At 43.4% G+C, this 118,019-nt stretch overlaps 7 protein-coding genes across 10 annotated transcripts; 4 read left to right on the top strand and 3 right to left on the bottom strand.

Annotated features, from left to right (window-relative positions):
• Nucleotides 1-7,286: 7,286 nt before the first annotated feature.
• Nucleotides 7,287-24,113, top strand: LOC311142121 (transgelin-2-like). Its single transcript, XM_084177710.1, has 5 exons — nt 7,287-7,567; nt 22,355-22,542; nt 22,667-22,838; nt 23,093-23,195; nt 23,365-24,113. The coding sequence occupies exons 2-5, from the start codon at nt 22,363-22,365 to the stop codon at nt 23,516-23,518; spliced, it is 609 nt and encodes a 202-aa protein (XP_084033836.1). The 5' UTR covers nt 7,287-7,567; nt 22,355-22,362; the 3' UTR covers nt 23,519-24,113.
• A 9,995-nt stretch (nt 24,114-34,108) lies between these two features.
• Nucleotides 34,109-41,426, top strand: LOC311142087 (RING finger protein 214-like). Of its 2 annotated transcripts, none has more exons than XM_084177668.1 (15): nt 34,109-34,342; nt 34,470-34,644; nt 34,752-34,811; nt 35,072-35,212; nt 36,929-37,062; nt 37,237-37,305; nt 37,423-37,519; nt 37,680-37,768; nt 37,879-37,969; nt 38,095-38,190; nt 38,323-38,660; nt 39,517-39,634; nt 40,078-40,227; nt 40,356-40,457; nt 40,648-41,426. In XM_084177668.1, the coding sequence occupies exons 1-15, from the start codon at nt 34,302-34,304 to the stop codon at nt 40,708-40,710; spliced, it is 1,764 nt and encodes a 587-aa protein (XP_084033794.1). In that variant the 5' UTR covers nt 34,109-34,301; the 3' UTR covers nt 40,711-41,426. The 2 variants fall into 2 exon arrangements, with proteins under 2 accessions (XP_084033794.1, XP_084033795.1); XM_084177669.1 differs by having other exon boundaries at nt 34,128-34,342; nt 35,075-35,212.
• A 69-nt stretch (nt 41,427-41,495) lies between these two features.
• On the bottom strand, nt 41,496-43,199 carry LOC311142110 (apolipoprotein A-Ia-like). The gene is made up of 4 exons (XM_084177697.1): nt 43,188-43,199; nt 42,749-42,800; nt 42,505-42,643; nt 41,496-42,333 (listed from the first exon to the last, which is right to left on the bottom strand). The coding sequence occupies exons 2-4, from the start codon at nt 42,789-42,791 to the stop codon at nt 41,733-41,735; spliced, it is 783 nt and encodes a 260-aa protein (XP_084033823.1). The 5' UTR covers nt 42,792-42,800; nt 43,188-43,199; the 3' UTR covers nt 41,496-41,732.
• Nucleotides 43,200-48,360: 5,161 nt separating this feature from the next.
• On the bottom strand, nt 48,361-70,616 carry LOC311142113 (platelet-activating factor acetylhydrolase IB subunit alpha2-like). 3 transcript variants are annotated; one of them, XM_084177700.1, is made up of 6 exons: nt 70,500-70,616; nt 60,917-60,998; nt 55,629-55,718; nt 51,599-51,715; nt 51,338-51,460; nt 48,361-50,355 (listed from the first exon to the last, which is right to left on the bottom strand). In XM_084177700.1, exons 2-6 carry the CDS (start codon nt 60,995-60,997, stop codon nt 50,077-50,079), a joined length of 690 nt encoding a protein of 229 aa, XP_084033826.1. In that variant the 5' UTR covers nt 60,998; nt 70,500-70,616; the 3' UTR covers nt 48,361-50,076. The 3 variants fall into 3 exon arrangements, with proteins under 3 accessions (XP_084033826.1, XP_084033827.1, XP_084033828.1); XM_084177701.1 differs by lacking the exon at nt 70,500-70,616 and adding an exon at nt 69,844-70,197; XM_084177702.1 differs by lacking the exon at nt 70,500-70,616 and adding an exon at nt 61,660-61,958.
• LOC311142115 (myelin protein zero-like protein 2) lies at nt 61,960-74,091 on the top strand. The gene is made up of 4 exons (XM_084177704.1): nt 61,960-64,146; nt 71,375-71,544; nt 71,784-71,994; nt 72,168-74,091. The coding sequence occupies exons 1-4, from the start codon at nt 64,092-64,094 to the stop codon at nt 72,404-72,406; spliced, it is 675 nt and encodes a 224-aa protein (XP_084033830.1). The 5' UTR covers nt 61,960-64,091; the 3' UTR covers nt 72,407-74,091.
• Nucleotides 74,092-81,161: 7,070 nt separating this feature from the next.
• Nucleotides 81,162-86,445, top strand: LOC311142120 (sodium channel regulatory subunit beta-4-like; the record flags this gene model as incomplete). Its single annotated transcript, XM_084177709.1, has 5 exons — nt 81,162-81,264; nt 85,181-85,344; nt 85,613-85,835; nt 86,023-86,152; nt 86,349-86,445. 5 exons carry the CDS (start codon nt 81,162-81,164, stop codon nt 86,443-86,445), a joined length of 717 nt encoding a protein of 238 aa, XP_084033835.1.
• Nucleotides 86,446-90,500: 4,055 nt separating this feature from the next.
• On the bottom strand, nt 90,501-96,117 carry LOC311143110 (transmembrane protease serine 4-like; the record flags this gene model as incomplete). The annotated part of the gene is made up of 11 exons (XM_084178910.1): nt 90,501-90,512; nt 90,671-90,820; nt 90,961-91,103; nt 91,752-91,847; nt 92,452-92,618; nt 92,737-92,899; nt 93,056-93,099; nt 93,183-93,296; nt 93,394-93,520; nt 95,455-95,619; nt 95,979-96,117. 11 exons carry the CDS (start codon nt 96,115-96,117, stop codon nt 90,501-90,503), a joined length of 1,320 nt encoding a protein of 439 aa, XP_084035036.1.
• Nucleotides 96,118-118,019: the final 21,902 nt, after the last annotated feature.

The raw sequence follows: 118,019 nt of genomic DNA, 5'->3' as shown, positions 1-118,019 counted from the left end.
GTGTGTGGGTTCGGTGAGGGAGCAGATCACCGCTTCCCCAACACTGGAACCCAGTGAACATCTCAGTGTGGCTGTACACCCACAGTGAAACACACCCACCCACCCACAGTGAAACACACCCACCCATCCACAGTGGAACACATCTACCCACCCACAGTGGAACACATCTACCCACCCACAGTGGAACACATCTACCCACCCACAGTGGAACTGTACACCTACTGTCATGTACTGTATGTACACTGTGGCCATGGTTTCAACTTTCCAACAATACATTTCAGTGATGAGAAATATCTGACTGATTGCTCCATTATTGTCTCTGTTTCACTTACAAGCACTTATAATGGCACAACCATGGCCAGAGTGATTCATTATTATTTGTAAAATGTCCGCATCAACTGTATCAAAAATGTGTGTTTATTTCAGATAGATGTCAATGATTAGCTTTTTATATTGTTCTGGGAATATTATTACATTATGAAATACCACATAATTATACCTAAGATACCCGAAACTAGGCACAATATCCTGAAATTGAACCCCGAGTATGAACCAGAAATAACCTACTTAGACTCAAAAACACTTTCATTGCAGCATTGTGTCCTCCATAACAACACAACTGGCCAGGTAGCAAGCATATTACCTATACAGTATGTCACTCCTCCACATTGTTGTCACACCTTGAAAGGAAACACTAATGACGTCTCATGGGTTCACAGAGATCTCTGTGACAATACTCCCTGTGCTGAGCCCATATTTAGGCCTCATTTTCAGGATTTATTTTTCTGCCTCATATTTAGGCCAAAGTTCTCCTTTTGTCTCCCACACAGCCAGGTAATGGGGTGTGATCTCTCAGTTACCTGTGGTCAGTGGCAGAAAGACTGATCAGTGATCAGTAATAAGTGATTGGAAAACCACAGAACTGTGATCGAGGAATATTAACAATATTTACTGCCTTTTTTCAGGCTTAGATTAAGCTGATATCAAGTTATATTGGAGCTTTTGATCTGGTGGTTATAAAATACATCATTAGTTAAATGGATGACTGCACAGCAGGAGGAGAATGGAGGAAGGGATGTTTATAAATGATCAGATTTATCAACAGTTTAGCTCCAACAGTTAACCACCCAGTTACCTATGTGAGCATGGATGTCTGTATTTTCTTCATAAGTATAATGTACACTCTTCTAAAACGGATTAGTTTAGAAAGCAGACAATTCACCAGAATAGCAGCACTTTGTACAGTGATCATATAACATGGCAGTGTAACTCCTCCATTTCCTCCTCTCTCTCTCTAATCTGGTTATTATGAGGGGTAGTGACTGATGTGATTAGTGAAGAGAATAACAGTTCCTCAGGTCCATCAACTCCTCTCCCTGTCCTGTGTTCTCAGGGAAAGGTAAGGGGATTATAGCACAGAGAGCTTGATGTCCATAACCTTGGCTTTCCCCCAGAAATCTTTGTTCTAGCGCAGCTTGTGCCAGCTTTCAGAAGATCCCAATCTCAGAACAATGTGCCCCTCAGAACCGTTTAGTTGTGAATTGGATGCGGTGACACTGATTACGACAATGGCGCATGAGATAGGATAAGAAGTCAATAGATAGATTACCTGCCCAACGCATTACTCACACACCATGACACCTTCACTGTCAGGTTCACTACTTATGTCACCACACGAATGAACCCTGGGAATGATTGAGTATGACAGGAAAGGGGGAAGGACAATCCCCTAAACTAGGCCCCCCTTGATCAGGCATTATCAGTGTCCTATTGAAACCCAAGAGCACTGGGACAGAGACACAACCAGCAGGAACCCCCTCACAGATCATAATCAACAACCTCACTGATGCTATCAGTCCACCTTACACCAGTGACCTAATAATAATAATACACACAGACAGGGACAGTAGCTGTACACATTACACACTGCCTGATAATCTAGGTGGACCCTGCAGGTTCCTGCCTTCACACCTAGCTTGGGTGTCCTGTCCAGGGACCTGGGATTGGAAGTTTGTGTTTAAGGGGATTTGGGGGATTGTGTTGGCAGTGACCCCACCCCACCCATCCACAGAGGGGAGTCCACCTGCAATAAAACTCACCTGAGAGAAGCTCTCTGCCAGTTCTGACCTGCCTGGTACATCCTGTCTCTCTGTGTGTCTGTCAGCGCTGGTTTCCGTTAGTGTTGGAATATGTTAGCGCTGGACTACGTGCTGCAGCTGCCTGGCTTGTACAGAGGTCAGGACTAGAGGACTTGGGTGTGGACCAGAGGATTGGTTTGCTGTTGTTGACACAGTGAGTACAGTCTGATGACAGACATACTGTATGAGGCTGGGCTCAAACGGTATGAACAGGACTTCTTAGCAAGTTAATCTCTATCTCAGAGATATATCTGGATTATTGATGTGGAGTGCTGTGATGGGAGTATTATTGACATTAATTCATTGTTTTATGAGACCAAACATAACCATTTATTTACTGTGTTGGAAAGAAATGATTCTTAATACAAGTGGATCATTTATAGTATAAGTAACATTAACTTTGACCTTAATCGATGGATTGAAATTAATTACTTGCAATAATGTTTTTGCTGTGTTGTGCATGTTAAATGGATGTTGTGTTAGTAGATATTCTACTCTATATTATAAGGAAGATCACATTGTATTCTAGGGATATAAAAATGATATTTCTCCCCACATATTTTCCAGCGTTGTCTGTGTCCTTTGGGTCTGAGATGAGAGAGCTAGTGTCCACTCTGTTCCTCTTGGGGGCGCTGTATCTCAATGTGAGAGTCCAGACCTCCTTCCTGAAGGAAGGAGCAGGTACAGCATTCATCATCATCATCATGCCTATGAGAGTTTCTGAACTATGGGGCCTTTACAATACACTCTGTAAAACAGTACTAAAATCCATGTATATGTTTACAAAAAAGTACAAATCAACACATTTGTTAAAATGAAAAAAGCAGCTACTTTGCATCACCTCAACACCAGTTACAGTAGGCTACATTAATGTCTCAACCCTCCTCTCTCTCTCTGTCTCTTCTCTCTCTGCTGTGGTCAGTGGTGTGGGAGGGTGCGCTGCCGTGCGGCCGCTGGGACTGTGAATGTGTGTTTAAGTGCCAGTGTATTCTAGGGATGCTGCTGTGCTGCTCCGTGAGCTGGAGAAGCAGGTGTTCACCAGGATTATTGGTCTGTGGCACGGCCTGTGCCAGCTGGACGACAGTGTCGAGGATGTCACAGGCACCAACAGTATAGAAACATTATATCTGGTACACAGACCAGGGTGGGAAGGGGTGACATTCTCATTCTATGGATGACCTCACTGCTAACAGAGGCCAGGCCAGCTAATAATATATGCCTCAATACACATGACCTTGTCTCTATCTGACTGTCTGTCTCTCTCTCGCTCCCTTTATCTCGCTCTCCCTCTCTCTCCTCCCCCGCTCTCTCTTTCCTTCCCCGATCGCTCTCTCCTCGCCCTCCTCCGATCTCTCCCCAAGGGGAACGCAGGTGGCATTCACAGCCACCATGAGTCCCACAAGCCACTGCTTTGACCCCTTCACCAGTAACGTGCCCATTTCCTACACCGAGATCTCCTTCAACTATGGCAACGGCTACAACCCTGCCCTGGGTACGCATACACAGTAAATGAAACACAATACACAACATACATACACAATACACTCAATAAAGATCCTACCTTGGACAGCCATCCATCCATTTTAACACCTCCATCCCTCTGCTTCCTCTCCCTCCACGTGGGTTCACACCCCCCTTCTCGGCCTACTCCAACGTGGGCAAGGTGGGCCAAAGGCTGTACCACAAGCTGCAGCTGATGAGGAACGGGGAGGTGGTGGTGTCCACATGGGAGGGCAACTAAGAGGACTCGGAGGATAGCGGCTCCCAGTCCTGGTCCCGCTGGACAGAGGCAGCCAGGTGTATGTGGAGCTGCTCTCTGGAAGACAGCTGTGTGGAGACCTCAGCGGACAGAACAAGTTCTCTGGATACCTGCTCTACCCCACAGAGGCCTGAGGTCTGAAACATGAAATATACAAAAAAAAACACAGACACACATACTGGAGGCTGAAACCCATAGACAGACATACTGTACATCCACTGAGAAACACATGAAGAAGATACACTATATATACAAAAGTATGTGGACACTCCTTCAAATTAGCGAATTTGGCTATTTCAGCCACACCAGGTGTATAAAATCGAGCACACAGCCATGCAATCTCCATAAACAAACATTTGCAGTAGAATGGCCTTACTGAAGAGCTAAGTGACTTTCAACGTGGCACCGTCATAGGATGCCACCTTTCCAACAAGTCAGTTCGTCAAATTTCTGCCTTGCTAGAGCTGTCCTGGTCAACTGTAAGTACAGTTATTGTGAAGTGGAAACGTCTAGGAGCAACAATGGGTCAGCCATGAAGTAGTAGGCCACACAAGTTCACAGAACGGGACCGTTGAGTGCTGAAGCGTATAGCGCATAAAAATCGTCTGTCCTTGGTTGCAACACTCACTACCGAGTTCCAAACTGCCTCTGGAAGCAATGTCAGCACAAGAACTGTTCGTCGGGAGCTTCATGAAATGAGTTTCCATGGCCGAGCGGCCGCACAGAAGCCTAAGATCACCATGCGCAATGCCAAGCGTCGGCTGGAGTGGTGTAAAGCTCGCCGCCATTGGACTCTGGAGCAGTTTAATCACGCTTCACCATCTGGCAGTCCAACGGACAAATCTGGGTTTGCCGGATGCCAGGAGAATGCTACCTGCCCCAATGTACCAACTGTAAAGTTTGGTGGAGGAGGAATAATGGCCTGAGGCTGTTTTTCATGGTTCAGGCTTCTTAACTCCAGTGAAGGGAAATCTTAACGCTACAGCATACAGTGACATTCTAGACAATTCTGTGCTTCCAACTTTGTGGCAACAGTTTGGGGAAGGCCCTTTCCTGTTTCAGCATGACAATGCCCCCGTGCACAAAGCGAGGTCCATACAGAAATGGTTTGTCGAGATCGGTGTGGAAGAACTTGACTGGCCTGCACAGAGCCCTGACCTCAACCCCATCGAACACCTTTGGGATGAATTGGAACGCCGACTGCGAGCCAGGCCTAATCGCCCAACATCAGTGCCTGACCTCACTAACGCTCGTGTCTGAATGGAAGCAAGTTCCCTCAGCAATATTCCAACATCTAGTGGAAAGCCTTCCCAGAAGAGTGGAGGCTGTTATAGCAGCAAAGGGGGACCAACTCCATACTAATGCCCATGAAAAAAGCTTTCTATGTATTATTTAGAAAAATACTTATTGAAAATACTTTCTGCTTCTTACTGAAGCAGAATCCAGCTGTTAATTTTGTTTCATTTCACATCACCAAAGCGACTGCTGTGTTGTTAGGCTACAGGGTTGTGGTGATTTATCATGGGTATACCATGTAAAATGTAAATCATTCACTTTAGCAGAGCTTCAGTGCTGCTGGTTGATAAATGTATCGACGTTCATGAATACTGATACTGATGGTTTCGATCAATCTTAATAAATGCTAAATCAGCAGAAAAACGATTCTACCACCAGCACAAGAGAACTGTGTGTGTGTGAAAGGACTGTTTACCATCTTCTCCATGACTCAGGTCTCATACACACGTGGAATTTCCCATCGGTGTGCACTGGGACCATTCACAGGTTAGCTGGCCATGTTCACACACACTGTTTGCTTATCTCTCCTCTACCTGTGCATTTTACCACTTCCCCCATCCCCCTATCCCTCAATCTGTCTGTCTGTCATCCTCTGCCTTATATAGGCTCATTTATATGGCTTCCAGCACAATGCATACAAATGTCCATCAGTAACATACGTTTTGCCAATTCAATAAGCTACATTCACAAATTCACTGTAAGTAGATCAAGGCTATACCCTGAGCCGACCCGGAAAAGCTGGAGTGCCGGTAAGGTTCCCGAGTGGCGCAGCGGTCTAAGGCACTGCATCTCAGTGCTTTGAGGTGTCACTACAGACCCCCTGATTCGATTCCAGGCTGTATCACAACCAGCCGTGATTGGGAGTCCCATAGGGCGGCGCACAATTGGCCCAGCGTCGTCCGGGTTTGGCCGGTGTAGGCCGTCATTGTAAATAAGAATTTGTTCTTAACTGACTTGCCTAGTTAAATAAAGATAAAAATAAATAAAAAAGGTTTAAATTCAGCCAGCCACTAAAATATCTAATCTGAATAATTAGGGTCTTCATTGGACCAATTCAGTTTGGATGGGGTAATGACTTCCATTAAACAATTTAGTAGTTTTACTAGCTCAGTAGCCCAAGGCCTGGTGGTTAAAGAGATATCCTTGTTGCCAGGAGTCACAAGGTCAGTCTGGTGCCCTTGAATGGAGAACAATAGACAAAGCACACATGGTACCTCTACACAGAATAGCCTAGAGGCTAATGTGACACTGATACATATTACCTGATAACTTTCCTTGGAATGACCTTTTGGGTCAGACAGTTACTTCATACTAATGCTGACTCTTCTCAGTGATGCAATCTGTGATGTCAATGTTTAACCTCAATGGCCTCTCAAGCTATAGCATGCCCCACTTTGGCTGTCGAGGGTGTGACTGTGCGTGTGTCTCTGTAATGCTGTCATATACCACTGGCATGGGTGTGTTTATATGTGATTGGGGTGTATGTTCTTTAGAACCAGGGAAACATTAAAAAAAGGATAAGGAATTTAACTAAACACCCAACAAAGCAAAGAAAAACAAAACAAATCAGCAGTATTTGCACTTTGACTGGCAGGCTTACATTATGGTTCCTCTCATTTGCTCATGCCCTCACTTACCTATCGTACTGTACTTCTCTCATGGAACAAAAGTGCATTCCATGGCTACAATACATTTTCTTTGACCTTTTATGAAAGACTTCATAAACCACAAATAACAAAAAATTAATATAGAGGCAATAAAGTCAACTTCCCTCTAGCAGTGCCTCCTTCCTTACCCTCTCTAATTACTGAAAGCATCTCCCTCCCCCTGGTCCCCCTAAACCACCGTACTCTCTACTTTATTCCTCATTCATCCCTCCTTCCTCCCTCCTTCTGTTCTCTAGACAAAGTGGTAGATGGAGTTATTTGGAGAATTCCTCAAGTTGACCAAACCAATCCCTTCGGCAGCAGCCCTCTCTCTCCCTGTCCTGCTCCCAAATAAGGAGGTACACTTACAGGGGTGAAAAGAGAGAGAAAATAAAAAAGATGTGTCATAGAATGAAATAAGAGGACTGGAAGCTCATAGAAAAATCTAGAGAAAAAAAGCCCATATCCTTTTAAGGCTGTGGTTTCCTCCTCCCCTTCTTTCCTCTCCCCTCCTCCCCTCTCTCTCTCACTCGCCTTTTCTCTTGAATGTGGTGAAGTCATTTCAGACAAACGTATTTGTTCTTTTTAAGCCGGCACTCCCTGAGAGCAGACTCTGTACTCTGTTGTAAAGGAGAAGAGAGGAACAATTTTACACCAGCTCACAGAAACACAGGCCCGAAGCCACTTGCACGCATCTGTACAACTAAAGCTGCTCCCAACTAAACACTGTAAGTACATACCTGGCTCCTTCTTAACACATTTGTCTCTTATTCATACTGTTACATTTCCTGGTGTATCAGACATTGTCAAAATGGTGTCAAGTACTTTCTCTAGCATGCTTGGTAAGATGCTACTGACAGTGTTCTATAGTTTTGGACTCTATTTTAGGATTACATGGATGAGAGAGAGAGGGCGAAAAGGCTGTAGACATACTCACATGGGGGAAAACCTGTCTTAATCTTTTTTTATATTCAGCCTCTAAACACACACACCCACACGGTCAGTGCCATTTAAGATGAGGATGATTTTTTTTCTCCATTCATATTCCATTCAGCCAGTTCAATGTAACAGTGAAAGGTTTAGGCTACTACATGATACTCACGTTTTCCCTATACCCATCATGAGGTTGCTACAACTTAGCCTATGAATGAACGTTTACAACGTACAGCAGGTGCACACAGGTCGAGAGAAATTTGAGGTGACAGACAGTGACACATGGACAGACAGTGACACATTCAATACCGCCTTGCACACTCTTGCCTGCATCTAGCTGATCTAGGGTGTAACCATTAGTCCAACAGTTGCAAACGAGAGCTTCTATTGGACAAATTCAGGTATGTTTATCCCCGTTTCGTTTGCTTCCGTTTAAGAAACAACAGAATCGGCGGAATGAATACACCTCTGATCACACGTAAACACAGTTCACTTTCATAGCAGCTACACACAGCCTACATCGTAGTCACCATATTAGCTCAAGTAAAATCCTAGTCAACATAGCTAATAGAACTAACGTGTAAGTAAACCCACTACAATCATGCAGTACAGTCAGTAAGCAGTTTAGCAGTTACACCAGCTGGCCCCGGTGGCCATAAATTAGTAAAACCAAAAGCTTACCTTGACTTGGAAGAGTTCCAGTGTTGTGTTGGATAGTCATAGGCAGCTAGCTAACATAGCATCCCACTGTTTGAGCCAGGTGTTTGAGTAGGCTAAACTAGCTAGCTGCATATGCTAGCTAAGCAAGTGAAAGTTTTAAAAAATGACGAAATATAGCTCTCTCTCTCTCGGTTCTCCTTCATTTTTGAAGAATTTAAGTTGTTCAAAACTGTTCAACTATTGTCTTTCTATCTCTTTGAGTCAACTACTCACCACATGTTATGCACTGCAGTGCTAGCTAGCTGTAGCTAATGCTTTCAGTACTAGATTAATTCGCTGATCCTTTGATTGGGTGGACAACATGTCAGTTCATGCTGCAAGAGCTCTGATAGGTTGGAGGATGTCCACTGGAAGTTGTCATAATTACTGTGTAAGGCTATGGAAGGGGGTGAGAACCATGAGCCTCTTAGGTTTTGTATTGAAGTCAATGTACCCAGAAGAGGACGGAAGCTAGCTGTCCTCCGGCTACACCATGGTGCTACCCTGCAGAGTGCTGTTGAGGCTTCTGTAGACTTTCATTGCAAAACAGTGTGTTTTAATCAATTATTTGATGACGTGAATATATTTAGTATCGTTTTGTCTAAAAAGAATAACTTTTTAAATGTTTAATTATTTTTAGTTTTATGAAATTCACTGAGGATGGTCTTCCCCTTCCTCTGAGGAGCCTCCACTGACCCACACACATCCTGCCCTCTCCCACTCAGTCTCTGCATTGTTTGCATCTAATTAATTAATTCCACGATAACAGAATGATGCTGAGACTCAGATTTTTCACTTTAAAATGTATGTCAAACAAAAAACATTGATGCAAAGTTAAACAAACCATACAACTCTATGCACAAGAACTTGTGCAGATGCAAAGTTTGATAACAAAAATGAAGGTTTGTGCTGTTTGTGCCGTCATTCTGTTACCAAACTTTGCATCTGCACTGTTCTTCAAGTAAATGTGCATACAGTTGTATGGTTTGTTTAACTTTGCAAGCATTGTTTTTTGTTTGACATACATTTTGAAATGAAAAATCTGAGTCTAAGCATCAATTTGTTACCATGGAATTGTCCTCAGTTCATGTGTACAAAGTCTCTCTTCACTCTGCCCAGAGAGGCTCTATCAGATGGATCCTGTTCACTATCAGATCCTGCTTCTTATCAAGTCCTGCTCTCTTCACTCTCACACACACACATTCAACTAGCTCTCACAGTCTCACGTCAGAATTAGACGTTCATCCATGTTTCTCAAATGTCCAATTTCAAAGTTTTTAAGGTTAAGTTTAGCCATTAACTCCAAAATCTTAAGGTTAGGCATTAACTCCGAATGGCTAAGGTAAGGGTTAAGGTTTGGGATAGGCTTAGAAGAAAAATCTCAAAAACAACTTTCTATCACTGGATTCAAAGTTGCAACCTTTGGAATCAGAAGCAGATGCTTACATCCATCCACCATCCCCTTCCACAACACCCTAGCAAAACCGAAACCTTCTTGAAGGTAACGGCGCTCACTGTTGCCCTTAGTGGCTGGTTTCCAGGTCATCTCCCGATGTCCTCAGACATGGATGGACGTCGAATAATGACTTGCATCACGGGTGACCTGACTGCACACACTAGCTACACCCCTGTTTAAAACGGGCAGCTCCATGCAAGACAAATTCATGGAACGATATAGGGGGCTTTCTTTCTCATGATGTAGGCACTGTATCTTTGAGATGGAGACAGGGGTATCTATCGCAACATGTGGTCAGAGAGTGTTGTGTAACACATGGTGCCTCTTCATTCCCTGTCTATCTGCTGGTACCAGTCTTCAGTGGAGCTGTGGTATGGGAGTAAAACTGTACATGTAAGGGATTAACTATGCTGGTATGTCCAGGGGTCAAGATAACGGTGGATGTTTCAGTGGATGCCCTGAAAACACTGTGACATAACATTTACAAGTTGCGTTGGAAACATTGAATGATGGATCTTTTGTTCAGTGACCCCAGTAGCTTTCACACTCTGTTTCACATCCCTGTAATAATGTCACCTGTAACAGTAATGATTGAGCCACGTTTGAGTGAGGACACAGAGCACATATTGGGTAATAGGAGGTAAAGATGGCTTTACAGGCTGAGTAAGGGCAGACTTGTGATGAGGTGTGAATGATGGAGTCAGGCGCAGGAGGTAAAAAACCGAAATCAAGACTTTATTCAGTGTACAATAATGTAGCGCATATAGCGACAGAACGAAACTAGCACAAGGGAAAATCAACCTTGGCTGCATACAAGTAAAGAGTAGCTCAACCGAGCTACTCACTCTCACAACGAACAATCACTCACAAAGGACAAGGGGGCAGAGGGAACACTTATACACAGACTAATGAGGGAATGAGTCCCAGGTGTGTGTGATTGACAAGACAAGACAAGACAAATGGAGTGATGATAAATGGAGCGGTAGTGGCTAGTAAGCCGGTGACAACGAACGCCAAAACCTGCCCGAGCAAGGAGGAGGGGCAGCCTCGGATGAATTCGTGACAAGACTGTTGTTTAGAGAAACCTGGTCTGGGCCTGTTGCAGAAGGCCTGGCCCTGTCAGGACCCAACAGCTCTAACCTGCTCCCCTCCTCCCCCTCCATGTGTATACAATAGCAGACTTTGCTAGCAGCCCTCCTCTCCTTCCTCTTTTGCCTTCCTGGAAAAAAGTGCAGTAAACAGATCTATGAACTCTCAATCACACATGGATTTATTCAGGTTCTGTGATGCAGCACACAGACAGTTTTAACCCAAGGCTTTTCACACAGTTTATAGAACCTGTTAGGAACATGCTATAAGGTTTGAGTGAGATTTGGGAAGGTCAGGGGTATCTGTAGTAATCTAACTGCCCCTGCCCTTAACCCATAACAGTCCTCATCAGCCAATCAAGAGCCTCCATGTTGAGAAGGCCTGATCCAGCCAGTGATGTGTCTCTGTACTTGTGATGGGTCAATCGCGAACAAACTGCACTTTTTGAACGTCTCTTTATGGTGAATGTCGGGACCCAAATTGCATGAAAGAGTCATTCATTTGGCTCCCTGATTTGCATTCTGTTACTACAGCTTTTTGAGCTCCAGATAATGATTATCTGCAGATAAATTCTAAAAACATTCTCTGACGAATGTCATTCCTCACTGCAGGAACAATAGATAGTGAGGAGTGAGCCTTTTTCTGGTCCACACACATTTTTAGAGTGTGCAGGCCATCTAATAATTTGGTCAGGTAAAAATGTATATGAACTCACATGTCACGACCTGCCATAATGGCAGGCAACTTTTTAGGCTTTACATTTGCTATTTTTTTTCATGGTTTTAGGTACATTTTTATGCCACTGAACGAAGAGCCGGTTGGGAGCCAAATGAATGGTTATTTTAGCTGAACGGAGACAAATGAGCTGGCACACTGAAAATACTCAGAATGTCCATCACTACTCTGTACTGAGTTGAAGGGGATCCTCTCTGGGCATGTTAAAACAGTGCTCTGAGGCAGATCGTCAGATTGAGAAACAGCCCTTCAGATTGGTTAGTGCAGAATCTGGTATTTATGATGATATTTACAAGGGTTGCTGTTTGGTAACGGAACAACGGTAAAATCTCACTCATTTTTTTGTGACCACGTTTTCCAAAAAATGTTAAATATCTACTCCGAATTAAGATTCAAAGATGTCCGCAGAAAGAATAGGGTGTCAGCTATGATATGACACCTTGAGTTTGTAAAAGTCTATTCTGGTTATTGAACTACTGTAAGTGAAGTGGATCAACACCCGGTAACAGAATGATGGTAACAGAATGACATCATGGGTCCCTGATCTGTACTATACAGAAATGCATAATTATGAATGCCATTGTCTTCAAGGTGATGTATCCTGAATCAAATAAAATGTTATTTTTCCTAACGATGCAGAGTAAAAAAAAAAAACGAAATACTAAAATAAAAGAGGAATAAAATACACAAGAATGAAGCTATATACAGGTTGTACCAGTACCAGATCGATGTGCAGGGGTACGAGGTATTTGAGTTAGATATGTAAATAAAGTCAGGGTAAAGTGACTAGGCATCAGGATAGATAATAATACGAGTAAGAATAAAGAAAAGAGTAGCAGCAGCATATATAATATAATTATATATAATATAATATAATATAATATAATAATAATAATATAATATGCCATTTAGCAGACGCTTTTATCCAAAGCGACTTACAGTCATGCGTGCATACATTTTTTTTGTGTATGGGTGGTCCCGGGGATCGAACCCTCTACCTTGGCGTTACAAGCGCCGTGCTCTACCAGCTGAGCTACAGAGGACCATATGATGAGTGTGTGTGTGTGTGTGTGTGTGTGTGTGTGTGTGTGTGTGTGTGTGTGTGTGTGTGTGTGTGTGTGTGTGTGTGTGTGTGTGTGTGTGTGTGTGTGTGTGTGTGTGTGTGTGTGTGTGTGTGTGTGTGTGTGTGTGTGTGTGTGTGTGTGTGTGTGTGTGTGTGTGTGTGTGTGTGTATAGTGTGCATAGAGTCAGTGCAAGATAGAGTCAATGCAGATAGTCCGGGTAACCATTTAATTAACTACAGTAACTTCCAAAAGTATTCACATTCCTTGACTTTTTCCACATTCTGTTGTATTACAGCCTGAATTTAAAATGGATTACATTGAGATGTTTTTGTCACTGGCTTACACACAATACCCAATAATGTCAAAGTGGAATTATGTTTTTAGAAATGTTTATAAATTAATTAAAAATGAAAAGATGAAATGTCTTGAGTCAATAAGTATTCAACCACTTTGTTATGGCAAGCCTAAATAATTTCAGGAGTAAAAATGTGCTTAACAGGTCATAATATATTGCACGGACTCTGTGTGCTATAATAGTATATAACATGATTATTGAATGACTACCTCATCTCTGTACCCCACACATACAATTATCTGTAAGGTCCCTCAGTCGAGCAGTGAATTTCAAACACAGATTTAACCACAAACACCAGGGTGGTTTTCCAATGCCTCGCAAAGAAGGGCACCTATTGGTAGATGGATGAAGAAAAAAAAAAGCAGACATTGAATATCCTTTTGAGCATGGTGAAGTTATTAATTACACTTTGGATGGTGTATCAATACACACAGTCACTACAAAGATACAGGCGTAGAAAGCTCTTAGAGACTTACCCAGAAAAACTCACAGCTGCCAAAAGTGCCTCTACAAAGTATTGACTCAGGGGTGTGAATACTTATGTAAATTCGAGATTTCTGTATTTCATGTTCAATACATTTGTCTTATTTCTTGTTTGTTTCACAAGAAAAAATATTTTGCATCTTCAAAGTGGTAGGCATGTTGTGTAAATCAAATGATACAAACACCCAAAAAATCCATTTTAATTCCAGGCTGTAAGGAAACAAAATAGGAAAAATGCCAAGGGGGGTGACTACTTTCGCAAGCCACTGCAAATGTTGATATTAGTTTGCAGGGGTCTTTACTTCAACATTATTGTGTTCTGATGTATTTATATAACATTTTAAAACTTTTTCTACTAGATGTTTTCTAAGACCACTTTTCCATCTGTTTGACCAGAATTCAAAGCCTTTGCTTATTCCAAATGTTTAGGATGGAAAATGGTTGAAAAATTTACATAAATATAGACTCTTAGCTTTCTTTTGACACCAGATTTGATGTGTTCCTATGAACTTAACATTTTAGTGCTCATGAGGCTACATGGAAATGTAAACTGGACTCAGGGGTAGACGTAACATAGTAAATGTAAATCCGAGACACTCCAATTAGTATGATATGTTACGTTTCGTATGGTATGTATTAATTTGTGGATGTCCATGATCCATTTCGTATGATATGTTATGAATTACAATTCGTACAATATGTTAGGAATTTGCTAAACGTATGATATGTTACGAATTCCAATTTGTTGTGGCTAACATTAGTTAGGTGGCTAACTCTTATGTTAGCTAGGTGACTAACGTTAGCTAGGCGACTAATGTTAGCTAGGCTAGAAGTTAGGTTTAGGGGAAGGGTTAGCTAACATGCTAAGTAGTTGCAAAGTAGCAAAAAAGTAGTAAGTAGTTGAAAAGTTGCTAATTAGCTGAAATGCTAAAGTTGTCAATGATGAGCTTCAAACACGCAACCTTTGGGTTGCTAGACATTCGCGTTATACCCTGACCAACCACCCTACTCTTGTTTTTGCCTTAAAGATGCACTATGCAAAGATTGCTCCTCCAATTCCTGGTTGCTAAATTTCTAATAGTTCGCCTAATTTCAGTATATACAGTGGGGAGAACAAGTATTTGATACACTGCCGATTTTGCAGGTTTTCCTACTTACAAAGCATGTAGAGGTCTGTAATTTTTATCATAGGTACACTTCAACTGTGAGAGACGGAATCTAAAACAAAAATCCGGAAAATCACATTGTATGATCTTTAAGTAATTTGATACATCAGAAAAGCAGAACTTTATATTTGGTACAGAAACCTTTGTTTGCAATTACAGAGATCATACGTTTCCTGTAGGTCTTGACCAGGTTTGCACACACTGCAGCAGGGATTTTGGCCCACTCCTCCATACAGACCTTCTCCAGATCCTTCAGTTTTCGGGGCTGTCGCTGGGCAATACGGACTTTCAGCTCCCTCCAAAGATTTTCTATTGGGTTCAGGTCTGGAGACTGGCTAGGCCACTCCAGGACATTGAGATGCTTCTTACGGAGCCACTCCTTAGTTGCCCTGGCTGTGTGTTTCGGGTTGTTGTCATGCTGGAAGATCCAGCCACGACCCATCTTCAATGCTCTTACTGAGGGAAGGAGGTTGTTGGCCAAGATCTCGCGATACATGGCCCCATCCATCCTCCCCTCAATACGGTGCAGTCGTCCTGTCCCCTTTACAGAAAAGCATCCCCAAAGAATGATGTTTCCACCTCCATGCTTCACGGTTGGGATGGTGTTATTGGGGGTTGTACTCATCCTTCTTCTTCCTCCAAACACGGCGAGTTGATTTTAGACCAAAAAGCTCTATTTTTGTCTCATCAGACCACATGACCTTCTCCCATTTCTCATCTGGATCATCCAGATGGTCATTGGCAAACTTCAGACGGGCCTGGACATGCGCTGGCTTGAGCAGGGGGACCTTGCGTGCGCTGCAGGATTTTAATCCATGATGGCATAGTGTGTTACTAATGGTTTTCTTTGAGACTGTGGTCCCAGCTCTCTTCAGGTCATTGACCAGGTCCTGCCGTGTAGTTCTGGGCTGATCTCTCACCTTCCTCATGATCATTGATGCCCCACGAGGTGAGATCTTGCATGGAGCCCCAGACCGAGGGTGATTGACCGTCATCTTGAACTTCTTCCATTTTCTAATAATTGCGCCAACAGTTGTTGCCTTCTCACGAAGCTGCTTGCCTATTGTCCTGTAGCCCATCCCAGCCTTGTGCAGATCTACAATTGTATCCCTGATGTCCTTACACAGCTCTCTGGTCTTGGCCATTGTGGAGAGGTTGGAGTCTGTTTGATTGAGTGTGTGGACAGGTGTCTTTTATACAGGTAACGAGTTCAAACAGGTGCAGTTAATACAGGTAATGAGTGGAGAACAGGAGAGCTTCTTAAAGAAAAACTAACAGGTCTGTGAGAGCCGGAATTCTTACTGGTTGGATTTTTGTTTTAGATTCCGTCTCTCACAGTTGAAGTGTACCTATGATAACAATTACAGACCTCTACATGCTTTGTAAGTAGGAAAACCTGCAAAATCGGCAGTGTATCAACTACTTGTTCTCCCCACTGTATGTGACAAAACAAGCAAGTATAGTGTAGAAAATCAATGTACCATCTAAAATATATTTTCCATAACCAAAAATATTGTATTTTCAGCTGTTTGAAGCTGGTGTACAAAACCGAAAGTAAAAGATGCAAAAACTAATCTTGAGAAAGGGAAGCATAGAAATAGCGCACATAGAACAGATCTACCGCTTCTTAGACTTGTTTTCAATGAGAATGACAGATCTATAACACACATTTCTATGTGAATCTGGTCGGGTCGCCCAAAAAGTTACATATTGCTGCTTTAAGTAACCTTCCATCTTATGTAACCATACCAAACGTAACATATCATACTCATTTGAGTGTCGTGCCCTGTTACAAGCTCTGGTTGTGACATAACTAGGCTGACAGATAAGAGAACAACAGGTTCTTCCTCCACATCCCATATTACATTCAGTACCAGTCAAAAGTTTGGACACACCTACTCGTTCAAGAGTTTTTCTTTATTTTTACTATTTTCTACATTGTAGAATAATAGTGAAGACATCAAAACTATGAAATAACACATGGAATCATGTAGTAACCAAAAAAGTTAAACAAATCAAAATATATTTTATGTTTGAGATTCTTCAAATAGCCACCCTTTGCCTTGATGACAGCTTTGCACACTCTTGGCATTCTCTTAACCAGCTTCCTTCTTGGTCAAATAGCCCTTACACAGCCTGGAGGTGTGTTTTGGGTCATTGTCCTGTTGAAAAACAAATGATAATCCCACTAAGTGCAAACCAGATGGGATGGCGTACCGCTGTAGAATGCTGTGGTAGCCATGCTGGTTAAGTGTGCCTTGAATTCTAAATAGATCACGGACAGTGTCACCAGAAAAGCACCCCCACACCATCACACCTCCTCCTCCATGCCTCACGGTGGGAACCACACATTCGGAGATCATCCGTTCACCTACTCTGTGTCTCACAAAGACACGTCAGTTGGAACCAAAAATCTCAAATTTGGACTCATCAGACCAAAGGACAGATTTCCACCGGTCTAATGTCCATTGCTCGTGTTTCTTGGCCCAAGCAAGTCTCTTTTTCTTATTGGTGTCCTTTAGTAGTGGTTTCTTTGCAGCAATTCGACCATGAAGGCCTGATTCACGCAGTCTCCTCTGAACAGTTGTTGTTGAGATGTGTCTGTTACTTGAACTTTTATTTGGGCTGCAATTTCTGAAGCTGGTAACTAATGAACATATCCTCTGCAGTAGAGGTTACTCTGGGTCTTCCTTTCCTGTGGCGGTCCTCATGAGAGACAGTTTCATCATAGCGCGTGATGGTTTTTGCGACTGCACTTGAAGAAACGTTCAAAGTTCTTGAAATTTTCCGGAGTGACTGACCTTCATGTCTTGAAGTAATGATAGACTGTCGTTTCTCTTTGCTTATTTGAGCTGTTCTTGCCATAATATGGACTTTGTCTTTTACCAAATAGGGCTATCTTCTGTATACCACCCCTACCTTGTCACAACACAACTGATTGGCTCAAACGCATTAAGAAGGAAAGAAATTCCACAAATTAAGCTGGTTGAGAGAATGCCAAGAGTGTGCAAAGCTGTCATCAAGGCAAAGGGTGGCTACTTTGAAGAATCTCAAATATATTTTGATTTGTTTAACACTTATTTTGGTTACTACATGATTCCATATGTGTTATTTCATAGTTTTAATGTCTTCACTATTTTTCTACAATGTAGAAAATAGTAAAAAATAAAGAAAAACCCTGGAATGAGTAGGTGCGTCCAAACTTTCGACTGGTACTGTATGTAGTAATAACCCTACACTGCTCTGCTTTTCTCTGGGTGAGGAGAGACACTGACATGGAACTATTAGCTATTAGCTCTAATAGCTCTGGTCTGGGAGTCATTAGCTACTGGATGACAGCTGGTGAATTAGGATTAGGAAGTAATGCTTTCTCAGTATTAGAGCTGACCAACATAAACAAATGCTAACAACTGTCACAAACGGTACGGCAGTGCACGCAACCACTCATATTGAGTAACTTTGACAGACCTCTGTTGTGAAAGAATCAAGATAGTTGTGGCCTGGCCAAAACAGAATTATTAACACAATGGATTGCACAATTAACATGCAAGCATGGCCAATCTGAAACTCAATCAATATTTGTGTGTGTGTGTGTGTATATTGTTGTTAAGGCCAGAGAGATCAGAGGATCTCTCACAGATGTTTCTCTCACTCTGCACAAAAACAGGAAGCAGAGCATTGAGGCGCTTAAGGCAGAGAATGGGCTCTCCAGTTTCACTGTAGTCTGGCTTGCCAGTGCCATTTCAAACATCACATACAAGATCTGTGAAAAAACAGACGTGTACCTGCATGCTACATTTATCATATTGGGCCTGTCTTCATATACAACTATGCTCCTATACACACACACACTGACATTGACACATGCACTCAAGCGGTGCCTACACCTCCTTTCCAAACACAGTATTAAGCCAGTATTAAGTTGCTTGTCCTTTTCTTTTGCACGTTGATATCCCTATACAGCACAGGAGGTTGGTAGCACCTTAATTGTGGAGGACGTGCTCGTGGTAATGGCTGGAGCGGAATGAGTGGAATGGTATCAAACACATGGTTTATGTGTTCGCCATTCCATTCGCTCCATCCTAGTCATTCTTATGAGCCGTCCCCCTCTCAGCAGCCTCCACTGCTATATAGCCACAAGACCTGATTGAATACTATTGTAATAGCATGAATCAATGTGGCTTGATAACTGATACCTGAATGTTGACTTTTGAGGCAAGTAAAGAGGAGAGGGGAGGAGCATGTTGCTGTTAATTCTAGCTCCTACTGATAATATCTCTTACACAGTTGAAGTCGGAAGGTTACATACACCTTAGACAAATACATTTAAACTCAGTTTTTCACAATTCCTGACATTTAATCCTAGTAAAAATTCCCTGTCTTAGGTCAGTTAGGATCACCACTTTATTTTAAGAATGTGAAATGTCAATAATAGTAGAGTGATTTATTTCAGCTTTTATTTCTTTCATCACATTCCCAGTGGGTCAGAAGTTTACATACACTCAATTAGTATTTGGTAGCATTGCCTTTAAATTGTTTAACCTGGGTCAAACATTTCGGGTAGCCTTCCACAATAAGTTGGGTGAATTTTGGCCCATTCCTCCTGACAGAGCTGGTGTAACTGAGTCAGGTTTGAAGGCCTCCTTGCTCGCACAAGCTTTTTCAGTTCTGCCCACACATTTTCTATAGGATTGAGGTCGGGGCTTTGTGATGGCCACTCCAATACCTTGACTTTGTTGTCCTTAAGCCATTTTGCCACAACTTTGGAAGTATGCTTGGGGTTATTGTCTATTTGGAAGACCCATTTGCGACCAAGCTTTAACTTCCTGACTGATGTCTTGAGATGTTGCTTCAATATATCCACATAATTTTCCTTTCTCATGATTCCATCTATTTTGTGAAGTGCACCAGTCCCTCCTACAGCAAAGCACCCCCACAGCATGATGCTGCCACCCCCGTGCTTCACGGTTGGGATGGTGTTCTTCGGCTTGCAAGTTTCCCCCTTTTTCCTCCAAACATAACGATGGTCATTATGGCCAAACAGTTCTATTTTTGTTTCATCAGTCCAGAAGACATTTCTTCAAAAAGTACAATATTTGTCCCCATGTGCAGTTGCAAACCGTAGTCTGGCTTTTTTATGGCGGTTTTGGAGCAGTGGCTTCTTCCTTGCTGAGCGGCCTTTCAGGTTAGGTCGATATAGGACTTGTTTTACTGTGGATATAGAAACCTTTTTACCTGTTTCATCCAGCATCTTCACAAGGTCCTTTGCTGTTGTTCTGGGATTGATTTGCACTTTTCGCACCAAAGTACGTTCATCTCTAGGAGACAGAACAAGTCTCCTTCCTGAGCGGTATGACGGCTGCGTGGTCCCATGGTGTTTATACTTGCGTACTATTGTTTGTACAGATGAACGTGGTACCTTCAGACGTTTGGAAATTGCTCCCAAGGATGAACCAGACTTGTGGAGGTCTACAATTTTTTTGCTGAGGTCTTGGCTGATTTATTTTGATTTTCCCATGATGTCAAGCAAAGAGGCACTGAGTTTGAAGGTAGGCCTTGAAATACATCCACAGGTACACCTCCAATTGACTCAAATGATGTCAATTAGCCTATCAGAAGCTTCTAAAGCCATGACATAATTTTCTGGAATTTTCCAAGCTGTTTAAAGGCACAGTCAACTTAGTGTATGGAAACTTCTGACCCACTGGAATTGTGATACAGTGAATTATAAGTTAAATAATCTGTCTGTAAACAATTGTTGGAAAAATTACTTGTGTCATGCACAAAGTAGATGTCCTAACCGACTTGCCAAAACTATAGTTTGTTAACAAGAAATGTGTGGAGTGAATGAAAAACAAGTTTTAATGACTTCCGACTTCAACTGTATGTCTTACTCACCATGCAGCAACATGAGTAATCTTTTGAACAATGTCCTGTTGGGAGGGGATATTCACTATGCCTCACTTTGAGACATACAGTAAGATCATAAGGTAATTGCGGATGTAGACATTTAGCCCAACAATATCATCTAGCTAGCACAATGCTCTATGTATTTACAGACATTGCATAGTATGGACTGGGCCATAGGGTTTACCACTTGCCACAGTGTCCTTTGTTGGGCACTAATACACAGAAGAGTCAGAACACATAACAGAGTGAGTAATGAAGGTTAACTGTAACAGCTACCCCGGTGAGAAAGGAAGGAAGGAAGGAAGTGACAGAGGAGAGCCAGCTGGTAGGACTGAGCCAAACAGGATGTAGACAGCAGGGTGTGGCCGGGGAGGACAGGAAGCAGCTAGGAGCCAATGAGAGCAGCAGGCTCACAGAGACACAACCTTAACCTTTGACCCCCAGCTCTGAGAGGTTCTGGGATAGTTATTGTTCAAGATACCAGCACAGGTACTGAGACTTTTCGATTCTACAGTCCAAGAATTAGGTCTAGATTTGAAGTCTCCATCTGGTGGTCTGTACTATGGCCATGTGCCCCCCTGGCATAGTAGTCTTCAAGTTGGTAGGCATTTAGACTCTCTGTTAAAAGTTCTGAACTCAAGATCAGAGGGCCTGACACATATATACACAAATGTTATACACACACACACACACAGAGAGAGAGAGAAAGAGATCAGCAGACTCTGATTACGGACTTATTTGTGTTGACTCAGGGCCAGTTTTGAGGGTGTCGGCAGGCTAGGGACATGAATGTGAGTACTGTTCCGGAATCGTCTGAAATAGTTACACTGCCACTGTTACACATAGACAACCTATCACAGTATTCATGGTATTCTCTATGTGAGGAAGTTGCTTCTCACCTACAGACATTTCTGGTTTATCATATTTACTCAAAGTATAAATATTTATTCAAGTTATTTATTTAAGAACAAGTTGTGTTTTGTGTATGTATTTATTCATTCAGTCACTTCAACAGTTCTAAGTTTACTTATCCACCATATCAAACTTCTACAGCAAATTGTGTTAAAGTGTTTAATTGTTTATTTGTTTCTAATGGCTAAGCACTAATGAAGTGGCTAACTGACACAGCTGATTTTATCCCTGGTAATTAGGTCACCTGCCATTTCAAATAGGTGTGCCCAAATCGTTGTTAGTTGGTTGTATTTTAACCTAGGTGAGCCACGGTTTTAAGCTGCCAATGTATTTGGGTTTTAACTTGCTCTGGAAATACATGTATTGTTATTTCTTTATAAATATGATACCTTTGAACAGTTCATCAGTTGTTAAAGTCTTTCAAGGAGTAATATCTTGTATGATGTATCTTATTTATTATGTAGGCTGTTGTTTTGTTGTGATAATTGTGTTAACCCTGTTTAGACCCCCAGGAAGAAAGCAGCAGCTAATGGGGATCCTAATAAATATTAACACTAGGGGTTAGAGTAAGCCATCTCTTTTACACTATGTCTTAGATACTTTGTCTTTACCTTATGTTAGCTTCTATATAACTGAAGTGTATGGATGGTCAATAACAAAGACAACACACCAATGTTTGCCTGCCCTATCTGAAACTATCTCTCTCCTTGCAGGAACAGTCATGGCAAACAAAGGTCCCTCCTACGGTCTGAGCCGTGAGGTGCAGAGTAAGATCGATAAGAAGTATGACCAGGATCTGGAGGAGAGGCTGACTGAGTGGATCATCGCCCAGTGTGGAGCCGGAGTGGGCCAACCCGAGGCAGGCAAGACCGGTTGGCAGAACTGGCTCAAGGACGGATGTGTGAGTGCCTATCTTTCTCATACCTTGTGGATGTGGGGGGAGTGTGTGTGAAGGTAGGTTTGCTTGAATTTGTCTGCCAGTCTTGCACAGGTAGTGAATACTTTTCCTCTCTCCCCCTCTCCAGGTGCTGTGTGAGCTGATCAACAGCCTGTCCAGTGGGAACAAGCCCATCAGGAAGATCCAGAGCTCAGGCATGGCTTTCAAACAGATGGAGCAGATCTCCCAGTTCCTCAACGCGGCTGAGAAGTACGGCATCACCAAGACCGACATGTTCCAGACAGTCGACCTCTGGGAGGGTATGTACATCAAGCCAGCTGCCATCAGCTGTACCCTCCCACATTACACTTCATACACAAATCACCTCTATCCTCAGTTCAACTAGCATGCTATACAGAGCATTTGAAATACTATTGCTGCTTATTCACCATGCCTAAAGTAGCTGCATTCACTGTTTCTTAGACTATGCTATACAGTAGTTGCAGTCCCTCTTACTAAACAAGTGTCTGGATGTGCAGTATTAATGTCTTACTGTGTATTCATGTGTCTGTAGGGAAAGACCTGGCTGCTGTCCAGAGGACCCTGATGGCCCTGGGAAGCATGGCTGTCACCAGGGACGATGGGACGTACCGTGGAGACCCCAACTGGTTCCATAAGTGAGTCAGAACCTCATTCTGTCCTCTCCGTAGAAACAGTCCTGTCATTAGACTGATCTCTTACAGCTCTCTGCATACTCCCATTTCTGTAATAAAGGGAACTGTTTGATCACAATATGAACAGTGACTGTAAATGTAGTGTGCTGTACATGACGGTTTCTGTCTACAGGAAATCTATGGAGAACAGACGGGAGTTCTCAGAGGACCAGCTGAATGAAGGCAAGAGCGTCATCGGCCTGCAGATGGGCACCAACAAGGGGGCATCTCAGGCTGGCATGACTGGGTACGGGCGACCCAGGCAGATCCTAAACAATAACCCCTAAAACATGACAATGCCCTGTCACCCCACACCTCAGTACATTCCTCCCTCTCTCTGCCAGTCACTGGAGACAGAAGCTCTCTGTAAACTCAAACAAACAGGAGAGTCTCAACAAACTGGACCAAAATGGGGACCATAAAACATACTTGTACACAAAGCACAGATACACACACAGAAACCTAGTGACCAAAGTCTGTAAAATCATGTTTTTATTGAATATGCCGAATAGACATGACTACATAGGAAAGAAACACATTCCATTTAGATACTGCTTTTAACACTGCACTCTGATGGTAATAAGTCTTGAGACATTTTGCTAGAATATGCTGGGTTTGTACTGGGAAAGATGCAGTAAGATGCTGTCAATAATAATCAAATGTTGGGCCACCTTTCAAGAGCTCAGTATTTTTGTATGTTGATAATTAATGATTCTGAAATAAAGTTCAGTTTAATTTGAAAAACGCTTCTCATTCTTTACAACACATAGATACCAAAGAACTACACTGCAAGATAACAATACTGAACAAAAATATTAACTCAACATGTAAAGTGTTGGTTTCATGAGCTGAAATAAAAGATCCCAGACATTTTCAATTAGCACAAAAAGCTTTTCTCTCATGTTGTGCACACATTTGTTTACATCACTGTTAGTGTTTCTCCTTTGCCAAGATAATCCATCCACCTGACAGATGTGGCATATTAAGAAGCTGATTAAACAGCATGATCATTACACAGGTGCATCTTGTGCTGGAGACAAAAGGCCACTTTAAAATGTGCAGTTTTGTCACAATGCCACAGATGTCTCAAGTTTTGAGGGAGTGTGCAATTTGCATGCTGACTGCATGAATGTCCACCAGTGCTGTTGCCAGAGAATGTAACGTTCATTTCTCTACCATAAGCCACCTCCAACGCCAATTTTTGAGAATTTGGCAGTATGGCCTCACAACCGCAGACCACGTGTAACCACGCCAGTCCAGGACCTCCACATTCGGCTCTACCTGCGGAATCGTCTGAAACAAGCCACCTGGACAGCTGATGAAACTGGAGTATTTCTGTCTGTAATAAAGCCCTTTTGTGGGTAAAAACTCATTCTGATTGGCTGGGCCTGGCTCCCCAGTGTGTGGGCCTATGCCCTCCCAGGCTCACCCATGGCTGCTCCCCTGCTTGGTCATGTGAAATCCATAGATTAGGGCCTAATGAATTCATTTCAATTGACTGATTTCCTTATATGAACTGTAATTCAGTCAAATCTTTTAAGTTGTTGCATGTTGCATTTATATTTTTGTTCAGTATAGTTAGACCGGGCTTTTGTGGTTTATTTATATACCGGTATGTACATTGAGGTTAGAACAGTTCCTGTAGGCTACTCTCAATATGATTTGTACAGTCTGGATGATAAAGTACAGAACTAATATGCAGTATAGTAACATACGTTTCAATGAAATCCAACTCTCTCTGCCATCTAACCCTGCTGCAGCTGGTTGGTCATTACAGGAGAACTCTGGGGTCTTTGGCGGGGCCCTTTCTCCACACTACTGGAGATATAGGTACAGTGGGGAAAAGATTATTTAGTCAGCCACCAATTGTGCAAGTTCTCCCACTTAAAAAGATGAGAGAGGCCTGTAATTTTCATCATAGGTACATGTCAACTATGACAGACAAAATGACGAAAAAAAATCCAGAAAATCACATTGTAGGATTTTTAATGAATTTATTTGCAAATTATGGTGGAAAATAAGTATTTGGTCAATAACAAAAGTTTCTCAATACTTTGTTATATACCCTTTGTTGGCAATGACACAGGTCAAACGTTTTCTGTAAGTCTTCACAAGGTTTTCACACACTGTTGCTGGTATTTTGGCCCATTCCTCCATGCAGATCTCCTCTAGAGCAGTGATGTTTTGGGGCTGTCGCTGGGCAACACGGACTTTCAACTCCCTCCAAAGATTTTCTATGGGGTTGAGATCTGGAGACTGGCTAGGCCACTCCAGGACCTTGAAATGCTTCTTACGAAGCCACTCCTTCGTTGCCCGGGTGGTGTGTTTGGGATCATTGTCATGCTGAAAGACCCAGCCACGTTTCAGCTTCAATGCCCTTGCTGATGGAAGGAGGTTTTCACTCAAAATCTCACGATACATGGCCCCATTCATTCTTTCCTTTACACGGATCAGTCGTCCTGGTCCCTTTGCAGAAAAACAGCCCCAAAGCGTGATGTTTCCACCCCCATGCTTCACAGTAGGTATGGTGAGCGTCTGCTAAATGACTAAAATGTAAATGTAAATGTGTTCTTTGGATGCAACTCAGCATTCTTTGTCCTCCAAACACGACGAGTTGAGTTTTTACCAAAAAGTTATATTTTGGTTTCATCTGACCATATGACATTCTCCCAATCCTCTTCTGGATCATCCAAATGCACTCTAGCAAACTTCAGACGGGCCTGGACATGTACTGGCTTAAGCAGGGGGACACGTCTGGCACTGCAGGATTTGAGTCCCTGGTGGCGTAGTGTGTTACTGATGGTAGGCTTTGTTACTTTGGTCCCAGCTCTCTGCAGGTCATTCACTAGGTCCCCCCGTGTGGTTCTGGGATTTTTGCTCACCGTTCTTGTGATCATTTTGACCCCACGGGGTGAGATCTTGCGTGGAGCCCCAGATCGAGGGAGATGATCAGTGGTCTTGTCTGTCTTCCATTTCCTAATAATTGCTCCCACAGTTGATTTCTTCAAACCAAGCTGCTTACCTATTGCAGATTCAGTCTTCCCAGCCTGGTGCAGGTCTACAATTTTGTTTCTGGTGTCCTTTGACAGCTCTTTGGTCTTGGCCATAGTGGAGTTTGGAGTGTGACTGTTTGAGGTTGTGGACAGGTGTCTTTTATACTGATAACAAGTTCAAACAGGTGCCATTAATACAGGTAACGAGTGGAGGACAGAGGAGCCTCTTAAAGAAGAAGTTACAGGTCTGTGAGAGCCAGAAATCTTGCTTGTTTGTAGGTGACCAAATACTTATTTTCCACCATAATTTGCAAATAAATTCATTAAAAATCCTACAATGTGATTTTCTGGAGAGAAAAAATTCTCAATTTGTCTGTCATAGTTGACGTGTACCTATGTTGAAAATTACAGGCCTCTCTCATCTTTTTAAGAGGGAGAACTTGCACAATTGGTGGCTGACTAAATACTTTTTTTCCCCACTGTATGTGACAAGGAAAGACTATTACAAAAAATTGAAAATCAGACGAGGGAGGAGTATGGTGGGAAGGAGGGAGTGGTATTGGCTGGCTGGATTCTTTAACTGCTGATACTAAGTCTTTCTGACAGGGCACACTAACCCAGACTGCCAGCACAAGGCTTATTTTATAACTGACAGTGAGGCAGGGAGAGAGGAAGAGGGACAACAGGAGGGAGGTGAGGGATTCAGTGGAGGAGTATTACGCTTCTCTCTCCTTTCAAGGGTTTGTTTATACTGTGTTCAGCTGGAGTGCCGACTAAGCTGTTCAGCATGAGGACAGGAAGAAACAGGCCAGGCACAGAGAAAAGGAGGCTGGGATGAGACTGGGAGAGATAGAGAAAGAAAGGGAGATGGAAGAGATGGTGAAGAGAGGAGTGGTGCAATAGATATAGATATTGGGACATGAGGATAATTAGGGCATACATGGTGTCCGATAGGGAGAGTGAATGGAGATGTATAAGAGTGATAGCTCTCTCTACATTGGGGTACAGCGTATGGAATCAGAGAACATTTCCTAAAAAGGACTGATCAAGGCAGGGGGAGGTCAGAGAGAGAGACCACCTCCTTTTTCTTTCTCTCATTCTTTCTCTCCGTTTCTTAGAGATGGCATGTATACACACAGTAACACAGTGTGGGGAATACAGTCACAAAAGTGAGTCATTATCAATATCAACTAACCTCATATCAACTCTGACCTGGCTGGAGACACACACACACCAACTGGATCAACTCAGCTCAAAAAGAAAGGACATTTTCCTACTGCCCTATTCTCCACTTGGCCTGTGCATCTAAATAAGGGCTTTACGGTGTTCTCAGAGGTTCTAGAAACAATATGTGAAAGAGGAGGGAATATAGAAATGAGGTACAATGTCCCTCCTCTAAAGGGAAGTACACAGGAAAGGCACAGGAGGTTGGTGGCACCTTCATTGGGGAGGACGGGCTTGTGGTAATGGCTGGAGCAGAATAAGTAAAACGGTATCACATGGTTTGATGCCATTCCATTCGCTCCGTTCCAAACATTTATGAGCCGTCCTCCCCTCAGCAGCCTCCACTGAAAGGAGGTGTATGTGTCCCAGAGCTGTGTGCCAAACAGTGGCGTCAACCAACTCTGCTAATAATCGATTAATCAATTAATACAATAGCAGTAAAGGACACAGTGTGATCCACTGTAAAACCATGAAACCTCTGAATAGCATATGATGCAATGCCCTAGTAGTAGACAAAGATATCTATTTTTCAGCCAAAGTACACACTTTATCTAACATAAATATGTTTTGACATGTTTACCATAGAAACACAGTGAGACATATAGCGGTGTGACTGATTTCCCTCTAGCTGCGGTTGAAAGTAGGTGTGAACTAACTGGTGAAGTGAGGTGAGGTGACGGAGGAGGATATATGAGATGTTTCAGAGAAACACTCCAGTCATGTCCTGACTCTCTCTCTGACTGTGGTATGGCGGCAACGTTTTGAAGATTGTGTCAGTTCTCCTGGTTCTCTGTGATGTCACGTCAGCAACATTATACTGACAATGCTCCTGCCTCACAGTGCATATGGAGGGCACTATGGTGGGGGGCCTGGGAAGATATTAGTAGAGGTAGGATGGAGGCAGGGGGGCTGTAAAGCTGTAAGGAGGTGTTATTAGGATTTTAAATAGGCGGGAAGACAGAAAGTGTATGTGAATAAGTCTGTACTTGAAGAGGGAGGGGTCTGGGTGGGGTGTAGGAAGCTTATATTATGATTCAGCCAAGGTCAGTGTCTACGATATCAGTGTTACTCTCACACACCCTCGCAGCCCATGACATCCTCAGACATGGCTTGGTCACCAGGGAAACAGCAAAAAACAGTAAGCAAAACAGTCAGTGTCGGCTCCTCCTCTACATCTCCTCATCTCTTCCTTCCTTCCTCCCCTCCTTCCTCCTCCTCTCTCTGGTGATCATTATCAGCATTTGGTTTAGCCTATCACAGCAGAACACATATGTTACCCGCGGGGCGGATGGGTTTAGGGTCATTAAATATTGTGTGGATGAAGGGCGGGTTGGTGACGGGAGGGTTGAATACAGAGAAAACAATACTTAAAAAATCCATAAATGTATAATTCTTGTGCAATGTATATCTATAAGCTACACTGAGGTTTTTCTTTCATTATTTTAGGCTATCTGGCATTAGTGCTTAAGCCTAAGCTTTAGGGCCTAGCCAAATATATTTATAACTAACCCAAGATAGACCAGAGCCTGTCGTTTCTAATGGGAGCAAATTAATCATAGTGGGCAGAACAAGCAAGGAGGTGAGCTAGTGAGATCCTATTTGCGCGTTCTAGTATTTATTTGCATATTTTCATTAGGGAACGCCTACTCTGTGAAGTGTGCATGAACAATAACTCAATTCGCCCTTGCTCTCCTTCTAAACAAAGCAAGTTTTTGAAATTGTATGTAATTCTGTCCTTGAGCTGTTCTTGTCTATTCATGGTCTGTATTATGTCCTGTTTCATGGTCTGTATTATGTCCTGTTTCATGGTCTGTATTATGTCCTGTTTCATGGTCTGTATTATGTCCTGTTTCATGTTCTGTATTATGTCCTGTTTCATGGTCTGTATTATGTCCTGTTTCATGGTCTGTATTATGTCCTGTTTCATGGTCTGTATTATGTCCTGTTTCATGGTCTGTATTATGTCCTGTTTCATGGTCTGTATTATGTCCTGTTTCATGTTTTGTGTGGACCCCAGTAAGAGTAGCTGCGGCTTTCGCAACAGCTAATGGGGATCCTAATAAAATACAACAATACCAAAGGGTAAAGTCTACAAAACGCAGTCCACTCTGTTTGTTACAGATTCTAGTTTTGGAAACAGAAAACTGTAAGGAGATCAAATCAAATGTTATTGGTCGCATACACATATTTAGCAGATATTATTGCTGGTGTAGCAAAATGCTTGTGTTCCTAGCTCCAACAGTGCAGTAATATCTAACAATACACCACAATACACAAGAATCTAAAAAGTAATATTAGGATGCGCAATGTCGGAGTCCGGAGATAAATATATATATATATATATATATATGTGTGATGGGATGTATAGACAATATGGACAGTATATGGACAGAATATGTAGTATATCTGAAGAATAGTATATGTTCAAATGTTTCATCGATGAGAATATTAGTCAAATGTCGGCCAAAATCCATCTCGCTCCATCTTTTCCCACTGCCGGCCACTGGGCCTCTCATCATCATTTGGTCGTGAGAGGAAACGCCAACCGGATGCTTCACATTTATAAATCCGGTGAAATATCTGGCTCATTGTTCTATCTGTGGCCTACTGTACGTGCACCAAATAAACTCAGCAAAAAAAAGAAATGTCCCTTTTTCAGGACCCTGTCTTTCAAAGATAATTCGTAAAAATCCAAATAACTTCACAGATCTTCCTTGTAAAGGATTAAACACTGTTTCCCATGCTTGTTCAATGAACCATAAACAATGAATGAACATGCACCTGTGGAACGGTTGTTAAGACACTAACAGCTTAAAGACGGTAGGCAATTAAGGTCATAGTTATGAAAACTTAGGACACTAAAGAGGCCTTTCTACTGACTCTGAAAAACACCAAAAGAAAGATGCCCAGGGTGGCAACAACAACTGCCCGAGTTACACCAGGAACGCACAATCCCTTCATCAGTGCTCAGACTGTCCGCAATAGGCTGAGAGAGGCTGGACTGAGGGCTTGTAGGCCTGTTGTAAGGCAGGTCCTCACCAGACATCACCGGCAACAACGTCGCCTTTGGGCACAAACCCACCGTCGCTGGACCAGACAGGACTGGCAAAAAGTGCTCTTCACTGACGAGTCGCGGTTTTGTCTCACCAGGGGTGATGGTCGGATTCGCGTTTATCGTCGAAGGAATGAGCGTTACACCGAGGCCTGTACTCTGGAGCGGGATCGATTTGGAGGTGGAGGGTCCGTCATGGTCTGGGGCAGTGTGTCACAGCATCATCGGACTGAGCTTGTTGTCATTGCAGGCAATCTCAACGCTGTGCGTTGCAGGGAAGACATCCTCCTCCCTCATGTGGTACCCTTCCTGCAGGCTCATCCTGACATGACCCTCCAGCATGACAATGCCACCAGCCATACTGCTTGTTCTGTGCGTGACTTCCTGCAAGACAGGAATGTCAGTGTTCTCCATGGCCAGCGAAGAGCCCGGATCTCAATCCCATTGAGCACGTCTGGGACCTGTTGGATCGGAGGGTGAGGGCTAGGGCCATTCCCCCCAGAAATGTCTGGGAACTTGCAGGTGCCTTGGTGGAAGAGTGGGGTAACATCTCACAGCAAGAACTGAAAACTCTGGTGCAGTCCATGAGGAGGAGATGCACTGCAGTACTTAATGCAGCTGGTGGCCACACCAGATACTGACTCCCCCTTTGTTCAGGGACACATTATTCAATTTCTGTTAGTCACATGTCTGTGGAACTTGTTCAGTTTATGTCTCAGTTGTTGAATCTTGTTATGTTCATACAAATATTTACACATGTTAAGTTTGCTGAAAATAAAAACTGTTGACAGTGAGAGGACGTTTCTTTTTTTGCTGAGTTTAGGTTAGCCTACACGTCAATCACTTTTGTGATCAGGCAGAAAAAGTTCACGTCAATCCACGGAAGCAAAAAGGACAATGTCAGAGTTTAATTCAATACGAGAAAAGCTGCGAAATGGAGAGTTGAAAATAAAGAGAAGAGATGGCCAGAAAAGTATGCTAATGTTTTTTGGAAAGATTTAGTGAAGTGGTAAAAGAGGATGATAGCACTGCCGGCTATGTTATGTGATGATTGTGGCGCTATACAAATTCGACACTCGCAACGGGACTTCAAATAGGGAAGCCTACTTTTCAGATGGGTTAAATGGAAACTGAAATCTTGACAATGACTGTAGGTCTATAACGTCTCACATAGCCTTAATATGAACTCTTGCAGAATTAAGCATTTCTAGCAGTAAAATCATACACCAAAGGTAGGCAAAATTGACTCTGAAATAGGAGTGGAGAAATATGATTTATTTATTTCAGCATCTTGAGAGAATGTGAATGCTCAGTTATACTGAACAAAAATATGAATGCAACATGCAACAATTTCAAATATTTTACTGAGTTACAGTTCATATAAGGAAATCAGTCAATTGAAATAAATAAATTAGGCCCTAATCTAGGTATTTCACATGACTGACTGGGCAGGGGTGCAGCTATGGGTTTTTCCCCACAAAAGGGCTTTATTACACACAGAAATACTCCTTGTGTTGTGTGACAAAACTGCACATTTTAAAGTGGCCTTTTATTGTCTCCAGCACAAGGTGCACCTGTGTAATGATCATGCTGTTTAATCAGATTCTTGATATGCCACACCTGACAGGTGGATGGATTATCTTGGCAAAGGAGAAATGCTCACTAACAGTGATGTAAACACATTTGTGCACAGAATTTGAGAGAAATAAGCCTTTTGTGCATGTGGAACATTTTGGGATTTTTTATTTCAGCTCATGAAACATGGGACCAACACTTTATATGTTGTGTTTATATTTTTGTTCAGTGTAGATACCGTCTGTAGAGGTGCTATCTTTAGCATGACATGATCAGATATGGCTTGGTCACCAGGGAAACAGCAAACAACAGTAAGCAAAGCAGTCAGTGTCGGCTCCTCCTCTACATCTCATCTCTTTCTTCCTCCCCTCCTTCCTTCCTCTTCCTCGCTCTGTTGATCACTATCAGCATTTATTTTAGCCTATAACAGCAGAACACCCCCAGCATAACACCCCCCCCCCCTCATGTATTTATTCTGAAAACTAATTATTGGGAAAAACACTGTTGTTAAGACACATTTTCCCAGAAGTGTTAGAACCGGGGAATGTGAATTAACATGAAACTAGCCAGAGAGGAAGAGGCGAAGTAAGAAGTTTTACTCCATGAACATTTTTGTATGGAGGTCAATGACCATGTCGAATTTGGTCAACAAAAAAATAGATTTGTGATAGAGATTATGATTTCTATAGTCTAGGTCAGGACATGAGATTAGCACTGGAGTCAGGTGGTGTAAGGAGTGCCTGGCTGTCTATCAATCACTTCTATGATTATGGCATGTTCAGGGACAGCAGTGTAAGTGTTCCCTATGGTTCATTAATTTTAATCAGAAGTCAGATTTAAAAAAAGATTGACAATAGGTTATGCCCTCTAGTGGCTGTGAGGTTTGCTAGTTTCTTTTACGCCTGCTACGTTAGGTCAGAGACGGAGAGGCGAAGCGATAGGTTTTACTCAGCCCAAAATCTGTCCACGAAAATAAGCCCACGAAATTAGGATTTTTTTAATGGAGTTCAATGAGTTTCGAATGTGGTCAACAACAAAAAATACTTGCCAATTTCCTATGAGGTCTATTTCATCAAATATACGTTTCGTAATGGTTAGGTTGTTAGGAAGGCACTGATATAAGTGGACGCACGTGGCATTTTGGCAACTTAGAAAAAATAGCTTTATTGTTGTCATAGAGATAAATAGACGACTCATACTGGATAAAAACCGTTTTAGCATAGACATTGCCATTGAGGGATTCCACCATTTTTAAGTAGTCTACTTGGTGGGTATTCTTATGATTTGGGAGCAATCAGCCAATGAAGAAGAAAATGTACTACTTGAAAATGGACATAGCCTATGCTGTCACAGCGCTATAATGGCACAGATACAAAGATGTATGCATCTCTATGGCCTGTTGTTCACACGTGTTTCTGCCCTCTCATTGGCTAGAATGGTCCCACCTGATCTATCCTCCTCCTGCCTGACTTTCGTCTTTGAGGACATGCATTTCCATTGTTAATGTTGTCACTTGACTATCTTGTCAATAGACCATCTTTGGTTAGGTTATCTGTAGCTATGCCACGTTCATATGCTAGTCAAAACTAGGACACTTGGACATTTCAGACTTTCTGATCGTTGAATGTGGCACGTGTATAAAGACAACTGGTTAGCAAATCGGCCATTTTCGAGTTTCCTTGTTCCGACTAGCACTTGAACGCAGAATTAGATACAAGATTTACTGTTGATAGTCATCCAGGATATGGATACCATCCGTGGCCTACCAATAAAAACATCAAATGCATCCCATGACATTTTCACATGTAGGCCTAACACATTTTACTATGAGACTTCTGTAGTGCTCATGTAGGAATTACAATTTTCATAATTTGAAGCTACATTATTTGTTAACAAAGCACACCATGTTTTGCATACCTTTACAAATAACTCACCCTCTCTCCTGACAACATTAATCACAAGCATGTCAAACATAATGAATAAACTATTTAGTACGGCGCTCGCGCAAGCGTAACAATGAGCTGCGTTAGTTTACCCGGAAGTGCACGTCATCAAACGTGCAACGTTTATAATTTTCTACCATGGGATGAGGAAACACAAAACTCAAAATATGAATTGGCCGTTTTTGATGACTAATAAAATGTACCTTGTCCTTTAAGCTTAAGTTTCCTAACAAGCTCACCGCTGTTTCATTTTCGAATAAACTAACTAGCTAGCTAGCTAACGATGGACGACTGGGGATTGGCGCTCGAGGAGGACATGGCGCGGTAAGTGCGGTGCCTGTTATCTTGGGGGCTGTTGTTTTTATGAGGGCTGGGTGACGACATGCTGGTATATCAGGAGCGGAGTACCTCCATAAATATTTACCCTAGCTACATTTTCTGTGTTCCCCAGCGAAACCTCCGCCACGGGAAACCCTGAGCAGCAATACAACCCCTGGTCCAACCAGTCCAACCCCTGGTCCGAGCCTGGCTACACCTCGGAATCTGTGGGGGAGCTGGACAAGCTGGCCTCAGGGGATGGACACCATGTCACTCACCCGAAGAAGCAGGAGGAGCAAGGCGTCCAGGTAGTATACGTTTGTATAGGACAGCAGTAGCCTACTGCTGTTATTTCCGAAAGTGAATCGTGAGTGTATGTGACAGCAAGTAATCCTAAATGTTGGGTCTCTTGCAGACAGACGCCTGGACAGCAGACAAAGATGTTAACACAGATCAGGATTGGGAGTCACTGATGGTAATGTGTTCACTCTGGGGGCATAACTGGGGCATGGGGCAGTTATTGTGGTAACACACACACACACAACATATATCTGTACATGTGCATGACAGACGTTGACAACCGCTTTCATTCTTACTCTCTCCTTACATTTCTCCCTCCCTCTTTCTCCTCTTTCCACCCTCCCTCTCTTTTTCCTATCTTTTCTCCCTCCTTCCTATTTTTCTCACCTCTCGCTCCCTCACACTCTTTCTCCTCTCCTTTATCTGTCTCTGCAGCAGTCAGTGGATGAGTACAGCACCCACCTGGCCCTGCAGTATGAGGAGCTGATAAAGCAGCAGGAGGAGGAGGAGGCTGATCATGGCAGCCAAGTAGACAGCCTGGTGCAGAAGACGGATGAGGGGGTCCACCAGCAGCAGGTCTGTTCACACACACACATCTCTGTTCTGTAGGCTACATACAGTGCATTCGGAAAGTATTCAGACCCCTTGACTTTTTCCACATTTTGTTACGTTACAGCCTTATTCTAAAATTGATTAAATAAATAAACATTCTCATAAATCTACACACAATACCCCATAATGACAAAGCAAAAACAGGTTTCTAGAAATGTTTGCAAATGTATTAAAAATAAAAAACAGATACCTTATTTACATAAGTATTCAGACCCTTTGCTATGAAACTCGAAATTGAGCTCAGGTGCATCCTGTTTCCATTGATCATCCTTGAGATGTTTCTACAACTTGATTGGAGTCCACCTGTAGTAAATTCAATTGATTGGACATGATTAAGAAAGGCACACACCTGTCTATATAAGGTCCCACAGTTGACAGCGCATGTCAGATCAAACACCAAGCCATGAGCTCCAAGGAATTGTCCGTAGAGCTCCGAGACAGGATTGTGTCATGGCACATATCTGGGGAAGGGTACCAAAAAATGTCTGCAGCATTGAAGGTCCCCAAGAACACAGTGGCCTCCATCATTCTTGAATGGAAGAAGTTTGGAACCACCAAGACTCTTCCTAGAGCTGGCTGCCTGCCAAAATGAGCAATCGGTGGAGAAGGGACTTGGTTAGGGAGGTGACCAAGTACCCAATGGTCACTCTGACAGAGCTCCAGAGTTCCTCTGTGGAGATGGGAGAACCTTCCAGAAGGACAACCATCTCTGCAGCAGTCCACCAATCAGGCCTTTATGGTAGAGTGGCCAGACGGAAGCCACTCCTCAGTAAAAGGCACATGACAGCCTGCTTGGAGTTTGCCAAAAGGCACCGAAAGAATCTCAGACCATGAGAAACAAGATTCTCTGGTCTGATGAAGCCAAGATTGAACCTTTTGGCCTGAATGCCATGTGTCACGTCTGGAGGAAACCTGGCACCATCCCTAAGGTGAAGCATGGTGGTGGCAGCATCATGCTGTGGGGATGTTTTTCAGCGGCCAGGACTGGGAGACTAGTCAAAGATCGAGGGAAAAATTAACGGAGCAAAGTACAGAGAGATCCTTGATCTGCTCCAGAGCGCTCAGGACCTCAGACTGGGGTGAAGGTTCACCTTCCAACAGGACAACGACCCTAAGCACACAGCTAAGACAACGCAGGAGTGGCTTCGGGACAAGTTTCTGAATGTCCTTGAGTGGCCCAGCCAGAGCCCAGACTTGAACCCGATCGAACATCTCTGGAGAGACCTGAAAATAGCTGAGCATCGACGCTCCCCATCCAACCTGACAGATCTTGAGAGGATCTGCAGAGAAGAATTGGAGAAACTCCCCAAATACAGGTGTGCCAAGCTTGTAGCATCATACCCAAAAAGTCTAGAGGCTGTAATCACTGCCAAAGGTGCTTCAACAAAGTACTGAGTAAAGGGTCTGAATACTTATGTAAACGTGATATTTCATTTTTTTATTTTTTATAAATGTACAAAATTTTCTAAAAACCTGTTTTTGCTTTGTCATTATGGGGTATTGTGTGTAGATTGATGAGGGAAAAAAACTATTGAATCCATTTTAGAATAAGGCTGTAATGTAACAAAATGTGGAAAAAGTAAAGGGGTCTGAATACTTTCCGAATGCACTGTATAGGCCAACTTGTGTTATTATATCTTTGGCCTTATAACCTGTGAGTGACAACATGAATATTTTCAGGTGCTGCTGGACAAAATTGAGTCCCTGCGTGTGAAGCTTCAGCTGAACTGCTGCAAGACCACCCGCAAGAACTTTGCGGTCAAGAAGCAGGAGCTCAGCGTGGAGAAAAGCAAAATGGAGGAGGAGAGGAACAGGTAAAGGAGAGAAAGTGAAAGGAAGGTGGAAAAAGACAAATTGGGAAAACCCTTTGGAAAGTTTGAGGTATGGGACAGACTGTAGGCTAGGTGGTGGCCCCCTCAACAGAACTTTGACATGATGTCCTGTCAGTCAGTCAGTCAGCCATGTTCCTCTGTCTGTCCCTCTACCAGACTGTCTCAGGAGCTGGAGGAGACCACCAGGAAGCTGGCTTTGCTGATAGAAGAGCAGAACCAGGAGAAGTAAGACTACTGAGCCACACTCCTACCCCCTACACTTATAACCTAACCATAGACAACACATCACATACTAGTCCACATTATAATGCTATACAACACACCTACTGTGATCATCTCCAGGCTGATGTGGGAGCGGGAGCTAGCAGACCTGAACACTGAGATGGAGCGTCTACAGAAAGAGTCAGAGGAGGCCACACAGAGAGCTCTACGGGAGGAGGTCAGTCTGTACATATTTATTAACTCCGTAAGTCAACCATCACAACCCTATGACCCTGAACGTTCACTCTCATTCACCTATCCACATGTGTCTCCATGGAGTTGGATTTAAAGTCAATTAGGAATTAACCCTGATTTGTATTCTGATTTATGTTCAACAGATTACAGCTCTGGAAATGCAGAGAGATGTGACCATGTCTGAGGTGGACGACTGGCTGAAAGAGGCTGACCGATACATAAACACACTTGGGTACTGTACTGAGCATGACCTTAGGACCTAATGTGGATATAGTCTGTATATTGTAACTTCTCCCATAAAGGCTGTGCTTCAGTGATTGGTTGTGTTCCCTCTGTCTGCAGATTTGACCCTTCCCAGCAGCAGCACATGCACCACAGGCTGGAGTGGGAGAATAATGTGGCTGTGGTTCACAGCAGTTTGGCGGGACTGCAGGTGAGAGACGAGAGAGGGTAGACTGCGTTAAGAACTCGACTACGGGGTTGAACTGCCCCTAGACAACTAGGACTTTATTATTATCTCCTCTTGTCTCTCTCTCGTCCTCTCTTTCTCTCTCCCAGAATCAGTTCAAGGAGCAACTTCACTTGCTGCAACAGGGCCAACCAATGGAAAGCCTCCCTGGAGTCACATTACCACACTTACCCCAGGTCCCCACGGTGAGTGTGTGTGTGTGTGTGTGTGTGTGTGTGTGCGCAATTGATTCTGACGAAGACAGTCAATGCCAGGTGGACTTGTTGATGAGTCTGATGATGTACGCTCCACCCCGCCCCCCTTTTCAACATTTCCAGATGGGCCCTCCTAACGGGTTGATGAGTCCGATGATGTACGCTCCACCCCGCCCCCCTTTTCAACATTTCCAGATGGGCCCTCCTAACGGGATGACCTTCACACCCCAGCAGCACCACCCTGCTGCTTTCACAGCCCCAGCCAGAGTAACCCCCCCACCTGCCACTTCCTCCACTCCCCATGCCTCCGCTCTACCCTCCCACCCAGCCACCCCACCTGTCTCCCTGTTCACCACTACCATGGCCTCCGCCCAGCCCCTGTCCTCCAATAACCCCCCCGCTGCTGGCAAACTGGACAACCTGCTGAAGAGACTGGGGGACAGATTTCCACAGTGCAACAGGTGAGATCAATGTCTGTCACTTACTCTGAATGTACGGGTCAGTAAAAGATCTTGCAGACTATAATCAATACGGAGTGGCTGCGGTTCCGGATTTTCTGGAACCCCACTCTGCTTCTGCTCGATTTCATGTTCTTTTCTCAGGTGGTGTGTTACGCTACATGCAGATATCATGTTGTACACAGAAGACATGAGCGGCATGTTTGTACAAACTTTGTTGTCTGTTGTAACAGTATATTTAGGCAAGCATATCAAACAGAAGCAAGACATACAGGCAGTCAAAATAGCGATTATTTTCTCATTATCATTGCAAACATTGGCTAGTTCTTTTTTCAACAACTCTCACTACGATATGGCAGCATATCTATGAAGGTTATCATCACAAATAGTAGGCAGTCTAAAGCAGTAGTTGACTAACGACGTCAGGAATAATAGCACGCCGGGTGAAGCAAAACGTCTCCAAATTAGTAGGGCCTGTGTGTGGTTAAAACGCAGATCGTTTTTTTCCAAGAAGAAGAGGAGTGTGCTGCACAATGTACTTCTCTCTCCAGAATGCCCTCTCTCCCGCCAATTTGTGCATATTCATTGTTTCATAACTTCATTGTGTGAATTGTTTGCGTTTGATTGTTAGTGTCTATCAATTCCCCATTACATATATCACCAGTAGTACATTTACCCTTAATTCCTATAACATGTGCACAGAACGTGATCTGGATCCTTAGCTTTGAGAAAGAGGTTTCCGGGAGCAGGCGAAAACTCGGTATTGGCAGCCACGGCCTAATAAATAAATATAGATTCTAGTCTCATTATTTTCGGTTGACATCCCTTACTACTTTCCTCTTTCCCTCCCTCTCTCCAGAACCCAGCTTATGTCAGTGCTGCAGCAGATTAAGAATTCTCGGGGCACCATGGCTGGCATGTCTATTGATGAGGTCACAAAGCAGGTGGCACAGAGACTGGCACAAAATGAGAAACCGGTAGGACAGTCACAAACACTCACACTGAGACATACACACTTAGGGCGCACACACCAACACAGTCTAAACCAGGGCTCCCCAACAGGCCTCCACACAAAATACTGTACTTTTTTTTGCATTTTCATTGTTGGACATAAAAAAACTGTAAAAACACCAGGAAATCAGCTCCACATGATTTTAATTTGGGAAATCTGTTCCTAAGTATTTCCCACGCATAATAGAGAGACACGTGATCATATACAAATGTAAGCAGGGTTTGAAATTATTATGTTTCAGTCAAATATTATATCTGTTTGGGCTTCTTGTAGTCAATTTGCAGTCTACAAATTATTTGCAGTTATGTTCCAGCCCCCTGACCATCCGCTCAAGAAGAAATTGGCCCTTGGCTGAATCTAGTTGATGATCCCTGGTCTAAACCTTAACCTAACCCTTATCCTCCAAAGGCTCCAGGGCCTATCAGGCCTCCCTCTGCAGACAGGGGCGTTCCTGGCCACCCAGGCCCAATCCAGCGCCCTCCAGGCCCCATCCAGAGACCCACACATCCCCCACAGAGACCTGCAGTGGCCCAGGTCTTCCAGACGAGGCCCCCACAGGTACAAACCACTACCGACCTGCAGAGGGCACTAACAACCATAGTTTGATCATTTTAGACTTGGGGAACGAATGTACATAACTCATGTATATTTGCCTATTGATGTACTACTTCGCTCTCTCTCGCCAGCCTGTGGCTGTCAGTAATCGTAAGCTGTGCTTGATGTGCCAGAAACACGTGGAAGCAGACAGCCAGCACCCCATGAGCTGCACCCACACTGTACATAAGGATGTAAGTCCTACACTAAAAAACACTTATACTACTGAAAACTACACAGTGTTGATGAGGAGGTGAGGCCTACCCTTCCTCATATTGTACACATTACTGGGCACAATAAGATGATACTTACTCTACATGCTTAAACTAGTGAGGCACTTTTAGCTGATGGAAAGCTGATGATTTGCCTCTGTCGTTGTTTCAGTGCATCAGTGTATGGCTACAGTCGAGCAAGGACAATGCCTGTCCCTTCTGTCCAGCCAAGTGAAAGGAGGAACAGATGAGACAGAAAGGAGAACACAACAGAAGACATGAAGGGAACGAGGAGCTGAACACTGATAACATTCTGGTCAGCTTCACAGAACTGAAGTGGGAGATGGTGGAATATGATTCACACCAACTCCACCTACACAGAGCAGTCATGGTGAGGTATTACTATTGACCTATGTGACACAATAAACAGAAGTCATTCATATTATGCATCCCTATATCGATAGTTGACTTTATGTAAATCATTTAGTACATCTTGTTAAAACAACTGCAATGATAATCTGGCACCAACCATAACTTTATTTTCTCACTTTTGTAACATTCCTGATTTAACCAATAGGGATATCATGTTTGTTATGTATGCCTTTTGAACAAGCAGCATATTTCTTGTCAAATATACCTCTGATACCCTTTTTCATAATTATAACAGCTGTTACATTTTGTATGTTATTTCTAACTTCCATGTATTTTCTATGTTTATAATGTTTCTAACTTCCATGATTCTGTGTAAAAATGTTTTTTATTTCTATGTCTAAAAAGACACTACAGTGTTATGTTATTAAGTGCCTTACTAAAAGTCACATCCGAATGATGACTCATTGAACTTAACATTTTGGTTTGAATGAGTAGGAAATACTTCAGTGGAAGGGAAATGGCAATAACTATTTGTACTTGTTTAATTAACATCTGTGATAAAAGATGAAAGAACCATTACATCAGTATTTTGGAGACCTTTTGTATTTAATTGACAAGATGTCATCTCTGGAGTAGAGATCCAAGAGCAAGATTTTATCAGGTACACCACATTTCTTTCACCAAGCAACTGCAAGCATGACACTGAGACAGGCCATGTTCATGTGGATGGAATCACACAGTGAAGGTGGCCACTACGTGGAGACATTCTCCAGATAGTGTGTGCGAGTCTCGGCAGTTGTTGTTGTAATGTGCTGTTGTGAGGAGGCTGTGTGTGTTACACAGTTGAGGGGAGGGGGAATCCTATCTGACCAGGATCAGAGGTTTTTATGCCTTCATGGCCGTGGAGACAGTATCGTAGAAGGCCATGAACCTGCTCTTCAGGTCCTCGAAGTAGGGCTCCAGCTTGCTCTGGAGGTCAGCAGTGTGTGGGGACACCTTCTCCCTCACCTCACCGACGGACTTCACAAGCTGATCCTTGTACTCCTCAGCATAGGGGGTGGCCAGATTCCTCAGCTCCTCCAGATGATTGGTCAGCTTGGTGCGGACTACCTCAACCATGGGGAGCAGCTTGGACTTGGTCTCCTCAACGTTGACCTCAAACTTGGCGCGCATCTCATCGGCCAGTTGCTGCAGCTTGGTCCTCAGGGTGTCCATCTCCTCACGGTTCTTGAAGACGTACTCCTTGAAGACGGGCTCCAGCTTCTCGCGGTACACCTCAACATGCTTTTGGAGGACCTGCTGCAGCTCCTCACGCTTGGGCTCCAGCTGGGTGCGGAGGTTCTCAACATCAGCCATCAACTTCTCACGCACCTGCTTGGTGGCCTCCAGGAACTGGGCGCTGAAGGCATCACCGTAGGGGGTCAGAGTCTGGGAAGCGGTCTGGGCATACTCGTGCAGCTTTTCGAAGCTCTCGGACAGCTTCATCCTGGTGGGAGATGAGGAGAGGGGGGTACAGAGAGGTGGAGGTTGAAATGAAGGAGAGACCAGTGGAATGCATTGCTATGATGGAAAGAAGGATGAGGGGTTGTTGGGAAGGGAAAATTAAGGCAGAATAATCTGGTGGAAGTTAACAGGTGGAGCTATGTTTTTCTTTTACTTGTACTCAGCGTATTCAGTTCCATCGAGGTGGTCCAGGGTCTTCTGGGCGGTCTCCTTCAACTGAGTGAGGTACTCTATGGTGGCAGCCTTGATGTGTTCCATTTGGGAGGGGGCGTCATTCTGCAAGGCCTGGGAGCCTGGTGGGCGAACAACCACAGGAGAGACCCAGGCTTTAGCTATAGTGCTCAGGCCTCCACACAAAATACTGTACTATGTTATATAACATTAGAGCTCATACTGACCTACTGCCAACAAGAGAGTCAGTGCAAGAGCGACAAACTTCATGGTGAAGGGCTGACAACGAGAGAGAAGGGGAGGAGTAGATAAAAAAAATAAAAAAAAAGTGAGAAGTAACAACTTAACATTCAATGTTTCACACAACCAAAAACATTTTAACTCCACCAAACATTCAAACTCAAACTTCAGAGTACAAAAAGCAAGTTACTTTTAATGCATATTATCCATATTTAAAATTGCAAACACTTCATTCTTACAGTTCTTTCCAAGCACCTAAGTTCAAAAATAATATCTGATGTCTTTCTGCAAATTTCATCTGTATAATATTGGTCCTTCAATTCCTCATCTTCTACTCCTGTTCTCCTATGATGGCTGTCTCCCATGCTCTTCCCATAAGCCCCATACCTCCCTCTGAGTGTCCCAGCGAGGCTAGTTGTCTCTTACCTGGGTTGGGGATGCTGCTCTTTGAGTGAGGGAGGCCGAAGCATAGGGCCAGGCAGCTTTTATAGGTCCCTGATCAGATGTGTGTGCTGTCTTGGACATGGACCTCAGCCCCTCACAATCCAACTGGAGGAGCACGTTCAAGGGTCAGAAACAAAGAGGGAAGAGGAGGGGGAGATTTTTTGAGCAAACAGACAAACATACCTACATGTACATGTGTGGGTTACGGGGTTTACCTAATGTTACCACCATACGGTGGGGTTACTATCAGTCATCTGATTGTCTAAGTATTTTTCTGGAAAGGCAGATTACACTTATCATCAATGTGTTTCTGGCACGTGCAATCTAAGTACATCAATTGTATACATTAATAATGTCATACTTTACATATATAATGGAATATATTCAAAATCACTATATGCCCCAATGTTGGACATCACACCAGTCATCATAAACAATATTTGTTAGATCCATATACAGCATGTTTAGTAAGTACAAGTAATCCAACTGGATAGGAAACTTGTCATATAATTTGATATTTGCATCATCCTATTGGCAATGAGACCAGAAGTAGCTGGATATCTGTCCACTGTGGCCTTTAAAGCATTCTGGGTGTGTGACCCATACAGCCATCATCGGGCCATTAGATCATTGCCTCTCAAACCCTAACTAATGTAGCAGGCTTTCTGGTCCAGACGAGAGAAAAATACTGTTGGGGGAGATTCTCTTCTGCTCTGTTCAACCAATTCAGTAAATGTGGAGGAGTTAAGATGGTGTCGCCTTGTTAACACTGAGGTATATGTTAATGTCCAAAAGGTGAAGTCGTGTCACAGGCTCTCTTTCCATTCCCCTCCCCCAAAGACGGATGCATCCGGTTGTGGCTAACCCTGCTGAGGGTGATCAAACCCTATTGATTGTATGAACCTATTGGCCATCACACCCTGTGGACTGTCTCTACCCCTCAGCAAAGCTGTGTGTGTTTGTGGGTGTGTGTCTGTGCGTGCGTTCGAGCATTTGTGTATGTGCGTGCGAGCGAGTGTGTCATTGATGATACCTCAGACTATGTGTGTGTGCAGTCATAGACTAGGAGTGTGTGATAAGACACAGTTCTACTGTAGCAGATAAGATATGCTGTGCTGGCACAGACATACAGCTGGCTATACGTCCCCATAAGCAGGAAACTGGAGGCATGCTATAACTCAGCCAGAACAGTGCATCCCTTATCACACGTAGCAAGATGTTGCAAAACCTTGTCCCTCCTGTCCCATATACAGTATTCTTTCTTTTTGGGTCAATGGGTTTTCTTTCTGGTGGGTTTATGAGTACCGGCATGCATTCAGTTGGCACATTCATTCTTTGCCATTTCAGTTCATGGTAATCTCTTGACAGCCTAATAGAATAGCTGGCCAGTGTGCACACAATATTTATTTCCGGGGGCCACTGCCGATAAGTTCATACAGTGAGGTAAACAAAAAAGACGCTATAAAATAATACAAATACTGAGCTATATTGTATGCTAAAACAAATGGAAATGTTTTATTATTTTATACTAATACAATGGCATAGAGAAAGAGATTTGGTTTAGCATTTTAGAAAAAGGCTGGAGAGGGGAGGGTGCTGGAGTATTGAAAACAGGGGATCCAATCATCTTTTTTAGATTTTTATTTAAAATATATTTTTCTGAGCAATTGTATTAGTATTAAGAATAGAATTGTTATATATTTTTTTCATACCAAACATTAGGAACACCTTTTGCCCTCAGAACAACCTCAATTCGTCGGGGCATGGACTCTACAAGGTGTTGAAAGCGTTCCACAGGGATGCTGGCTCAAATGCTTCCCACAATTGGTTCAAGTTGGCTGGATGTCCTTTGGGTGGTGGACCATTCTTGATACACACAGGAAACTGTTGAGTGTGAAAAACCCAGCAGCATTGCAGTTCTTGGCAAACCGGTGCACCTACTACCATACCCCGTTCAAAGGCACTTAAGTCCTTTGTCTTGCCCATTCACCCTCTGAATGGGACACATACACAATCCATGTCTCAATTGTCTCAAGGCTTAAAAATCCTTCTTTAACTTGTCTCCTCCCATTAATCTACACTGATTGAGGTGAATAAGGGATCATAGCTTTATAATAATAATAATAGCTTTCACCTGGATAGTCTATGTCATGGAAAGAGCAGGTGTTCTTAATGTTGAGTACACTCAGTATTATTATTATTTTTATTTAATCTTTAAATTTTTGTTTTTTATGAATTTTTTTTTGTGAATTTTTATTTTATTTTTTTGGGGGGGGATGGATCAGCTTAATATTGCAGATAGATTGTATCTTCTATCAATGTAATTGTCTGCATCACTTCCAATCCCCCATGTTTTTTATTTTATTTTATTTTTTATATATATATTCCCCTTTATTACTTTTCAACCCCACCATCCTTTCCCTACTTGGAGTAAATTAGTGAACAACAACGCCCAGGCCTCTACTTCCGGTCTATACTTACTATCTACACCTTATGGACAGAGTTAATTTTACAATAATTCTATATATATATATATATATTTTTTTTTTTTTTTTTTTTTTTTTTTTTTTGCTCCTGAACTTCTTCTACTCTCAACCTCTCCGATCATTTTCATGATGTCCATCCGGTTTGCTTCTAAATGCCATATCTTTCTAACTGTGCTCTTTCCCAAAAGCTCCCAACATACAACCTATATACTTATTATGGACACAGTATGCTTACATTATTAGCTATCTTTGTTATTATTTGTTGTTATTTGTTATTAGTCCCATCCTTCAACTCTATTCAATACCTCCCATCTATCTCTTAACACCATCCATATAGGATTTCTATTTGCCATATATATTTCAACCGTACTGTGATGTTTTACAAAAGTTCTGAACCTTTCTATTCTCATTGCTTCTACAGATTGTGAATTAAAAATTAACATTTTTGCTAAAAGTATTATTATATTATTGATTGATTGACTATGACTTTTCAGATCACCCAGTAATGCTATCTGCAAGGTTAGTTCCAGGTAAATATTGCAATCCTTTAGCCATTCCTGGACCTGTGTCCAAAAACAAGCACAAATGGACAGAACCAAAACAAATGATCTAATGATTCTATCTCTTCACAGCAAAATCTGCAGAGCTGGGAAGATTGTATCCCCCATATAAATAACATTCTATTGGTAGCAAGAATTTTATATAATAATTTAAATTGAAAGATTCTAATTTTTGAATCCGGTGTCGTTTTGCGTGTCAGTTCATAAACACTATGCCATGGGATCGGTACGTCAAAGATCTCTTCCCAACTATTTTGCAATCTATATGGGACGGCTGTCAATCCTTTAGTCCTTAAGTGAAACTGATATACTTTTTTATTTATCACAGTTTTCCTTAACCAATTATGTTCTTTAATGCAAGGCCGACAGACAAGTTCCTTACTTTCTCCCCCTTCAACTTTCCTCTTCCACTTTTGCGGTAAGGCTGCAATTATTTGGTTGTAATTTTGGGTAGAGCAGACATTTCCATATGTTTTTGTTAGCTGCATGTGCGACATAACTCCACCAGTCCTACTGATGATATCATTTACGAAGATTATACCTTTTTTAAACATTCTGTCAAAAAATAAAGGTTTTTTGTCAATTAGTATATTTGAATTTAACCACAATATTTGTTGCATTATTTGTTCTGTCGTTTCTGGAGGATTAAATTGAAATTGCAACCAACTTTCTATGGCTTGTTTTAGAAATAGTGACATTTGGGAGATTATTTCCTTTTCAAATAACTGAAAGTGAGAGGTTGTAATCTGAATAAAGGGAAAAAGGCCTTTCTTGAACAGTGGGTGAGACAATCGTACACTCAGTATTTGTATTATTTATTTTATCTTTTTGCTCATCTTTATCAAGGGATCCAATAATTACCGGACCCCACTGTAGGTATGCTGGATCCTTTTTCTATTTAATCTGTCCTGTGTGATTGGCCTATCCCACCAGTGTGTACTGTAGCATGCAACATAGATGTAAACTTTGCTTAAAACCCTGAGTAGGCACCACTGTGCTCTGCTACGGTCATAGTCTGTCTGACACAGAGTATTGATTGGCTAAATAGGGATCATTAAGGTAATATGGTACTCCTCAGGGACCACGGCCTAGATCTGAAACACTACTCTTATCCTTGGTGGATGGATGCTCCCTCTGTCTTCATCTCATTGGTATTTGACCTTGTGCCTCTTTTCCTGGAAACATGGATATGTTATCTTGGTATCACTGCTGTGTCAGTGCTGGGGTCATAGGCCTATACGTCCTGTCTTATCTCTCAGACTGTACTGTATAATGCTCCATGAACCGTATCACATTGCCCTTCCTCCCGTTTTCTTTCAGTGGTGAGGGGACAGAGAATGTCAGGCGGTCTGAAAAGACTGACTTCCAAGGACCAGGTTAGCCATAACATTTAATTAGTTACAGTAAAACAACAGAAATGGTGTCTTCCTATTTTTGCCAGCAGTAATCTGAATGGTATTATTCACTTCTAGTCAAAGTGAATCCTCATTCTATTGTTGATGTGCATTAACTAATGGACACCAATATAATACAATAGTTTTGGCAACAAGCTATATAATTTATTTCTTCAATTTGACTCAACCTTTATCCTGTCATTTTTACCATTTCTGTTGTGAGCCTTAGTAACTTTCATCAAATTGTGCAAACAACCACCACACCACAGCAGCAGAGAGATATCCAACAGCTAACTCTGGAAATTGTCAGCCAGATACAGAGGGATGAGGGAGGGGGTTTATTCAAGAGTTTTATCTTAAAACGATAAGTCAACCTTTTTCTCTCCACGATCTCACTGATAATTACCGGATTTACCTTCGTAACAGTTTTACCATAAATTGTGCAAACTTTTGCTGTATGTTTCCTATCCAATAGCCTTGGAAATGAAGTAATTTGAGACAAGCCATCAGTGTCTGTCCCATCGACAGTCAGAGGTCTGTCCCACTTGCAGAGAGCACACAATAAAGTGCTCCCTCTAGAGGTTAAATGGGACTCCTGCGAGTTAGTTATGCAGTGACAAATCACAGGTATGCTAGCTAATCACAAACCTTGATGATAAAATACATTTTTTCCACATTTACACAGTCAACTGAAATGAAGCAACACCACAAATGATGTACATCCATGGTCCTTTATTGGAATGCACTGTCTTTTCAGCATGTGACAAGCTAGATATAGTGCACGGTTTGCACCAAATACAGACGCTCACTAATGTTCATTCTCTTACAAACACTACCACATTTGCAACACAGGGCCATCTATCCAAGCTTCACACACACACACACACACACACACACACATATATATATATTATATACAAATGGGCCATTTGTAAACAGTCATACAACCAATGCACAGACTCAAACATAAGTGACATACACACTTCTCACCTCCAGCTGTTGTAGGTTCACACACACACACACACAAACAAACGCTTATACACTAACAGAGATGTATATCAACATAGCACAAGAAGAATACGTGTAGACGGTTGTAACATGAGAGCAGCCGATGCTCAGCAAGAGGACCTCTGTAACCACTTCAGTTCAACAGGAGGAAACAAAAAAGGGTTCAAAGGTCACAAACACATGACATTCTCTATGCGACCTGTGGTTGGGTTTTTAGTGCAGTAGACTAGTAATTAATCAATGTAGTTATGTGTCAGTAGCTTTATCATGATGCTACTGTTTAAGTCGTCCTGCGACAATGTCATGTGTTAGGAGGCAGGTGGGGGTGTGGCCAGGGCTGGGTGGGGGTGGTGTGGCCAGGGCTGGGTGGGGGTGGTGTGGCCAGGGCTGGGTGGGGGTGGTGTGGCCAGGGCTGGGCAGAGGTTCTGTATACTACACACATCAAGACACAATAAGGACAGAAGTGAAGAGTGGGCGAGAGACAATGAGCAGGTATTTGAGTCTGTAGGAGAGAGAGAGAAAGAGTGCAGGGATTGGAGTCTTTTTCTATGTGTAAGAGAGGGAGAGAGAGCCAGTGTCTGACAGTGTGTGTATGGCATAAGGCCATTATGGGTGGATAGCTTGACTTCACTGTTGTGTGTGTCAAGGCAGAGAGAGGGGGGAGGAGAGAAGATGTCACAGTTGGTCCTCAGATGGTGGTTAAGAGCTTTTAAAAGGTCTGTTGGGGCATATGGCGCAAACTCAAACTAATTTCTGAGAGAGAACGTATAGGAGTGCTTATTACTGTGCTGCTAAGCTGTGCCCGAGTAGGAAGCTACTTTACATTTCATTTGGCAAAGCTGAAATTTTTGTGTCTACTACAGTGTCTGTTTCTTTTGGGGTCTATGCATGTGTGCCATTGGCCTCTCTATACTGCTTGTGTAGGTGTCCTTCAGAAATGTCCCATCTCTCTATCCTCCCACTATCAGATCTCTCTCTGACTCCAAGTGCTACTGTTGCTGCTACAGCATGTACGTATATCTCTGGAAGTTGTGTCGACTCTCTCTTTCACCTCTCCACACCATCAACCCTGTCTCCCCGCACACATGCACATGATCCCATGCACCCTCCCTCCTGCAGTTTCACTCACATGAGAGCCCATTCTCTCTGCCTGGCCCAGCCCCTTCATGTCAGTGACATATCTTGATCTGACCCCTTCCCCATAGACAGGAACATGCCTCACCCCTGACTATCCCCCCTCCCCTGTTCCCTGTCCCCAGTAGAGACTCCAGGTAGAAGTTGACCCTAACCACAGATCTAGGACCAGATCCTAGAATAGTGGTTTGGGGCTACTTTCAGCTACTCCCCAGCAGAGGGAGTGAGTGAGTCAGTCAGTGAAGCATGTCCCTGGCTGTGTGGGTGTGTGGCCCCTGGGGTGTGGCCCTCAGACCAGTGAGGCCCTCTTCTCCTCAGGCGTCTCCTCCAGTATCTGCAGCAGTAGGTCACTGAGGGGCTTGGCGATGGCCCGGTAGCCCGCCGCCGTCAGGTGCAGGAAGTCAAACATGTCCCGGGTGGAGATGGTCCCGTCAGAGTGCACAAAGCCCGCCCCCACGTCCAGGAACTGGGCCTGGCCCAGCCGCGGCAGCCAGGAGTGCAGGAAGCCGTTCACCGCCGCGTTCTTCTTCCGCAGCGGGTTGGGCCGCTCGCCCCGTGCCAACAGACCCTGAGATGTACAGACAGTAGGGGTTAGTTACTAAAAGGAGCTTAGGTCACATCTGTAAATGCATGCATCCTAATCAGGGTTGGGCACAATTCAGAATTTTGGAATTGACTCCCATTCAAGTCATGAGTTGAAATTCTAATTGGCCACACCCCCACAGGATGTAGAATGAGAATTTGAGTGACAGGAAGTACAATTTCATTAAGCGCAATTAAAATAAATTCAATTCAGTCATAGAACATTTGTTTAATTTAATCTGACAGGTCACACTTCCAGATAAAGAATATATCACTTTTCTATGGAAGCAATGTTCATATACTCTTAAACTTAGTGCTTAGAATAACCAATTATATTTCCAACCACCATTTAATTTGTTTAGCTTCTTTTTGAAGGCCTCAGGGTTAACTTGAGGGTTAAACTAATGCATTCCCCATATTGAACAAAATGTAAGGGATTAATGAAATATAACTTAGAATATTCACATATAGATTTTGTTTTCCTTGATCATTAATTTGAAGAGTTTGTCCTGAAAATCTATTGTTTCAACAATAATTTATATGCATTTATATAACGACATGTTTGATGTTTTATGTACAAGATGTATACTTGTATAGACTACACCTAATATAGAATATAAATGGCATTTGAATTTCATTGAATTTCACTGAATTCAATTCTCTTTCCTTTAATTCAAACTCAAATTGCAATTCTGTATCCTGTTTTCTACTTCAATTCAAATGTTATTAAAATTCAAGAATTGAATTGGAATTTATTAAGCATTCTCAATTAAATTCTGAATTGAGCCCATCCCTGATTCTAATATACATGCTCATATAGTATATTATAGACACTGAGGTGATAATGCAAACCAAAGGTTTGGGACAATTAAACTTCCTGAATCTGAATGCAAACCCTGCATGAGATTGCATAATGTTACACTCCAGACACACACTGTAGACAAACAAAACGGAAAACCTTCACTTACCAGAACAACAACCTTAGTCTTAGGAAGACTGGAGGTGAGCAGCTGTGCGATGGCAAGGATTCCCCCTGCAACTTGCTCTGCCGAGTGCTCGTGATTGTTGGTTCCTACCCACACCACCGTCACCTAGAGGGGACCAACGAGATATTGATTAGTTTGATCAGAATTAGAACACCTGATCTGGATGAAAAGCATTCCAGGACCACAACTGTCCAATGTACCCTTTCCTCTCTCAGGGCCTGTGCTGGCCCGGTTGAGTCTCACCTTGGGCCTGATGTTGTCCAGTTCTCCATTCTGCAGCCTCCACAGCACGTTACAGGTGGTGTCTCCCCCGATTCCAAAGTTGAGCGCGTGCAGAGGAGAGAAAAGCTCCAGCCAGATCTGTGGACGCACACAGTGAGTCATGTAAACATACAAACACACTGCTAACAGGGTTGTTTCTGGATCAAAAAGGGGCTTAGGTGGTGGGCGTGGCAGGGGGCGTGGCAATAGGCATGGTCGGCCTGTCTGAATTTTAGAGAACACTTTAGAAGCCCCCTTCCTAGCGGTGTAGAGAAATGTTTACAGTTTTAAAGCTAATTTCCTGCAATCCTACACATTTTGCCATGGAGCTCAGACAAAATGTTGCAGTTTTAAAGCTAATTTCCTGTAATTCCATGCATTTTGCTATGGCTATGGTGTTCTTTTGGCTAAAACATAAAATCAATTCTGCTAAATTCATTGTTTTGGGAATGTTAAATTCTCCCTGACTGTCTAGCTTTTATTTTGGTGATTGTTAGTTCTCAAAGATTATCTGATGGAAAAATATAAAAAAAGGGTCCATTATCATTTCTACATAATTGCAGTGGACTGTAGGAATGTGTATTCCCAATAACTCAAGTCCTGTGATATGCACGGAGGAGCATGGAGAAATCCTGGTTGATGAAAAAGTACATCTTTGTGGAAGGGGGGTGAGAGTTAAGGGTGTAAGTGGACACTGTATTGAATGTATGTATTCAGCTGGACATCTTCACTGAGTAAACATTTGAAATGTCACTGAGTTTGGGCTCTTTTGTATGATAAATATGTTTGTGTATTGAGATATTGGCAGCTTCATTAAATAGTTCCCGCAAAACACCAGTCTCAACGTCAACAGTGAAGAGGTGACTCCGGGATGCTGACCTTCTAGGCAGAGTTGCAAAGAAAAAGCCATATCTCAGACTGGCCAATAAAAATAAAAGATTAAGATGGGCAGTCTGAGATATGGCTTTTTCTTTGCAACTCTGCCTAGAAGGTCAGCATCCCGGAGTCACCTCTTCACTGTTGACGTTGAGACTGGTGATTTGTGGGTACTATTTAATGAAGCTGCCAATATGCTGGATAAAAGCGTCTGCTAAATGGCATATTAATATTATTATTATTGGGTCATTGTCCTGTTGAAAAACAAATGAGTCCCAATAAGCGCAAACCAGATGGGATGGCGTATTACTGCAGAATGCTGTGGTAGCCATGCTGGTTAAGTGTGCCTTGAATTCTAAATAAATCACCAACAGTGTCACCAGCAAAGCACCCCCACACCTCCTCCTCCATGCAACAGTGTCACCAGCAAAGCACCCCCACACCTCCTCCTCCATGCTTCATGGTGGGAACCACACATGCGTAGATTATCCGTTCATCTACTCTGCGTCTCACAAAGACACAGCGGTTGGAACCAAAAATCTCAAATTTGGACTCATCAGACCAAAGGACAGATTTCCACCGGTTTAATGTCCATTGCTCATGTTTCTTGGCCCAAGCAAGTCTCTTCTTATTGGTGTCCTTTAGTAGTGGTTTCTTTGCAGCAATTCGACCATGAAGGCATGATTCACGCAGTCTCCTCTGAACAGTTGAGATGTGTCTGTTACTTGAACTCTGTGAAGCATTTATTTGGGCTGCAATTTCTGAGGCTGGTAACTAATGAACTTATGCTCTGCAGCAGAGGTAACTCTGGGTCTTCCTTTCCTGTGGCGGTCCTCATGAGAGCCAGTTTCATCATAGCGCTTGATGGTTTTTGCGACTGCACTTGAAGAAACTTTCAAAGTTCTTGAAATGTTCTGAATTGACTGACCTTCATGTCTTAAAGTAATGATGGACTGTCGTTTCTCTTTGGTTATTTTAGCTGTTTTTGCCAAAGCTGTCATCAAGGCAAAGGGTGGCTACTTTGAAGAACCTCAAATATAAAATATATTTCGATTTGTTTAATACTTTTTTGGTTACTACATGATTCCATATGTGTTATTTCATAGTTTTGATGAGTAGGTGTGTCCAAACTTTTGACTGGTACTGTGTGTGTGTATATATATATATATATATATATATATACACATATATATATATATATATATATACACATACACACACACACACACACACACACACACAGTGGGGAGAACAAGTATTTGATACACTGCCGATTTTGCAGGTTTTCCTACTTACAAAGCATGTAGAGGTCTGTAATTTTTATCATAGGTACACTGACGGAATCTAAAACAAAAATCCAGAAAATCACATTGTATGATTTTTAAGTAATTAATTTGTATTTTATTGCATGACATAAGTATTTGATACATCAGAAAAGCAGAACTTAATATTTGGTACAGAAACGTTTGTTTGCAATTACAGAGATCATACATTTCCTGTAGGTCTTGACCAGGTTTGCACACACTGCAGCAGGGATTTTGGCCCACTCCTCCATATAGACCTTCTCCAGATCCTTCAGGTTTCGGGGCTGTCGCTGGGCAATACGGACTTTCAGCTCCCTCCAATGATTTTCTATTGGGTTCAGGTCTGGAGACTGGCTAGGCCACTCCAGGACCTTGAGATGCTTCTTACGGAGCCACTCCTTAGTTGCCCTGGCTGTGTGTGTTTCGGGTCGTTGTCATGCTGGAAGACCCAGCCACGACCCATCTTCAATGCTCTTACTGAGGGAAGGAGGTTGTTGGCCAAGATCTTGCGATACATGGCCCCATCCATCCTCCCCTCAATACGGTGCAGTCGTCCTGTCCCCTTTGCAGAAAATCATCCCCAAAGAATGATGTTTCCACCTCCATGCTTCACGGTTGGGATGGTGTTCTTGGGGTTGTACTCATCCTTCTTCTTCCTCCAAACACGGCGAGTGGAGTTTAGACCAAAAAGCTCTATTTTTGTCTCATCAGACCACATGACCTTCTCCCATTCCTCCTCTGGATCATCCAGATGGTCATTGGCAAACTTCAGACGGGCCTGGACATGCGCTGGCTTGAGCAGGGGGACCTTGCGTGCGCTGCAGGATTTTAATCCATGACGGCGTAGTGTGTTACTAATGGTTTTCTTTGAGACTGTGGTCCCAGCTCTCTTCAGGTCATTGACCAGGTCATGCCATGTAGTTCTGGGCTGATCCCTCACCTTCCTCATGATCATTGATGCCCCACAAGGTGAGATCTTGCATGGAGCCCCAGACCGAGGATGATTGACCGTCATCTTGAACTTCTTCCATTTTCTAATAATTGCGCCAACAGTTGTTGCCTTCTCACCAAGCTGCTTGCCTATTTTCCTGTAGCCCATCCCAGCCTTGTGCAGGTCTACAATTTTATCCCTGATGTCCTTACACAGCTCTCTGGTCTTGGCCATTGTGGAGAGGTTGGAGTGTGTTTGATTGAGTGTGTGGACAGGTGTCTTTTATACAGGTAACGAGTTCAAACAGGTGCAGTTAATACAGGTCATGTGTGGAGAACAGGAGGGCTTCTTAAAGAAAAACTAACAGGTCTGTGAGAGCCGGAATTCTTACTGGTTGGTAGGTGATCAAATACTTATGTCATGCAATAAAATGCTGGATTTTTGTTTTAGATTCCGTCTCTCACAGTTGAAGTGTACCTATGATAAAAATTACAGACCTCTACATGCTTTGTAAGTAGGAAAACCTGCAAAATCGGCAGTGTATCAAATACTTGTTCTCCCCACTGTATATATAATACATACACACACACACACACACACACACACACAGTTTGGACTTAGTTGTCCCGAAAAATAAATATTCAAAAACACTTCAATGTTTGGCAGGTATAGATCCAGGACAAGGATTAGTGTAAAATACTACCAGAGGCCTCTACAAACATCATTCAAACTGCCACACCAAAGCATAGACAACAGGCTCTCACTACTACGATTGAAAACCACCAGGGTCAAAGCACAAAGAAAACAACTAACACATGTACTGAGGTCAACACACACACCACACACAGAATTATAAGTGATATAACACAGTATGTATACACAGGCAGCTGTCCTCTCTCACCTCGTACTGCTGCATTAGCTGGACCATGGAGTCTCCTATAAACAGCACCTCCGGCTCCGCGTCCTTACACTCCTGAACAAACCGTGTGTGCTGCAGAAACAACAACATGATGTCATCACCAGGCAGACACTCTACTACACAACAGGATAATGTTGGTGCAGATAGAGATGGACATAGGAGGGTAATGACACTCTGTTTCAGCCATGTTAGGTTTCCTCTATGCCAGGGATCATCAACTAGATTCAGCCGTGGGCCGATTATTTTCTTGAGGGGTTGGTCAGGGGGCCGGAACATAACTACAAATAATTTGTAGACTGCAAGAAGCCCAAACAGATATAATATTTGACTAAAACATAGTAATTTCAAATCTTGCTTACATTTGTATACGATCACATACAGTAGATCTCTATTATGTGTGAGAATACTTTGGAACAGATTTTTCAAAATTAAAATCACTTGGGGCTGATTTGCTGGTATTTTCTACAGTCATGTCCAACAATAATAATACAAATACATATTATTTTTTTGCTCAGAAAACTTGGGGGGCCAAATAAAAACAAACTTGGGGAACCCTGCTCTATGTTCTCTAGACAGATGTATTGCCAACAATCAGTGACCTCTGGGTCAGCTGATGACAGGACAGTATGACTTGGTGTTCCTTATAGTCCAAGGACCTTACAGGTTCTGTTTAAAGGCGAACTGGCTCTGAAAGCCAAAACAGCCAAATACTCCTTCTAAACTTGAATCAATTCTCAATTGTGCTACAGTTCTATAAACATAAATCCCTCTACTTTCATATCACATCTAAATCATTTCAAACGCAAAATAAACACTTACTGTACACCGTTTTAACAGTTGCAGCCGACAGTATTTTTCAGTGACAACACGTTTGTGTAGGGCTGGGCGATATAACAAATTAGTTAGAATGTATGTTTTAGCACGATGTTCCAACTGCCTGTATCGTAACAATCTACAGTGAGGGAAAAAAGTATTTGATCCCCTGCTGATTTTGTATGTTTGCCCACTGACAGAGAAATTATCAGTCTATAATTTTAATGGTAGGTTTATTTGAACAGTGAGAGAAAGAATAACAAAAAAATCCAGAAAAACGCATGTCAAAAATGTTATAAATTGATTTGCATTTTAATGAGAGAAATAAGTATTTGACCCCCTCTCAATCAGAAAGATTTCTGGCTCCCAGGTGTCTTTTATACAGGTAACGAGCTGAGATTAGGAGCACACTCTTAAAGGGAGTGCTCCTAATCTCAGTTTGTTACCTGTATAAAAGACACCTGTCCACAGAAGCAATCAATCAGATTACAAACTCTCCACCATGGCCAAGACCAAAGAGCTCTCCAAGGATGTCAGGGACAAGATTGTAGACCTACACAAGGCTGGAATGGGCTACAAGACCATCGCCAAGCAGCTTGCTGAGAAGGTGACAACAGTTGGTGCGATTATTCGCAAATGGAAGAAACACAAAAGAACTGTCAATCTCCCTCGGCCTGGGGCTCCATGCAAGATCTCACCTCGTGGAGTTGCAATGATCATGAGAACGGTGAGGAATCAGCCCAGAACTACACGGGAGGATCTTGTCAATGATCTCAAGGCAGCTGGGACCATAGTCACCAAGAAAACAATTGGTAACACACTACGCCGTGAAGGACTGAAATCCTGCAGCGTCCGCAAGGTCCCCCTGCTCAAGAAAGCACATATACAGGGCCGTCTGAAGTTTGCCAATGAACATCTGAATGATTCAGAGGAGAACTGGGTGAAAGTGTTGTGGTGGTCAAAATCGAGCTCTTTGGCATCAACTCAACTCGCCGTGTTTGGAGGAGGAGGAATGCTGCCTACGACCCCAAGAACACCATCCCCACCGTCAAACATGGAGGTGGAAACATTATGCTTTGGGGGTGTTTTTCTGCTAAGGGGACAGGACAACTTCACCGCATCAAAGGGACGATGGACGGGGCCATGTACTGTCAAATCTTGGGTGAGAACCTCCTTCCCTCAGCCAGGGCATTGAAAATGGGTTGTGGATGGGTATTCCAGCATGACAATGACCCAAAACACACGGCCAAGGCAACAAAGGAGTGGCTCAAGAAGAGGCACATAAGGTCCTGGAGTGGCCTAGCCAGTCTCCAGAACTTAATCCCATAGGAAATCTGTGGAGGGAGCTGAAGGTTTGAGTTGCCAAACGTCAGCCTCGAAACCTTAATGACTTGGAGAAGATCTGCGAAGAGGAGTGGGACAAAATCCCTCCTGAGATGTGTGCAAACCTGGTGGCCAACGTCAAGAAAGGTCTGACCTCTGTGATTGCCAACAAGGGTTTTGGCACCAAGTACTAAGTCATGTTTTGCAGAGGGGTCAAATACTTATTTCCCTCATTAAAATGCAAATCAATTTATAACATTTTTGACATGCGTTTATCTGGATGTTTTTGTTGTTATTCTGTCTCTCACTGTTCAAATAAACCTACCATTAAAATTATAGACTGATCATGTCTTTGTCAGTGGGCAAACGTACAAAATCAGCAGGGGATCAAATACTTTTTCCCCCTCACTGTAGATACTTGTTAAACATTTATGTATTTTTGGTCTCGCCTTCGCTCCTTCTGTGCTGTGTGTGCACTGTGCATCTTCCCACACACACAGACACCAAGCCCCTCCCCCTGCCACTCACAACAACAAAATATAACTTATTCTTCTCTGACAACAAGCACTTTAAACTCGCCATTTGCATTTGAGGATTGGTCCAACAGAATTGGTCATATGGACACCGAAACGCTTAAGAGACACTATTTTACTGTAATAGACGAGAACTTAACCTTTCGAACAATACCCAAAATACAGAACAGAGCAGACCCTACCAAAATGAGAGTATCAATGAACATGATTGTGGAAAATTAATGCTCGGTTACTGTCGCACGCGGCATTGCGGTACCGCTAGCAGCATTTTAGACTTAAGTGCTAGCTGTCTAGTCTGTGCTTTATAAAATGTGCAATGAGCATAAAAAGACACATTTATATAAGGAATTCGCAACTAGTTCTCATTCTGAGAACAAAGCATCTTCTTATCCAGGTAGGCCACTTGACTTCAACATCTTAACAAAGTGGACAGGCTAGCATGCTGTTCAGAGGGTGTACTCATAACAGTTCAACTGTTCTGCCTCGTTAGCAAGCAAATAGATCTAAATTGGCTAGACTTTAAATACACTGAACAAAAACGCAACATGTAAAGTGTTGGTCCCATGTTTCATGTGCTGAAATAAAAGAGCCCAGAAATGTTCCTTATGCACAAAATGCTTATTTCTCTCAAATGTTGTGCACAAATTTGTTTACATCCCTGTTAGTGAGCATTTCTCCTTTTCCAAGATAATCCATCCACCTGACAGGTGTGGCATATCAAGAAGCGGATTAAACAGCATGATCATTACACAGGTGCACCTTGTGCTGGGGCCAATAAAAGGCCACTAAAATGTGCAGTTTGGTAACGCAACACAATGCCACAGATGTCTGAAGTTGAGGGAACGTGCAATTGGCATGCTGACTGCAGGAGTGTCCACCAGAGCTGTTGCCAGAGTACTGAATGTTCATTTCTCTATCATAAGCCGCCTCCAATGTCATTTTAGAGAATTTGGCAGTACGCCCAACCAGCCTCAAAACCGCAGACCACGTGTATGGCGCCGTGTGGGCAAATGGTTTACTGATGTCAACGTTGTGAACAGAGTGCCCCATGGTGGCGGTGGGGTTATGGTATGGGTAGGCATAAGCTATGGACAACGAACACAATTGCATTTTATCGATGGCAATTTGAATGCACAGAGATATCGTGATGAGATCCTGATGCAGATTGTCGTGCCATTCATCCGCCGCCATCACCTCATGTTTCAGCATGATAATGCACAGCGCCATGTCGCAAGGATCTGTACAAGATTCCTGCCAGCTGAAAATGTCCCAGTTCTTCCATGGCCTTCATACTCACCAGACATGCCACCCATTGAACATCTTTGGGATGCTCTGGATCGACGTGTACGACAGCGTGTCCTGCCAATATCCAGCAACTTTGCACAGCCATTGAAGACGAGTGGGACAACATTCCATAGGCCATAATCAACAGCCTGATCAACTCTATGTGAAGGAGATGTGTCACGCTGCATGAGGCAAATGGTGGTCACACCAGATACTGACTGCTTTTCTGATCCACGCCCCTACCTTTATTTTTTAAAGGTATCTGTGACCAACAGATGCATATCTGTATTGCCAGTCATGTGAAATCCATAGATTAGGGCCTAATTTATTTATTTCAATTGACTGGTTTCCTTATATGAACTGTAACTCAGTAAAATCTTTGAAATTGTTGCATGTTGCGTTTATATTTTTGTTCAGCATATAAAGATTAGCTTGCTACTCACTAGCACGTGGGCTTGTGCTTAAGAGATTGTTTATGAAACCTGTGTTCATTTTCTATAATGCCTGCTACAAGAAGTTGGTTATTATTAGTGGATGTGCATGGTTCTGGTTAAATGTGTAAAAAAATTAAATTACGCATTTTCATAGACTTGAAAGCCAGGTTAAACTAAAATGATTACATCATTAGTGAGTCTTATGGTTGTGGAAGGCTTATATTTAGCCTAGGTATAATTTTACAAGCACTGAATTCATTAGATTATTCCTGTCTGTTTGAAATGAAGTGTATTGACCTTTAACTGTGCAACAATGCTTATTTAGAAAAGGAAATTGAAAAAAAAAGCGAGATATTCTATATATCATGAATTGGCCATAACTTCATTTTTTGGGGGAGATATGATTTTTAGGCCATATCGCCCAGCATTACGTTTGTGGCGTCCGTCTTCTGGTTTACACAAAGGTGTTCGGAGACGCAGATAGCTAATTAGCACAGGTAGTCCACTCGGTCTTCTGTCTGTTTTCCGTAAACTAGCACAGTAATATGGAAATATGGCCATGTGGGAACCCTAACCCTATAAAAGGTGTGTATCAATTTAACCTTTTTTTTTTTACGATTTCTTGCAGATATGAATGATAAGGTCCTTATTTTTCTGAAATGTAATGCACGCATGACTGTAAGTCGCTTTGGATAAAAGCGTCTGCTAAATGGCATATTAATAATATTAATAAACCATACCGCAAGCGATGTGTGTTAATGTTCAGACCGAGCGTAGGGGCTCTTAAAAAAACACCCCCGTACAGAAGACGCCTTCGTCCAATAATACTTATGTGTAATGGAACTGAGAGTCAAGATCATGGGCTGGCAGTACGTAGACTAACCTGGGACATCCAGCGGTCATCTCCCTGTACATCCTCCACTGCCTGGGCCACTGCTGCTGGGTTCATCTCATCACCACTCATCCTATCAGAGACACATCACAGAGTTAACACACACACACAATTAAAAGAATAGCTATGTCCATTAATATGCCCTGAAGAATAACGTCATCTGGTAGGTTATTGTCAGACAGTTGTTGAGGCTAGCGTCTAGCTCTCAGTCCCCTTGCTGTACACAGAGCGGGTGGTGATGGAGGTAGAGATAAAAGTGCCTGCTCACTAGGGAGGCCCCACACAGCCAGCCAAACAGCCAGGCTGGGGTGGGATGGGAGTATCTAATGACAACACCGAGGGCAATGAAGCCAAAGGGCTGGAATTGAGCACAATAATATGAATTGCTTACTGATAGCAACAACCCATGACTATAAAGTTACTAAGTGCTAGCAATTCAGCAAGCTTAAATTGAGTTCGAATTATCAGCAGATACGATTTCATTTTCGCGTCCCGAGCCAGACGACCAAGTAAGCACCAATAATCACTGCCGCTGTTGTCTCTCCAGACCAACACAAGGCACGCCCACTGGACAAGGGTCAGTCAATACGTGAAACCACCAGTACCCTACCCACGTACCAGGAGGCCTCTGATTCTGGTTAATTCTTGCCAATATAATCAGAATATTCCCTCGCGCACGGATGCTGCTGTCGCGTTTGGATGCTAGTTAGCTAGCTAGCTAGCTAGCAACTTACCCTGATTAAATTAACTCCTTGTTTTCAGTCAATAAACAACTACGATATAGCTTATATGTTGTTCTAACTCCAACAAACAACTATCTGCAAAATAAATGTCTGAAATTATTCTAAATGTGAAATGTATGGGTCGAGTCAACCCAACCTCCCGCTCTTCAGCATCCGACGCTTCCTTTCCCCTCCCTCCTTTTCTCTCTCCCCCCCCTCCTTTTCTCTCTCCCCCCCTCCCTCATTTTCTCTCTCCCCCTCCCTCATTTTCTCTCTCCCCCTCCCTCCTTTTCTCTCTCCAGTGAAGTCTCAATGGCCCACTTCCGCTTTGGAATTGCCCATCTAGATGAGTCTTCTTCTCCTTCTTCTTCGGTATAATGGCGTTCCCAACAATTATATGTGCATTCCGCCACCTACTGTACAGGTGGATAATAAGGATTAAAAGGAAAACAATTAAATGTAAAAGTATTATTTTTCCATACAAACTATCAGTAACGAAACGTTAATTCAACTAAATCAGGCTGCTTTTCTGTTTTAATCAGGTCAGAAGGATCCTGTGATGGCGGGATATTTCCTGGCGATAGTAGTCCTTGCAGTGCTTCTGCTGGTAAGTCTTGGATGCCCAAAAACTTATCGGCTGCAGATATGATGTCCAGATTCTTGGACTTCTTGAACACTTGTGCAGTACAATTAAGAATTGTGGCTACACATGCATCAAAATCCACCTTTTTCACAATAAGTGTATCCAGATCACTTGATTTAAGTATAACATTTGCAGATGGTTGTGGAGCATCCACCGCCATATCTTCTTCAGAACTGGGGCCTCTTGCCCCCTTCAACGCCTCCACATAGGAGATTTGCTGTACAGCCCTGATCCTTGACACCTCAACCTCTTTCACCCTAACAGGGCACTCAGGGAATTCGGAAATATGATCCCCACCACAGTTGCAACATTTTACATTCAGACTCTTCAATAACATATTACTTCCGTCTGCAAACACTTGACACATGGCCAAACTTTTTACACTTCTTGCATTGCATCGGGTTTTGCACGAACGTTCTTACGGCGTATCTTACATATCCCAACTTCACATAGGGTGGTAAATACTCATCAAACATCAATAATACAGATACACTTGGCTCCTTTTTCCCCATACGGGTCAAGCGACGTGCATTAACTACTCCTGGAATGTTTTGCCTAAGATATTAATTATATCAAATGGACGCCAGAAATAACACCTTTTACCGGTGCCCTGCTCCGAAAATCAAAGCTGTTCACTTCATGCGTCGATATTTTCGCGAGCCACAATGCACGCTCCTTTTACTCTTTAGATACACACGATATCAACGTCATACCACTCCTGGTTACTTTGACTGCATCCACTTTTGCCAACGTCTTCTTCACCATCCTCGTGACTTCAAAAGGGTTTCCCAAATGTACATTTTTATCCAAAAAACGTACTCCAACAAGGAACGATTCATCAGACTAATTTTCCACAACAATTTTAGCCCTTTTTGTTACATTCTTGGACTTCACTGTTGTCCACTCATCTTTCTCGCTAACTGTACTCGACGCGCTTTCAGCTTCAAACTACACTTCTGCTTCCGCAATCTCACGGTCCTACCGTGACAACCTTCTCTCTTCACCCCGTGCGATCTAGATGAGTCGTGTATCTCCAATTAAAGTATGTCCCGCCTCTTGTGCTTTCATTTAATACTAGGTAGGCATGTAAGTAGCACATTGAAAATCCTTATATTGACATGATTTCCGATCATTATTATATCAGTATCTTTAATTAGTGGGTTGGAAGGTAAATTACAGACTGAAGATGAATTTTAGGGTTCAGTGTAACACACAGTAATGTCCACGGGGTGGCAGCAGTCGCTGGATGCACAGTGCACCAAATACAGTGACACAACCTTTGCTTTAGTTGTTTTGTCACAAGAATATACACAATATGTTGTCCCAGAGACCTCATTAGGAACATCATACCTAAATGTTGTCCCAGCGAGGGACATCATACCTTGATATTGTCCCAGGGATATCAAAGGCCTAATTAGTGTATGTATTGCTACTGCCTGCACATGCATGCACACTTGGATGGAAATGACGGGGAGAAAAACAGATTTTGCCTGCGGGTAAAAGTAGGCCTGCAGAAGCAGTAGGAATACTTTACACAGAGTTTTGGTCAAACAAGTTTGACAAGACTGTGCATCACCCGCCCTCCACGCTGGCAAAGGCAAACAGTGTGTGATGCTGCCTATTTATGACCCCGCCTATAGTCCTAGTGCGCACATCGCCTTTGGTTTCAGACTCCCGAGTCCCTAGCGCTAAGATTCTTTATCAAAAACCTGTTGAGGTATGCCTTACATGACCCTTAAAACTTTCTAGTAACTGTTTGACATTTTGTCAGTCTTTAAAGCCTGAGCAAACTGCCAATCCGATGTGTCGGACATGGCTACAGTTCCTCGCGCTTCTGGGTGGATTTGCAGTGCCAGGTGAGTTAGACATTACTTCCTTAATTTCTGTAGGGCTCAAATGGCTACAGTTCAGGTGAACAGAGCCCCAATCTAATTTCCATCATAATGATAATGAGTAACCTACTCTTGATTCTATATACTTTATCATTATAGAATAGCTTGGGCATTGACATGTTTTTCAGGTAGACCAGGCCAACGATCAGTGATCAGCTCTCATGGATAATTATCAGACTATTTTAAATAATCCCACAGCACCCCCTCTCGCACCCATCTGAACAAAAATATAAACGCAACATGCATCAATTTAAAAGATTTTACTGAGTTACAGTTCATATAAGGAAATCAGTCAATTGAAATAAATTCATTAGGCCCTAATCTATGGATTTCACATGACTGGTAATACAGATATGCATCTGCTGGTCACAGATACCTTTTTTTTAAAAAGGTAGGGGCGTGTATCAGGAAACCAGTCAGTATGGTGTGATCACCATTTGCCTCATGCAGCGTGACACATCTCCTTCGCATAGAATTGATCAGGCTGTTGATTGTGGCCTGTGGAATGTTGTCGCACTCCTCTTCAATGGCTGTGCGAAGTTGCTGAATATTGGCGAGAACTGGAACATGCTGTCGTACTCGTAGATCCAGAGCATCCCAAACATGCTCAATGGGTGACATGTCTGGTGAGTATTCAGGCCATGGAAGAACTGGGACATTTTCAGCTTCTAGGAATTTTGTACAGAAACTTGCGACATGGCGCCGTGCATTATCATGCTGAAACATGAGGTGATGGTAAGGAATGAATGGCACGACAATGGGCCTTAGGATATCATCACGGTATCTCTGTGCATTCAAATTGCCATTGATAAAATGCAATTGTGTTCGTTGTCCATAGCTTATGCCTGCCCATACCATAACCCCACTGCCACCATGGGGCACTCTGTTCATAACGTTGACGTCAGCAAACCGCTCACCCACACGACGCCAAACATGCTGTCTGCCATCTGCCCGGTACAGTTGAAACCGGGACTCATCCGGGACTCAAGTTGAGCATTTGCCCACTGAAGTCGGTTACGACGCCAAACTGCAGTCAGGTCAAGACCCTGATGAGGACGACGAGCACGCAGATGAGCTTCCCTGAGACGGTTTCTGACAGTTTGTGCAGAAATTCTTCGGTATTACAAACCCACAGTTTCATCAGCTGTCCGGGTGGCTGGTGTCAGACGATCCCGCAGGTGACGAAGCCGGATATGGAGGCCCTGGGCTGGCGTGGTTACACGTGGTCTGCGGTTGTGAGGCCGGTTGGACGTACTGCCAAATTCTCTAAAATGACGTTGGAGGTGGCTTATGGTAGAGAAATTAACATTCAGTTATCTGGCCACAGCTCTGGTGGACATTCCTGCAGTTAGCAAGCCAACTTCACGCTCCCTCAAAACTTGAGACATCTTTGGCATTGTATTGCTTGACAAAACTGCACATTTTAGAGGGGCCTTTTATTGTCCCCAGCGCAAGGGGTACCTGTGTAATAATCATGCTGTTTAATCAGCTTCTTGATATGCCACACTTGTCAGTTGGATGGATTATCTTGGCAAAGGAGAATGCGCACTAACAGGGATGTAAACAAATTTGTGCACAAAATTTGAGAGAAATAAGCTTTGTGTGCATAATATAAATACTATGGAAAATGTCTGGGCTCTTTTATTTCAGCTCATGAAACATGGGACCAACACTTTACATGTTGCGTTTATATTTTTGTTCAGTGTATAAGAACTAAGAATTAAGGTAGGTCTATACCCGTTTTGTTCCTTGTATCCCTTTTCTGCAGTCAAATGACCTAGTGGCCTCATGGGTGGAATGTTATTAATATTTTATTAATAACATTATTTTAAAAAAAAACGCAGAAAATCCGGTGTTTCTATGTCAAACAGTTCTGTTATATTTTAGTGTTCTGTGATGCACATAAAGTGTAATATTGGGATGCAAACTGAAAATTGAATACATTTCAACTCTATATCTGACATGGTGCAGGTGTCTTATTTTTTTAAGCCCATAACCATGTGTGTGAGGTGTTTACTTTTGTTTCAAAGTGGATTTGTTTAAGACTACGAAGAAACACTCTGTATGACCCTGATTTAGCCCTTTGCAGTAAAAGGTTAAGAAACGTTTTGCAACAGAATTGGCGGAATGAATACACCCCTGATCACCCGCATGACATGCCAGCAACAAACGCTGACACTACACATCCAAGTATATCTGACCAAATTATGAAAGACACGAATTGTAATTTTGAATTCCGTAAAGTGAGTGTGGAGGAGGTGAATAAATTATTGTTGTCTATCAACAATGACAAGCCACCGGAGTCTGACAACTTGGATGGAAAATTACTGAGGATAATAGCGGACGATATTTCCACTCCTATTTGCCATATCTTCAATTTAAGCCTACTAGAAAGTGTGTTCCCTCAGGCCTGGGGGGAAGCAAAAGTCATTCCGCTACCTAAGAATAGGAAAGCCCCCTTTACTAGCTCAAATAGCCGACCAATCAGCCTGTTACCAACCCTTAGTAAAGTTTTGGAAAAAATTGTGTTTGACCAGATACAATGCTATTTTACAGTAAACAATTTGACAACAGACTTTCAGTACGCTTATAGGGAAGGACATTCAACAAGCACAGCACTTACACAAATGGCTGAGAGAAATTGATGAGAAAAATATTGTGGGGGCTGTTTTGTTAGACTTCTGTGTGGCTTTTGACATTATCGATCATAGTCTGCTGCTGGAAAAACGTATGTGTTATGGCTTTACTCCTCCTGCTATATTGTGGATAAAGAGTTACCTGTCAAACAGAACTCAGAGGGTGTTCGTTAATGGAAGCCTCTCCAACATAATCCAGGTAGAATCAGGAATTCCCCAGGGCAGCTGTCTAGGCCCCTTACTTTTTTCAATCTTTACTAACGACATGCCACTGGCTTTGAGTAAAGCCAGTGTGTCTATGTATGCGGATGACTCAACAATATACACGTCAGCTACCACAGTGACTGAAATGACTGCAACACTTAACAAAGAGCTGCAGTTAGTTTCAGAATGGGTGGCAAGGAATAAGTTAGTCCTAAATATTTCAAAAACTAAAAGCAACACAAATCATTCACTATACCCTAAACCGCAACTAAATCTTGTAATAAATAATGTGGAAATTTAGCAAGTTGAGGTGACTAAACTGCTTGGAGTAACCCTGGAGTGTAAACTGTCATGTTCAAAGCATATTGATACAAAAGTAGCTAAGATGAGGAGAAGTCTGTCCATAATAAAGCGCTACTCTACCTTCTTAACAGCACTATCAACAAGGCAGGTCCTACAGGCTCTAGTTTTGTCGCACCTGGACTACTGTTCAGTCGTGTGGTCAGGTGCCACAAAGAGGGACTTAGGAAAATTGCAATTGGCTCAGAACAGGGCAGCATGGCTGGCCCTTGGATGTACACAGAGAGCAAACGCTCATAATATGCATGTCAATCTCTCCTGGTTTAAAGTAGAGGAGAGATTGACTTAATCACTACTGGTATTTGTGAGCGGTATTGGCATGTTGAAAGCACCAAGCTGTCTGTTTAAACGACTAGCACACAGCTCAGACACCAGAGGTCTCTTCACAGTCCCCAAGTCCAGAATAGACTATGGGAGGCGCACAGTACTACATAGAGCCATGACTACATGGAACTCTATTCCACATCAGGTAACTGATGCAAGCAGTAGAATCAGATTTTTTTTTTAAAGAAATGAAAACACACCTTATGGAACAGCGGGGACTGTGAAGCAACACAAACATAGGCACAGGCACATGCATACACACACGATAACATACGCACTATACACACACGTACACATGGATTCTGAGTTGTAGATATGTGGTAGTGGAGTATGGGCCTGAAGGCACACACTTAGTGTGTTGTGAATTCTGTAATGAATGTATTGTAATTTTTATAAAATTGTATAACTGCCTTAATTTTGCTGGACTTCAGGAAGAGTATGGGGATCCATAATAAATACAAATACACACAGTTCACTTTCATAGCAGCTATCCAAACAGCATCACCACATCTACACGCTCTCCTCCTCTCACATTTTCCCTTCGCTTGTGGAATTCAGTGCACAACACAACAGCTGTCTGTGCCCAGGCGAAAAAACCACTCCAAGCCAAACCTTCATACCATAACCGCTACACACAGCCTACATCGCTGTCACCATATTAGCTAACGTCATAGTCAACATACACTACATGACCAAAAGTATGTGGACACCTGCTCGTCGAACATCTCATTCCAAAATCATGGGCATTAATATGGAGTTGGTCCCCCCTTTGCTTTTATAACAGCATCCACTCTTCTGGGAAGGCTTTCCACTAGATGTTGGAACATTGCTGCGGGGACTTGCTTCCATTCAGCCACAAGAGCATTACTGAGGTCGGGCACTGTTGTTGGGCGATTAGGCCTGGATCGCAGTCGGCGTTCCAATTCATCCCAAAGGTTTTCAATGGGGTTGAGGTCAGGGCACTGTGCAGGCCAGTCAAGTTCTTCCACACCGATCTCGACATACGATTTCTGTATGGATCTCGCTTTGTGCACGGGGGCATTGTCATGCTGAAACAGGAAAGGGCCTTTCCCAAACTGTTGCCACAAAGTTGGAAGCACAGAATCGTCTAGAATGTCATTGTATGCTGTAGCGTTAAGATTTCCCTTCACTTGAACTAAGGGGCCTAGCCCGAACCATGAAAAACACCACAGACCATTATTCCTCCTCCACCAAACTTTACAGTTGGCACTATGCATTGGGGCAGGTAGCGTTCTCCTGGCATCCGCCAAATCCAGATTTGTCTGTTGGACTGCCAGATGGTAAAGCGTGTTTTCACTGCTCCAGAGTTCAATGGCGGTGAGCTTTACACCACTCCAGCCGACGCTTGGCATTGAGCATGGTGATCTTAGGCTTTAGCACTTGGCGGTCCCGTTCTGTGAGCTTGTGTGGCCTACCACTTCGCGGCTGAGCTGTTGTTTCTCCTAGTCGTTTCCACCTCACAATAACAGCACTTACAGTTGACCGGGGCAGCTCTAGCAGGGCAGAAATTTGACGAACTGACTTGTTGGAAAGGTGGCATCCTATGACGGTGCCATGTTGAAAGTCACTGAGCTCTTCAGTAAGGCCATTCTACTGCCAATGATTGTCTATGGAGATTGCATGGCGGTGTGCTCAATTTTATACACCTGTCAGCAGGTGCGCAACTTTCACTGGGGACGGGGGGGACATGTCCCCCCACATTCTGAAATTGTATTTTTGTCCCCCCCAGTTTTATTATTAGAATGTGATACAAAACGAGGCGACGTGTGCTTTAGGGCCATGCGGACGCCTCAGAGCAGTCGGGTAGGCTGTTAGGAGTGTATATCCGACTGGATGATTTCATTTATTTATTTATTTATAATAAAAAATGATGTGCCCCCCACTTCTAAATCCAAAGTTGTGCCCCTGCCTCTCAGTGTGGCTGAAATAGCTGAATCCACTAATTTGAAGGGGTGTTCACATACTTTTGTATACATAGTGTAGATACTAGAACTAACACGTTAGTAAACCCACAATCCAATCCATGTGTAGAATGACGCAGTAGTGTACAGCAAGCAGTTTAGCAGTTACACCGGCTGGCCCCGGTGGCAATAAATTAATACAACCAAAAGCTTACCTTGAATTGGAAGAGTTGGTGTGTTGGATAGCCTTAGCTTGCTAGCTAACATAAATATCATTCCTCTCTGTTTGAGTCAGGTTCTTGAGTAGGCTAAATTAGCTGCATAAGCTAGCTTAAGTAAAACTGAAACTGGAAGGAAAAAAATACAACGAAATATATCTTTCTCTCTCTCTCTCTCTCAATCTGCTGCTTCTCCTTAATTTTTGAAGAAATTAATTTGTGATTTAAAAAAAAACTATTGTCTTTCGCTCTCTTTGAGTCAACTACTCACCACCAAAGCCACGGGGCCTTTATTACTCCTGTATGAGCAGACAAAAATAGTCATCAGCAGCACAAGGAGAAAAAATACTGCTATTGACACACTGTTGAATTATGCAACAAAACGTGACAACAACAGTAATATATGAGGCAGTCTAGACAGCGCAGGTGAGTACAGGTAGGCCTAGACAGAGCAAGGGTTTTGGTGGTTGCAGGCCTGTTCCATCCCTTTATGTTAATGTATACGTATATGCAAATTCACCTGGTGTATTAAAAAAAAAGATTATATATATATTTTTAAATACAATACCTGATACCATTAGAACATGTACAGGCTATATCAGTGTATTCTAAGAAAAAAAAAGTTACATTTGATAATAAATTGAATAGGCTACCTGAATTCCCACCAAAATCCCAGAATTCCATTAATTAATTGTCCGTGCCAATGGGTACAGATGGAAGATAGAATGTTTGCCAGAAGAGCTTTATCAAAATCCTTTAATACTCCCTGGCTGGTTCAGTCTCCTATACGTGGACCTCTGGACTGAACACCTACAATCATTAACCAGCCACATGCTGATATCATTAACCACACATACACCACACACACACACACTCTGCCCAATATAACACAATGAGTGCCTGGCACAGCAGTGGAATGCTGAATGAATCATTACAGGGCCATTCCACCTGCTTTCTAATTTCATTATTTTTTTTAATAGTTGATTTGCTCTTTGTTTGCTTTGTGTTTGACTTAAGTGTGAATTAGAACTCTAGCTCACCTTATTGTGGTGATTGGTCCACACTGGACTACACAAAGGACTGTAGGAGAGGAAACACACTTGAAGGGTTTGACTGAGTACAAATTGCAGCATTTAAGGGAGGGAGGGTACACTTAGTGAGCTACAGTGATTTGAGGAGTGTAGTCAGTGTACCACTTGGCTCTTGAAAGTCAAGGCCATGTTTACTGAAGATGCACTGTATAGTTCTGTGTATACTGAAGCAAGTGGGCTAAGTTTAAACTGAAGATATGTAAACAGACACGGTTGTTTTTAAAACCACTAACAACCTTCTCATGGTCATATGCATCCTTGAAGCTGTGAAATAAAGATTTTTGTGTTTAATAGTGTGCTCTGAATGTTCTGTGAGGACTTTGATAAGGTGCTTGCTCATGCTGCTCTGTGTTATTTAAATGCATTTATTGTATATAGTGTATACTGGACGGTATATCTGTGCCCACGTGTCTCATTGGGTCCATTCTTTGTGTCAGGTGTGCTGCGAGTTGGTGGGATGGAGGTTTTTATGTCCAATGAGGTGGAGGCGGTGAACGGGACAGAAGTGAGACTGAAGTGCACCTTTAAGTCCAAACACCCCGTGTCCCACTCCTCTGTGACTGTCTCCTGGAACTTCCGTCCCTTGGGCCAGGGAGCCGAGGAGTCGGTGGGTGACCTTTCCACACTGGAAGCAGGACTAACAGTAGTCATGCAGCGAATGTGTCTGAATTAGGAGGAAGACTGGGTTAGACATTGGAACACACCTTTGTAGTACAGGTTCTTACATGAGTCAAATCCAAATCTAGTGAGTCTATTGAGTCATCACTTTAGGTTTCTTGAACCACTGTGAATGTGTGTGATGTTTATTAATGTATGTATTCTTTGAAACGTGTTTGTTTGTGTCAGGTGTTTTACTACCAGGAGATGGCATACCCCCCTACAGAGGGGCGGTTTAAGGGCCATGCAGTGTGGTCAGGGGACATCCTGAGACAGGACGCCTCCATCAGCCTCCAGGACATTCCCTTCACCTTCAACGGCACCTACACCTGCCAGGTTCGCAACCTTCCTGACGTCCACGGCATCAACGGAGAGGTCACCCTCAGGGTTGTCCACAAAGGTCAGTCAGCCAGTCAGTCAATCTGACAATTAATGTAAGTTCACAAATATCTACTCTATGTCAAAATGTACTGTATAAGTCTACCAGCCACGTGTAAAGGGTTATTGAGGAATGTCAGTCAGTGCTAATGCATTGCTGTGTGTGTTCATGTTGTGCTGTGCTGCTCCCTCCAGTGTCCGTCTCTGAGATAGGCATCCTGGCTGTAGCCATCGGGGGAGCTATCGCCATAGTCCTGGTGGTGCTGGGCATCTTTGTGGTGTTCAAGTACCGCAAACTCAATCGCCACGCCAACACAGACCTGGAGCTGCTGGGGAGGGAACTGCAGGAGAGAGAGTTAAATGCCAGGGTCCTAGAGGAGAGGGAGCTAAATGCCAGGGATAAGAAGGAGTGGAAGGACCCTACAGTGTGTTGAGGGATCTAGGGGGGTTCAGGGGTCAGGGGCACGTCCCTTCCCTACCTCTGCTGGTATGGGGAAGGTGTCCTGTCTGGATGGACTGGTCTCTGACTAGAGGGGCTGGCCAGTCCAGGACAACACTGTTTGGGAGGGACTAATTAATTTGCGGGGGGTGTTCTGCTTTCTTCTACCCTCTGCTCACCTCTCCCTCAATATGAGCCACACAGACTGAACTTGCTACTGTAGTTGAACTAACCCCAGTATTAGGGATCCCTTTACGTTCCGCTAGTTTAAATTTCAGGCACCATTTCATGCATTTAATGTTTTTTTTTACAAACAACTATGTGATTGTATTTTGACTATGTAGTATTATGACTACTAGTAGTCTATTTGAATCCATTATTTTATTGCGTAATAGTCCAAGAGATACCAATATGTTGGAGGAGTTTTCTTTACCAAAATTGCTGTTCTTTGGAACTTTTTCACTGACATCAACTCACACCGGGACTGCTGGCCCAGCTGCCTGACCTAGGCTGGTATGTCTATCTGTCTGGGCTTCTCTGCTTTAACTCTTATTAGATATGGTTGAATTGGCACCAGCAGCAGTCTCTTGGTGTGGTGGCGTCCAACTAGCAGACTGTGGTTCAGCAACTCTTTGCTCCAGTATTCATCTTCTTTTTCATCACATTTGGTCTGGTAGCCATTTGTTCCAAATTAATTTACAGAATTATTTGAACACTTGAATAATCAACATTGCTCTAAAGCTGAGCTAATGGCTCATATGAACATAATTCCAAAATGAATGTATTTGACAGCAGATTTGTGAGTGTGTTTTGTGGTTATGGTCAAGGTCCCATCGGGAGTTAAGTCAATGAAACACTTTTGTTAAACCTGTGGTATCTGGAGGTGGCTAAGGTTAAGGCTAAGGGCAGGTGGAAGCCCTGTATCTGGAGGTGGCCAACACTCTCCTGCTTCCTGGAACAATGACAACATAAATGACTACCTATTACTTCTGGACATAAAAAGGAACTGTTATGCATCTTTGAATGCAGAAGAAGAACCCCACCATTCCAAGAAGCCTGTTTTCAATGGGTTTTGTAGTTTTTGTGAACTGATGTTGCCACCATGTGTCCATTATAGGAAGCAGCTCCATCTCTCTCGCTCTGTGTCCATGCTGAGGATCATGGCCGTTGTGGTCTCAAAGGTTTCTCCCTCTCTCTTACTCTGCCTCTCCTGTTGTATTACAAAGCTGCCCTTGAGCCTAATGAACAGAGGAATCTATACAAGACACTGTCAACACCCCAGCCTGCCGCTCACTCCTACAGTGTACACAAGTATGGCTTTCAGTTTACAAGAAACATGAAGATGTCACTGACCCAGTCATGAGGACATCACCAGTCCATTCTAGCAGGAGACTCTACAAGCTGCTGATTCTGTTCTCCTGCCTCTGCAGTTATCCAGCCTGATGTGTTGTGTCCCGTCTGATCAATTCCTGCCTCTAGCCAGCCCCATAACCCTCCCATGGGAATGGAAACGGCATTCTCCTGATAAAGAATTCTATGAATGATTCTATTGATTTATTTCATGCATGCGTTTGTAAAGATCAAAACTGTATATTTTATCACACGTTTTATAAGGTAGAGAGGTTTATTTTATTGTGTGTTTTTCAATAAAGGAATGCTTGTTTTTAAAATATTTGCACCAAATATGATGGTTTTCGTGACATAAGATATAGGTTGTAAAGACTAGAAAGTTGTTCTAACAAGATAGATACAGTACAGAAATGGAGGCATAAAAGAGACAAAGCATAGCAGAGAGATGGCTGCCTATCATTGGCTGCCTATCACAATGGCTGCCTATCATTGGCTCCCTATCACAATGGCTGTCTATCATTGGCTCCCTATCACAATGGCTGCCTATCATTGGCTCCCTATCACAATGGCTGCCTATCATTGGCTCCCTATCACAATGGCTGCCTATCGTTGGCTGCCTATCACAATGGCTGCCTATCATTCACTCTCAGATCGAACTTCCTAATCCAGAAAACACAAGAATTAATGGCAACAATTACAGGCTACACAACTGTTTACCTTGGAGACGGACTGAGCAATGTCACTTCCATGCAGTATGATGCAATGGTTTCATTTGCTTAGCTTATTGCTATTAGTGTTGCACTGGTTATGGATGAACACTGTTTGACGAGGGTAGGGAGAGGTTTTCAGCCATCTAAACATTCACCAGCAGTAGGTGTGTTTATACAGTGAATCATGTCTTATCTCTGGCCATGTGATGATGACCTGACTAGTTTTGTGAAAGAGGGTGCCACCTTGTTTCATGTTGCGTCCCATTTGAAACATTCACCAGGAGTATAATCTATACTGTTTACTGTACACATTAATATCTGCTTTCACGTGTGTAGCCTTCCTGCTGTAGAGACAGCCACACCAACACACCCGGGGTCAGGCCAGGCTGGGTAGTGCCTGTGTGAGCAGGCAGGTGTTGTGTAGAAAAGCTGGTTTTGTGTGGTTTAAACTGCAGAGTTTCCCAAACCCGGTCCTAGAGCCCCCACCCGGGTGCACGTTTTGGTTTTTGCCCTAACACTACACAGCTGATTCAAATAATCAGTTTGATGATGAGTTGGTTATTTGAATCAGCTGTGTAGTGCTAGGGTAAAAACCAAAACGTGCACCCTCTAAGGGGGGCCCAGGGCCGAGTTTGGGAAACCCTGGTTTAGAGTGTCTTGGACTATCCCAGTGACATGTGAGGACCTGCCACTGGCTCTGTGTTTGCAGGGCTTTGTTGGGCTGAAATAAAAGCTGCCTCCTTGATACTCTAAATAACTCTGGCTAAGGATGATAGATTCTTCAGACAGATAAACTGGAGGTGGAACAGAAGACTCTTTATTCACACAACTCCAAAAACCTTGATTCACCTTTACATGCAGTACACACCCAGAAAGACCCTTATACACATTATACACAATTATACACATTATATACACATTATACACAATTATATACACATTATACACAATTATATACATATTATACACATCATACAGAAAGACATGCAGATATTCTAATTAGTCTAGACTGGATATACATTTTAAAGATACAGTATCATTTGTTTGATTTACTGTGAAATATGTTTTCCCTGATATTGTGAGTTACAGTTTGTGGTTAGGTCATTGTGTTTGTGTTTGAGAACTAGATCATTTATAGAGTAAAAGTACATGAGACTAAATTATTTGAATATTTATTTTAGTCAGTGACCTTGACCTTGAGTAAAGGGAAAATGGAGAAAGAAAGAGACAGGGAAAGTGGGAGAAAATCAGCAATATGTTGCAACAATTTAGGTCATGCATTCATCTTCTGAGAGTTTTGTTTAGCCTTGTCACAGTCTGTTAATGGTTTTTCCTTACTTTAATGTTAATGTTGCAGGTACTTAACTAGTCACTTTAGTGGTACTTATGCTTGAGTCCATGCATGTTCACATGTGTGCAGCGGTGTACGTTTGCCTGTGTGTCCTCAAGATGGAATGCCCGGTTTGCTGTCATAAGCACGTGTATGTGTAAGTAGGTATCTAGAATGTGCTTATAATAGTGTGTGTGATAGTGTGTTTGTATACATGAAGGTGTGTGTGTGTGTATACGTGAGGGTGTGTGTGTGTGTATACGTGTGTGTGCGTGCTCTTGCGCTGCAGTAAATCAGTGTGTACCCATCTCTTCCCCCTGGAGCAGAAGCTGTACTGCAGCAACGGCAGAGGACACCTACTCATTCAAGGGTGTGTGGGTGTGTATGTGTTTTAGAATGAGGGTGTCTTTTGAGGATGTATGGTTGTGAATATTAGTGCGTTGAATGTATATTGTATGAGTGATGAAGGTGGTGCTTGTGAGTGTGTGTATATCTGATGAGTGTAATTATGGGACCCCTGCACAGGTCTGCAGCACCCTTCTCTTTCTGTTTTTTTCTCTCAGTTCTGGAAGCGTTCCCAACTCTGCTGCAATTATTCTCTGGTGGAAGAGCCCGGAAGGAAGAGCAGTGTGTCTGATCACAGCACCTCTCATATGGACCTCCCACACACACACACACACACACACAACCGCAAACAATTTTTTCAGAATTCTAGATAATCTTGCACTTATTTTGTAGTTCTATCCTATGCAATAATGTACCAGTCATGTGTCCTGGCCTGGTGCCAGCTCTGTTGCTGTAATGTCATGCAGCCATGTGATAATAATAATAATAATATGCCATTTAGCAGACGCTTTTATCCAAAGCGACTTACAGTCATGCGTGCATACATTTTTGTGTATGGGTGGTCCCGGGGATCGAACCCACTACCTTGGCGTTACAAGCGCCAAGGTTGTGATGACTAGACACAATCTCATATGTCCATATTGATGCTATGGATGGATGGACGCAGACACTTTAATACACTCTACTTCCTATTGCATTGATTGATCATGATTTTAACTGGGATGAAGTGAATGTGTCCGGCACCACCTCGGTACCCGTCTCTCTGCTCTATCCACTGCATGTTAGCTTAGACCAGGGTTTCCTGGTCCTGGTGCCCACCGTGGGGTGCACATTTTGGTTTTTGCCCTAGCACTACACAGCTGATTCAAATAACCAACTCATCATCTGTCTTTGTTTATTTGAATCAGCTGTGTAGTGCTAGGGTAAAAACCAAAATGCACCCTTGGGGTCCCCATGACCGAGTTTGAGAAACCCTGGCATAAACAACCTCTACCTGCCCTCCCTCTCCCCCAACACACTGCATCTACACACCATATACAGAAACAACTATACTTCTAGTACTTATTAGAAACTTTCAACAGATCTTCAGAACATACACTTAACAGAAACATTAGACCAAAAGCAGAGAGAAGTACTTAACTGACAGATGAAAGGCAAAAAACATATTTCATGTATCTGATTTAAAACAGTTTGGCCAAGATATTCTATCTGAAAGAGAAAAGTGCAGACGGCTAATGAATTGTTCTCCACGCCCCCTTATAAAGACTATAAATAAATAGTTCAGAACACAGGAAATAAGCTTCCTTATGAATAATAGACCACAATGCAATTAAATTGCGATGGAAGCAGAAACATGCTTTACTGGCAGTTACCTGCAGCTGACTACTTTTGAAAGTCCAGTCGCAGTTTTCAAAGTTTTCTGCAGGTCAGTCAGGTACCCATCCGGTTAGTTAATAATGACACTAATAGGTGTCAAATTGTGCTGAGCAGCTAAACTAGAAGAGTAGAATCCTGTAGGTCCACTCCTGACTCCTGACAAGTGCTGGGAGGTCCAGACTTGTACTGATTCTCTCCACATTGCAATCCAAAAAGTATGGGAACATAATGAGCGAGAGAGGGGGTGAGGCAAATGAGTGAGATAGAAAAGAGTGAGTAAGGGTGTGTGTAAAAGAGAGAGGGGGTGATAGCGCTCCCTCATCCTTAGCTGTGTGTCTTCTCTGATACTGTAACTGTAGACCTGCTCAGGTAGCCAGTTTTCTTATTTTTTTAAATCATCTAATTTCTCCTCTCACTGTTTGAATAATCTATTTACGTCTCAATATTGATCTCTGGTTCATTCCATATAGGGCTATTCTCAGGTTTTCATCATTTAGAATAGATAATCTTATTGTTTAATTTTCTGACAGTTGAATAGCACATAATAGGGAGTGTCTGAAAGCTGTAATGGTATTCTGTAATATGTTTATAAAAATAATGCAGTGATCCCTCTACCTTTACAAGTTGCTGACTAATCAGTGATAAAAGGATAGAATCCGAGAATGCAGTTTTTCTACAGTATATGACTCCCTACTACAGTCAGTCAGGCACCGGTGGTCATCTCTCATTGACATGGGTTGGGTACATCTATCATAGGATGTAAGGAGTGTCAACATGAGAGGATTTTTTGAGGGGGGTTCACACCATCTCATATCTTAATGTACTGCCAACCACATTACCTTAGTGTCACTGCAGAGTTATGAGAACATCATGTTATGTTCGCTGGTTTGACCTTCTGAGTGTTTACAGGGACAGGGACCGTTGCACAGGCATGCACTCACACACACACACACACACACACACACATCCTGTCCCTCACACACATTCCCTGGCTCCTTGATTACCAGAGGGTATACTGATGGCTATAGATGCTAATTAACCTGATGTAGGGGAATATAACACTGTCGTTAGTCCTGGTCTGGCCATGCAGGGCTGGGGACATTAACTAATCCAGACCCCCACCGCCACCATATCAATATCATAATGTGAAAACCTGGGAAGGAGAGGGGAGGGGGCGAGGGAAATGCAGAGTCACAGGAAACTAAACTCTGTCAATCTATCATAGGAGAAGGATGAGTACAGAGAGAGGGAGGGAGGAGAGCACAGGAGGTTGGTGGCACCTTAATTGGGGAGGACGGGCTCGTAGTAATGGCTGGAGTTGAATGGTATCAAATACATCAAACACATGGTTTCCATGTGTTTGATACCATTCCATTCGTTCTGTTCCAGACATTATTATGAGCCGTCCTCCCCTCAGCAGCCTCCACTGGAGAAGAGAGAGAGGGAGCGCTCCCAAAGTCACATTGAAGGTAAACACACCCTCATTCATTCAGGTACAGACTTCAGATATAACAGGAGTAAAATATGTTCACATTTTACAGTGTAACTCAAGGGAGTGATTGATGAATGTATCGTTTTTTTTATTAGCAATTGGGGAATTGTCACACAGGTAACTGACAAAATAAAGGAAACACCAGCATACACTGTAAAGTGTCTTAAAAGGGCGTTGGGCCACCACGAGCCACCAGAACAGCTTCAATGCGCCTTGGCATAGATTCTACAAGTATCTGGAACTCTATTGGAGGGATGTGACACCCTTCTTCCATGAGAAATTCCATCATTTGGTGTTTTGTTGATGGTGGTGGAAAATGCTGTCTCAGGTGCCACTCCAGAATCTCCCATAAGTGTTCAATTGGGTTGAGATTTGGTGACTGAGACACACACACACACACACACACACACACATCCTTGAAACTCCCTATGCTGGGCACTGGTCATGACCCTAAGCATGATGGGATGTTAATTGCTTAATTAACTCAGGAACCACACCTCTGTGGAAGCACCTGCTTTCAATATACTTTGTATCCCTCATTTACTCAAGTGTTTCCTTTATTTTGGCAGTTACCTGTATATCAATGTTGGATCCTGTTATATCTATTTCTACATCCAGGGTGTTCATAAATACAAGGTAGTGGTGAGCGTGTCCCTGGTCTGTATTACAGTACCCCCTCCAACCTGCAGTGCTCTCTCTGATCTCCACTCTGACAAAAGTGCCTGCGTCTGCATTCACACCCTGAGTCAAGAGAGGGGAGGGGAGGGGGAGAAAGAGGGAGACAGACAGGGAGGTTAAGAGGAGGAAGAGGAGGAGGAGGAGGAGGGAGAGAAAGAGAGAGGGGCAGGAAGGCACTGAGCCAAGAGAGAGAGAGCAGGGAAAAGTTGAGAGAGAGCCAGAGGGGCAGGCTAGCAGGCAAAGGGAAGAAGAAACTGGGGCTATCCAGGAAGAAGAGACAGGACCGTCCGAGCCAGCAGCCATAAGTCACCGGGGCTACTGCAGCAGCACTCCTCCTGTCCATCCTCTCTCTCTCGCTCTCGTTCTCTCTCTCTTTCTCTCTCTGACTGGGGCTGCAGCCTGCCTTTCTCTGCAGAGGAAGCGCTGGCTGGTGGAATCGACTTGACTGCAGCCTAACTGACTGCCGGTGCGCAGTGATTCTCCCCTGGCTCAGCTCAGCTCAGCTCTGCCGTGCGTTCGTCCTCACTGACTCAGCTGTGCTGTGTAGTCAGCCTGCTGGTCCAGCCTCTCGGGAACACAGCCACAGGAAGAGGTATGGTGCAGTACTGTCTCATGCTGCGCACACAGTGTTTTACATCCCCTTTACTCTCTCTCTTTCTCTCTCTATATATATCTCTCTTCTCTCTCTCTCTCTTTCTGTCTCTCTCTCTTCTCTCTCTCTCTCTCTCTCTCTCTCTCGCTCTCTCTCTTTCTGTCTCTCCTCTCTCTCTCTCTCTTTCTGTCTCTTTCTCCTCTCTCTCTCTCTCTCGCTCTCTCTCTCTCTCTCTCTCTCTCTCTCTCTCTCTCTCTCTCTCTCTCTCTCTCCTCTCTCTCTTTCTGTCTCTCTCTCCTCTCCTCTCTCTCTTTCTGTCTCTCTCTCCTCTCTCTCTCTCTCTCTTTCTGTTTCTCTCGCTCTCTCCTCTCTGTCTCTCTCTTCTCTCTCCTCTCTCTCTCGCTCTTTCTGTCACTCTCTCTCTCGCTCTTAAATCCTCACTATTTCTGATCCTCTTTCTCTCTCAGTTTAGGAGTGCTCTCTTACTGAAGGATTATAGCTGATTGACTTAGTTTGTCTTGAGTTTGTTTTTAAGTCTGAACCCTCTTCCCTGACACCCCACCCACCCCATACCTCCCCATTCTCACTCTTCCTCTCTTCCTGCATGCCCTCTGTCTAACCGACAGTCCTTCTGACGGGAGTGTTTTGGGGCTGGCAGGCAGACGCACTGCAACCAGGACTGGCTAACAACACAGTAGAACGTGGTGCCTCGGTTGGGACCAGATCAGACGCCCAGGCACAACACACAACCAGACCAGGGGGACTCTGGGTTACATCGACCTGACCACCAGAGGAGTTTTGACGGGATAACTCCAGCCCAACGGACCCCGGGCTGGATCCCACAGCAGGGGGTGTTTTGGACGGGTTCAGAGTGCCATGGAGGTCCAGGGGAGTGGGGCTGAGCAGCCCAGGTCCAGGTGTCTGTTGTCCTCACACACCGCCTGGCCCCGGACCAGCCTGATCATCACTCTGCTGCTCAGTAAGACCTCTCTGTCTCAGTCATATATATCCCTAGTGCTTCTTTTTCATCCTATCCCTCTCTCTCTCTCTACACCTCTCCTCCTCTCTCCTCTCTCTCTCTCTGCACCTCTCTTCTCCTCTCTTTCTCTTAAGTAAAGTTTGAAGAAATGTTCCCAATTCCGCAAGCCCAACTGCCCTGTCATGTACTATGAAACATTTACTGTATTTGCCATCTGATGTCATTTTGTCGTTCCATAGAGTGGACTCAATACGGTTAAAACCTTTCTCTCACTGCAGAGTGGTTGGCAATATTGTGGCAGCTGGCTTTTCACTGTATGGATTGATTGGTGAAACTTTGTATCAGAGTTTTATTTGCGTGGTGGCTAGAAAATGCAGTCAGTTTGCGTGCTGAAGTATGTTTGATGGATAACTGGGCATACGTAACCACAGAATTACATATAGAATAGTGATTTTATAATCTCAGTGTACGTAACACCCCTCTGTTTCACAACCTGAATCTGAGTTGATCAAAGCTGCAGCAGTGGCCTAGTGTCTGTTCAGAGGTCTGTCACTAGATATGTTATCCACAGTATTATTATGCAGGACCTATACATACATTTACCTATTACAAAAGCAGTCTATCATAGCAATAGTATTCATAAGAATTTAAAGGGCTAAAAGGAATAAAGGACTTTATTGATATCAGACATTTAACACATAATTTTACTTTGCCTTTACAGTAAACACAAAACGAAGATATTTTGTACAACATGGAGTTACTATATTGATTTTTCTTTAGCTTTTAACTCGGAGTCAAGTTGTTTCCAGGTAACAATATCAGTGTGATGAGAAGGTCCCCTGCAGATCCAGGTTAATAGAGTAATAATGCAGTGGGGAAATGGGAACTGGTCTGAGTTTAAGGGATGGCATCATGGTAGCAGCATCTGCTATGTGAATTATCAGGGTAATAATATCAGGGTAATATTACCCTGTTCCTTTTAACAGACAGCTGGACAGACCAGGAGCTGTCAGCCAGGCTCAGTCAGGCTCTGATGTTCTCACGCTCTGAGCCAACAGGACTGCAGGATCAGTCCAGCATTACACCCCGCCCCTCCCTCCGCCCCCCTGAAGCCCAATTCACCATCTTAGCCAGATTATGCGCCTCGTTGGTTGCAATTAAACTATTTCATACGCACACGATTGCTGGGTAATGCAGGACATGAAGGCTGATCGTTTTGAGGATTTACTGAATAAATCAAATGTTGGTCTAAAATGTTAGATAGTGATGTTCTGGTTCTATAGATTGTATAGTTGTACAGGTAGGTCTATGAGGTTTCATGCTTGATGTGTTCTAGAAAGAGACACATGTAGGTTAGAAAGTAGAGCATCACTGTTCCAGTTAGAAGCCGATCATACGGGAGAACCTCAAATAAATGACAGTTTGGAAACAAAGCCATTAGATAAGCAACTCAATGGAGACTGCTGCTGACACAATCCATAGGGGGGTCTAGGAGGGTCAGAGTGCCTTTCACCACCAAGATGTCCTGATTTGGCTGTGAATGGGGATTGGCATGGGGCTGAGTCTTCGCTGGATGATGTCCTCCTACCTGTATTTGTGTCTTACATTCTTTTTCCTCTCTCAAAGTTAACCAGCCCCTTTGAGCCATATCCTGTTGAACTTCAGTTACCACTATACAGTATATAAATGGTCACCAAACATCAGAGAAAATATACAGACAGAGAGATGCAGAGGCAAGAGTAGAATCACAATGCAGAGTAACAGAGAAGGAAAATGAGCGACAAAAAGAGAGGACCAAATAACAGTGAAGGAAATGGAGAGTGAAGGACAAAAGAGAGAGAGAGAGAGAGAGAGAGAGAGGTGCATCTGCCCTGTGTGAGTTTCTGCAGAATCACTGTGCTGCATTGGGGCAGAGAGAGAGAGTGTGTGTGAGTCATTTCGAAGGAATTATGCATTCATACATATGTTCTCCCTCACTGTGCAGCCCACACTACATCCATATATTGTCCCAAACTGCAGGGGGAGGGGCTTGTCCTAACCTGACCTTGAGTCGGTTATTGATGATGTCACACAGCTGAGGGGTGATGTAAAAACAGAGGGGGGAGGAATTTTGAGCAATGGGGGCTGCAGAGGGACAAACAGAGCAAGAGAAAATGGGACAGAAAGGGCAGACAGGACAGGTAATACTATTGGTTAGAGAATTGGAGGAGAGGACAGACTGGGCAGAGGGAGAAGTGTGTGAGCAGCATTGCTGTATAGTCCCAGTGAGTTTATGTACCCAGACTAACCATCCGTTATCTTTAGGTCCACTTGAGAAGTGTTGGTGTCGGCATTATCTGGATTATGTTAAAGAGGTGGCAGGACCTGCGTTATTTAGATTCCCTTAAAGAGCGAGATGAGCCTGAACTCATTTGCTAATTACTGAGTTTAATGAGCCTGCATTGAGTTAAATGGCCTCACAACATCCCAAACACTGTAATAAAATACCACACACACACACTTATAACTGTACATAATCTGCCTGGTATAAATACAAACTCATACATATTCGTACAATCAATCACAAACAGTGTGAGCATACACATACAAACAGTAATGGATCGTTTTTAGTTTATCATTTTTAACAACTTACTGACAGCCCCTCTATCTATCTTTCTATCTATCTTTCTATCTATCTATCTATCTATCTATCTATCTATCTATCTATCTATCTATCTATCTATCTATCTATCTATCTATCTATCTATCTATCTATCTATCTATCTATCTATCTATCTATCTATCTATCTATCTATCTATCTATCTATCTATCTATCTATCTATCTATCTATCTATCTATCTATCTATCTATCTATCTATCTATCTATCTATCTATCTATCTATCTATCTATCTATCTATCTATCTATCATCTATCTCTCTATCTCTCTCTCTCTCTCTCTCTCTCTCTCTCTCTCTCGCTCTCTCGCTCTCTCTCTCTCTCTCTCTCGCTTCCTATTTTATTCCCCCTCTTTTTCTCTTTTTCTTCTTCCCCCTACCTCTCACTGTGTCAGGTCTGTGGGTCTGTGCCATGACATTACTGCAGACCTAAGTGTGTGTAGTCTGTGAATTGGGTAGACAGTGTTTGTACGTGTGTGTGCGTGCATGTATGTTTGTGGGGGGGGGTGTATGCAAATGCATGTATGGAAGTGTATATACTTGTCCTATCTTACTGTAATATGCACATTCTCTCTATACAATAGTTAAGCTTAAGTGTATGTTTCAGTAGTAAAATGGGTTATTGTTCAGATGTTTCGCTGTTCCTATCTTTCTGTCAGTAACTATCTATGGTAAGGTCAAAGGGGAAATGTCAGAAGCAGATATGGTATTGACCCTCAGTTGAGGTCAGACATAGTCTTCAAATGCCTGATAGTTTTCAGGATCAGTTAAGAAGGGATATGGGTAGAGGGGGTAGGGGATTATCACTTCTTTTTTTTTTTACAAGCTCTATGTCAATGGATGAGCTATAGTAACCTGAGAATGGACCAGAGATACATATCTCTCTCTCTCTCTCTCTCTCTCTCTCTCTCTCTCTCTCTCTCTCTCTCTCTCTCTCTCTCTCTCTCTCTCTCTCTCTCTCTCTCTCTCTCTCTCTCTCTCTCTCTCACTATCCTCCCTCCCCTCTTTCACAGAGTGCAGCACCATTTGACACCATTGTAAAAGAGAGGAGCTGGCTTGTTATGCACTTGTTAAGTAAAAGAGACGATATTTCGGGAACGATTTAATTCTGGAAACAGTATCCATTGAAATATGGAAACCACATGAGTAGACTGTGTACTTTCCTTTCTCACTATGGTGTGTGTTGTCTTTTCCCTTTCTGGATTTCTCAGGAGTATTGTGTACTACCTTATAGATTCTGCCCCCCTCCCTCCCTTCCAGGTGTGTGGTCTGCTCAGGGCCTGGAGATGTCCACAGGGAAGGTCCCGTTCCTGGAGGCGCTAAACGGCAGTACTGTGCTGCTACCCTGCACCTATGCCAGCTGTATCGGCATCAAAAACCTCTACTTCAACTGGCAGTACAACGACAATGGCACTATGCAGAAGGTGGGTCAAAGCTGGCCTGGCCCACTAAAACACAGCAGCCACACAACTACAGTCATTCATGTCAGCTCAGATCTCACACAGATAGGGCCACGGCTGGGATATTCAAAGTCACTGTTAGGATGTCATATTTTCAAGTGTTCTAATTTAGGTGGTGTAGACCAATAGTTTTCTGCATCAGTAAGTGATATCTCTAATGTGAATGTTTTGATTTGAGTTGTGGTCAGATATTGTGAGTGTCAGATGATTGACGGCTGCCTGGTCCTCTCAGGTTTGTGAGTCGGTGATTCCGGCAGACGGGATGGATCCTCATCCAGTAAGTATCTACCGGGAGCGGGTGGATTTTATCGGCACCAGTGATCACAACAACATCTCCATCCTGCTATGGAACATCACCTTTGAGGACGAGGGCCAGTACACCTGTTTCGGACGCAACCCCAAAGAGAAGGGCAAGAACCACAGCGCTATCTTTACCCTTGTCGTGGTGGACGAGTGTGAGTACTAACTAGCATTCTCTTTGCTTTACTCCAGGCAGATACATTTGGAAATGCTAGGCGGGTAGTCGGGTACTACAAGCAACAACGTCTAGATGTGTTGTGCTGTGTAGACGATGCACTGTAGGTAGCTAATGTCTGTCTGATCAGCCTCTACCTTCTCCTCTCCCTGGCTCCTTCTCTGCAGTACGAGTGGTCGACAACACTCTCACCATCATAATTGCTTCTGCAGTGGGCGGAGCCATCGCCCTGCTGATGACTTTCATGCTGGTGAAGAACTTCATCCTCTTCGTTCTCTTCAAAATCGAGGAGAAGAAGTGAGTAAGACAGAGTAGCAACGAGACCACGGAGAGTAGCCAACTGGCCATCCACACAGAGAAACACCTTTAGCTCATCTTGGTGCCTCCAAACTGTAGTAAAGCATCAATAATGTCGGGCTACAATTATAAAAATACGTGGAAAAGCAGGTGTCTCTTCTAACCCTCCTCTCTCCTCTGCTCCTCCCGTCCACAGAAAGATCGAGTGCCTTGTACAATCTTCCTCAGCAGATGAAACAAACAATGTCTCAGGATCCAGAACTTCGAAACCACCAACACCAAAGAAGAAATGAGAGTACTTGCATGTATGTACATCCATATATAAATATACAGTTATATCTATGCATATATTTATATGCATAAACATGTGTATGTACACATGACTCCATGGGCAGGTTTCTTGGGCAGGTTTTTTGGACTGAGAAGCACGTCCGATGGAGATTCTTCATTGAAAGTGTTTGTTAGTCCAATAAGCTTAGGCTGTGTCCAGGAAACCGCCACCATACGTTCAAGTAGATATATTATTTTTTTAAATTAAACACCTAAACCTAGGACTGTTTTTCATATGATAATAAAAAGAGAAAACAATTATGATTAATTTAAAATATGCTTAAGATGGGGAATAATGCTATGTAATAATGCTGTTTAAACTGTGCTGGATCCTGCTCCTCTCTTCACCAACCAACCCAGTTCAACTGAAACTGTCTACAAATTCAAATGTTATGTTTTGTGGAAAATATATGGGACATTATTCACAGTTTAATTCAATCTCCAGTGGCATTATGCCACTTCAGATTCAGCTTCAGTCCTATTGAATAATACCTCTGATTCGTATCAAGTTTAGTTTAGTGTTGTTTAGAATACAATATTAACTCTGCTATTCCAAAAGTAATTCATTAAGCCTATTGTATCATATTTAGAAACGAAGGTCTCTAAAGGGGTGTTGCTGTGGTGAAGAGTGAGAAATGATCCAGTTCAGAACATAATACCTTTTCTTTGCTTGATATAAAACACTGGTGCCTGTTAGCGCTTCTATCTTCCTCTGCTGGTAGGGAAGACTAAATACTGCAAAACCATTTACCAAACGCAGCAAAACGCAAAGGAATAATACTACAAGCTGATGAATGAAATGATAGACAATCCCTTGAAACCAACCCCCTAGAAAAATGAATAAACCTCTACTAATGCTGCTTTTAAGACAAATAACCTTAATGCATTTATAAGCATGTGAAACCCCAAGGCAGATTTAGAGACACAATGCTTGACAATAGAAATGTACTCTCTCTTGTGTTCTTTTCTGGAATCCCAGATTTAACCACATGTAATGTGTTTAGTTCTGCTTTGAAGCTGGTTCCAAATCTGCTCACATCATGCCAACCCCCACTACATCCAGTGTGCATCCAATGGTTGGCTAGGCTATGCACAGTACACTATTAGGTAGTGGGTTTACTGGCTTGAACATTTCTATACTATGTCCACTTACAAATAGCTCTCTCTTTGTTGTACTGAACACATTTACTCAGACCCATGTTTTTACACACTGCAATAAGTACTCATATGCTGCAGCGCAGCGGAATTTATGATGGTTCATTCATGGCTCATGATTCAACACAAATTCACCATGTGCAGAAAACAGATATCCCTCATCTACAGTCATTACGGATACCTCCATTAACTACACCATAAAGAGATGCATGGGGCAGCAGTTATGATGCAGGTAGAGTGATAGACTGGAACAGATCTTTACTGGACAGTGTATAATAGACACACAACTAATATCCCATTTTCAGCCCATTTATTATGACAAAACTGGGATAACCCTGAGAAACCCACATCTGATCAGGAATGGAATGTACTCCTTTCATTGGGTTCCTAAGTTACTATGGAAATCCATCGCTATTGAACTGCAATGGCATATATCCAATAGTGGTACGTTTAAGACGCTGAATGTCTCGTTTTCAAAATACCTTCAGTGTGTGGGAAAACATGCATGTTCAGGGGAGAACTTAATGTCTATGTCCATTGTCTAGGACCTTGCTGCATCTGTCATTGTATAAACATAACAAATATACCTCCCTCAATCACTCAAGTTGTTTCTAATGTGGACAAGCCCCAGTATTGCTGTTCCCATAGCATAACCCCCAAATAAGTGCACTGGCTTGTAACAATAACAGGAGGGTCTTTTGGGAACTTTACTTAGAAATGTATATTTTTGGGCTGTGCTAGAAGTGTATGTAAACCACAGAGATGTGTTGTACCAGTGGAGCAGTGAGTTAGTGAACCTAAATAGTTGTATATTTAACATGAGGGTAAAGTTGAATGAATGACCTCAGCTGTCTTAGATGGGAACAAACATATGGCATGGTTAGATCATAGACAGTAGTAAATGTACTATCTCTGGTTGGACACGGCTTTGAGCTTATGGAACTGAATCCCTGGCTGATTCATACTCTCCTAAGATAACAGTGATACTATGCAAACACAAACATGACTACTGAGCGGAAGACATTCATGTACTATAGGACAGGCTGTTCCAGCTCTCCCAATGGGATCTGCTTTCACAACGCTGCCCAGACATTACAGCAACATGACGATAGCTATTGCAGGATTCCAATATACCATTTTGAGTTCTTTACTGTGATGATAATGTGAGCAATAAAAATGACAAGAGCAACAGTAATCAAAGTAGGTTATGGGAAATGGAGTTCTGATGAGCTAATCCAGGGTAGATAGGGAACATAGGCTTATAGTGCAGGGGTATTCAGTCCTTGAGGTCTAGAGCACTGCTAGTTTTCATTGTTTTTAACCAGGGACTGTCTGGTTCAGACCTGTGTGACACCACCAGTGAACAGATTTTCTGGCCAATCAATGATATTAATCAATCATTTAACCACAAGGGAGACATACAGAGTAGTGCAGACCTCGCTGCTCAGATTTGAATACTCATTTTGCCTGTTAATGCACAGATGTATAGGCTTCCCCTTCTCACTCTGGGAAGCTAGCCTCCTATTTCTGTTTCTATGCGGCACTTTGTGAATGTTTGGAAGGCACAGAGTGGTGTCTTTTCGCATGTCTAGTGTGTAGAGACCTCTGTCTATTGTTGTGTTTCTGGTGTCCGGCTATGGCTCATCTTCTATTCTGCATAAGGGGCTGTGGGATGGGGTCCTGTGTGAGAAATCCTCTAAAAGGTTCCTGAATGTAAGAACCTGTGGAGATATGCAATATACAGTATGTAATTTAAAGGAGCAACAAGATTTTAGCCATAAATTAAATTTCTTCATGGTTTGTTGGAGACTGCTTACAAATGGCTTAGTATAGCTTCTTACCTTATCACAATCCAAAAAAAGATTGATTGAATACGTTTTGTATTGCTAAATGTTTTTGCTATTGTTGTCAACCTGACAAACGAGAACCAATCGTGATACAGGAAGTTGTACACAACTAATTTGCAGCTTCACACGGCATTCTAAAAAGTAGGTTTCATTCTTGTGAATTTCTATTCCTTTGCTACTGCTGGCATGTAATTGATATTTGGCGCTAGTTGCAGGTGGAAATGTTACATGTATAACCTCTTAACAAACATACTTATAGCCTAACTGTGAAAGTGACACGTGTCCTGTTGAAATGCCCTTACACAGTACTGTAGAGGTACCAACTGTCTTCCCTGTACCCTATTCTTTTGACAACTGTACTGAAAGAACTGGGTAGATGAAGCAATATGAAAGTGAAATCTTTGTCGTTTGGAAATTCTGAGAACACTGTTGTACCAAGTTGTAGTAGCAGAGTTGCTGAAATAGTGACCTCTCTATCATCCATTATTGCACTTTTGACAACAGAATGTTTGTGAATCTATAATGTACCCAGACATTACTGACACCTTGGTCCCACATTGCTCTCCCAACTAACGTGAATGTACAGTCATATTTCTCTTTACTCCCTCTCAAATGATGCCTCCTCATGTAATCTCTCCACCATGCATATCAGCTCCATTTTACTTTATTATAAAAGCCACCAGAATCCAATAAACTTTTAAATTAAACAGTGTGTGTTGTCATTTTTTGTTGGCTGTCAAAATTGAACAATACATTATCAAATGACAACCATTTACAAAAATTGAATTTATTAAAACAAAACATTTAAATACATAAAAAATAATCTCATACAGTACTTACATCTCTCAAAGGAGTATGAAAAATAATAAAAATGTGAACATTCACAGGCCAGTATTCAGTCAGTCAGTGCGATGTGTTTGTCCTTTGATGACTTTGAATGTTTGCCAGACCCATTCAGCGCTCATTGAGAGAGAGAACACCAGTCAGTTGAGTTACCTCGGAGAGAAACTGGATTTTTAGGAGTACTTCTGAAAAATAGGACAACCAAATCATATCAGGTAAGGAATTTTAAAGACACCTCTAACAAGTGGGAATACATCAAAATCTGTTTTCCATCATATTATCTGGCTCTGCCCTCCCTCCGTTTGAGTCCTAGAGAGGTCTGTCGTAGTGGCCAGACACCCACCTCCATGATGGAGTAGATCCAGTTGAGTTGCTGCGCTACGCTGCAGTAGACCCCAGGGTTCCCCGGGCGGGCACAGCCCACCCCCCAGCTCACCACTCCCACCAGCTGCCAACACTTGGATAGGAACACCAGTGGACCCCCACTGTCACCCTGGGAGAGAAAGAGAGAGCAAAATAAATGGCATTAGAAGACAAATGCAAAGTATGACTGCATTGGCAGTGTGATAGTCTAGCAAACTAACTAAAGGCAGCCATTTTGTAGGCGTTAGTGTATTGGTGGAGGAGCTCTACCTGGCACGCGTCCACTTTTCCCTCCATGTTCCCTGCGCATAGCATTCTGGGAGTGACTGAGGGGCCGTAGATGGAGGGGCGGGAACACACCTTCCTGTCAATCAGATACACAGTGGCACTCTGCAGGACTGAGGAGATTTTACCTGGGAAAGAGGAAAGGGGATACCTAGTCAGTCAACAATGCATTCAACTGAAATGTGTCTTCCGCATTTAACCCAACCCCTCTGAATCAGAGAGGTGCGGGGGGCTGCCTTAATTGACATCCACGTCAGCGGCGCCCGGGGAGCAGTTAACTGCCTTGCTCAAGGGCAAAACGGCAGATTTTTTCAACCTTGCCAGCTCAGGAATTCAAACAAGCAACCTTTCGGTTACTGTCCCAACCGCTAGGCTAACCACCGCCCAGGAGATAACAGGTAGCCTCTTACACTAAGAACACAATAAAAATGGCCAGACAGTACGGAAGTGTGCACTTCTACACGCCCTGCCATTGTTGGGGCTTTGGTCTACATTAGGGCGGTAGGTAGCCTAGCTGTTATGAGCATTGGGCCAGTAACCAAAAGGTTGCTGGTTCAAATCCCAGAGCCGACTAATTGAAAAAGCTGTCGATGTGCCCTTGAGCACCATGAGTTCCTCCTGTAAGTCACTCTGGATAAGAGAGTCTGCTAAATGACTAAAGTGTAAAAAAAAAAAAAGGAAAAGAAAGTTGGCTTTACATTGATTGGCTGTATGATTTAGCTATTTTTTTATAGACCTGCCTTCTGCTCTGTACAGATAGCCCTGTCCAGTCTCACCTTTCTCGTGCTGGAAGCCCCAGCCAGTCACCACCAAGGGGTCCCCTGCCTTCAGAGGCAGGCTGTGGGGTGGCAGGCACACTGGGCGGAGGGTGTCTGGAGAGAGTCAAGACATCAGTTTTCTTTATTATAAACTAGGAGGTTCGAGCCCTGAATGCTGATTGACTGAAAGCTGTGGTATTTCAGACCGTATACCAAGGGTACGACAAAACATTTATTTTCACTGTTCTAATTACGTTGGTAACCAGTTTATAATAGCAATAAGGCACCTTGGGAGTTTGTGGTATGTAACCAATATACCACGGCTAAGGGCTGTATCCAAGAACAGCCCTTAGCCGTGGGATACTGGCCATATACCACACCCCCTCAGGACTTATTGCTTAAATGTACGTCACTGTACAACATAAAACAAACCAACCAACCACGGCAGAGGACCTCAATTATGGGTTTATAGTACAGTGACTAGAAATTAGTACCAAAGGCTATATTTTTCAATGACAGTTGTTTCGGACAAGAAAACTGGTTGGGAAAGAAATACAGTCCTGGCAGTTCAACTTCATAACACTAGAGGACAGCATGGGGAGTTAACCCCCTGTGTGTGTACATGTTCCCATCCATCAAGCTGAGCAATGATGAAGGTTATAGGCTACTGTAAAGGACTTTGGGACGGTTGAGTAACTGCTGGAGAGGTGTCCAGTACCTCCGGTAGTGACAGGCCTGATGAGCTTCAGCATGGCGATGTCATAGTCGTGAGTGTCAGAACTGTAATCTTTATTGATTATGATGGCTGCTACAGAAATACCCCCAGTAGACATCAGGTGGGTCCTACCCAGCACCACTTGCCAGAGGTTCAGATCCTTCCAATCACTGGGTGTGTGTGAAAGAAAAAGGTCAGTGTTTGTTTTGCATATACAACATTAAACAAATAGTATGACAGCAAAGAGAATAATGATAAAGCAAAACACAATGTTAAGTGTGTGTTGACCTGCTGAAGCAGTGTGCAGCGGTGATGAGCCAGGTGAGGGAGACCAGGGAGCCTCCACAGACGTGCTGGTGGTCTTTCTGCAGGCTGGCCTGCCACGGCCACTCCTCTATGGTGGTGTCAGAACCCCCCACCACCCGGTCCTGCCCCACCGCATCCCCACAGTCTGGAGGGACACGCAAGGGATGACAAGCCTTGGTAATGGTAAGCGCTTCCAACTTATTACAAAAATCCAACCATTTATTTCAGGGGGTACCATGAAGTATCTATAGGGGTAGTGGCAAAAGTGTGTAGATGGGTGGTGATCATTTGAAATCTTTACCTGAGCACGATAGAGCTATCACTGAGCCTGAGATGCAGGTTTCTCTGAGAAACAGAGAGGATAGTCAGTTACTCACACCTAAACAGTCAGATGGTTGGAGGACATCCAGAAGAACATATACACCTACCTGCTGATGAGTGCAGTGTGAAGGGGACCCTTAGTTCTTGCTCTTACTGCACTGAAGGACTCTCCCAGTGAGGGGTGTAGGCTGTTGACATCCAGTCTATTGCTTTTAGGGTTCCTGGTGTAGATGACAAACAGTAGTCAGATATATACAGGAGATACATAAGACTACGTATCTGACTGAATAGAAGAAGACTGCTGAGGTCTTATCTTACAGTGTGTATCCCAGGTGCTGACAGGCACTGCGGGTGTCGCTCAATCCCCAGTCGTCTGCACACACGGTGCTCCACCCAGCCTCCACCCTGAACACCTGTAGCACCATGCTCTCACCCACCAACCGCACTACACACACACACACACACACACAGAGACACACACAGACAGACAGGAGGATGGATGGATGAGTTAAATGGGCAATCGGCAGAAAAAATAAAACCCGTTCCCGCCCCTCTAGTGTTTTTGCAGACTTGTATACTGTAGTATTTACAGTTACCTATAGTATAAATACTGTAGTAAAATACTCTTTAGTATGTACTATAATAATTAATGTAGTGTTTTTGCGGATTGTAGTATTTACTGTAGTGTTTTTGCTGACATTACTGTAGTATTTACTATAGTGTTTTTGTTTTATATAAGTGGAGGGTTTCTCCTTGAGGAAACCTATTGGAGAATACTATAAGAGCACATTTTCCATAACCTGTAGGTAGGAAGGAAGGAAGGAAGGAAGGAAGGAAGAACTGGGGTCTGAACGGATAGTGCAGAGCTTCTGCTCTTTCCTATAATCTGTATGGAACACAATATGGTCTATACTTGGCATGTAGGGTTCTCACTTATGGGTGGCACAAATTGGGATATGGGGGAAGGGAATGGACAGGGTATATGCAAATTAAATACTGTAGTATTTACTATAGTTTAAAAAAGTGACGTGTTTTTGCAGACATTTCTGTAGTATTTACTACAGTTTTGTGATTAATACTGTAGTATTTACTATAGTATACTACAACATTATATAGTAAGTACTACATGAGAGGGACACTACAGTGTGTAGTATAGTATTCTACAGTATGCAACATAATTCTATAGTAAGTACTGTAGTATTCTATAGTAAACTGTAGTACATTTTCATGTGGGCAGTTTCATGGGCTTAGTAGCCTCAAATGCAGAGAACTTGCCTACGAATTGGCACATCGAAACAACGTCCTTGTCTGATAAAGAAATGTGTGAGTGAGATATGACTAAAATGTCACACCCTCAGTTAAACTAATAATGTATGAATAATTAGTAGACTAGAGCTTAGAGAATTAACCAAATGTGTTTATATCCCAGCAACAGAGTATAGACTGGTTCCCAAAACACACAGGGAAAGGGGAGTGAAAGGCTTGCAGGATATTGTGAGGAGGCGAAAATTAAGGAATGCAGCCTATGATAAGAACATGTGTATGTATATCTATGTGTGTGTGTGTGTGTGTGACCTGGTGGTCAGGATAGCAGAGGAAAACATGAGCTAAACCCATGTATAGTGGAAATATACAGCCCGCCTACAGAGGGGTGGGATTTTTCCTCTGACGTGTGCGTATAAAAATATTGTACGACCATTTGTTGCAGAATTCTCTGAATAAAGACCTGGCTATTACACTGAGGCTCTGTCCGTTTCTTGATCCAAAAGCCTTACAACCTTTTGGGAGACGCACAGAGACACTGAAATAGTTAGTTAATAAATTCTCTTAACATTGTCCCAGACAACTGGCCAAGAAATGTAAGGGTAAGTGATATTGAACAGCGAGAGATCTGTTTCTGAATGTAGGCATACATTTAAGATATATTGTATATCACAGCCCCATTTCATGAATTAAACTGACCCACCAGCACCATCACCTACTTACCTCAAGGCGGCTCAACTTACCCTGTCCCTATGCTCAACTTACCCATTACCTGGACAAGCTATGTTTTCAAAACGGATGTTTACATGAATTCTGATTCTTTCTAAGGATACACAACATCCTGAAATATATCTTTGTTAGAAAGAATACTTTCCCTAGACGTAGTGATGCAGATACCCCACTCTCCCCTACAACAGTTAACTTATCAATGCCTCGTGCTTAGTTTATGTTCTTCAAGAATCAATGGGTACAATCAATAATTTCTAAGTCCGAAAATGTATGTAGCAACTGCAGATTGCCCCTTTAAGAGAAAGAAGAATCAGAGAGTGGAATGGTAAGATGAGAGGTGGATGATAGAGGGAAGGGAAAACTGATGGAGAAGATGGAGGGTGGTACTGGTGGTCTTGCCTGGGAAGGTGGTGTTGGCTGGCTGGCTGGACACACAAGTGAGCTCGTCCTCTCCACCGGCACAGTCTGCTTTCCTGTCACACACCATCGCCACGGGGATGAACTTCAATGACTGGGAGCAGAAGAAAAACTTGCGGTCGACAAGACACCAGACTGGAGAGAGAGAGGAGATGGGTAGAGAGGATGAGAGAGAGAGAGGGGTAGAGAGGATGGAGAGAGAGGAGAGGGGTAGAGAGAGAGGGGTAGAGAGAGAGGGGTAGAGAGAGAGGGGTAGAGAGAGAGGGGTAGAGAGAGAGGGGTAGAGAGAGAGGGGTAGAGAGAGAGGGGTAGAGAGGATGGGTAGAGAGGAGAGGGGTAGAGAGGAGAGGGGTAGAGAGGAGAGGGGTAGAGAGGAGAGGGGTAGAGAGGATAAAGGGGAAAAGAGATACAGGTTACAACAGGAATAGGATTTAGAGAAACTCCAGACTTTAATTGTGGTTAAAGTTGTGACATGAGACGGAGGAGGGACATACTGAAGTAAGCACCCACTGCCAATATCCCCAGTGTGACCAGTACACAACACACAGTGATCAGGGTCATCTTCTTCTTAGCCCCCTGGTTTCCCTGGTCCCTCTGGGCCACCGTAATCTGCCTCTTCTGGCGTTGAGGCATGATCAGAGCTGTCAGTGTGAGGACAGTTAAGGTAGTCAGATGTGAGTTGTGCAAAAAAATATTGTTTCTCTCCTATTTTGCCACTAAGAAGAAGAAGAAGAAGAAGAGGGCTACATTATGATGTGGTACTCCAGGTAATATACAGCAATCTGTTTTAACTCACCTCGAGACAGGTCTAGATGTGTGGGCTTGTCCTTGGTGCTCTTAACAGCAGTGTGTGTGTGTGAATCTAAAGGGAGGGGGGGAAAGAGATCAACAGTAGGAACAGCATCTGAACCTCAAACATTTGTGCAATTCTACATTTGTCATTATATACACTTGTAGATTGAAAGGTAGAGTTAGTATGTCCCTGTCTCACATCTTACCAGTGTGCCCACCAAGCTGTCCTCACTCGGCCCTGCTATTCTGTCTATCAGCTGCTCTCCAGAAAAGTCAGGTAAGGCTTCTGCCAAGCTCTAGAAAACAGACAGATGCCACAATGCCATTGCTCTCACAAGCCCTTCCTGTGCCCTAATGACCAATCAGCAGGTGGGGCGGGATCTTTGCTAATCAAGCTAAATGGTTTGGTGTGAGGAGGTGATGTGATTAGTGGAATCAGGCGGGTTTTGGGCCCTGGCTGGGATAATACCAGAGACGGAAGAGGAAGCGAGAGATCTCACTCGCTCCTTTTTTATGGTTCATATACAGTGAATGAACTACTAGGCAGACCAGACCCAGCTGCTAATGCATTGGTGCGTATGGGAGAGCCACCCCTTAATTAAGCAGACCGGAACTGTGACCATTTTTGTCTACGGTAAACAGCCTTCATTTATGGTTAGTGCTATCTGGGAACCTTGGGAAGTCCCTACCCTAACTTTAACCCTTACGTTAATCGTTTTAAATGTAAACTTCAATAGGATGACGTCAGAGGTGGGACGTCCCAAGGATTATCCACCCTCTTTGATGATACTACAGGCCCAGCACTGTCTGTCTATTTATCACATGGTTGTCAAAAGACCCAAAAGATATCCCATATGAGTAAACTGCTGTACATTTTATTGACTGATCTATGTGAGTGCATCTCCTCCTGGTGGGAGGAGCTATAGGAGGACAGGATCATTGTAATGGCTGGAATGGAATTAATGGAACGGAGTCGAACATGTGGTCTCCATATGTTTGACGTATTTGATACCATTTCATGTATTCCATTCCAGCCATTACAATGAGCCCATCCTCCTATAGCTCCTCCCACCAGCCTTCTCTGGTTTATGTGCTTACTGTAAATGTGCTTACTATATATTACTGGGATGACTCAGGTATATACCATCATTGTCTTAATTATTTGTTTATTTTACAGTATCTCTTTCCATTTACTACTTGACTTATGCTCTGACAGGGTTGTCAAATGCACACTTATTTGACATCTAGGGCTGTGATTCACCTCTCAACATAGATTTATCACACAACAGCCCAAGACAAAAAAAGAGAACCTTGCATTTGTTCATAAACATACTGTACAATGCAGACTGTGTGGTTAACACTGCCCTTCCCAGTCCCACCATCCCATATAACCCAGTGCAGTCCTCCTGGCCCTAGAGGAGCAGAGTCAAGCCCACATGTAAAGTAGCCTACTCACCAACATCCTTCCTCCGCTCCACTGTAGCCCCAATCCCTCTGAATGTCTGTGCAGGTATCAGTTTCTGTAGCACCCTTAGTGGTGTTGGTAAAAAGCAGATGTTTCTGGTTTTCAGGGATACAGTATTTTCAACCTAACTTCCATTTACCCTGAAAACAGAAGCAGTGACTTCGCTCAAGCATCTTTCTACTCCTGCTACGTTAGATCACTCCTGTAGAGACAGGAGAGCCTGTATCTGGTCCTACTCTTGCTCCCCAAGGGTTGAATGACAACTGTAGACCCACCTACTGTATTTAACTGCCATTTTCCTCCCCCCTTTCCAATGTGCTGTTCTTTTCTCTGAGAGCAATCAATCAATCAATCAATCATTCACATGAATTTATAAAGCCCTTTTTACATCAGCAGATGTCACAAAGTGCTTATACAGAAACCCAGTCTAAAACCCCAACGAGCAAGCAATGCAGATGTAAAAGCACGGTGGTTACTAAAACCTCCCTAGAAATGCATGAACCAAGGAAGAAACCTAGAGAGGAACCAGGCTATGAGGGGTGGCCAGTCCTCTTCTGGTTGTGCCGGGTAGAGATTATAAGAGTACATGGCCATTAAGATGTTCAAAAGTTCATAGATGACCAGCAGGGTCAAATAATAGTCACAGTGGTTATAGAGGGTGCAACAGGTCAGCACCCCAGGAGTAAATGTCAGTTGGCTTTTCATAGCCGAGTATAGAGAGAGAGAGAGAGAGACAGAGAGAGAGAGGTGATGATGATGTGTTTCTAGGTGTTAGTCCAATGCAGGCTTCCCTTCAATCCACAGGACTGACAGAGATCCACATTCTTATAGTAAAGTCCTGAATGACAGAATGTAGACATGTCTAATTTAATTCTACATTAATTTGTACTTTATTGGAATATTTTAGGAGTAGTATTTTTACTGGATTTTCTTCATCGATCAGTCCTGTAGTTATGGTTATTTTGTTCTGTCATGTGTATAATTCTCAATTGAAACATCAGATGGTGCATTGAATGGTTACTGTAGGTGTAGTAAAATGTGGCCACTTGGAGTTGAACAGGAAAGAGATCACTACCATTGTCCTTGTTATATGCTTTTATTATATTCAGATGTACATACACTACCAGTCAAAAGTTTGGACACACCTACTCATTCCAGGGTTTTTCTTTATTTTTACTATTTTTTACATTGTAGAATAATAGTGAAGACATCAACACAATGAAATAACACATGTGGAATCATGTAGTAACCCAATCAAAATATATTTTATATTTGAGATTCGTCAAATAGCCACCCTTTGCCTTGATGACAGCTTTGCACACTCTTACATTTTACAGACGCTCTTATCCAGAGCGACTTACAGGAGCAATTAGGGTTAAGTGCCTTGCTCGAGGGCACATAGACAGATTTTTCACCTAGTCGGCTCGGGGATTAGAACCAGCGACCTTTCGGTTACTGGCACAATGCTCTTAACCACTAAGCTACCTGCCGCCCCTCTTGGCATTCTCTCAACCAGCTTCATGAGGTAGTAGCCTGGAATGCATTTCAATTAACAGGTGTGCCTCCTTAAAAGTTAATTTGTGGAATTTCTTTCCTTCTTAATGCGTTTGAGCCAATCAGTTGTGTTATGACAAGGTAGGGGGGGTATACAGAAGATAGCCCTATTTGGTAAAAGACTGAGTCCATATTATGGCAAGAAAAGCTCAAATAAGCAAAGAGAATCGACAGTTCATCATTACTTTAAGACTTGAAGGTCAGTCAATACGGACCTTGCAGTCGCAAAAACCATCAAGCGCTATGATGAAACTGGCTCTCATGAGGACCGCCACAGGAAAGGAAGACCCAGAGTTACCTCTGCTGCAGAGGATAAGTTCATTAGAGTTACCAGCCTCAGAAATTGCAGCCCAAATAAATGCTTCACAGAGTTCAAGTCACAGACACATCTCAACATCAACTGTTCATAGGAGACTGTGTGAATCAGGCCTTCGTGGTCGAATTGCTACAAAGAAACCACTATTAAAGGACACCAATAAGAAGAAGAGACTTGCTTGGGCCAAGAAACACGAGCAATGGACATTAGACCGGTCGAAATTTGAGTCCAAATTTGAGATTTTTGGTTCCAACCGCCATGTCTTTGTGAGACGCGGTGTGGGTGAACGGATGATCTCCGCATGTGTATTTCCCACCGTAAAGCATGGAGGAGGAGGTGTTATGGTGTGGGGGTGCATTGCTGGTGACACTGTCTGTGATTTATTTAGAATTCAAGGCACACTTAACCAGCATGGCTACCACAGCATTCTGCAGTGATACGCCATCCCATCTGGTTTGGGCTTACTGGGACTATCATTTGTTTTTCAACAGGACAATGACCCAACACACATCCAGGCTGTGTAAGGACTATTTTACCAAGAAGGCTATTCTGAAAGTTCTAATAGAGGAGTCGAATAATGGAACACCCAATACTAGCCATGGTAGGGATTGTAATAATAAAACACATTTATAGTATTTTATAAAGGGATAAGACAGTATTACAAGAAAGGATAACAATAGAAATAATACATATTCAAATATAACAAATTAGAACACAAGTACTCAATCAACATAGTGGAGATAAAAACATAGCAAACAGAAGACATAGAAGGCACAGTTAGTGGGTAGGTGTGGATGTATTGTGATGGAAGGTGTGGTGTGCGTTTTTTTGTGTTTGGAAAAGTGTGGCGTTAAGTGAGTGAGAAAGGAAATGGTGGAATATCCCAGAACCAACGTGTGTCTGTGAGCAGGGGTTGTGAGAGAGAGCTTTCAATTTTGTGTAGATGAGGGATATACATTTTAAAATAAAGTATACATCTAATCTATTTTTTTATTGTCCTATCATGATGGAAATGTCCCCAACCCTATATCCTAGACACCCACCTGAGCGACCCATACACCAAAGAGAAGTCCCCATCTGTTTTATGTTCCTGCTGTAAGTTGCCTATATGCAGCCAAAACAGAAAGATAAATGCGGTCAGATACCTACTAGAGCAGCACCGCCCCCTCAAGATTCTGAGCCTGCCTGGCAGGGTTGGTACTACAAAGCCAGAGCCCCCTGATGGGAGAGCATAATATACAAGGAAATTCTCAAAGCTGCTAATGAGAACCTTGACGACCTTGTACTTAGTCGGTGGGGATTCCAGTGGGGTACCCCCACCCAGGTAGTGGCAGTGCTGGCAACACTGGCTGCAATAACCCATGGGGAGGGGGTCACAATCAGAGAGGGGGCATATTATTGTGGCTCTGGAGGCACAAAATAATCAGAGGTCTGACTGCACGGAGATGCTTGGGGAAAATGGTTACAACGGGGGACCAGAGTGTTTGTGTCTCAGGGGAAGAGGGTGGATCTGATCTCCATCACCTAGGACTTGACATAGGTTAATCAAATCTCAAATTTTTGCTCAATTTTGCATGCTTTCTCAAACATCTGTAACTGTATATGCATTCGTAAATCAGGTCCTTTCTTGAGTCGGGCTCTGGGATGAAACAACCGTTGAGCATCTGAGTTTATGGTTGATTGTGGAGGAAAGGGGTTGAGTGTGTTAGAGTGTGTGTGTGTGTGTGTGTGTGTGTATCCCACATCTGTTGCAAGGGGGTAAGGATGTTAGGGAGACTATAGGATGAACCACAATAATTGTTTGCTAAAATAATAATTGCTTGACAAAAATGTAATATAATACAATGGCAATGTGGGTTATAAATCAAATCAAATCAACTTTTATTTGCCACATGCGCCGAATACAACAGGTGTAGACATTACCGTGAAATACTTACTTACAGCCCTTAACTAACAATGCATTTATTTTTTTATAAAAAAGTCAAATAAAACAACAACAACAAAAAAGTGTTGAGAAAAAAAGAGCAGAAGTAAAATAAAATAACAGTAGGGAGGCTATATACAGGGGGGTACCGGTGCAGAGTCAATGTGCGGGGGCACCGGCCAGTTGAGGTAGTTGAGGTAATATGTACATGTGGGTAGAGTTAAAGTGACTATGCATAAATAATTAACAGAGTAGCAGCAGCGTAAAAAGATGGGGTGGGGGGGCAGTGCAAATAGTCCAGGTAGCCATGATTAGCTGTTCAGGAGTCTTATGGCTTGGGGGTAGAAGCTGTTGAGAAGCCTTTTGGACCTAGACATGGCGCTCCGGTACCACTTGCCGTGCGGTAGCAGAGAGAACAGTCTATGACTAGGGTGGCTGGAGTCTTTGACAATTTTGAGGGCCTTCCTCTGACACCGCCTGGTATAGAGGTCCTGGATGGCAGGAAGCTTGGCCCCAGTGATGTACTGGGCCGTACGCACTACCCTCTGTAGTACCTTGCGGTCGGAGGCCGAGCAGTTGCCATACCAGGCAGTGATGCAACCAGTCAGGATGCTCTCGATGGTGCAGCTGTATAACTTTTTGAGGATCTGAGGACCCATGCCAAATCTTTTCAGTCTCCTGAGGGGGAATAGGCTTTGTCGTGCCCACTTCACGACTGTCTTGGTGTGTTTGGACCATGATAGTTCATTGGTGATGTGGACACCAAGGAACTTGTCGCCAAACTTAATGATGGTGTTGGAGTCGTGCCTGGCCATGCAGTCATGGGTGAACAGGGAGTACAGGAGGGGACTGAGCACGCACCTCTGAGGGGCCCCGTGTTGAGGATCAACGTGGCAGATGTGTTGTTACCTACCCTTACCACCTGGGGGTGGCCCGTCAGGAAGTCCAGGATCCAGTTGCAGAGGGAGGTGTTTAGTCCCAGGATCCTTAGCTTAGTGATGAGCTTTGAGGGCACTATGGTGTTGAACGCTGAGCTGTAGTCAATGAATAGCGTTCTCACGTAGGTGTTCCTCTTGTCCAGGTGGGAAAGGGCAGTGTGGAGTGCAATAGAGATTGCATCATCTGTGGATCTGTTGGGGCGGTATGCAAATTGGAGTGGGTCTAGGGTTTCTGGGATAATGGTGTTGATGTGAGCCATGACCAGCCTTTCAAAGCACTTCATGGCTACAGACGTCAGTGCTACGGGTCAGTAGTCATTTAGGCAGGTTATCTTAGTGTCCTTGGGCACGGGGACTATGGTGGTCTGCTTGAAACATGTTGGTATTACAGACTCAGTCAGGGACAGGTTGAAAATGTCAGTGAAGACACTTGCCAGTTGGTCAGCACATACTCGGAGTACACGTCCTGGTAATCCGTCTGGCCCTGCGTCCTTGTAAATGTTGACCTGCTTAAAAGTCTTACTCACATCGGCTAAGGAGAGCGTGATCACATAGTCATCCGGAACAGCTGGTGCTCTCATGCATGCTTCAGTGTTGCTTGTCTCGAAGCAAGCATAGAAGTTGTTTAGCTCGTCTGGTAGGCTTGTCTCACTGGGAAGCTCGCGGCTGTGCTTCCCTTTGTAGTCTGTAATAGTTTTCAAGCCCTGCCACATCTGACGAGCGTCAGAGCCGGAGTAGTACGATTCAATCTTAGTCCTGTATTGACTCTTTGCCTGTTTGATGGTTCATCTGAGGGCATAGCGGGATTTCTTATAAGCGTCCGGGTTAGAGTCCCGCTCCTTGAAAGCGGCAGCTCTACCCTTTAGCTCAGTGCGGATGTTGCCTGCAATCCATAGCTTCTGGTTGGGGTATGTACGTACGGTCACTGTGGGGACGACGTCATCGATGTACTTATTGATGAAGCCAGTGACTAATGTGGTGTACTCCTCAATGCTATCTGAAGAATCCCGGAACATGTTCCAGTCTGTGCTAGCAAAACAGTCCTGTAGCTTAGCATCTGCGTCATCTGACCACTTTTTTATTAACAGAGTCACGTGTGTTTCCTGCTTTAGTTTTTGATTATAAGCAGGAATCAGGAGGATAGAGTTATGGTCAGATTTGCCAAATGTAGGGCGAGGGAGAGCTTTGTATGCGTCTCTGTGTGTGGAGTAAAGGTGGTCTAGAGTTTGCACATTTAACATGCTGGTAGAAATTAGGTAGAACAGAGTTTCCCTGCATTAAAGTCCCCGGCCACTAGGAGCGCTGCCTCTGGATGAGCGTTTTCCTGTTTACTTATGGCCTTATACAGCTCATTGAGTGCAATCTTAATGCCAGCGTTGGTTTGTGGTGGTAAATAGACAGCTATGAAAAATATAGATGAAAACTCTCTTGGTAAATAGTGTGTTCTACAGCTTATCATAAGATACGAGCAGGCTCAGGCGAGCAAAAACTCGAGACTTCCTTAGTATTTGATTTTGTGCACCAGCTGTTGTTTACAAATATACACAGACCGCCACCCCTTGTCTTACCGGAGTCAGCCGTTCTATCCTGCCGATGTAGCGTATATCCCTTCAGCTGTATGTTGTCAATGTCGTCGTTCAGCCACGACTCGGTGAAACATAAGATATTGCAGTTTTTAATGTCCCGTTGGTAGGATAACCGTAATATTAGGTCATCTAATTTATTTTCAAACGTTTGAACATTGGCTAATAGGATTGATGGAAGATGCAGTTTACTCGCTCGCCGTCGGATCCTTACAAGGCACCCCGACCTACGTCCACGATATCTCCGTCTCTTTCTCCTGCGAATGACGGGGATTTGGGCCTTGTCGGGTGTCTGTAGGAAATCCTTCGCGTCCGACTCGTTGAAGAAAAAATTGCTGTCCTGTTATCCAGAAGCTCTTTTTGGTTATATGAGACGATGGCAGAAACATTATGTACAGAATAAATTACAAATAACACGAAAAAACACACATAATAGTACAATTGGTTAGAGGGCTGTAAAACGGCAGCCATCCTCTCTGGCGCCATCATTCAGGTAACAATCCTTTGCATGAACTGCCGACATTATTACACATATTAATTGATAATAGGGCCCCGTGTAGCTCAGTTGGTAGAGCATGGCGCTTGCAACACCAGGGTTGTGGGTTCGATTCCCATGGGGGGCCAGTATGATTTATTTATTTGATTTTTTTATTTAAAAAATGTATGCACTCACTAACTGTAAGTCGCTCTGGATAAGAGCGTCTGCTATATGACTAAAATGTAAAATGTAAAATGATAATGATGGAAATTAAGATGTGCAAGATATTTGAATAGATATAGATTTTTTATAGCTATATACAGTATATATATTGAGGTGAGAGCATTGGAAATGCTTTTGGCGGTTGACATGCTTCTGTTTTGTGGGTGGCACTGTGTGCTGTTTTCGAAGGATGAGTCCTGGCCTCTCGGGGGGCCTAGGGATCCGGGGGGACGGGGGTGGTATGCCGATCATTGGTATGACAACCCAATTTGGGATGGGGAGGGGCTGTAGCGGGGGGAATAGTGGAGAACAATTGGAGGGTTACTTAGTAGCAATGCAAATATAATGGTGCAGCTATATGGACACTCAATCACTATGGTATTTTTTATTGGTAAATTTACAAACATATATTATGATAAAATGAAATATACTTCTCCCATGAGCAAAGATACTCAAACGGGGTGATGATATTAATTAACAGTAATTTCGATCCGAATGTGCAAATTGGCCAAACAGATCCGCAAGGTAGATGGATGATTTTAAATATGTTATTGGACCATAAACAGATATGGCTCATTAACCTTTACGGACCAAATAATGATGATCCACACTTCTTTGACAATATATATAATAAATGATCAACCCTGCAAGCAATACAAGGCTCTATTATTATGGTGGGAGATTATAATACTGTTTTAAATAGCTCAATGGACCGTAAATGAAATCACACTACAAACTATCACCCTCATGCTCTTAAGGAAATCATGAATGTCATGGATACATTAGAACTAGTAGATACAGTGGGGAGAACAAATATTTGATACACTGCCGATTTTGCAGGTTTTCCTACTTACAAAGCATGTAGAGGTCTGTAATTTTTATCATAGGTACACTTCAACTGTGAGAGACGGAATCTAAAACAAAAATCCAGAAAATCACATTGTATGATTTTTAAGTAATTAATTTGCATTTTATTGCATGACATAAGTATTTGATACATCAGAAAAGCAGAACTTAATATTTGGTACAGAAACCTTTGTTTGCAATTACAGAGATCATACGTTTCCTGTAGGTCTTGACCAGGTTTGCACACACTGCAGAAGGGATTTTGGCCCACTCCTCCATACAGACCTTCTCCAGATCCTTCAGGTTTCGGGGCTGTCGCTGGGCAATACGGACTTTCAGCTCCCTCCAAAGATTTTCTATTGGGTTCAGGTCTGGAGACTGGCTAGGCCACTCCAGGACCTTGAGATGCTTCTTACGGAGCCACTCCTTAGTTGCCCTGGCTGTGTGTTTCGGGTCGTTGTCATGCTGGAAGACCTAGCCACGACCCATCTTCAATGCTCTTACTGAGGGAAGGAGGTTGTTGGCCAAGATCTCGCGATACATGGCCCCATCCATCCTCCCCTCAATACGGTGCAGTCGTCCTGTCCCCTTTGCAGAAAAGCATCCCCAAAGAATGATGTTTCCACCTCCATGCTTCACGGTTGGGATGGTGTTCTTGGGGTTGTACTCATCCTTCTTCTTCCTCCAAACACGGCGAGTGGAGTTTAGACCAAAAAGCTATATTTTTTGTCTCATCAGACCACATGACCTTCTCCCATTCCTCCTCTGTATCATCCAGATGGTCATTGGCAAACTTCAGACGGGCCTGGACATGCGCTGGCTTGAGCAGGGGGACCTTGCGTGCGCTGCAGGATTTTAATCCATGACGGCGTAGTGTGTTACTAATGGTTTTCTTTGAGACTGTGGTCCCATCTCTCTTCAGGTCATTGACCAGGTCCTGCCATGTAGTTCTGGGCTGATCCCTCACCTTCCTCATGATCATTGATGCCCCATGATGTGAGATCTTGCATGGAGCCCCAGACCGAGGGTGATTGGTCCTCATCTTGAACTTCTTCCATTTTCTAATAATTGCGCCAACAGTTGTTGCCTTCTCACCAAGCTGCTTGCCTATTGTCCTGTAGCCCATCCCAGCCTTGTGCAGGTCTACAATTGTATCCCTGATGTCCTTACACAGCTCTCTGGTCTTGGCCATTGTGGAGAGGTTGGAGTCTGTTTGATTGAGTGTGTGGACAGGTGTCTTTTATACAGGTAACGAGTTCAAACAGGTGCAGTTAATACAGGTAATGAGTGGAGAACAGGAGTGCTTCTTAAAGAAAAACTAACAGGTCTGTGAGAGCCGGAATTCTTACTGGTTGGTAGGTGATCAAATACTTATGTCATGCAATAAAATGCAAATTAATTACTTAAAAATCATACAATGCGATTTTCTGGATTTTTGTTTTAGATTCCGTCTCTCACAGTTGAAGTGTACCTATGATAAAAATTACAGACCTCTACATGCTTTGTAAGTAGGAAAACCTGCAAAATCGGCAGTGTATCAAATACTTGTTCTCCCCACTGTATATGGAGGCTTAAATATCCTGACCTTGTGAGATATGCATGGCGGAGACTCAATCAAGCTAGTCGTCTTGACTTCTTTCTTATGTCATTCTCGTTGGCAACAAAAGTTTAAAAAGTGTTGATAGGGGAAAGAATGCGTTCGGACCATCATATAATTGGCATATACATTACTCTTACTGAATTTCCACGTGGGCGAGGATATTGGACATTTAATCAAAGCCTATTGGATGATAACTTGTTTTTAACTAGGACAGAGGAATCTATAACTGATTTTTTCTGACATAACATAGGTACAGCAAATCCCCTTATTGTATGGGACACTTTTAAATGTGCCTTTAGAGGCCATGCAATTCAGTACCCATCTCAAAAACAAAAGCAATTTAGGTCAAAAGAGTCCATACTAACAAAGGAAATAGAAGGTCTAACAGAACAGATAGATAGCAATAAAAACTGTAACATAGAGGCTCAGAATAAATTAGAGGAAAAACAAAAAGAAATGGAGAGACTTATTCAAGAAAGATCAAGTGTAATATATTATAAAAAATAAAGCAAACTGGATGGAATATGGGGAAAAATTCACCAAATTATTTTTTTATCTTCAACATAGAAATGCTACCAAAAATAATTTACTGAAACTGGTTACAAATGATGGAGTCACCCATGATTCACCAAATTATATTTTGAAGGAGGAAGCAAAGTACTTTAAGCATATGTTTTCGTTTCAGTCGCCTCCATCTCCTCTAACTGAAGCTAATTGTAGGGATTTTATTTCTATTGATAATGTAAAATGAATAGCCATGCTGTCACGAGTGTCAGTGTAATGTGGTGGGTCGAAGTCAGGCGCAGGACACAGAACTCAATGAAAACGTACTTTACTAGCAAGTAAAGAAATAAATAGAAATACCTCCACACAGGGAGGAGCAAACCCGCTCACCAAACGACACACGAAACGAAATAACAAACACACACAAAACACAATGGGAGCCACCAGGTTAAATATGGAAGGAGTAATGTTATGAGAATTTCTATCCCAATGTTTGAAAAATGAACTTATTACTCAGTCTGTATCCCAGAGGTTGTAAATCTCTAATAATCAGACAAGCAGCCCAGCATACAATCATCAGGGTTTATTCATGAGAAAGTTCTAAAATAAAATGGTCGTACAATATTTTTATATGCACACTTCAGAGAAAAGAATCCCTCCCCTCTGTAGGCAGGCTGTAGTTTTCCACTTTATAATTGCTCTCCTGACCATCAGTTCACACACACACACACACACACACACACACACACACACACACACACACACACACACACACACACACACACAAGCCTAACAGTTTCTCTCCTCCCTAAATTCCTCAGTTATCTTGGTTTCTCAGTTGCCTGTAGACAGTTCTCCTTGTCCTTCGTTGTCTGGCCTAACTCTTACTCACATTGCTAAATAGTAGCACAATGTCATACTCTTTACTGGTCCTACACTCACACATTACCAGGTAGTAGATTCTAACACATCTCACACAGTTTCAGAGTGTAATAATTAGTCACTACCAAGAAAGTACTAATCATACTTAAAACAAGAACATTTCACGACTATATTTAAGGGTGGAACATTTAGTCATTACTTTTAACCTGTATATATTTTAATTCCTATATCAAGTAATTTACACGATGGGAAACAGGTGTGAAACAATCAGACAACAACAGGTAGAACATAGAAACATAGAACATAGATCGGCAACAGCTAGTACTCCGGTGACGAACGGCGAAGCCTGCCCGAGCAAGGAGGAAGGGCAGCCTCGGCAGAATCCGTGACAGTACCCCCCCCCCCCCCCCCCCCCCCCGACACCGGCCTCGGGGACGGCCAGGAGGACGCGGTGCGGGGCGAGTCGGATGACTGCGGTGGAAATCCCTCAACATGGAGGGATCGAGGATGTCCCTCCTTCCTAGGCACCCAGCACCGTTCCTCCGGACCGTACCCCTCCCACTCCACGAGATACTACAGGCCCCCCACCCGACGCCTCAAGTCCAGGATGGAATGGACCAAAAACGCCGGTGCCCCCTCGATGTCCAGTGGGGGCGGAGGAACCTCCTGTATCTCAGACTCCTGGAGTGGACCAGCTACCACCGACCTGAGGAGAGACACATGGAACAAGGGGTTAATACGATACTCAGGAGGAAGCTGGAACCTATAACATACCTCGTTCAATCTCCTCAGGACTTTGAATGGCCCCACAAACTGCCGACCCAGCTTCCGGCAGGGCAGGCGAAGGAGCAGATTTCGGGTCGAGAGCCAGACCCGGTCCCCTGGTGCATACACCGGGGCCTCACTGCAGTGGCGGTCGGCGCTCGCCTTTTGCCGCCCGATGGCCCGCTGCAGGCGTACATGGGCAGTGTTCCAGGTCTCCTGCGAGCTCCGAAACCATTCATCCACCGCAGGTGCCTCGATCTGGCTCTGATGCAAAGGTGCCAGAACCGACTGATAACCTAATACACACTGGAATGGAGTAAGGTTAGTGGAGGAGTGGCGGAGTGAGTTTTGGGCCATCTCTGCCCAGGGGAGGAAAACCAACCACTCCCCCCGCCAGTCCTGGCAATACAACCTCAGAAACCTACCCACCTCCTGGTTGACTCTCTCCACCTGCCCGTTACTCTCGGGGTGAAACCCTGAGGTCAGGCTGACCGAGACTCCCAGACGTTCCATGAACGCCCTCCAGACCCTTGAGGTGAACTGGGAACCCCGATCAGACACCATATCCTCAGGTATCCCATCGTGCCGGAAGACGTGTGTAAATAGGGCCTCAGCAGTCTGTAGGGCCGTAGGGAGACCGGGCAGAGGAATGAGGCAGCAGGACTTAGAAAACCGATCCACAACGACCAGGATCGTGGTGTTCCCTTGTGAGGGGGGAAGATCCGTCACGAAATCCACCGATAGGTGGGACCACGTCGTTGTGGAACGGGTAGGGGTTGCAATTTCCCTCTGGGCAGGTGTCTAGGAGCCTTACACTGGGCGCACACTGAGCAGGAGGAAACATAAACCCTCACGTCCTTAGCTAAGGTGGGCCACCAGTACTTCCCACTAAGACAATGCACTGTCCGACCGATGCCAGGATGACCAGAGGAGGGTGACGTGTGAGCCCAATAGATCAAACAATCGCGGACCTCCAGTGGGACGTACACACAACCCTCTGGACACTGGGGAGGAGTGGGTCCATTACGCAACACCCGCTCGATGTCCGTGTCAACCTCCCACACCACCGGTGCCACCAGACACGACGCCAGAAGTATAGGAGTGGGCTCCACGGAACTCTCCTCCGTGTCATACAGTCGGAACAGAGCATCTGCCTTAGCATTCTGGGAACCTGGTCTGTAAGAAAGGGTGAAAACAAAACGGGTGAGAAACATGGACCACCTTGCCTGGCGAGGGTTTAATCTCCTCGCCGCCCGGATGTACTCCAGATTACGGTGGTCAGTCAAAAACGAGAAAAGGGTGTTTAGCCCCATCAAGCCAATGTCTCCACGCTTTCAGGGCTTGGACCACAGCCAACAGCTCCCGGTCCCCCACATCATAGTTGCGCTCCGCTGGGCTGAGCTTCTTCGAAAAGAACGCACAGGGGCGGAATTTGGGTGGTGTGCCCGAGCGCTGAGAAAGTACAGCGCCTATCCCAGCCTCCAACGCGTCCACCTCAACTGTGAAAGCCAAGGAGGGATCCGGATGAGCCAGCACTGGAGCCGAGGTAAACAGGTCCTTCAGGTGACTAAACGCCCTGTACGCCTCAGCTGACCACCGCAGACACACCGGTCCCCCCTTCAGCAACGAGGTAATGGGAGCCGCTACCTGACCAAAGCCCCGGATAAACCTCCGATAGTAATTGGCAAACCCCAAAGCCCCCGCTGTACCTCCTTCACCGTGGTTGGAGTCGACCAATTACGCACGGCCGAAATGCGGTCACTCTCCATCCTCACCCCAGACGCGGACATGTGGTACCCTAGGAAGGAGATGGACTCCTGAAAGAACAGGCATTTCTCCGCCTTGGCATACAGGTCATGCTCCAACAGTCGTCCAAGCACCTTACGCATCAGGAACACATGCTCGGCCCGTGTAGCGGAGTATATGAGAATGTCATCAATATACACCACTACACCTTGTCCGTGCAGGTCCCTGAAAATCTAATCGACAAAGGATTGGAAGACTGATGGAGCATTCATCAACCCGTATGGCATGACGAGGTACTCATAGTGTCCTGAGGTGGTACTGAATGCCATTTTCCACTCATCTCCCTCCCGGATACGCACCAGGTTGTACGCGCTCCTGAGATCCAATTTCGTGAAGAAGCGCGCCCCGTGCAATGACTCCGTCATACAAGCTATCAGAGGTAGTGGATAGCTGTACTTAACGGTGATCTGATTAAGACCACGGTAATCAATGCACGGGCGTAACCCACCATCCTTCTTCCTCACGAAAAAGAAACTTGAGGAAACAGGTGGGGTGGAAGGCCGAATGTATCCATGTCTCAGAGATTCGGAGACATATGTTTCCATTGCCACCTTCTCCTCCTGTGACAGAGGATACACGTGACTCTGGGGAAGTGCAGCGCCTACCTGGAGATTTATCGCACAATCCCCCGGACGATGGGGTGGTAATTTTGTCGCCCTCTTTTTACTGAAGGCGAGAGCCAAATCGGCATACTCAGAGGGAATGTGCATGGTGGAGACCTGGTTATGACTCTCCACCATAGTAGCCCCTAAGGAAACCCCTACACACCTCCCTGACCACTGACTGGACCATCCTTTGAGAGCCTTCTGTTGCCATGAAATAGTGGGGTCATGAGTGGTTAACCAGGGAAGTCCCAACACCACAGGATACGCAGGAGAATCAATCAGATAGAGACTAATCCTCTCCTCATGACCCCCCTGCGTCCTCATTAAGAGTGGAGCGGTGACCTCCCTGATAAGGCCTGACCCTAACGGGCAACTATCTAATGCATGTACAGGGAAGGGCACATCAACACGTACTGTGGGAATCCCTAAACTAAGTGAATACTGACGATCAATAAAATTCTCAGCTGCGCCTGAATCTACTAGCGCCTTATGCTGGGAATGAGGAGAAAACTCTGGGAAAACAACCTCAGTACACATATGAGCAACAGGGAGCGCTGGGTGAGTCGGGTGCTTACTCACCTGAGACGGTCGACCAGTGCTCTGCCTACTGCCTCGACTCCCTGGGGACCCTCCCCAGCACCGACCAGCAGTGTGTCCTCTGCGGCCACAGTTGGTACAGGTGACGGCCCCTCTCCTGGTCTCACTAAGCGCAGCACCTCCGAGCTCCATGGGGGTAGGGTCGGAGGTGCTGGGGGATGGAATGGATGGCCCCCGATCAGGACGTCCGCGGGTTGCCAACAGGTTATCCAGCCTGATGGACATATCCACCAGTTGGTCCAGGTTGAGGTTGGTATCCCTGCAGGCCAGTTCCCGACAAACGTCCTTCCTTAGGCTACATCGATAGTGGTCGATCAGGGCCCTCTCATTCCATCCTGTGCTGGCTGCCAGAGTCCTGAACTCCAGCGCAAAATCCTGCGCGCTCCTCCTCTCCTGTCTTAGGTGGAACAGATGTTCGCCCGCCACTCTCCCTCCGGTGGATGATCGAATACCGCCCGAAAGCGGCGGGTGAAATCCTCGTAGCGGACACACTCGGCGTTGGCCCACTCGAGCGCCTTCCCCGACAGACAGGAGATGAGGCCGGACACACTCTCGTATCCCAAGGGCACCGGGTGAATGGTTGCCAGGTAGAGCTCTACCTGGAGAAGAAAACCCTGACACCCGGCTGGTGTACCGTCGTATGCCCTCGGGAGCGAGAGCCGAATCCCACTGGACCCAGGTGGCGAAGGGGTGGACAGTGGTGTGGGTGGTTGAGTGGTTGGAGGAGGTGTAGGAAAGCCACCTCTACTCACTCCATAGCGGTGCCGAGAGCCTGGATCATGCTCTCCTGTCGTTGGACACATTCCTCCATCGATCCGGACAGACTGGCTGTACCTGCTGACTCCATAGAGGTGCGTGTTTCTGTCACTAGTGTCAGTGTAACACGGTGGGTCGAAGTCAGGCGCAGGACACAGAACTCAATGAAAACGTACTTTACTAGCAAGTAAAGAAATAAATACAAATACCTCCACACAGGGAGGAGCAAACCCGCTCACCAAACAACACACGAAACGAAATAACAAACACGCACAAAACACAATGGGAGCCACCGGGTTAAAAATGGAAGGAGTAATTACACGATGGGAAACAGGTGTGAAACAATCAGACAACAACAGGTAGAACATAGAAACATAGAACATAGATCGGCAACAGCTAGTACTCCGGTGATGACGAACGCCGAAGCCTGCCCGAGCAAGGAGGAAGGGCAGCCTCGGCAGAATACGTGACACATACAGAAAGACTCATGTGAAGGTGAAATTACAGAAGAGGAACCTCTGGATGCAATTAAAGACTTTAAGTCCGGGAAAACTCCAGGATTGGATGGCATACCAGTTGAGGTATACCAAACCTTTTTTGATATACTCAGAGGACCGTTATTAGCATGTTTTAACCACTACTATATAAATGGCAGATTATCAGACACTCAAGAAGAAGGTATGATTTCATTATTACTGAAACAGGATAGAAGTGGGAAATATAAAGATCCAGTCCATTTAATAAATTGGAGGCCCCTTACATTTCATTGTTGTGATGCAAAAATTCTAGCAAAATGTATAGGGCATTGAATTAAAAAGGTATTGTCGGACATTATTCATTCTAATCAGACAGGTTTTTTTTACATGGACGATACATTGGAGATAATATAAGGCAAGTACTGGAAACAGTAGAACACTATGAAAAATCAGGGAAACCAGGCCTACTATTAATAGCAGACTTTGAAAAGGCATTTGATAAGGTACGACTGGAGCTTATATATAAATGCCTGGAGCATTTCAATTTTGGAGAGTCTCTTATAAAATGGGTTAAAATCATGTATAGTACACCTAGGTGTAAAATAGTAAATAATTGCTATTTCCCCGAAAGTTTTAAACTGTCAAGAGGAGTGAAACAAGGTTGTCCGCTATCTGCATATCTATTTATTATGGCCATCGAAATGTTAGCTATTAAAATCAGATCCAACAATAATATCAAGGGATTAGAAATCCAGGGTTTAAAAACAAAGGTGTCATTGTACGCTGATGATTCATGTTTTCTTTTAAATCCACAACTTGAATCCCTCCACAGCCTCATAGAGGATCTAGATACATTTTCTAACCTCTCTGGATTACAACCAAATTATGATCAATGTACTATATTACGTATTGGATCACAAAAAAATACAATTTTTACATTACCATGTAGTTTACCAATAAAATGATCTGATGGTGATGTGGATATACTCGGAATACATATCCCAAATGAAATAAATTATCTCACTCCAATACATTTTAATAGAAAGTTAGCAAAAATAGATAAGATCTTGCTACCATGGAAAGGTAAATACCTGTCTATTTGTGGAAAAATCACCCTAATTAACTTTAGTATTATCCCAGTTTACCAATTTGCTTACAGTTTTTTTAATTATATAAGAAAAAAGTATTCCATTTTATTTGGAACAGCAAGCCAGACAAAATTAAACGGGCCTATTTATATAATGAATATGAATTCGGAGGACAGAAATGATTAAATATTAAAGCATTAGACCTATCACTAAAAGCTTCAGTCATACAAAAGTTATTCTTAAATCCAAACTGGTTCTCTAGCAAATTAGTAAGATTGTCTCCCCCATGTTCAAGAATGGCCTTTTTCCCTTTATTCAAATTACAACCTCTCACTTTCACTTTCAGTTATTTGAAAAGGAAATAATCTCCCAAATATCACAATTTCTTAAACAAGCCATAGAAAGTTGGTTGCAATTTCAATTTAATCCTCCAGAAACAACAGAACAAATAATGCAACAAATATCGTGGTTAAACTCAAATATACTAATTGATAAAAAACATTGTTTTTTGAAAAAATGTTTAAAAAAGGTATAATCTTCGTAAATTATATCATAGGTAGGACTGGTGGAGTTATGTCGCACATGCAGCTAACAAAAACATGGAAATGTCTGCTCTACCCAAAATTACAACCACATTGTCAAGGTTGAGTGTAGATGTGGTGTGGAATCAAGCGCAGGACACACAGAGGCTTCGTACTAACGTCTTTAGTGAAGACAAAAAGAACAAGCCAAACACGGCTAAATACAACCTGGCAGGCTGGCGAACTTTACGCACACCGGTAAAGTACAACCAAAAGGCACACACTGTGCGGAACTCTCTTCAAAAACAATACAGAGAGAATAAACGAACTAGCATCCCAAAAATGACACGAACAATTACACACAACACATGACAAAACCCAAGAGAACTTATAGGACGCATAATTAACACTAACAAGGAACAGGTGTAATAAAACAGACAAAACCAAACAAACATCGAAACATAGAACGGTGGCAGCTAGTACTCCGAGACGACGACCGCCGAAGCCTGCCCGAACAAGGAGAAGGAGCAGCCTCGGCCGAAACCGTGACACAAATAATTGCAGCCTTACCGCAAAAGTGGAAGAGGAAAGTGGAAGGAGGAGAAAGTAAGGAACTTGTCTGTCGGCCCTGCATTAAAGAACATAATTGTTTAAAGAAAATGGTGATAAATAAAAAAGCATACCAGTTTCATTTCAGGACCAAAGGATTGACAATCGTCCCATATAGATTGCAAAATAGTTGGGAAGAGATTTTTGACGTACCGATTCCATGGCATAGTGTTTATGAACTGATACGCAAAACAACGCCGGATTCATTTTTCAATTTCAATTATTATACCAAATTATTGCTACCAATAGAATGTTATTTATATGGGGGATACAATCTTCCCAGCTCTGCAGATTTTGCTGCGAAGAGACAGAATCATTAGATCATTTGTTTTGGTACTGTCCATTTGTAGCTTGTTTTTGGTCACAGGTCCAGGAATGGCTGAAGGATTGCAATATTTACCTGGAGCTAACCCTGCAGATAGCACTACTGGATGATCTGAAAAGTCATAGTCAATCAATCAATAATATAATAATACTTTTTGCCCCAAAAAATATTTTCAATTTACAATCTGTAGAAACAATGAGAATAGAAGAGTTCAGAACGTTTGTGAAACATCACAGTACAGTTGAAAAATATATGCCAAATAGAAATCCAATATGGATGGTGTTAAGAGATAGATGGGAGGTGTTGAATGGAGCGGAAGGATGGGACTAATAACAACTAACAACAACTAATAACAACAAGATAACTAATGTAAAGCATACTGTGTCCATAATAAGTACAGTGGGGAAAAAAATAATTTAGTCAGCCACCAATTGTGCAAGTTCTCCCACTTAAAAAGATGAGAGAGGCCTGTAATTTTCATCATAGGTACACGTCAACTATGACAGACAAATTGAGATTTTTTTTCTCCAGAAAATCACATTGTAGGATTTTCAATGAATTTATTTGCAAATTATGGTGGAAAATAAGGTATTTGGTCACCTACAAACAAGCAAGATTTCTGGCTCTCACAGACCTGTAACTTCTTCTTTAAGAGGCTCCGCTGTCCTCCACTCGTTACCTGTATTAATGGCACCTGTTTGAACTTGTTATCAGTATAAAAAACACCTGTCCACAACCTCAAACAGTCACACTCCAAACTCCACTATGGTCAAGACCAAAGAGCTGTCAAAGGACACCAGAAACAAAATTGTAGACCTGCACCAGGCTGGGATGACTGAATCTGCAATAGGTAAGCAGCTTGGTTTGAAGAAATCAACTGTGGGAGCAATTATTCGGAAATGGAAGACATACAAGACCACTGATAATCTCCCTCGATCTGGGGCTCCACGCAAGATCTCACCCCGTGGGGTCAAAATTAGCACAAGAACGGTGAGCAAAAATCCCAGAACCACACGGGGGGACCTAGTGAATGACCTGCAGAGAGCTGGGACCAAAGTAACAAAGCCTACCATCAGTAACACACTACGCCGCCAGGGACTCAAATCCTGCAGTGCCAGACGTGTCCCCCTGCTTAAGCCAGTACATGTCCAGGCCCGTCTGAAGTTTGCTAGAGTGCATTTGGATGATCCAGAAGAGGATTGGGAGAATGTCATATGGTCAGATGAAACCAAAATAGAACTTTTTGGTAAATCTCAACTCGTCGTGTTTGGAGGACAAAGAATGCTGAGTTGTATCCAAAGAACACCATACCTACTGTGAAGCATGGGGGTGGAAACATCATGCTTTGGGGCTGTTTTTCTGCAAAGGGACCAGGACGACTGATCCGTGTAAAGGAAAGAATGAATGGGGCCATGTATCGTGAGATTTTGAGTGAAAACCTCCTTCCATCAGCAAGGGCATTGAAGATGAAACGTGGCTGGGTCTTTCAGCATGACAATGATCCCAAACACACCGCCCGGGCAACGAAGGAGTGGCTTCGTAAGAAGCATTTCAAGGTCCTGGAGTGGCCTAGCCAGTCTCCAGATCTCAACCCCATAGAAAATCTTTGGAGGGAGTTGAAAGTCCGTGTTGCCCAGCGACAGCCCCAAAACATCACTGCTCTAGAGGAGATCTGCATGGAGGAATGGGCCAAAATACCAGCAACAGTGTGTGAAAACCTTGTGAAGACTTACAGAAAACGTTTGACCTGTGTCATTGCCAACAAAGGGTATATAACAAAGTATTGAGAAACTTTTGTTATTGACCTAATACTTATTTTCCACCATAATTTGCAAATAAATTCATTAAAAATCCTACAATGTGATTTTCAGGATTTTTTTTCC

This window comes from Coregonus lavaretus (genome assembly GCF_964263955.1).
Source record: "Coregonus lavaretus genome assembly, chromosome: 15".
NCBI lineage: Eukaryota > Metazoa > Chordata > Actinopteri > Salmoniformes > Salmonidae > Coregonus > Coregonus lavaretus.
The sequence above is the reverse complement of the archived record's forward strand: the minus strand, read 5'-3'. Positions and strand labels throughout refer to the sequence as shown.

Excerpts from the sequence above, each read along its gene's own strand:
- LOC311142115 (XM_084177704.1), top strand. The coding sequence starts at position 64,092 with ATGTGTCGGACATGGCTACAGTTCCTCGCGCTTCTGGGTGGATTTGCA. Across the intron at positions 64,147-71,374 it reads GGGTGGATTTGCAGTGCCAG|GTGTGCTGCGAGTTGGTGGG; the intron begins GTGAGTTAGACA and ends TCTTTGTGTCAG. Across the intron at positions 71,995-72,167 it reads CCTCAGGGTTGTCCACAAAG|TGTCCGTCTCTGAGATAGGC; the intron begins GTCAGTCAGCCA and ends TGCTCCCTCCAG.
- LOC311142110 (XM_084177697.1), bottom strand. The coding sequence starts at position 42,791 with ATGAAGTTTGTCGCTCTTGCACTGACTCTCTTGTTGGCAGTAG. Across the intron at positions 42,644-42,748 it reads GACTCTCTTGTTGGCAGTAG|GCTCCCAGGCCTTGCAGAAT; the intron begins GTCAGTATGAGC and ends TTCGCCCACCAG. Across the intron at positions 42,334-42,504 it reads ACTGAATACGCTGAGTACAA|GATGAAGCTGTCCGAGAGCT; the intron begins GTAAAAGAAAAA and ends ATCTCCCACCAG.
- LOC311142087 (XM_084177668.1), top strand. The coding sequence starts at position 34,302 with ATGGACGACTGGGGATTGGCGCTCGAGGAGGACATGGCGCG. Across the intron at positions 34,812-35,071 it reads AGGATTGGGAGTCACTGATG|CAGTCAGTGGATGAGTACAG; the intron begins GTAATGTGTTCA and ends CTGTCTCTGCAG. Across the intron at positions 39,635-40,077 it reads TGGCACAAAATGAGAAACCG|GCTCCAGGGCCTATCAGGCC; the intron begins GTAGGACAGTCA and ends TATCCTCCAAAG.
- LOC311142121 (XM_084177710.1), top strand. The coding sequence starts at position 22,363 with ATGGCAAACAAAGGTCCCTCCTACGGTCTGAGCCGTGAGGTGCAGAGT. Across the intron at positions 22,543-22,666 it reads ACTGGCTCAAGGACGGATGT|GTGCTGTGTGAGCTGATCAA; the intron begins GTGAGTGCCTAT and ends CCCCCTCTCCAG. Across the intron at positions 22,839-23,092 it reads GACAGTCGACCTCTGGGAGG|GGAAAGACCTGGCTGCTGTC; the intron begins GTATGTACATCA and ends ATGTGTCTGTAG.
- LOC311142113 (XM_084177700.1), bottom strand. The coding sequence starts at position 60,997 with ATGAGTGGTGATGAGATGAACCCAGCAGCAGTGGCCCAGGCAGTGGAG. Across the intron at positions 55,719-60,916 it reads ATGACCGCTGGATGTCCCAG|CACACACGGTTTGTTCAGGA; the intron begins GTTAGTCTACGT and ends TTGTTTCTGCAG. Across the intron at positions 50,356-51,337 it reads AGACTAAGGTTGTTGTTCTG|GGTCTGTTGGCACGGGGCGA; the intron begins GTAAGTGAAGGT and ends TGTACATCTCAG.